Source organism: Lineus longissimus, chromosome 14 (genome assembly GCF_910592395.1).
Source record: "Lineus longissimus chromosome 14, tnLinLong1.2, whole genome shotgun sequence".
NCBI classification, from domain to species: domain Eukaryota; kingdom Metazoa; phylum Nemertea; class Pilidiophora; order Heteronemertea; family Lineidae; genus Lineus; species Lineus longissimus.
Window position 1 is genome coordinate 1692288 of NC_088321.1, and position 128449 is coordinate 1820736.

The 128449-nt window shown below is 41.5% G+C and overlaps 6 protein-coding genes and 1 long non-coding RNA gene across 12 annotated transcripts; 5 read left to right on the top strand and 2 right to left on the bottom strand.

Annotated features, from left to right (window-relative positions):
- Nucleotides 1-18048: 18048 nt before the first annotated feature.
- On the bottom strand, nucleotides 18049-29940 carry LOC135498765 (talin rod domain-containing protein 1-like). Of its 4 annotated transcripts, none has more exons than XM_064789178.1 (3): nucleotides 29763-29940; nucleotides 23569-24852; nucleotides 18049-22211 (listed from the first exon to the last, which is right to left on the bottom strand). In XM_064789178.1, the coding sequence occupies exons 2-3, from the start codon at nucleotides 24446-24448 to the stop codon at nucleotides 21991-21993; spliced, it is 1101 nt and encodes a 366-aa protein (XP_064645248.1). In that variant the 5' UTR covers nucleotides 24449-24852; nucleotides 29763-29940; the 3' UTR covers nucleotides 18049-21990. The 4 variants fall into 4 exon arrangements, with proteins under 4 accessions (XP_064645248.1, XP_064645249.1, XP_064645251.1 ...); XM_064789179.1 differs by lacking the exon at nucleotides 29763-29940 and adding an exon at nucleotides 29488-29596; XM_064789181.1 differs by lacking the exon at nucleotides 29763-29940 and adding an exon at nucleotides 28650-28723.
- Nucleotides 29941-31182: 1242 nt separating this feature from the next.
- LOC135499067 (GA-binding protein subunit beta-1-like) lies at nucleotides 31183-38986 on the top strand. Its single transcript, XM_064789706.1, has 10 exons — nucleotides 31183-31285; nucleotides 31859-31969; nucleotides 32258-32455; nucleotides 34038-34136; nucleotides 34662-34854; nucleotides 35190-35270; nucleotides 35842-35970; nucleotides 36526-36686; nucleotides 37346-37453; nucleotides 37944-38986. The coding sequence occupies exons 2-10, from the start codon at nucleotides 31862-31864 to the stop codon at nucleotides 38109-38111; spliced, it is 1245 nt and encodes a 414-aa protein (XP_064645776.1). The 5' UTR covers nucleotides 31183-31285; nucleotides 31859-31861; the 3' UTR covers nucleotides 38112-38986.
- Nucleotides 38987-39832: 846 nt separating this feature from the next.
- On the bottom strand, nucleotides 39833-83233 carry LOC135498810 (uncharacterized). Of its 2 annotated transcripts, none has more exons than XM_064789271.1 (19): nucleotides 83194-83233; nucleotides 81810-81874; nucleotides 81196-81309; nucleotides 80480-80589; nucleotides 79675-79978; nucleotides 79169-79456; nucleotides 78708-78898; nucleotides 76012-76128; nucleotides 74012-74260; nucleotides 52969-53139; nucleotides 51535-51714; nucleotides 49791-50215; nucleotides 48314-48489; nucleotides 47317-47496; nucleotides 45576-45749; nucleotides 44909-45075; nucleotides 43010-44650; nucleotides 42212-42321; nucleotides 39833-41738 (listed from the first exon to the last, which is right to left on the bottom strand). In XM_064789271.1, the coding sequence occupies exons 2-19, from the start codon at nucleotides 81823-81825 to the stop codon at nucleotides 41588-41590; spliced, it is 4764 nt and encodes a 1587-aa protein (XP_064645341.1). In that variant the 5' UTR covers nucleotides 81826-81874; nucleotides 83194-83233; the 3' UTR covers nucleotides 39833-41587. The 2 variants fall into 2 exon arrangements, with proteins under 2 accessions (XP_064645341.1, XP_064645340.1); XM_064789270.1 differs by having other exon boundaries at nucleotides 76012-76131.
- Nucleotides 54474-60085, top strand: LOC135499021 (E3 ubiquitin/ISG15 ligase TRIM25-like). The gene is made up of 2 exons (XM_064789639.1): nucleotides 54474-54633; nucleotides 56517-60085. Exon 2 carries the CDS (start codon nucleotides 56532-56534, stop codon nucleotides 58545-58547), a length of 2016 nt encoding a protein of 671 aa, XP_064645709.1. The 5' UTR covers nucleotides 54474-54633; nucleotides 56517-56531; the 3' UTR covers nucleotides 58548-60085.
- Nucleotides 70265-74018, top strand: LOC135498817 (uncharacterized). The gene is made up of 2 exons (XM_064789281.1): nucleotides 70265-70397; nucleotides 71188-74018. The coding sequence occupies exon 2, from the start codon at nucleotides 71208-71210 to the stop codon at nucleotides 72918-72920; it is 1713 nt and encodes a 570-aa protein (XP_064645351.1). The 5' UTR covers nucleotides 70265-70397; nucleotides 71188-71207; the 3' UTR covers nucleotides 72921-74018.
- Nucleotides 83234-83349: 116 nt separating the features above from the next.
- On the top strand, nucleotides 83350-103871 carry LOC135498815 (carnitine O-palmitoyltransferase 1, liver isoform-like). Of its 2 annotated transcripts, XM_064789278.1 has the most exons (16): nucleotides 83350-83554; nucleotides 87832-87986; nucleotides 90064-90186; nucleotides 90748-90959; nucleotides 91606-91691; nucleotides 92740-92844; nucleotides 93525-93711; nucleotides 94262-94391; nucleotides 95131-95270; nucleotides 95674-95873; nucleotides 98201-98266; nucleotides 100474-100627; nucleotides 100874-101106; nucleotides 101756-101912; nucleotides 102488-102604; nucleotides 103441-103871. In XM_064789278.1, the coding sequence occupies exons 1-16, from the start codon at nucleotides 83430-83432 to the stop codon at nucleotides 103663-103665; spliced, it is 2415 nt and encodes an 804-aa protein (XP_064645348.1). In that variant the 5' UTR covers nucleotides 83350-83429; the 3' UTR covers nucleotides 103666-103871. The 2 variants fall into 2 exon arrangements, with proteins under 2 accessions (XP_064645348.1, XP_064645349.1); XM_064789279.1 differs by lacking the exon at nucleotides 98201-98266 and having other exon boundaries at nucleotides 103441-103870.
- A 10183-nt stretch (nucleotides 103872-114054) lies between these two features.
- On the top strand, nucleotides 114055-120483 carry LOC135498870 (uncharacterized). Its single transcript, XR_010449163.1, has 4 exons — nucleotides 114055-114070; nucleotides 117015-117047; nucleotides 118952-119069; nucleotides 119380-120483. It is a non-coding gene; the product is annotated as an uncharacterized LOC135498870 (long non-coding RNA).
- The last annotated feature ends 7966 nt before the right edge of the window (nucleotides 120484-128449 follow it).

Consider the following 128449-nt stretch of genomic DNA (forward strand, 5'->3'; position numbering starts at 1 on the left):
AGGAGCAGAGTGAGAAGGAAGAGAGACGGGTGAAAAGTGTGGTGAGGAGTGTGGAAAAGGAAGGAGAGAGAAGCATGGTGAACAACGAGAAGGAGTCGATTGACGGGAAAGAAGAGAACGTAGCTGGCAGGTCTGAGGAGTTGGGAGTGTGTGTCGAAGATGGCGAGACGGAGAAGGGTGACGGGGAAGGAAATGGAGGCGCGGGAGAAACGAATGTCGTGAAACCGGGAGAATGGAAGAAAGTGGTGAAGAATAGGAGGAGAGGGGAAGAGTCGGTGTGGGATACGCCCACAGAAGTGCAAGATAGGTTGAGAACAGCAAAAGAAGTGTTAGAAGACAGTGACAATGAAGTAAGGGACTTATCGAGACCCCTAAGCATCGATTTAGATTCACCAACGAATGTGGAAAGAATTTTGAAGGGTTTTGCGGGTAGCAGGCCGACTACTCCCGACGGGGATGCAGAGCGGCGTGAGGGCACTGCCAAGAGGGGCAATGATAGGGTAGAAAAAAGCCCAGAAGACCGATCTGGTAAAGATCAAACTACACCGGTGGTCAAAAAGCCCAACTTGGGGGTGCCACCACGCCCGAGGCGTAGCCCGCCAGGGAGGGGTCGGAATGTGCCTGCAAAACCCTTCAAACATTAACTTAATGGATCCTCTCTTTATTTTCATCTGTATATTAATGGCGGTAACTGTGGTCTCAATGAATGTGAACGGGTTATATGAAAAAAGGACGAGTGTTTTAAATAAAATAGTAAGGTTAAAGTGTGATGTGGCATGTATACAGGAAGTGCATGTGGTGCCGGACAATTTGGGACCATGGATTAATCGGAACTACGGACTTCATTTCTATAGCAGTAGCCAGGCCCACGCAGGCGCGGCCATCATTACCAGAACTGCTGTAGAAAGGGAGTTTGTAGTTCCAGGGGGGTTAGAGGGGAGAATATGCCATGTGCGCCTGGGGTCCGGCACGCATGTTCTCTCTGTATACATGCCCACACAGAATCCAATTAAAAACCACGATAAAGCTATAATCTTCTGTCAAAAGCTAAAAGAGTATGTGAGGAAATTTAGGGGGGAACAGTGGATTTTAGGGGGGGACTTTAATTTTGCTTCGGGAAGGAACGATAGAGGGACGGGGACTTTGTTACCAGGGGACATCTTGTATAAAAAGCTTTGGCAGGAGATTATAGATTTATTAAATATTAAAGATGCATTTAGGGATTTAAATCCCACGGTAGATAGTTTCACTTTTTATAGAGGCCAAACTAGGTCCAGAATTGACCGTATTTATACGAATTTAAAGGTAGGTAAGGTAGATCATGTCCCACTGGTTTTTACAGACCATTACGGTGTGTTGGGTGCGGTAGAAAGTACAGGGAAGAAGAAAATGGGAAAGGGATTTTGGAAAATTAATAATAGCCTATTAGGGGAAGAGGGGACAGTAAGGGAGGTAACACAGTTTTGGAAGGGTTGGCAAAAAAGGAAGGGAAATTTTGGGTGTCCAATAGAGTGGTGGGAGAAGGGGAAACAAAAGTTACAGGGGATCTTCAAAAGGAATGGTAAGAGGGTGAACAGGGAGAGAGGGGAAGGTATTTTAGCTTTGGAGAGGGAGTTGGACTTTTTGGGGAAGGAGAGGGACAGAGGGGTGGACATTACAAGGCGGTGGGGGGAAGTAAGAGGGGAATTGAGCAAATTGGAAATGGCAGATTTGGAGGGGGCAAAAGTGAGGGCGGGGGCAAAATTCATAGAGGAGAGGGAAGCACCGACCACTGATTTTTTCAAGGTAGAAGTGAGGACAAAGACAGTTATTGAACAGTTAAAGGATGAAAATGGAAAGGTTTTAGAAGAACAAGATGAAATTTTAAAAGAGGTACAAAGGTTTTACGAGAATTTATATAGGAAAGGTGATACGGTAAAGGTGGCTAGGGACAGGTTCGCATCAAAAATCCATAAGAAACTAACTGGGGAACAACAAAATAAATTGGAGGGTTTGTTATCTACAGGGGAGGTTTTGAGGGAATTAAAAAATATGAAGGCGGGAAAATCACCGGGGATTGATGGGTTAGGAAAAGAGTTTTATTTGTATTACTGGGAGCTATTGGGGGACGATTTGGTAGAGACTATAAATAATGTATTTTTACGGGAAAAACTGGGGGGAACGATGAAAACGGCAGTGATATCTATTTTGTTCAAAAAAGGGGATCCGAGGGATATTAAAAATTATAGACCTGTAAGTTTGCTAACGGTAGATTATAAGATTATCACCAAAGTTTTAAAGTCGAGACTGTCGGGGGTCATGGGCGACCTAGTGCACCCTGATCAGGCATGCGGAGTCCCCAAAAGATCAATCAATGATCAACTGTTCAATATTCAAACCGTCATCGAACATGCGGCGGACTCCGGGGGTGCACTGGTGGCCGTTGACCTCCGAAAAGCCTTCGATTTAGTATCTCATGAATGGCTATTTCAATGTTTAGAGACCATGAGGTTTGGCCGAAATTTTATGAGATGGATGAGGGTGCTGTATGATGCGCCGGAGAGTAGGGTGCTGGTGAATGGATTCCTGTCAGGGACATTCAGGGTGGGCAGATCAGTTAGACAGGGCTGCAGTCTGTCCCCGCTGCTGTTTGTACTCTGCCAGGAGCCGCTCGCCTGCGCCGTGCGCTCCGACGAACGGGTGCGGGGCATTAAGCTGCCTAACGTAAAACAAGAGGTTAAAAACATTGCCTTTGCGGATGATGCCACGCACCCGATTGCAGCACCCTGTATACGAGCTCTATTCTCCATATACAATGATTTCGGCCGGGCCTCGGGGTCTGATATAAATATATCAAAGACAGAAATATTATTGTTAGGCGGTTTTTCGCACCAAAACATCCCTATAGAGTACAGGAAATATATAGTGAAAATTTCAAACATTTTGGGGATACCCTGGAACAAGGCAGGGCCTTGTGGGAAGACATATTGGAAGAAAATCATGGAAAAAGTGGGGAAAACAATAAAGTTATGGGAAAATAGACACCTGTCCTTTATAGGGAAAGTTTTGGTGATAAAAACCGTCCTCGTTTCTAAATTATGGTACGGAGCGAGAATTATGAAATTGCCAATGAAATATTGTACCGGGTTTGTGAAATTATTGTTTAAATTTTTATGGTCAAACAAAATGGAATTGATTAAAAGAAGCACTATGGTGCAGGCAATTGAAGATGGAGGGGTAGGGATGCCGCATGTAGCCAGTAAATGTCGGGCCCTGTTCATGGAAAGGTTAAAAAGACTCTACCACGTACAAGACGAGGGGGTCACACAGCCATGGATAGGGTACGGCATTTACAAAGCGGGCATAACACTGCGGCATCACTGCCCCGAAATTGCCAAAAATACTTATATGCACAGAGTTATTGGTAGACACGGTGTGTGGGAAGAGGTTTTATACCAGTGTAAAGCGGCAAAGTTGGGTATGGGTAGGTCACAATGGGTTAAAATCACAGCTGCTGCTTTATATGAGAAAATTATGAAAAATGGGGTTCAAATCCCACATACCGTGTGTACCAAAATGTATAATATCAACTGGAAAAAGATATGGAAAAACATATGGCACAACAAAATTTTATATAATAATGAGAAAGAACTATTTTATAAATTTGTACACAGAGCATTACCTGTAAAATCCTTGTTTAAATATTTGCCAAATATCCAGAAGAACTGTGCGAGGTGTAAAATGCAGACGGAATCCATGAAACATGCTTTTTATGATTGCGCTACGATACAGCCTGTTTTGAACTCGTTGTCAAATTTGTCAAGAATACAAGGATGGCCAGCGCCAACCTGGGAAAATATCACATGTCCGGTTTTTGCAAATAGCAAAGGGGTAGATAAATTAGTGGGGGTTTTGGGGATTTATATTCACACGATTTGGACAGGGAGAGCCAGTCTTTGGCAGGGGAAAAATCGAAATGAGCAAAACGAATTTGACAACAGAGTTCAAAACAGACTGTAAGGGGATTCCCCACAATGTGGGAATGGTATACGATTTTAAAAATTCACGTCGTTAGCGTATCGGCTTGCTAGCCTGTCGGGAACGTGCATGATTCGGACGCGGGAGGTCCCGGGTTCGAACCTGCCATATTCCACTGTTCAATTTCCTTCAAAAATATATTTTTTTCCCTCTTGTTTTCTTTTTCCTTCATTCTTTTTGCATTTTACATCTTGCATAGTTAGTTGTAAATATTGTAAATATATGTATATAGGGTATTAATTGAACGCACGCACAGAAATGTGAATTTTAAAACATAGTATAAAATTTTTTGGCGACTTAGATTAGCCCAGTTCCCAAGCAGGGGTCAGAATGAGACCAGATGGAAGGTCTCGACCCCTTGCACTGGGCGCACATATGTATATACTTGCCATTGAGCACTATAGGCACATTGTTTTAAACATGAGTTATGAATTATGTTATTAATTTATGTTTTAAACCTTTATGTTTTATGTTATTATGTTATTATTTTATGTTAGTATGCCTTCAATTTACACTGGCACGTTTTATCCACATTGATTTAATCAGATAATTAAATGTTCCGTTTCTATTGGTGCTACAACAAAAATAATAAAATGTTAAATATCAAAATGCAATAAGTGGTGCCAATAGTTTTGAATATTCCGTACACGTATATACTTGGTGCTCACATGTTAATTAATTCTTCCATTGGTGCTAAAACAAAAAAAGTAAACAGTTAAGATTATAAAGTGAAAATTAGTTTCAATGGACATTATTTGGAAGGCGTATATGTATGTATGTTTTGTAAATACTAAGTCTGGGTTCACAGAGAGCGTAAGGGGAGTACTGTGAGGACGGCAACGGGCCGTTTCGGTGCCGGGGTCGGCGACACAAAGTATGACGTCGGTCTGGGCATCGGGACGGTTCGGGGGCGGCTTCGCAGTAGTCCCCCAATTCCATATGGAGTACTGTGGGATCGACGGGGCCGTCGCGACGCCGAGTGCTGTCTCGCCAATAGGGCTTTCAGCACGGGCGTCGGGACGGCACCGGACGGGCTCACAGTAAAATAATGAAAAATTTTAAACAAATAGATACTTCTTTTGTAAAACCCCTGTATACAGTAATTGTAAATGAATAATTGTATATGCCCGTTTGGATACGTGAAATAAAAGATACCCACTGCGGGTTTATGCTGCAAAAAAAAAGATTCACTTTGGAGCTTGGTTCAGAAGTCCTGTTCCATCTTGGTTTCTCGGCCTATTGGCTAAGATTCTGTGTGGACATCATGGACTTGTCATCTCAGCTGCATTCTCGGCCTATTGGCTAAGATTCGGTTGGGATGGAATTCTTCCTGTGGCCCCAAGGTCTGTGGAAGCTGAATACATTTTATCATCAGCTGTTTCTGATGTTTCCGAAACGCCCTCTAGTATCAATCTAAATGTTTCTGAAACGCCCTCTAGTATCTATCTCTCAATCTAAAATATTTCTGAAACGCCACCAAAAAGGATAATTTTGGGGGGTTTTTGATGATTTTGATAGAATAAAGAAAAGTATACCTCGGCCTTCTCGGCTGTTAAACCGATCAACCTAATAGCGGGGCCACTTTGAGTTAATAACTTGGTCTTGTTTCTTTCCCGTGGTTTAAGTTATCATCGATTTTGTTTCTTTTTGCATCTTCATCATCTCAAAGATGATATATAATGAAAGTTTAGTCAATGGAAACGTCTCAAACTAGATCAATATAAGTTCTTATGCAGTCATTTTGATATAAGATATTGAGAGAAGAATGTCCTTGACTGAGGAGAAGGATGCTGCTTTTTCCTAGATGAACCCTCTCATCCCATTCGGCTCTGACCCTGGGAATATTTTATTTCTGCATTATGAAATGAATATACCTTATTTCTGTCAATATTTACCCCCTTCTTGGATATGCCAGTATGTCGCCTTAAGTATGCGACAGGGTAAATAAAGCTATATCAAAGCTTGTTTTTACTTCAACCCGGGGTCATCCAAAAAGGAATTCCGGGCGGCTTCATCAGAAACCAGAGGACAGCGCGGAGGTCCGCTTATGATATTCTAAATACTCTTCTTCTTCCCCGTGGTTTCTATTGCAGCCTCCTCATCTTCTTTTCTGCTCCTCTGTCAGCTCAAATACGTCATGATATCAAAAGTTGACAGGGGGAAATATCACCAAAAACACAGAAGATATGAATTCTTATGTTCTTTGATTAATTTATTTTCACATTCTCAATATCACATCCTATTGTCTTATCCACATAGAAGTCAATTACCGGAGAGATAACATTGGATTTTTTTTCATCCCAAATTGGCGACCGACGGAACCGGTGTAGAAGTAAAAAATGTCACTGAAATGAATTTCTCCAAAACTCAGCGTGGAGGCCCTCTTGTGATATTCTGAATACTCTTCTTCTTCCCCGTGGTTTCCAATGCAGCCTCTAAATCTTCTTTTCGGCTTCTCTGTCAGCTCGAATACGTCATGATATCAAAAATTGACAGAGGGAAATATCACCAAAAACACAGAAGATAATTCTCATGTTCCTTAATTAATTTATTTTCACATTCTCAATATCACATCATATTGTCTTATCCACATAGAACTCAATTACTGGAGAGATAACAATGGATTTTTTTTCATCCCAAATTGGCGACCGACGGAACCGGTGTAGAAGTAAAAAAATGATTCGATGATCAAATCAAAATCTATAGACATTTTGCTCTGAAGTGGGCGTCGCCCGAAATCACCTAAAAGTCAAAATGATCGGATCACTACCAAATTCGCTATGCGAGTATCTGATGTCAATACAAATGTACCCTGTAAGTTTCAGTCAAATACGAACACGACTTTTGGATCTAAGGCATCTCAAAAGTTTACTTGTAATTTTCCCTCTGCCAGCTGGAATATCCATAGTGGCTTCAGTGTCTTTCAGGGTCTTGTTTTGAAATCAGTCAAAATATCATGAGCGACTTGAAATTCTGAGCTGAAATTTGCAGGATATATTTGTGTTACGGTCAGGAAATCGTACACAAAGTTTTGTTGAGATTCAATCAATTTGAAATTACTTGTAATTTTCCCTCTGCCAGCTGGAATATCCACAGTGACTCTAGGGTCTTCAGGTTTGGAAATACATCAAAATATCATGAACGACTTGGGATTTTCAGCTGAAATTTGCAGGATATATTTGTGTTACTGTCAGAAAGTTGTAAACAAAATTGTGTTGAGATTCAATAAATTTGAAATTACTTGTAATTTTCCCTCTGCCAGCTGGAATATCCATAGTGGCTTCAGGGTCTCTTTTTTTAATATTTCAAAATATTATGAAAAACTTAAAATTCTGAGCTGAAATTCGCAGGATATATTTGTGTTACTGTCAGAAAGTTGTAAACAAAATTTTGTGGCGATCCGATGATTTTGAAATTTAGGTGATGATATTTGGGCGACGCCCCTTTTTTGTTTAAAACTGTCATAATTTGTTTTGTTCTAATAAAAAATTTCAAATTTTTATTCCAGATTCCAGCATGTTTGCACTTTCGACTTGTTGCCTAGGGGTGTGTCTTGCTGTCTCTCTGAAGTGAGGTTGTGACTTGGAATGTGGATCACTCTCTGTGTGATGGAAGCCTTGCCCATCAATTGAAGTTAAAACGAACATTCCTTCTTCATATACCTGGAGCACAGAAGCAAATGGAAGAAGAATGTCCTGGTTCTAAGGAGGAGTAAGCTGTGTCACTCAATACAGCATTTCTTGACGGACAGTATAGTAGAGACCACCACCTTAAAGACTTGTTTCTGAGACATCCTGTACTGATGATATGTCATTCTGGATTGAAACAGGATGCAAATTAAGTTACGGTACAGACTCTGGGCTATTTCGTCCCTGTCCGCAGGCGTGAGGTATTTTGGTGAGGAAGGTGCATTTGGTGTAGTTTTGCAAGTGCATAAATCTAACTTTTCGAGAGTGTCCCCCACGCTGAGAGACCGAAGGACAAGAGAAAAAGCCTGATGATATGGCAACTTTTATTGGGCAAGTATATAATATAAACTACAAAACTTAGAATTAGTGGCCGGTGTAGAAGTTTAAAATGTCCTAGGATAAAATGTCCGGGAACAAAGGATTCTTTTATACGCTTCAATCTCTGAGCTATTGACTGTCGGGGTCTCTATAGAACCATATTGCAGAATACAATAGGGCCGGACACTTTTTCCAGGGGGACACTTTTTACTTTTACACCGGTATGCAGAATCAGAAAAGGCTGACCGTAAATTGTTGCACGTGAAGATAGTGTAGTGTGTTAATCGGACATGTTGTGAGTGATCCGCACACTCATTGACCGAAGGACAAGAGACGAAGTTTATGATATGACAACATTTATTTGGCAAGTACATACATATGAATAATTCAAAACCTGGAATACAATAACACAACGTTGATACTGCTGACGCCGCTTCAGCCGCTTGAGCAAGCGTGTCAAGGGATCAGATGCTGGGTCAGTGCGCATGCGGGGCATGGGATGGAGGGTGGTGCACTGTGAGTGTCGATAAGGATGGGGGGGGGGCAAAGGCAAATGACAATAGCATAATAACAATTGAACAATGTACAAGTCGTAAGTAACCGTGACCGCTTTAAAGGTGGCAAGAACTGATTGCGGACCAAAACAATGACATATTCTGTTAACACCAACGGAGCATTCTCTTGTACTGTATTTTAGCCCAAAACCGCCCAATCAAAATGGTGCAGAGACTCGATTGACGTTTATTGTCTTCAAGAGGAAATTGATCTCAAAACTGATATGGGCCTATAGTATAAATAATATCCTACCTAAAATATAGGCCTTCTGTTAAATTAGGCCGGCCTCAAGAAAAAAAAAGAAAACCTACAACCAATTCCTCTTGAAAACAAATATGTCAATAAGGCTCATCCATGCATCATTTGAGTAAAACAATGTAGAAACACATTTTTGCTGTGATCAAGAAATAGCTCCATTGTTGTAATGTTGCACTTCTTGTGCTGTGAAATAGCTCAGATACGGTAAATGGATTGCCACATTGAAAACGGAACAAGAAATAGCAATATTCTGGATCAGCGAGTACATACATGGAAGTGTTATTGATTTCAGGAATAAGCACATATTTTGCAAGATTCACTTTTAACAAAGAGTAACAATGTTCGATGTTTAATTTTCAGGGTCGAAAACAGGTGAGTGTCAACCCATTCTGAGCCAACAGCATGAATTACAACAAGAAAAGGGTCAATTCCGTTGGGAACTGCTGTTCCCTGATCATGGCTCTTGACTACTGGCCTGGAATAGAAAGGGAAGGTTTAGATACCAAGAAACATTGAAATATACAATTTAAGAAATTGAAGTATTTGATCATTTTTCATGAAGTTTTTTTTAAATCTTCTGTTATAGCATATCAGTAATATGTCTATACACATGTTTATGTCTGTGACAGCCTCATTGGCACTAATAAGATGAATCAATTAAATTGAATTGTCAGGCAATGGTGGTAAACCTGCCTCGGGTTTGTCCCAATATCAGTCACATGATGACGGACCTAAAGCCTCATTTCATCAACTGTAGCCAGCTTATCGAATTTTATCTCATTTACCTCAATTATGTTCCACAAATCTGGCATCCTGAATATTTATCTCTCAGAAGTGGCCTCGGTCGCGTTGGCTCGATTCTTGGGACGGGACAGCGAAACCACACGAGATGGAGCAATCCACCTGAAAAAATAGGAGACAATTCGAATGCTGCTTCAGTGAACAATGGGCGATCTGTTCAGGAGACGTCTTTCAAATCGCCCATCGTTTCATAAACGAGTGCTGGACAGACAGTTCCAGCTACTCTTCGCAGATTTCCTTCTTCCAATGCATACATCGCGTTTTGTCTCGACCACACTTGCGTAGCTATTTACTTTAAGGTCACGTGCAGGTCTTATTGGTAATTGCTGGGGTGAAACTTGGTACTGCGGGACAGACTTACATGTCCACAAAACGCAATGTCACTGCTGGACTGATTTACAAGTCCACAAAGCGCAGAATCGGACATGGACATCATTACCCCAGCAAGAACCCAATGTAACCCCACAAATAGGGCCGTTTATAATGTTTAAGACATGTTTATACAATAACAATGCTGAAGCTATTGCCTGCAGTGACCTTGCTAATGATTTTTATGTGGGAGGGGCCAGGGACCGTGACTATTGATAAAGTCCTCACGATATAATATTCGTCAACAATGGGGCACAGACTTTCAGATATTTTCGTGACCGACCTATATTACCAGTACAGTCCAATATATATTTCTTTTTTTGACTGACCTCTATTACCAGTACAGTCCAATATATATTTCTTTTTTTGACTGACCTCTATTACCAGTACAGTCCAATATATATTTCTTTTTTTGACTGACCTCTATTACCAGTACAGTCCAATATATATTTCTTTTCTTGACTGACCTCTATTACCAGTACAGTCCAATATATATTTCTTTTTTTGACTGACCTATATTACCAGTACAGTCCAATATATATTTCATTTTTCGTGACTGACCTATATTACCAGTACAGTCCAAAGATACTATTTAGTCTGTATATTATTCTAGGGCTGGGGTTGGGGATGGGGAAACTCTCCAGTGACAAACTTTTTGATTGTCATTCTGGTAAAAAAAACACGTCCAAAGGGGAAATTTATTCTCATAACTTTTTACAATGCTCGGAAAAAACTATTAAAATGTACATGTGGCGAGTCGCCACATGTACCGACTATACCTGTGGATCTGAATATATATATCATCATTGAAATCCTCAGAGAAATTAAACCAAGACAAAAAAGGGTTCAATGCCCTTGGTTTCCATGTACCGCAAACGATGCTAACGATAGGATTTAGCTGACAGGATTTGGCCACATGAACCCCTCCTTGTCCAGAAGACGCGGGGGTCGTCAGATCAATTTGAAACCGCCATGGACATCACTTCTTCCCCCTCACAAGTCGGTCGCGATGACCTCCATGTGCAAACCATTTTGGCTGTGGATGCTCCTGGTAACCCATGTCGCCTAACCAGACATAGCGCGCTGCCTGACTAGAAGTTACCGCCTCTGAGACCCAGGGTTGAGACACTGGGGTCTGCCCCTAGCTGACAGGTGGCTGGAGATCCATATCATAGAGCATACCAACCGTACATAACCGGCTGGACTGGTACACCCTATCAGGCTCAGACTCCCCAACGGAGTCTATTGAGCGCAGCCGCAGCGCCAGTTAATATGGATGGATTTACGTCGTCAAATAACTGTCGACCTGATGAGCATTCGTTCACGGCACACAGAGTTTATCGGGGTTGGGGGCGAAGAGACAAGACCAGAAACTCCTATGGGGTCGCGGGCGCAATGCAACCCGAGGAACGAGATGCACCCAAAGTACAAACTCGAAAATAACTGGCTCATCCTTCGCCATAGGTGTCAAGTATGTACCACTTATACAGACAGGCGTCATTAACGTTGGGTAACACCTCACAAGGAGCAATACCAAGCATTTTCAAGACCTCATATTTAGCGAAAAGGTGTGACAATAATGATAATATATCAGATCCAATACCAGTCCCTTGACCAAACCCAACCATTTCTTGAAAGTTCAAGGGGACGACGGGGCTTCTGAAAGAAAAAAGAATTGGCCATGACAGCTACGGTAGATAGATCGAAGTGATAGATGGGCTAACTGTCTATCTGAAAAGGGCGGGTAGCGAAATTTTTTTCCTGAACCTTTGGGGCACTATAGTGTACATTTGTACAGGGACTTTCAGCCAATCAGATTTCGACAAATACATGACATCAGAAGTCTTAGAAACTTTAGAGCAGTTGGTAGAGCGCTCGTCACAAAAGGCAGAATACGATGTTCGATCCAAAGGTCGTGAGTTCGAATCCGGTTGTGGACAACATCTTTCTTTTTCTTTTTTACTCTTTATATTTTATTTTTATAACGCGTTTCTTTTCCCTTGTTATTTAGATTTTAGATATTTTAGTTATTTCTGCTGCCTGCAACATACCTACAGAAAGGACAATAACAATAGCCCATCTCCAAGATCCAAGGGATAGTCCTTCAGATATCATATTGAGCATGAATATACAATGAGACTTGTCTCATGTGAATGGTCTTCCTCCAGTAGGAATATGTTTCTCTGCAATGAGACTTGTCTTTCGATACTGCCTCGTGTGTATGGTCTTCCTCCAGTCCAGTATATTTTGATATGTATGCTTCAAATTTGATTAACAAGTACAAAACAATACAAGCTTACTTCTAAAGGCCGCTTTACACATGCAACTTTTTCCAATGAAACATGGAGAACCATTGAGAAACATGAAACATCGAGAAACCTTACCTTGGACGTTTACACAGTGAAACACTATGAAACAAAAGTCCACTCATATGCTTTTGACTTGTCACTTTTAGCCATTTTGGATATGGAGTAAAAATCACATGACTTTTTATCACAGTCTGATTGGCCACAGAGTTAAAATGAAATCGACACTTAGAAACTTGATGAAACCTGTCCAGAATTTATGAGCATGTTCGTAATTTGTTTCATGTTTCTCCTAGTTTCACAAGGTTTCAAGAAAGGGGTTTCATCGTGTTTCTTCATGTTTCTTGACCAGTTCACACATGCAACATGAAGAAACTTTTAGGTTTTAATTCATGGTTCAAATTACATAGCCTGTCAGTCAAGTTTCTCTTAGTTTCTATGTGTTTCTCCTAAAAAGTTGCATGTGTAAACCGGTGTAAAAGTAAAAAGTGTCCCCCCTAGAAAAAGTGTCCGGGCCTATTGTATTCTGACAGATTATGGCATATGGTTCTATAGAGGCAATGACCGTCAATAGCTCAGCGCATAATAGAATCCTTTGTTCTCGGACATTTTATCCTAGGACATTTTAAACTTCTACACCGGCCTTAAGTTTCATGATGACGCCCCGATGACGACACAGATTTATCGGATTCTGATTGGCTGAGAACCTGTGTACAAATGTACACTGTACTGCCCGAAAGGTTCAGGACAGTTAGATATTAAAATGGTAACAAAATGGGCGAAATTTATTTATCTTCGCACACCATCTTTATACTTGTATAGGAGCTATAGGTAAAACTCACTGGTGACGAGATTATTACTGCTCCCGAAAGAGATTTTAAGTAGCCTAAGTCTTTTGTTTGCTGCTGGTTTGCTGCGGCTTTCAGCAGCTTCCTACCGACAGAACAAGGATATCTTAGAGAGCCACCACGTGACCGCAGGGCCAATGCATTAGTGTCATTATTCACATTTATCATCTTCGTGACCACGCGAAAACATACTTAAAGCTGACATACATGCATAAAAACCCAAACGACAAAGATAGAAAACACAAACGCCCGACCACCAAAAGACAAACTGCACTTGAAACATGATAGACACCCAGCGACAGGTCTCACTTGACTGCACAAACACAAGTTCATTGACGAGACAGGTCACAGAGAAATAAAAAAATAAAAAAATATTCCTCGAGCGGGTTCGAACTCGGAACCCTCGCCACTTCATCCTTTCCGTCTTTTCTAATTTGGCCGTTAGGGTTTTTATGCATGCATGTCAGCTTTAAAGGGACAACCTGGGCGTGGGATTTCCCTGGCCAGGAGGATAATACCTCTGCTTGTCACCATGCGCCGCCACTTATCTCAAATGACGATTTTCGCCAGTGTGCGAGGCAGTTTTGGACATGACCTGTGAAATTCAGGCAGGCCTAATGTTACACCCAGATTTTGTGCACTGTTTATTGCAGTTCAATGATGTAGTTCAATTTTCCTGTTTGGACTGAGAAGTCACGGTTCTACTGGAAGCCATTTTTGTAGGAAAAACCACCATATCTCATGCCACAGTTGTCCATTTAATACCACTGAATACAAGAGGGGGTAGGCCTATCACTAAACCATGGTCATTTCATAACACAAGCCTGGGAACAACTGGCAGGGTTTATCAAAGCTGACGTCATTACCGGAATTCCGGGTGGGAATACCCCAAGTATTTACATCACAATGGCGGCAACTTTAGTTCTGAAGTAATCGATGAGCTAGAAGTTGCCACCCTGAATTCCGGTAATGACGTCATCTGGTCGGGCGGTGGAGATCATATTATAATTACCTCCCTCTAGCCTTTAGGATCTAGTGATCACCGAGACGATTGGTAATTTCTGCCATGTCTTCATGTAAATGTCTCTGAACTACTTCAATTGTATGCCTTATCTTTCTGATCCGGTCAAGGTCCTCATCATACATATCACATGTCACAGTATCAAGGGCTGATTGGTTCAGATATAGAATATGTTATGAGCACGTGACACATTGCGCCAAGCATGTGGCGTGTGACGTCATAAAACATGGCAGACATGACCGATCGTCTCATTTTCTTGCTGCCAGAACGATATAGTACCATAGATAGGGTATGGGCTACAGTGTCCTCCTTTCAAAGGTCAGCTGAGCCGCGTGTGGACTGAAATATTCAGAACAGCAGTGGCGGATTTAGGGGTCCCGCATGAGTCATCCCTCTTTGATATTTTAGGGCACCTCTCCTTAAAAACCCTCCCCCTTATTTTCAGGATTGCACCTTCGGCTCTATCATGAGTTTTCATTGGTGGGGCAGCGCCCCCCCCCCCTGCTTCTTTCCCAAATTTCTCGATCCGCCACTGCTGTAGAGATGAGACGTTTCAAAAGAATACATGTATGTGCGATCAAGGAAGTTTCGATAGAGAAAAATAACTCACCATGGTGGTGTTCACGTCGTATCTTGTGATAAACCGGTTGGGCAGCATTGGGTGTGCTAGACAGGACAACGTGTCTGGCGTCTGCAAGAAATGAAAATGAAAAGATAAGATAAGATTGTATATTGTATCAGACAATAGTCGCAACATTTGGGGAGAAAAAGTTGTGGAGAAATCAGGCTGAACTCACCAATGTTGCTTCGACTTGGCGTCGACACAACTGAACGCTTGTGTTCCCAAAACCGGTCTGTCATACCAGGAGCACAGCCAAATTCAACGGCCCGTATTGAGTAGGTTACGTCAGAGAGGTTACCAAACCACTCATCTATTCAAATTGTGATTTTCAATCAAATTCATTGACCCATACACGAAAATGCTCTCGATGTAAAGCTGATTGGTCAAATACTGAGGTCACGGTCGGATAAACAGGAGTCGGACAACAAGTGACGAAACTTGGCTTTTGTGGTATTTTTAAACGAGTCTACGTGACGTAACATGATTGTTGAAATTTATAGCCAGTAGTATTCACACATGACAAATTTTAAAAAATTCAAGTTCAAGTTTGCGCACCGAGCGATTGAAAGTGGTCCGTTTTCGCGTATGTTGGGTGCGCTCAGATGAATTGATAGCTTATGCTGCTCCGCCTGTCTGACTGAGAGTTATGGCTGGTCAAATCGTGTTTTTTTCCCACCACGATCAGCTAGCTGGCAGCCATCAGGCTATCTCAATGGCAGGTGTCTGTTCAGCGAATGAGTAATGCCGCGAACGAGACGGCGATTGCTCTGGTGACGTCATCGAGTGATGGCAGGTGGAAATGCCGATGGAACGCCTAATTGATTGAATCTCAACAAAATTTTGTTTACAACTTCCTGATAGTAATACAAATATATCCTACAAATTTCAACTAAGAACTTCAAGTGGTTCATAATGTTTTGAAGTATTCAAAAAAATGACCCTGAAGCCACTATGGATATTCCAGCTGGCAGAGGGAAAATTACAACTAATTTCAAATTGATTGAATCTCAACAAAAACAGTTTTACAACTTCCTGATAGTAACACAAATATATCCTGCAAATTTCAGCTCAGAATTTTAAGTTGTTCATAATATTTTGAAGTATTTGTAAAAAATGACCCTAGAGCCACTATGGATATTCCAGCTGGCAGAGGGAAAATTACAAGTAATTTCGAATTGATTGAATCTCAACAAAATTTTGTGTACAACTTCCTGACAGTAACACGAATATATCCTGCAAATTTCAGCTCAGAATTTCTAGTTGTTCATAATATTTTGAAGTATTTAAAAAAGACCCAGAAGCCAATATATGGATATTCCAGCTGGCAGAGGGAAAATTACAAGTGAACTTTTGAGATGCCATAAATTTAAAAGTTGTGTTCCTATTTGGCTGAAACTTACAGGGTACATTTGTCTAGACGTCAGATACTTGCATAGCAAATTTAGTAGTGATCCGATCATTTTGACTTTAAGGTGATACTAGTATTTGGGCGACGCCCCTTTTTTGTTAAAAATTGCCATAATTTTTGTTCTAATAAGGTACATTAATAAGCAGCCCAGGGCTTTTTTGCACTTTATCACCGACTTTCTCGGAATACCCGCAAATTTGCTTTGTGAATGCATATTAGTGTATCGTATGAGGAGGATCCGGGGAAAAAATTTGAATTCGATGATCAAAACAAAATCTATAGACATTTTTCTCTGAAGTGGGCGTCGCCCGAAATCACCTACAAAAAAAGTCAAAATGATCGGATCACTACCAAATTCGCTATGCGAGTATCTGATGTCAATACAAATGTACCCTGTAAGTTTCAGTCAAATACGAACACGACTTTTGGATCTAAGGCATCTCAAAAGTTTACTTGTAATTTTCCCTCTGCCAGCTGGAATATCCATAGTGGCTTCAGTGTCTTTCAGGGTCTTGTTTGGAAATCAGTCAAAATATCATGAACGACTTGAAATTCTGAGCTGAAATTTGCAGGATATATTTGTGTTACTGTCAGGAAGTTGTAAACAAAGTTTTGTTGAGATTCAATCAATTTGAAATTACTTGTAATTTTCCCTCTGCCAGCTGGAATATCCATAGTGACTCTAGGGTCTTCAGGTTTGGAAATACATCAAAATATCATGAACGACTTGGGATTTTCAGCTGAAATTTGCAGGATATATTTGTGTTACTGTCAGGAAGTTGTACACAAAATTTTGTTGAGATTCAATCAATTTGAAATTACTTGTAATTTTCCCTCTGCCAGCTGGAATATCCATAGTGGCTTCAGGGTCTTTTTTTAATATTTCAAAATATTATGAAAAACTTAAAATTCTGAGCTGAAATTTGCAGGATATATTTGTGTTACTGTCAGAAAGTTGTAAACAAAATGTTGTGGAGATTCAATCAATTTGAAATGTCTTGTAATTTTCCCTCTGCCAGCTGGAATATCCATAGTGGCTTCAGGGTCATTTGTTTAAATACTTCAAAATACTATGAACAACTTGTAATTCTGAGCTGAAATTTGCAGGATATATTCGTGTTACTGTCAGAAAGTTGTAAACAAAATTTGGGCGACGCCTCTTTTTTGTTTAAACCTGTCATAATTTGTTTTGTTCCAATGAAAAATTTCAAATTTTTCTTCCAGATCCTCAGAGGGTACAATAAGCATTCACAAACCAAATTTCAAATCATTCCGTAAAAAAGTGTGTTTGCACTTTCGACTTGTGAAATGGAAACGTCTTCAACAAGATCAATGAAAGTTCTTATGCACTCATTTAAAAAAAAAAATATGGAGCGAAGAATGTCCTGGTTCTAAGGAGAAGGATGCTGCTTCACTCAATACAGCACTTCTTGACAGACAGTACAGTAAAAACCACCAGTCCAGAATGTGTGGAATCGTTGCCTATCAATTGTACATTAAAAGTTCGTTCCTTTTTCATATCTTTGGAGCGCAGAAACAAATGGAGGAAGAATGTCCTGGTTCTTAAGGAGGGGGATGCTGCGTATGGTTCTGAAGGTGTCTCTATGGCGAGTCCTTGGCGTAGAACATTTTCCGAGACATCCTGTATACATCCTGCATGGCAGATTACAATACCAGTGCAAGAAAGATACGTGTTGACATTGTCTCCATGCTCCCTTCATTAACTGGGCCAAAATGACCCTTTTCTGAGACATCCTGTATACCACTCGGCAGATCACAGCAGCACTGGCAAAAGAAGGATTGGTTGTGACAAGTATTGTAAGGAAAACAAGGATATCTTTCGAAGTATTGTTTATTTTTCTACAAATGATTTTCTCACAAATGCTTCACAAGTGGCTACACAACACCACCTAGACTCACATTACAACACATATATAGTTACTAGCTCTGCCACCAGGGGGCATGACATGTCTTGAGCTGCCTTCTGGAAATGCCAAGTGAACTCTGTGAGAGACAAGACCACAATTGATGTTTTAAGCCTTTTAGCAGTTCAATTGACAATGTTTGACCGCGACGCATCAAGTACTGCGTGGGGTTGTGAATCTGAAATTTTGATATGATATTCCGGAGAGTCGGGCAAGTAAATGGTGAAAAGTAAACTGGTAGTTGGCCATGGATATTTTTTGATTATCGACAAATTAGACAGACATTGATATTTCCACTCTTTTCAGCCACCTGGCAGAAAAATCTCAAAACACGCCTCCTATTACCCAATTAGCAAAATTCGAAATTAATTTTTTCATCAAATAATTTCTTTATATCTGTAGACTTGCCACAGCAAATATTTTTTCAATACCTCTCCAAATATGTACTTGAGAGTAAAAAACATGCACTCGTCTAATTGATAGGCCTCGACCCTCCAACCTATGAATATTCATTAGTGGTCTTGGCCACAACACCACAAAACCGTTCCCTCGCCCCCTGGTGGCAAAACCAATAACTAGTCGGTATAAGACAACATGTACAACTTGAATAAATGCAATAATCTTTAAAACCAGGCGTGTATCATACTCATTGGTAACCATGGCAACAACACACTGGCACCATCTATGGATTAAAATCTAAACTAATTTGCAAAATCCAATGCTTCGGATTGAAAAGAAGCGAGAATTTCTTCACCTCTTGGATAACGAATCATAGCAACAATACTCTAATAACACGAGTAACTAATTTACATTCTGTAACCATGGTAACCAATTAACATGAAAACGCACCTGGTGGTCATAGACGGAAACACTCACACACTGGGACAAATATTCACTACAGATACAATGCACTAGACTGCATTACAAGCATTGCACCAACACGGCACTAAAAGGCTATAATTGTCTAGCTTGAACAATTCTGGGATACTGTAGTGTCATCGATCTAAGATCAGTTTTGAATATTCAACTCAGGCGCTAAAACAAACACATGGTCGTTTGATGCCATTCAATGTGTTCAACTTGGGTCTACGACACCAACTTGTCAAAGGTCATGAGTATAGGGGTACTCTGAGTATAGGGGTACTCTGAGTATAGGGGTACTCTGAGTATAGGGGTACTCTGAGTAGTAGTAGGCCAACACTCAACTTATCTCGAGTTGAACATGCAAATGATTATTTGATGCCATTCAACTTGTTCACTTCGAGGAGCCTCATAGCAAAGTGGTTAACACTGCTCGCTACCCCGCAATAGGGCCCGGGTTCGATCCCCGGAGAGAACTCAGGATTGTATTTCTGGATGAACCGGCGTGGCTTTCAAGGAAATAGAATTCCTGGCCCTTCACAACAAGTTTGAGGCTCTGAGTCGAGGAGCCTCATGGCCTAGTGGTTAACACTGCTGGCTACCACGCAATAGGGCCCAGGTTCGATCCCGGGGAGAACCCAGGATTGTATTTCTGGATGAACCGGCGTGGCTTTCAAGGAAATAACATTTCTGGCTCCTTACAATACGTACAACGTATGAAATACGTGAGGGTCTGTCGGATGAGACTGATAGCCGTGGTCCCTTGTACCTGAGTGTCTATGCCAGGGCAAGTAAAAGATCCCACATAGGTTGACAGTAGCCTATAGTGGACTCCATGCCTCCGGCAAAAATCCAATAGGGTTACGACGCGGGTAATGATATGACGATAATATGATGATGAAGAGAGGGCCTAACAGAGTGTCAGCAGTTGAGAAAAGTACCGCTCTCTACAAAGCACATGACCATACCCAACACACCAAACTTACACAATCTATTATTTAACAATTTAAATCTTAAAGCATTCCTGCCAATTATCATTCAATTTTATCATCTATATCTTTAACGCATTCATGCTAACTATCGACCAATTTTATCATTTAACCCACTCCAAAAACATCTCCAGATCCTTAAAGGGAGTATGCCGTTCGTAATTACTTGTGGTCCAGTTAAATAGAAATGCACTAATACACAATGCCGTAGTGGAGTTATTGTGCATTCAAATTTGTTGAAACTTGGTATTCATATTATTTGTATATCAGTCTACACAACGGCAATGTTGAAATTCATATTTTGTACGTATTCACGCAATTAGAAATGTTCAACTTCAATTACAACTTTCAAATTTTTAATGAACGGCGTAGGCCTTTTAGATTGCTGAACAGGCCATGTTACTGTGCACATCTAACCTTAGCGATCCTATTATAGCCATTTTAGCGTGACAATGCGCTATCATTCCCGAAATTTCATTAGAAATAATGTCATGACGACCTGTGGTGATATCATAAATCGATACTGGGAATTCTGACATGATACAGGTGGAAGATTTCACCAACCAAAAACATGGATGGATTGAGTAAAGATTTTTGGCAAAGTACAACAAGAAATGTAATCGACAACATCTAACCAGCAGTCTTCTTCATGGAAGTCATTTATGATACGCACGTCTAACAAACTTTTTCACACAATTTGAAACTACAGTGGAACCTCTCTATTAGGGACACCCTCGGGACAGACAAGTGCTGTCCTTAATAGAGAGGTGTCTTGATTACAGAAGTCAAATTGAATGGAAACAACCAATTTGAAACCAAAACTAGTGTCCTTAATAGAGAGGTGTCCTGATTAGAGAGGTCAAATTGAATTGACACATTCTATTTGGGACAAAATCTAGTGTCCTTAATAGAGAGGTTGTCCTTAATAGAGAGGTGTCCGCTAAGGGAGGTTCTTCTGTAATATCTCAGACAGGATGTCAACTTTCCATGGCAATAGAACTCCAAAAGAAATGCACATTGTGCATTGCTAAATCTTACCACTTAACTCGCTGGTCAAACTTTGACGACCCGGACAGATTACTTGGTAAGATATCCCATTATCATTATCACTGAAATACAGTAGAACCTCTCTATTAAGGACACCCATGGGACTGACAAGTGCTGTCCTTAATAGAGAGGTGTCCTGATTAGAGAGGTCAAATTGAATGGAAACAACCAATTTGGGACCAAAACTAGTGTCCTTAATAGAGAGGTTGTCCTTAATAGAGAGGTCTCCGCTAAGGGAGGTTCCACTGTACTGGGACTGCCTTGTGACATCAATGTAATCTTTTCATTCCCCGTACTGCTTTCAGTTCGGATGAGTAAAACCAAAATAGAACCATACCTTTAATACACACATTGGCAACCATAAGAGTCAGAGTACACCAGGTTACCATGGAAACACACAATTTCAGTTGCTACGGCAACCGTTTGCACCATTCGGATAAGTAATGTTGAGTAAGTATGTTTGTACATGATTGTAACAAGTGCAATGTGTCATGTTTGTTATCGCCATGGCAACAAGGATAAAAACAACCACTTTCCCATAGTTGTCATAGTTGCTATGGTAACGAAATTCTGTATAAGAATTGAACCAAAATAGCTTGCACATCTTTCTCAAAGATACAAAACAACAACAACAGTTGCCATGGCAATGAATTTCCCTCATGATCAATGTGGGTAATCAATAGGGTCGCCATGGAAACAAAAGCTACGGAGTTTCCATGGCAACTGTACCTAGTTCTAAAGCAATCAGTGCAGTTGTCATGGAAGCAGTAGCCGTTCCCATGGAAACAGTCATCAGATATTTCCGTGTTCTAAATGAAATGTCCACCAAGGAAGCACATCATCACAACAAGAACTCTTATGTCAATATTACAACATAATTCTGGATTCATATTCAAACAGGTCGTCATGGTAACTTTATGCAATAGCAACCGTTACCACGGTAACTAGAGTCAATGTTAAGACGACGTTTCCGAACTAGAGTCCTGTGTGTTGTTTAGTTTCAGTTCATCGAGTTGATGTTGCGTCAGAGTTTCTGCCAGGTTATTCGTCGACTTAGTCAACGACTCGAGACAGAGGTTCGCGCGCCCGCGGTGGCGAGGATTCTTGTTGTCATAGGCGAGGGACCGCACGGTCTTGCAGAGCTGAACACACGAAGAGACGATACTCATGCAGGCACCTGAAACAGAGATTGAAAAAAATGCAATGGCTCATTCATCAAACGATAACATTTTAACATCTGAATTATATCTGTGAAGCTGAAAACGTGCGGATATTTTTAAAACAGATAGAAGCATTTTATAGCAAACGTTACAGCAAGTTGTATATTCACTTGAAATATCATAGAGTTTAGACAATGGGTGATATGAATAAAGACTAGCAAATGCTTTTATCTAAAACTCCATGTACATTTACACTAGGCCTTTATGTACAAAATTGAAGTAAAAGCATTTGCTAGCCTTTATTCATATCACCCAATGTGACCTGCCATTGGTGTGCCATCAATGAGCTACACACCTGTTCGAGTTTTTACTCGCGTTAAGTCCGTTCGGCCACCATTTAAATGGCGGCTTTTTGACCAAAATGAACACACTTCTGTCAAGATTTTTGAACTTCACCACGTATTTACGTGTTCTCATGTGATATATAAGAGGGGCAGCGGTAGCGCAGTGGAAGAGAGTCGGCCTCATGATCAGGAGGTTGTGGGTTCGACTCCCAGCCGAGTCACTGCTTAGTTCCCCTACTGGTCGAGTTCAAGTGAGCGCCTTCTGGTTGCTCCTTGAAACCCCTGATTGATTTCTGTGGAGACCGGGGTAATAATATGATATCCCAAAGCGCTTTGAGCGAGAACTATAGTGTCACGGAATTGCGCTATATAAAAGACTCATTATTATATAAGAGTAAGGCTGATTTTGATGGTGACCTGGCATCAACCGGCAACCGGCAACCGCATGCGGCAGATCAGACACAAAACTACAAAAAAGGGGGCATGTAATCATGATAAATTGGCTCTAGTTTTTTGTGCCAGATTTTATTTACTCACAGAGGAAGGAGGAGACTTTAGGATTGACATTCACTGCTGTGAGTAAGGAGCCTAATGGCCTAGTGGTTTACACTGCTGGCCACCACGCAATAGGGCCCGGGTTCGATCCTGGAGAGAATCCAGGATCATATGTCTGGATGAACCGGCGTGGCTTTCAAGGAACTAAAATTCCTGGCTCTTCACAGTCCTTTGAATGAGACTCAAAACCAAAACCGAGGTTCCTTGTACCTGGTGTCTATGCCAGGGCAGGTTACAGACCCCACCAAGTGAGAAACATGAGTAGCTTGCGTGGACTCTATCTCTCTCGCCAAAGTCGGACCAGTAGGCCAATAAACCCAATTGGCGCCTAACCGTAGTGGCACGCAGGATACGCTCATCCCGCCTTGGAGGAGGATTACTCCTAGGAGAATGACCCCTCCAAGTGCAGAGCGAACGCTAAAGAAGAAGAACTGCCGTGAATCGGCGCAAGTCTCCACACATGACAATAACTTACCAAGAATAGAACTCTGTATCGCTTTAGCTCCTGGCGAGACCGCAGCCGGCTCTCCGACAAACTCGGGCTCCGTCGCAAAGTTGACCAGCGCCGACGTGGACGCGACCAAGGCATCGCCGAAACCGCAACAACGTCTGTGAGATAACTCCGACGACTTTTGCTTAAAGCTCCGAATACTCGTCAACAAACAACTGGCATTCGACGTCATACTTTTCACGCACAATTTAAACTGTTCCGAGTCCGCCGAATCCTGGCACATATCCGAACCCAACCGACAACATTCCGTCAACACCGATAAATTCCGGCCAATTTCCGAACAGATTGTCACTAAAACGTGCGGCGTGAGTTCCTCGACCGACGATTGCTTTAAGCGGGCGCAGGCCAGTTCGATGTCGGCGCTAGCGCGGCAGAGTTTATATTTGTCGATTATACCGTTTGTCGGCGGCTGGCAGTCCGGTTTACAAGTCGTAACGAGGTACGCCGCGTGGCTGCAGCATTCGATTAGCGACACAACCAAGTCCGTCATCGAACCCATGTGGTCTATGATATCAGTCCATTTTGCCGTGATGCTGTGTAACTGTGTACTGATGGCGCTTATCAAAACGGACAACTCTTTTGTTTTCGTTATCACGATATCGCGACATTGCGAGAACGAGTTATGGAATAAGGCCAGCGCGTCCGACGTCACCGGGCGCAAGTCTATTTTTAGTAAGAGTAGATCGGCCAGCGTTTGGAGGCGCAAGTGGCTCCAGTCGCACGTCGACGCGACGTCGCGGGCGTACGAAGCGACGGCAGGTGTTGCATGCTGGGATATTCCCGGCGAGGCGGCAGTGAACATTGGGCCGGTGGATTCCGTCGTGACGTCTTTATTGCACACCATAACAACGAAGGGCGAGTCCGGGAAAATGGCGAAAATAATCCAGTTTTGGCTATTACTGAAAATTGGCACAAATGTGTGATTTATTCCATCAGCGTCCTTTGTTTGGCAAACAATGTGACGAGTTTTAAAATCCTAGCCAACGTTCACTTTAGACGAATTTTAAAAAACTTGCAAATCAGGTTTTTATTCCACGAAGCGGATTTTTTCAGGCAATGTATTTGGCAAGTTGATCCCTGCGTTATAAATCCTCTTTAACGTTTTTGGCAGATCTGGGTTTTTTAAATCCTGAGTGTTTGGCAGGATGTGGCTTTTTATGGCAGAAATTTAAAATCCTAGGCAATGATATCGAGTGGCAGTCCATCTATTGTCCCTTACTAATGTGACGTCTGTTCCCGACACCAAAACTGGAAATATAAAATCAAAAACATGTAAATGAAGATGCTTACAAAACTAAGATTAAAACCTCTCTATTAAGAACACCTGGACTGACAACTGACAAACATCTTGACTGACAAATGATGTCCTTTAAAGAGAGGTGTCCTGATCAGAGAGGTCAAATTGAATGGAAACAATCAATTTGGGACCAAAACTAGTGTCCTTAATAGAGAGGTATCCCGATTAGCGAGGTCAAATTGAATGGAAACAATCAATTTGGGACCAAAACTCATGTCCTTAATAGAGAGGTATCCTGATTAGAGAGGTCAAATTGAATGGAAACAACCAATTTTGGACCAAAACTAGTGTCCTTAATAGAGAGGGTGTCCTTAATAGAGAGGTTGTCCGCTAAGGGAGTTTCCACTGTAACAGTTATAATAATGCGTCACCGATAAATCTTCCAGTTTTCCACAACAAGAGAATTGCATCATCTTATCCAGCCTAGGTGTCACCAAGGGAGTGTCTCCCTGTGTTTGCGGGAAACACCGTACATCCTCAATCAAACCCTCAATTAGTCAAACAGCACTTGGCATCGCCCAAACACAAAATGCCACCATGCAGGTGTCAGTTGTCAATGAAGGCTGGTGAAATGATTACAGTAGTACCCCACTAGTATCAGTGACACTGTTCGAACTGAAATAGATATCCTTTTTAGAGAGGCGTCCTGATTGCAGAGGGCAAATTGAATGAAAATAACGTTTTTCCATTTGAAGTGAAATTTCCACAGAACTGTCCATAAACAATGTTGACCACAACTTTGTAATCACAATACTAAATTTCCTGGTTGATTCGTGGAGCCAATTACAGAAATGGGGACAGGTTTGGGGTTTTCATTGATCTTGTTATCAATTTTGATAAATACAGTGGAACCTCCCTTAGCGGACACAAGGACAACCTCTCTATTAAGGACACCAGTTTTGGTCCCAAATTGGTTGTTTCGATTCGATTTGACCTCTCTAATCAGGACACCTCTCTATAAAGGACAGCACTAGTCGGTCCCAAGGGTGACCTTGATAGAGAGGTTCTACTGTACAGTGGAACATCCCTTAGCGGACACCAGGACAACCTCTCTATTAAGGACACCAGTTTTTGTCCTAAATTGGTTGTTTCGATTCGATTTGACCTCTCTAATCAGGACACCTCTCTATTGAGGACACAAGTTTTGGTCCCAAATTGGTTGTTTCGATTCGATTTGACCTCTCTAATCAGGACACCTCTCTATTAAGGACAGCGCTTGTCAGTCCCGAGGGTGTCCTTAATAGAGAGGTTCTACTGTAGCAAGAGAAAGGAATGGTAACACAATACTATCATAAAATCATTGTTTTTGAGACAAACATTTAGAACCTGGTCACTCTCTGGTTCTTAACCACCAGGCTAGGCTCCGAGGGTGAAGCTCCTATGTTTTGAAAATTCTATTTAAAATGATTCAAACTTAGGCCTAGCAAATTACACTTACACATAGACATACAGTTGAACCTCTCTATCAAGGTCACCCTCGGGACCGACTAGTGCTGTCCTTTATAGAGAGGTGTCCTGATTAGAGAGGTCAAATTGAATGGAAGCCACCACTTTGCGACCAAAACTAGTGTCCTTAATAGAGAGGTTGTCCTTAAAAGAGAGGTGTCCGCTAAGAGGGGTTCCACTGTAATCCTATAACAAAAACAGGTGGTTTACTCGACTTTGAAGTTTGGGTGTAACGTTTTATGATTCACTGAGCATAGTACTAATCGTCTGTTGACCTCATCGATTACAGTGGAACCTCCCTTAGTGGACACCTCTCTATTAAGGACAACCTCTCTATTAATGACAACCTCTCTATTAAGGACACTAGTTTTGGTTCTAAATTGGTTATAAGTTTCCATTCAATTTGACCTCTATAACAGGACACCTCTCTACTAAGGACAGCACTTGTCAGTCCCGGGGGTGTCCTTATTAGAGAGGTTCTACTGTAAAGTTACACACACCAGCCAATTGACGTTAAGTCAAAGTCACCTAGAGTTAATCTTACAGAGCTACCAGGAAGATACTCCGCCCTATTGTATACGAGATCAATGATTTGTCTGGGTACTCGAGCTACCCATTCTTCAATACAAGGGCAATGTGGTTAATTGTGCAAAACATGTCAATGTATGAAAAAATTGGTGTCGCTTCTTTTCTCCACGATATATGAATATAAACGTCAAAGAAAGAAGTTTATGTGTCCAGTTATATTTGAATAACATTAGACACGGATGTTTGAAACGTTTTCTGTCCAATTTTTAAATGTGATTTATAACAAACAGTCTAAAATACTTTTCAAAAGAAATTGTGAATTCTCCTCGGCAGATTAACCCGTTAACTGCACAAGATGCCATATGTGACCCGTTCCAGCAAAACCAGTCGCATGTCCCTCTGAGCTTGGCAGGTTGAGACGGACTGTTTCTTCATTTCACTATTGTCTGCCTTTTGTGAAGTCTGACAACATCAATTTCTTCTATTATCTCCAGGTGTCATCCTAGGCTCATCTTATTAGCGACATGCGACTGGTTTTGCTAGAACGGGTCACATATGACGTCCTGGCCTAAAGGCTGTGCATTGCGTAAGACGTTATATGGCGTCCTATGTTTGTGACTCACCTAAGCCCAGGCAACACTCAGAAACTCGATGGGGAAACCCCTTAGATCGTCTGCACAGTGTAGTTTAGTTTCAGAACACTATGGCCGCCACTGGCACCAGTTTCTGAGGCCAGTGATCAGAATATGAACCTGAGTACCCTTAGTAGTGGTGTAATCTAATTAATTACGCAAAATGACGTGGTTAACAAATAAAAAATTACGCGGTTAACAGGTTAAAGGGGAGACCGACGTAGTTTGCCCGAGTATGCCAAATGAATCCAACCAACCGTCCGAGAGCAGTCATGGAATGGGATCCAAGTGAGAATCGATAGAGGAAGATACACGATGGCATGGACTGAAGCTGTCGATCGTCATGCAAGGATCAGCGGTTAGATGGAATCCTGCAGTGGCTAGCGACCAACGGGTCACACTGATAACGTTAAATTACCCTCCCTCTTAACTCAAAGGCTGTGGAGGACACTGAAGGGCAATGCAAGGACCATCAGTTATGGAAACCTGCAGAGGCTAGAGACCAAGTGATCGCAAAGATGACACACAACCTCCCTTAGTGGAACCTCCCTTAACGGACACCTCTCTACAAAGGCCAACCTCTCTACTAAGGCCAACCTCTCTACTAAGGACAACCTCTCTATATGGGACAACCTCTCTATTAAGGACAACCTCTCTACTAAGGACAACCTCTCTTATCAGGACAACTTCTCTATTGAGGACACTAGTTCTGGTCCCGAGGTGGTGGTTTCCATTCGATTTGACCTCTCTAATCAGGACACCTCTCTATCAAGGACAGCACTTGTCAGTCCCGACGGTGTCCTTAATAGAGAGGTTTTACTGAACTGCAATGCAAGGACGATTGGTAAGATGGAGACAGCAGAGTCTAGCGACCAGCTGTGGCATCAGATGATCACACAGATGACAAACCATTTTGCAACGCCACGGAAAACAAGAAAGTACTATTGATCATCTAACCAACACTACAGAAATTGACCAGCATGACCAATATGTCCCATGCCTACGGGTCAATACAATCGTCTAACATCTTCAAGACCACTTGACATGTTAAACAAATAGGACAATGTATGACTGAGAGACACACACAAAATTCACTTGTGATCTTTTGTACCACGCCCAACTCGTTATCAAAAATCCTGTACCTGAAGGATCTAGCATTTCCACAATTACCATGAGTGATAAAACCGTCCCTAATTGCACTGCTGGCAGCGATAAATCATCCTTGACCTGGACAACTGAAACACAGTTTAAAATGTTACGTGAAACTACATGTATGTCCAAGATTGACCATTGTTTTATTACAAAAAGACGCAGACGTCTGCTCAGAAAAAGTGCTGGCTGGGATACGCTGTTTTTGGTGTAAAGACTATCATTCTCAATCTCACCCTCAAAAAGCAAATTTTGCAGAGACGGTCATTTCTTCAATCAACAAATGGTCAAATGGTGTACCACGTTATCCTTATGGGCCTTTTCGAAGAGGTTTATTTTGGCACTGATCAGTCATGCGTTTCAACTGGAACGAAGGGTCACAGTAGCTTACGACATTGTCCGAGTCGGCTTAGGCCTTCTCGCATGTTCTGAGTGTGCGCATTTGTTGTGTTCGAGTGCTCTCATTTGTCTTCCTCGAAAAGGTCCATCAGACATGCACTGCAGCGCCCAATCATTGATACCAACCCAATATCCAATTCAACAGAGATTACCCCAAGCGTTGCATTCGCATCAATGCCTAGGTGGCGAGTGTCGTGCATGATAAAAACTTGATCGGTAAAAACTATCAAAACGGTAGTTGGTAATGATGGCGTTTAGGCGACGGCGCTTTCTGATACTATAGTGATCTAGGCAATGAGATAAACTGATATATTCATTAACCAATTTGATTTCAATTTTGCAATCTTACCAGTGTAGGCCTAGCAATGCCCATTTCACCTCTTGATATTATAACTCTCGAGCAAGGGGCCTAGCTTAAGCCATCCAACCTACCATATGATATCCAAAAAAACCAAAAAAACATGCAAAACGGAAGGAATCCCAATTTTGAATTTAGGACGCTCTCTCTCAAAACTGTGCATCTTACTGACACACTATCCCATCAATGAAGTGAACGCCCAACTCTATCTGATAAATGGAGTATTGTGTATAAGAACTACACACAAAAGCCTATTGTGTACGTTTTCAATGAGAATTTACAATGTAGTGGATTTACATACGCACATGTACATTTTATACAGAATCCGAAAAACGAAAAGCCGGCTTACCGCGGTAATCTTTCGACGAAATCAATGAAATACGGGCACCGATTTTTACGTGACTCCTAGGACAGCGTCTGCAGAGTATGTTCATTGTTTTCTTTGGGTGTTTTCCAAAATGCCATGAATAGTTTATGAGTAGTTTGCACGGAAAAACAATACAAATAGGTGTGGTCGAAATAGAAGATGTACGCAGCGCGCATGCGCTGGCGACTTTGGCAAAATTTCACGCGAGAAGTCGCGAGATTTTGAACCATGTCACTACGAATTATTTTTGTTTGCTGACACTTCGTAATATAAATCCAAACTAAAGTTTTGCAACTCTGCCAAGCCGCTCATAATATGTCAAATTTGAGTTCACCAATCCCTATAGAAAATTATGAAATATATTTTTTGTGATCAAAACTACATGTGTTGGCATGATTTAATATTTTCTATTTATAGCGCGGACTAATTTTATATCTGCCAAAATGCGAGCACATGGATTTGCAAAATGTGATTTCATGACCGCGGTGAGTGCCCCTGTTACGCCGTTTGACCCCAGCCGTCGATTCGACCAAAAAAGTTGGCACCTGATAGCGGCTCTTCTATCAGTGGGGGTATGCCATGTTTCGACGGGCTTTTCTTTCAGAGGGAGGTGATATTGACTTATACAGGGTGTCTCAAGAACATTGAGTTACTGTATACCATATCATGATATATCTGGGCTTATATTAATATCTGGGGATGTTTGGCACTCGCTAAACACAAAAAGGGCGTACTTGGCCATGGAGGTATTAATAATACCTCCATGACTTGGCTAATTACTAATCCCATGGAGGTATTATTCTTGCTAATCCGAAGACTAACTTAAAAAGCCTTTATTACTTCGGGATTTTAGAAACTTAGTGGGAAGGGCACTGTGCATGTTGCTCGAGCGAAACCCGCTTTTAATACAAAATTCAAATTCAAATTCAAATTACATTTATTGAACCTTATAAAAATGCATCTATTTCGGTTGAAAATACAAGGATGCAAGCATGGTGAGATGGTTGCTCAGCCTAAGGCAGTTGTAGGCCCTGGTGTGCATGTCATCTATGATGATCTAGAGCACTGCAGTGAAATGTTAGGTCAGTCCAAGACCGACCTACCAATCTACTGGTCTTCGGTCCGTAACGTCGAAAATTACATACACCCGTTGAATTTCTCACATAGTCACTGGCAATAATAGGGAGTTTTCGCAAAGAAACGTAAACGCCTATCTCATTGTCAGACTCGACGGGATTTAAAATCCCGCGACAACGCAAAGAAGAGCGTCACATGACATACACGTGATCACATGAATATACATCCGGGACTTGCAAGCTGCAAATCGACGGCTGGTGCCAACTCAAAGCAATCCCAGAAAACGGGGCACTCACCGGTCCCATGGTCATGAAATCACATTTTGCACTGCTTCCGGAAAAACATCGAAACTTCCGGCGTCGGTAGCTTTCTGCTAACATTTTCGTGAAATAACCTCGTATTTCTTCCAAATTACTCTTTGAAACTCGGTAAACACATGATCTTATTGTTATTCCATATCAACAGTATATGTAAACATGGTCTTTATTTTAAAAGATGGCACGATTGATTCACAATCGTATCTTTTGTTGCCAAAAAATTGTCAAAAACATGAAAAAACAGTAACACTGAAAAACTCCTTGGAAAAACTCCATCATTCATCGTTCTTGAGACTTGACATTGACATTGTCTTTCGACAATAATAGGGGCCTACGTGTCACTTGCATTGTGTATGTATCAAACGACCTACACTAGACAGATGCAGGCCTTTTTCTGGTAGAGTCTGCGGTTTGCTCTGCGCACAGGTCAGGTAGGCCTTTTCAAAGAAAAAAAATCGAACGTTGCCTGTGAAAAACGATGAAAAGGGTTCTTTCAAAATGGCCGAAATTTATCGCAGGGTGTCTATAGCCGTTGGGCAATGAATCAGGACACCTCTCCTTTAAGGACAGCACTTCTTGTCAGTCACAAGGGTGTGCTTAATAATAGAGAGGTTCTGCTGCATGTAGTTTATGATAGGAATAAGACTTTAGCCAACACAATTCATCACCTCTGCTTTCTTTCAGGGAATGTCCCTGGTTGACCTTGGGAAGCGACTGCTACATGCTTCGCGTCTCGGTGATGTGGACGATGTACGAACCCTCATGGCTAATGGCGCACCTTTTACGACCGATTGGGTAAGAATATCAGATAATCGAGAAGTGGTCTGTAGTGTGGATAGATGGTTAGCAAAAATTACTTGAAAGCTAGTTTTCTAATTGAGTAATTAAGTAAAATTAAGTAAAAATTTTCAAATTTAGATCTAAATTTCATTTTAGTCTAATTGATTAGTTAATTAAGTTTTATTTGGTAAATTAAACTAATGAATCCAATTAATTAATTAATTACCGTCAATTTTCTCGCTTGGAAGATAATTAGTTAATTTTCCATCCATTTAATTACCAACACCTGTGTTAACTTTCCAGCTCGGTACATCACCGTTGCACTTTGCCTCGAACAACGGCCACCGAGGGACGGCCGAGGTTCTCCTACGGTCGGGAATAAGCCGCGACGCTAGGACCAAGGTTGATAGGACGCCGTTACACGTTGCCTCACAGGAGGGCAACCTGGATATTGTGGAGCTCCTGCTGGGGCATGGCGCTGATGTCGAAGCTAAGGACATGGTGAGTGAAAATCGGCAGACGTTTCATTTGCATAGTTCTCACACCGTTCATTAACCATTCAAAAGTTCATTCTGACTGCAACGGCTCCAGAAAAAAAGGCCCGATATTCCAGCATGGGAGATTTGAGTACCCACCATTTGCACTGGGGTTTCACGCCATTGTTTTTAAAAATGACGTTGGACAAACTCCTTACGATCTTTTGCAAGTAGTGTCATCACGACGCGTCGTGTTGGACACGCATTTAGCATTGTGGCTGCACAAAATCATCATTTTCTGGAGCGGTTGTGGTTGGAATGAACTTTTGAATGGTTTAAAATGCAGGGACATGCTGTACCGCTCAATTTGAGGTAGGTTTGATGAAAATCGAAAAGCAATTGTGAAAATGAGAGCGATTTTCAAGATATCTGAACCACACTATTAGGAGATAGGAGAGGGACAAACTTATCGAAGGGATAATTTGCCAGGAGCTTTATTATTATTATGTATCTTTATTCATGTAATAATCGATTACATTGTGGTGTGTGTATAACAAAAGAACAGAAGGTGATAAAAAGATTAACAAATACCGTACATACGTAACATAATTTGTATGTTTACAATATGCCTCAAAAAACCGGCGGAGGACGGCCGCAGAAATCAGAGCCATCCCCCAGTCACCATAAGATAGTGCTTATGAGATCTAGTGTGTGCACAGGAAGTCTAGAATGACATTTACCCTTGCTTTATCATCAGTGTCCATACTGTCCCTTGGTCCCAAGAAGTCCCTGATCGCTGCGGCTCTCCTTGAAATTTCATCTCGTGGTTTGACAGGCTCTGGTTTACCTCTAGCCACAAAATCCTACCTAGGAATGTTGTATGATTGTGCCATTAAACTGAGAGATTTGGAGACATCTGAGTTACTCCCGCCCTTAATCAATTTGTAAGATAATTTTACATACGTATTTCGCTGCGTATAAAACGCACCGGGGTATAAAGCGCACCCATTGAGTCCGTAGACAAAATCCAGACATAAGGCGCACCTACGTATAACACGCAGTACATTTTACATACTACTGAGATGCCCCCTGCCTATCTTTCCTTCGTAAAAGCCTCGCTTTGATGTTAAATCATGGCGGCACACGATCAGCTGATTTATCGATTTGGATTTATCTCGCATCTACGCTCTGAATATTGCCGCTAAGGACCCTCAAAAACATTTATAGAAGTAACTGAAATGATAATGAGGATACTAATGTGTATTGCGTACAGAACAGGCGAGTTAGCATCGGTGAACTATGCAAAGTGCATCGATATTCCCGATTTTTCTTTCGTGCAAAAATATAAAATGCGCCGACTTGGTTGCGAGCCAAAAAAGCCGTCAAAAGAAATGAGTTGATGGAAAAAATCTTGTGATCATTCGGTGGCTTCCTAGGGCTAGGCCATAGATAACACGCACCTTCGTATAACGCGCACCCCCCGATTTTAGGGCTTTCTTGGGTCAAAAAGCTGCGCCTTATACGCAGCAAAATACGGTAGATGTTTTCTGAGAGTGAAGCTCGCATTAGGAAATTAAGATGTGTTCAAGATGTGTTTAATCTTTCAGCTCAAAATGACGCCACTACACTGGGCGGTCGAACGAGGCCACACCGAGGTTGTACAAGCGTTGGTAAACAAAGGCGCTGACGTCAATTGTGAGGACAAGGTAACGACGTCAAATCTTTAGGCGGAGTTAAATCAGTGTACCGGTAGATTATTTTGAGAAAACAGTGAACCTCTCTTAGCGGACACCTCTCTATTAAGGACAACCTCTCTATCAAGGACAACCTCTCTATTAAGGACACCTCTCTATTAAGGACAACCTCTCTATTAAGGACAACCTCTCTATTAAGGACACTAGTTTTAGTCCCAAATTGGTTGTTTCCACTCAATTTGACCTCTCTAATCAGGACACCTCTCTTTTAAGGACAGCACTTGTCAGTCCCGGAGGTGTCCTTAATAGAGAGGTCCTACTGTAATTAGAAGTAAGGGTTCTCCACAATAAACCGCTCAGAAAGTACTAAGCGAGAACTTTCAATGCATTGTGAAGTGATTAATGTTGTTATTTTGAAAACACTTTATCGACGACAAAATTCATTATGTAAACTTTGTATATACATGCCCCCCCCTTGACGTCGGTGTTTTGCACATTTGGGAAGACTTCGTAAATTATTCTCTCGATCTTTTTCAGTTCGAGCGCACCGCCATCCACATAGCGGTAGCCAATGACAGGATAGACGTGATAACCTTGCTGCAGGCGGTGGCCAGCCACCAGGACCCAATCACACCGCTGACGATCGCGTCCCTGGAGGATCAGACGCAGGAGGTGACGACGGAGGTGCTCGAGACTCAGCCAATCATGGTCAGTGCGGAAAGCTTGTCAGGTGAGGATGTAACTCATGACAAGGAAATGAAATCTTTCATTACAAAACGAGGCACAGTGGACCTCTCTTAGCGGACACCTCAGTAATAAGGACATCCTCTCTATAAAGACACTGAGCGGCGTGGTCTAGTGGTTAAGGTCTTGGACTCATAATCCGAAGATCGCCCTATAAATGACAACTGCAAAAAAATATCAAAATGCTTCTTTGCGGCATAGTCCCTTTAACACTTGACACTACTTTGTAGTATAGCTCCTTTAACATTACCATTGTTGTATAGTCCCTTTAACGCTAGCTGTTGTCGGTACTGAATGTCGTATGATTCTGTCGCTTTACAGATGGGGACCAGAGCAGCACGTCCGTTTTAGCAACCTTAGCAGCACTAGCGGAGGCTACAGCCCCACTTAGCACATCCACAAGTAAGTAGAGCTATCCTGCTTAGCCAGGGGTTTGGCTAGCCTTTTGGTCTTGGAGGTGAGGTGGGGGGGGGGGGCAACTTGCCCTATTGGGGAAAAAAAACCTTTTGAAATTTTGCACCCAAAATCAGGAAATTCTTCTTCTTCTTCTTCTTCTTCAGCGTTCGCTCTGCACTTGGAGGGGTCATTCTCCTAGGAGTAATCCTCCTCCAAGGCGGGATGAGCGTATCCTGCGTGCCACTACGGTTAGGCGCCAATTGGGTTTATTGGCCTAGTGGGCCGACTTTGGCGAGAGAGATAGAGTCCACGCAAGCTACTCATGTTTCTCCCTTGGTGGGGTCTTTAACCTGCCCTGGCATAGACACCAGGTACAAGGAACCTCGGTTTTGAGTCTCATTCGAAGGACTGTGGGGGGGGGGGGCAACTTGCCCTATTGGGGAAAATAACCTCTTGAAATTTTGCACCCAAAATCAGGAAATGAGAATGTTCATTTTCACCGCCCGAGAAAATGTAAAATGTAGGTCGAAACGATAGTCGTCAAAATTCCTTTGTCAATTTCTGATTTCTGTTTCAGCCACGACGTCAGCCGATGCGCTACATTGGTTGGATTCCCAGGGCATCGCCACAATATCCATAGATGAGACGAGGATACAGAATGTGGTGTCGTCAGCTTTAGAGAGTGGCCAGCAGTTCACGCTGACAGGTACTGTAAACACGGAATAGTCGCGTCCATTTTCACGGTAGAATAAGCCCAAATTGAGGAAAGCAGGTTTCCTCCAAGCGATCTGGTTGCCTGGCTAATTCATTTATTGGAAGATACATGTAACAGATCAAAACCCGACTCATCATTTTCTGTGGCAGTATTACATATGGAGCAAAATACAACTACAGTAAAACCTCTCTATTAAGGACACCCTTGGGACTGACAATTTGAATGAAAACGACAGGTTTGGGACCGAAACCAGTGTCCTTATAAGAGAGGGTGTCCTTAATAGAGAGGTTGTCCTTAATAGAGAGGTTGTCCTTAATAGAGAGGTGTCCGCTATGAGAGGTTCCACTGTAATTAGTACGCCCATAATCATTATTGTAAACACCCAAAGTTTGCAAATAACTGCGATCTGTAAAAATAGAACTGCTACAATCTTTTCTGGTGACATTTAAAATGTTGGACTCAAGGACGAAAGTCAGGAAACATTACGATTGGTATCGAGGGCACGATAAAGTTGGGGTGCACAGTATCTCGTATCTTTCTTTGCAGAGGCTGGAAAACTCGCGCTGAACTTTGTGAAGAAGCAGTCCAACGAGGTGACAGAAGAGGTCATCATACAGGACACGGAGGTCGAACACCCCATGGAGACCGTCATCCAGGACAACGATGACGAGCAGCGCGTCATCGCCATAGTGACGGATCAGGACAAGGTCAGTCGATAAATCAATTAATCAATCAAATTTGTATACTGGGTTGACTGGTTCAAGCCTGCTGAAGAGCACTTGTATCACAGGACGTTCCAAAATTTGCAAATTTGAAAAAGGCTTTAGTTGACAATGCGACTGCCACTGATAAACAAAAGTGTGCTTTTGGCCAGAGTCCTCTATCAAAACTTGTGTACATTACATGTACATTGTTGTGCATACGTTTTGGTAAAAAAAGTACACCTTGGACCAATCAATCTGCACAAAATTTTATATATGTCAAGAAGAACCCTTTGCCAATAGCATAATAAAGTTTTTAAAAATTCCAATACCGATTGCCTGAGAAAAAAAGATTTCCGTACACCATATCCATCAAAAGGTCACTGGCGCATTGATATGGCCCTGTCAAAGTACAAGTTCTAAACTGACCAGTGAGACCACATTTTCTTAAATATATTATCAAAAAGCATATTTCTGTGATGGCCTGACTCTGTAGATTAAGAATCAACCACAGATTGAGAATTAATTCCACTTTGGTCCATCCCAGCCATGTATTTACCACAACTTGACATTTTGATAAGCTCTATGTGACTGTGCCACACTTCCGGTCGTGGATGAATACAGGTCTCTGCCCTTTTATCATTTTTGTTTTGTTTTCTTTCAAGGAGGGGAGCGGGGACCTCGTGGTCGCTATGACAGAGGAGAAGGAGGAGGAACCAGGCACCAAGAGACTCCGGATCGACGAGGGGGAAGATGGCGTCCAGTATATAGAGGTGAGTTGAGGTGTTTTGGGATGAGGTACAGTGGAACCTCCCTCAGCGGACACCTCTCTATTAAGGACAACCTCTCTATTAAGGACAACCTCTCTATTAAGGACAACCTCTCTATTAAGGACAACCTCTCTATTAAGGACAACCTCTCTATTAAGGACAACCTCTCTATTAAGGACAACCTCTCTATTAAGGACAACCTCTCTATTAAGGACAACCTCTCTATTAAAGACAACCTCTCTATTAAGGACACTAGTTTTGGTCCCAAATTGGTTGTTTCCATTGAATTTGACCTCTCTAATCAGGACACCTCTCTATAAAGGACAACCTCTCCATTAAGGACACTAGTTTTGCTGCCAAATTCGTTGTTCCCATTCAATTTGACCTCTCTAACCAGGACACCTCTCTATTAAGGACAGCACTTGTCAGTCCCATGGGTGTCCTTATTTTATTTATTTTTTCGAAGCATTTTAATCGATTTTCGTTTCTCCAGATTCACTCGAACTTCGACGCGATGGGCCCCGAGGAACTGAAGCGCCACCTTGAGGCCATACAGAAAGAGGCTAAGCAGTACAAACAGCAGTTGATACAGAAAGAACAGGAGGCCGAGGGCTACAAGAGGAAACTAACGGAGTTGTCGAAAAAGGACGATAGTTCGTGAGGTTGTGGGAGATTGAGATATCGGTTCTGGACGATTCGGGCCTCGTTTTGGGGCAGCGGCAAAATTTGCAGTACAGGTGTACATAGTCGGATTTAATAGTAATCTGAAAGTTGGTCTGTTGACCTTCGTAAGTCTCTGTGTTCAGGTTGATCAGGAGTGAAATTATTGGGGCTTATACCCATGTGTCTGACCCCCCCCCCACGGGTGAATCTGACCCTTGGATGGAGAGGAGGGAGGGGGTTAATTTGACCTTCTCCACTTCTGCATTAAAGGGAACTGGAACCGCCGAGCGATTTATTCCACTTTTCGACTTTCACCGCCCGAGAAAGTCAAACTTCCAACTTTCTATTCGAGTTCAGATTTGTAGCTCCGCCCCCAGTGCCCGAGCATGCGCAGTTCAATTTGTTATTATTGAGAATCATGTGAGAATCACGTGAGTCATGCGATCTTTCATTCATGAGTTTTCGTAGTAAATTCCATAGTAGTGACGTCACTGAATGATTGACAGCTAGGCGCCATGTTTCATTCATGCCTCGTTCTGATCACCCGATACGCGGGAAATGAAAACGAGGTCATACGAACTGGCTTGGCGGTATCAGTTCCCATTAAGCATGTGTCTGACTTAAATAAAACTCACAGCAAAAATAAGATGGGTAATCCCCCTTTCTATTCTATGAATAGATTCGTGGAAAACATCGAGAGTTTTTTCTTTTTTCTCGCAATTAAGACTTGATATGGTTTTTCGCTACAGTGACGATCTCGCGTGAAAGTGGTAAAAAAACCGTCATAATCTTAAAATTCTGTATGTCGGATTTGCACTGCCACTATTGATAAATTGTGTAAATAAACCTTTTGAAATAAAATATTTTGTGAATCAGAAATGTCAGTTAACTTATTCTTTCCCCTCTCCCAGTCCATTCTGAACCATCAGAGTTAATCGGTCCGTTACCACCCCTCTGAGGCTTGAGGGTCAAGATGATCCCAGCCTAGACTACCCGTCCATCAGAAAGGAAATTTCATTATGAAAGTCCCCAGGCCTGACAAAGACCTGTGAAAAAAAGATCAATAAGTGACATAGTGAGGTTGAGCAAATTTTGCATGTGTTACAGTATGCACGATTGTGACATTCCTTCTATCGAAGAACAGGAGGTGTCCTGCACTGCACACGAAAGTCATGGACGAGCCCTTTGTTCCGTTATCGTCACAACGGAGATATCCTGTGTCTCATTCATCATCATTCATCATCATTACTGGCGTCGTAACCCTATTGGATTTTTACCGGAGGTATGGAGTCCACTATAGGCTACTGTCCACCTATGTGGGATCTTTTACTTGTCCTGGCTTAGACACTCGGGTTCAAGGGACCACGGCTTTTAGTCTCATCCGACAGACCCTCGACTATTTCATACATTGTAGGTTTTGTGAAGAGCCAGGAATTGTAGTTCCTTGAAAGCCGGTTCATTCAGAAATACAATCCTGGGTTCTCCCCGGGATCGAACCCGGGCCCTATTGCGTGGTAGCCAGCAGTGTTAACCACTAGGCTATGGGGCTCCTATACAATCCTGGGTTCTCCCCGGGATCGAACCCGGGCCCTATTGCGTGGTAGCCAGCAGTGTTAACCACTAGGCTATGAGGCTCTCCCATGAATTTTTTTGACACTGATCCAAGTCACATGACCAAAATCGTCGGACAAAAACCAATGAAAAAGCAGTAGTCCACAATGAATGTTATTTTGATCATTATTTAACAATTACAAGTTTTAAGAAAAATGTTTACAAACAAGATTATCCCGGATTATGCCAAAATTACCACCGACACTGGTTTCTAAGATAAAACGGCCTTAATAGCAAGATTTTGTTTTATTTTGTGAAGGTGTAAAGAAGTTATTGGTAGGTGATAGTCACAGAATAGTCTCCACTCTTCTTCTCCAGCGTTCGCTCTACACTTGGAGGTGATTTTCTCCACGGAGTATTCTTCCTCCAAGGCGGGATGAGCGTGTTTACGTGCCACTACAGTTAGGCACCAATTGGGTGTATTAATAGCCGTGCGTGATCGTCCTTGACCAGAGGCAGGTTTGGCCAACGTCAAAGCTGAAATTCAGTTGGAATTTACGCAATTTTAGATTTTCAAATCTAATTACAATTTCAAATTTTTGATGACGGCGTAGCCCTTTAAGAGACGGGGACTTTTTTCTGAATAACTTGATATATAATTATGAACTAAATTAACATTTTACAATTTTTATACCAACACTAACATCGTCAATGAGACTGCTTTTGCTGTTTTGAACACATAACATTTTCATCATTTATAAAGAATATCGTACAGTCTTGCGCAAAAGGAAGTAGCCACCCCATAATTGGTCTTGGCGTCTTGACCAAAATTTTCGAAAACTTGAAAATATTCCCCAAGATTTGAATTTAAAAAGATGTTCAAAAACGCAGTTTATCGTGAGAGGTCTTCACCCCCCCTCCTCAGAAAAATCTATGAAACGACAAATTTATTTTTTTTCAATTTTCAGAACTTTTCTGAAATGACTGTGACTAATTCCTTCAGATCAACACTGTACAAAGCTATTGCTCATTCCACAAAGTTAAAGATTTCACAGCAAATCTGCAAACACTTCGATTATTTTACCGAGGAATTCACGCAACTTTTGCGAAATGAACAAATGCATATATATGCATCTTCGAAGATTTCCAAAATTATTCTTTGTCAATAATTAACTTGTTTTAACTTTGATTGATGAGTCAAATGCCAATTAAGTCCATCAAACTGACCTGTCATTCCCAAAAAATGTCCAAACAGTATTTCAAATAGATGTTGGACTATTTTCAGTCAAATGTCCCCAATTTTGAAGTATCCTAGCGATTTGAACACCCAGTGTACCTCTAAATGCATTTTCCTTTGTAAAATTCAACTCCCAAGAGGTATTTTTTCATTAACAGTAGTCAAAAAAACTCTAAAAGTGTCCTCATTGGAAGGTCTTATTAAATAAGAATCATAGAGGATATTCTTATTGAATGTGAGCAATCCAGGTTCATAAATACAGTGGAACCTCCCTTAACGGACACCTCTCTATTAAGGACACCTCTCTATTAAGGACAACCTCTCTTTTAAGGACACCTCTCTATTAAGGACAACCTCTCTATTAAGGACAACCTCTCTATTAAGGACACTAGTTTTGGTCCCAAATTGGTAGTCTCCTTTCAATTTGACCTCTCTAATCAGGACACCTTTCTATTAAGGACAGCACTTGTCAGTGCCGAGGGTGTCCTTAATAGAGAGGTTCTACTGCATTACAACACTTTTCCTCCCCTTGCTTAGAAAATTTTTATACTATTTACACAAATGCGTCTCAAATAACCTTTTTTTAAATCATCCTAATTGGTTGTAAAACTTCAACATTTACTAATCTCTATTGCCATGGCTATATGACATCAGACAAACAATTATGGTCGCTATGACAACACTATCTAATAATAGTCCCTTCGGTACCCTCCTCCGCCACTATTTCGGTTTCCACGGTTACGGTACTGGTCCTGCCTGTAGTGATCTCTATCACGGTCTCTATCGCCATGGCGATTGTCCCTGTGGTGACGGTCGCGGTTGCCGTGACGATCATCTCTGAAAACACACCAAAATATATTGGAATATTTTTCTGATGCTTTTTAAAGCGCCATACAGTACGAATTCTCCTTTTACAACAGCATTGGGTGGCAAATTGACATACAGTGGAACCTCCCTTAGCGGACACCTCACTATTTAGGACACCCACTCTATTAAGGACAACCTCTCTATTAAGGACACTAGTTTTGGTCCCAAAGTGGTTGTTTCCATTCAATTTGACCTCTCTAATCAGGACACCTCTATATTAAGGACAACCCTCGTCGGTCCCGAGGGTGTCCTTAATAGAGAGGTTCTACTGTACCAGTTAGAGGCCACAACAATATCCATGTTTGAAATCGATGTTGACACACCACATTCAGTTTTAGAACCAAAAAAGTTGGGATGTTGACTCGGAGAGGTGGAAGATAATCCGAGAGGTAGAAGATACTCGGAGAGGTGGCTCCCACTTCCACACAAAACAACAAATTTACCTGTGGCGATCGTCCCTGCGATCGTGGTAGCGATCACCTTGGCGATAGTCCTGCGACCTGTAGTCTCGGTTGCCATGGCGATCATAATCTCTTTGGCGGTAGTCATCTCGCTGAAATATGCAGAAATGTCTGTGATATCTGGCGGTGTCTGAGTTAAGGTTGGGACTACAGCCTGCTACCTATGTTGAACAAAGTTGCAGATTGCTAACATTATCAAAATTTCTCTTCGGTTTTGATTGAAGCTACCCAATATGAATCTATTCAAAACCTCATAGCCTGGTGGTTAACACTGTTGGCTACCACACAGTGGGGCCTGGGTACAGACTTAGGGAGAACCCAGGATTGTATTTCTGGATGAACCGGCGTGGCTTTCAAGGAACTAAAATTCCTGGCTCTTCACAACAAGTTTGAGGCTCTGAGTCGAGGCGTCTCATTGCCAAGGTGTTAATACTGCTGGCTACCACGCAATAGGGCCTGGGTTCGATCCCAGGGAGAACCCAGGATTGTATTTCAGGATGAACCGGCTTGGCTTTCAAGGAACGAAAATTCCCGGCTCTTCACAACACGTCATGACGTACAATGTATGAAATACTCGAGGGTCTGTCGGATGAGACTGAAAGCCGTGGTCCCTTGTACCTGAGTGTCTTAGCCAGGACAAGTAAAAGATCCCACATAGGTGGACAGTAGCCTATAGTGGACTCCATGGCAAAGTTTTGAATTTTTTTCAAATCTTTGCCAAAATTAACAAAGTTAAGAGGAGCGATAATTCTGGCCCTCAATACAGTGATGAGCACTCACCCCATATCTGTCTCCCCGATTGTCGTAATCTCGCGACCGCTGTTCATCCCGCCTGCGGTCGTACGACCTATCATCGGATGAACGGCTCTCGGACCGCTCCCTCCGCTCACCACCAGACGAACTCTCGCCTCGCGACCTCTCTCGATCATCCTTCCAGTAATCGGAACTTTTTTCGGAATTTTCGCGTTTTGTCTCGTTCGTTGCTGCGCCAACAGGGGGCGGGACAAATTTTGCGGCCTCCGAGTCACCTCGTCCACCATAAGACATTTCTGCGTCCGATTTCTCACTTTTTGTCACCTCGACCTCAGTGTCTTCAGGCTTTGCACGACCTTGACCTTGACCAAGTGACCTTGGATCAATCTGACCTTGACCTTCAGGTTTACAGTCCGCCCCAGGGCGCTCGACACCTTCCTCAGGACCATCACCTTTCCCTCCGACACTTTGACCAACAGTTCTATCCGAGTCCAGAGATGGTGTCCCGGGCTTCTCAGCCTTAGATTCCGGCTTGGCGTGACTTTGCGAATCCACCTCTGATTTTGTTCTGTACTCTTCCCGACCCTGCGAAGCATCATTTTTTTCTTCCTTCTTTATTTCGCTCTCTTCTGCTTTCACTTCGGTACCCTCTTCATCCTTAGCTTCTTCTTCTTCTTCTTCTTCTTCTTCAACTTCATCTTTGACGTCTGCTTCCATTCCTTCCTCATTTGTCTCAGCAACTCTTTCTCTTTCTTCAATTTCTTCACGTCCCTCTCCTTTCTTTCCGACTGTCTCTTCAACCTTTTGAACCTCAATGTCCATGACATTTGTTTTTTCATCTGCTCTTTCATCAGCATCATCAGCCCTGATATCCTGACCCAGTGAGATAGTTTTGTTCTCATCCTTAGCAATAGGAATCTCTTCCTTAGCAACATGGGTTTCTGCCTTGGCAACATGAGTCTCAACCTTAGCAACAGGAGTCTCTTCCTTGGCAACACACACTTCTTCCTCAGCAACATGAGTATCTTTCTTAGCAACTGGAATTTCCTCCTTGGTAACAGGAATTTCTTCCTTAATATCAGTAATTTCTTTCTCAACTTCAGTGCTATCAGCCTTAGCAACAGAATCATTTTCCTCAGCAACAGAACTCTCTGGCTCGGCAACAAGGCTATCTTCCATTATAACAGGACTTTCATTCTTGGTGATAGTCATAGAAATGTCTTCCTTAGCAACCAAACCGTCATCCTCGGTAACCATGCTATCTTCCTCGGCAACCATGCTATCTTCCTCGGCAACCATGCTATCTTCCTCGGCAACCATGCTATCTTCCTCGACAACCATACCGTCTTCCTCGACAACCATACCGTCTTCCTCTACAACCACACTGTCTTCCTCGGGAACCAGGCTATCTTCCTCGGCAACCAGACTATCTCCCTCAGCAACCAGACTACCGACAACAGGAATCAATTCCTCCTCGTCAATAATCGGACTATCCTTCCGCTCAACGATCTCGGAGGTATCCTCCTCCTCCATTCCAGGACTCTCCTCCCGCGAGCTACCAGCAACCGGACTCTCGGTTTCCATGGCAACAGGGCTTGTGGTTTCCATGACAACGGTGTTGTCATCTATCTTAAGTTTCTTGGTCTGTGTGAGTTGATCCTCTTCATCCTGTACGGACGGAAAATGAAAATTATTAAAGTTTTGCTGCCATGAAATTGCTAAGTCTCCCATTCTCATACTGAAGAGGTAACACAGATTCGTTAATAAGTTGTCTTTGTAAAAAACACTTCGTCAAATAATAACAGGTCATAACGTCAGCAGTGCTACTTTAGCAATTGAAATGATAAGAGTCGAACCCACAACCTACTGATTAAGACCCTGGGGCTCTAATTACTACACCACCGATCTCCCTGTTCAAAAACTCACCTCTTCAACATCAGAAGTCCCCAGGAAGACAGACCGTTTACTCGGAGCCTTCTTCTCCTTGAACTTCACGGCCGACCACTTCTGCGATCCTTTCAGCGCGGCTGGGATGTCCTCGTCCTCGCGCGTCGGTAGCCATTTTTGTTTCATCGGGTCGGCTGGAACCTCATCTAGGAAATCATAAAATAGCAATACAGTGGAACCTCCCTTAGCGGACACCTCTCTATTAAGGACAACCTCTCTATTAAGGACAACCTCTCTATTAAGGACAACCTCTCTATTAAGGACAACCTCTCTATTAAGGACAACCTCTCTATTAAGGACAACCTCTCTATTAAGGACACTAGTTTTGGTCCCAAATTGGTAAGTTTCCTTTCAATTTGATCTCTCTAATCAGGACACCTCTCTATTAAGGACAGCACTTGTCAGTCCCGAGGGTGTCCTTAATAGAGAGGTTCTACTGTATGTGATGAAAATGAACAAAATGAACACAACATTGCGTGTCATCGTTTCCATGGAAACTCCAACAAGGCAGTATCCAACATTAAAGAAAAACCGTCTCCTTTCTCAGGACAGGCCAACTCGACAAGTTGGAGTGCCTGCCCGATTCTCATCAAGCTGGGGAACGATTCACCAGGGTGACTTTGCCAACAACAGTGGTTCCACTTACAGTTATTCTCTGCTTCTTTCTTGGCCGCGATATTCTGCTGGAGTGTCGCGTACGCCGCTGTCACGACTTCATCCAAAACTGCGGCCGCTGTGGTCTCAGCCGGGAAAATATCGTCAATCACACCGTGGAGGATCTTACGAACCATGCGCTGTGGTGAATCAGCGATTGATTTGCCTGAAATATAATACAGAGTTTTTTAAACAAACGATCATTTAACTCTTACATTCTGTTTTTTTTACTTCAGAATGCTTCAATATTTTCTATTGAAAGTGTGGTTTCCCGATGCACAGGTGCTGTTTCAGTTTCTGCGTACTTCATTTTCGATGATTTTTGCAAATGCGCTGCGAACGCGAATTTAGCGTGCAAACACCTCAACTGAAAGGCATCAATCATCGACAGTAAACATAATATCTTGTCTACTGCCAATTGAAAAGTAGTAGGCTACATGGATGAGTCGTATTTGTAACCAAGCAGCCATTCCCTGCCTTTCACCATATGAATGGGAACACCCACACTAGAATCCCTGCCTTTCACCATATGAATGGGAACACCCACACTAGAATCCCTGCCTTTAACCATATGAATGGGAACACCCACACTAGAATCCCTGCCTTTAACCATATGAATGGGAACACCCACACTAGAATCCCTGCCTTTAACCATATGAATGGGAACACCCACACTAGAATATCTGCCTTTCACCATATGAATGGGAACACCCACACTAGAATCCCTGCCTTTAACCATATGAATGGGAACACCCACACTAGAATCCCTGCCTTTAACCATATGAATGGGAACACCCACACTAGAATCCCTGCCTTTCACCATATGAATGGGAACACCCACACTAGAATCCCTGCCTTTAACCATATGAATGGGAACACCCACACTAGAATATCTGCCTCTAACCATATGAATGGGAACACCCACACTAGAATATCTGCCTCTAACCATATGAATGGGAACACCCCCACTAGAATCCCTGCCTTTAACCACACTCTAGGGAACACTGGGACACCAACACTCTAGGGAACTGTCACACTAGAATCCCTGCATTTAACCACACTCTAGGGAACACTGGGACACCATCACTCAAGGGAAGAGTCACACTAGAATCACTGCCTTTAACCACACTCTAGGGAACACTGGGACACCAACACTCTAGGGAAGAGTCACACTAGAAACCCTGCCTTTAACCACACTCTAGGAACACTGCGACACCAATACTCTAGGGAAGAGTCACACTAGAATCACTGCATCTAACCACACTCTAGGGAACACTGGGACACCAACACTCTAGGGAAGAGTCACACTAGAATCCCTGCCTTTAACCACACTCTAGGGAACACTGGGACACCAACACTCTACGGAACAGTCACACTATAATCCCTGCCTTTAACCACACGAACAGGGAACACTGGGACACCAACACTCTAGGGAAGAGTCACACTAGAATCCCTGCCTTGAACCACACTCTAGGGAACAACAGGACACCAACACTCTAGGGAACAGTCACACTAGAATCATCCCTTTAACCACACTCTAGGGAACACTGGGACACCAACACTCTAGGGAACTGTCACACTAGAATCACTGCCCTTAACCACACTCTAGGGAACACTGGGACACCAACACTCTAGGGAACTGTCACACTAGAATCACTGCCCTTAACCACACTCTAGGGAACACAGGGACACCAACACTCTAGGGAAGAGTCACACTAGAATCCGTTGCCTACCTCGGTCAGATGGCTTCCGTTTGACCAATCCCAGAGCATCAAACAGCGTGGCTGGCCGTGGCTGCTCCTCGGATATTGAACTATCCACGCTGCTTGGATTCGACTCCTCGTCGAAAATAAATTTTGGCGTCTGCTTGTTCTTGTATGACGTCTGCTTGTTGCAAAACACAAGATGATTGGCTGAAATTTCCAGAGGAAGGATGTGATTGGTTTAGATGTACAGACAATGACTGTGATTGGTTAAGAATTAACTGAGGTGTCTGCTTTTTCTGTTATGATGACTGCTTGTCTCAAAACACAAGATGATTGGCTGAAATTTCGAGAGGAAGCATGTGATTGGTTTAGATGTACAGACAATGACTGTGATTGGTTAAGAATTAACTGAAGCGTCTGCTTCTGTTATGATGACTGCTTGTTGTAAAACACAAGATGATTGGCTGAAATATCCTCCTTAACAATTTTTAATAATATCAAGTTAGTCTCATGATTATGCCATGCAAAAAGACAGTATTTAGCCAAGAGGCCAATGTTTGGCCAGAAGGTGATGAACTCACAGGAAAGAGAGCCCTAATAGCATTCCGCGACGTTACTATTTATAGCTCACAAGGTCATTTGAATAAGATATTGATGACGTTTTAGTCACGTGACAGTCGGACATCGACACTTATTTCTACGCATTTGAGCTTATTTCAAAGTCAATTATCTTTGACCCTGCGTTGTTTTTAGCATGAATGATACCATAGAGTCAAAGAGAGAAATATTCAGAACAATTATGTAGTATTTCCAACACTCGGACATGTGCCAGATTGAATCTAACTGCCCTAGTTAGAAAGCCTGAATCCATTACGAAACCGCATGTTTGTCCGACATTGCCTGTAATTCAGCGATGGGGAAATAGAGGGCAGCAGCTGCAGTGACGTCATCTTTGCGGAATGTTATTAAGGAAAATAGCGTGTGTCTGATATGATGTGATTGAGCGGGCCGATTTTTAACCTACCGATGGTATTTCCGAACTGACTGGAGTAGCCACACACGCAGTACATGCGACCTTTCATCCTCTGTTCCAGTGTGACCTCGCGATTCGAGAAATCTGCGTGGAAGTTCATCATGTGAGATGAATAGGCGTTGCTGCAGTTTGTCGCATAGCGGCAGAGAGTGCACTGAACATATTTCCTGAAAAATAGTTTGTTCTGAAATCTGACAGGCACAGGTCTTTCAATTGTGCAGGGTTTTTACATCATATTTCCTAAAAAAAATAGTTTGTTCTGAAATCTGATAGGCACTGGTCTTTCAATTGTGCAGGGTTTTTACATCATATTTCCTGAAAAAATAGTTTGTTCTGAAATCTGACAGGCACTGGTCTTTCAATTGTGCACGATGAAAGAGGGTGCCTCATGTCCATAAATCAGCAAAAATATATGGAAAAATATTTTTTATTTTTATATTTCAGGGATAACTGACCTCCTGAAGTATTTTCTGCAACTCAAAATGCTTGATTAAAATTTTACTGGAAATTATTTCAAAGCAAATTAAACATTCAGAAAGTACCCATCAAGGCCTTTCCAATGAATGGTCGAGTTAAAAGGTTCACGAATGGTACCATTAGAAAGTACTAATCGAGGCCTTTCCAATGAATGGTTATGTTGATAGGTTTACAAATGGTACCATCAGAAAGTACCCACCAAGTTGATAGGTTTACAAATGGTACCATCAGAAAGTACCCACCTAGTTGATAGGTTTGCAAATGGTACCATTAGAAAGCACCCACCGAGACTCTTCCAATGAATGGTCATGTCAATAGGTTCTCAAGTGGTACCATTAGATAGTACTCAACAGGGACCTTTCCAACGAATGATCAGGTCAACAGGTTTACAAATGGTACCATCAGAAAGTACCTACAGGGACCTTTCAATTTCAAAAAAATGCATACGTCGATACATTTTCAAATTGATGGTACCATTAGAAAGCATTCAACAGGACCTTTCCAATGAATGGTCATGTCAACAGCTTTACAAATGGTACCATCAGAAAGTACCCACTGAGACCTTTCCAATAAATGGTCATGTCAACAGGTTTACAAATGGTACCATCAGAAAGTACCACTGAGACCTTTCCAATGAATGGTCATGTCAACAGGTTTACAAATGGTACCATCAGAAAGTACCCACTGAGACGTTTCCAATGAATGATCATGTCAACAGGTTTACAAATGGTACCATCAGAAAGTACCACTGAGACCTTTCCAATGAATGGTCATGTCAACAGGTTTACAAATGGTACCATCAGAAAGTACCCACTGAGACGTTTCCAATGAATGATCATGTCAACAGGTTTACAAATGGTACCATCAGAAAGTACCCACTGAGACCTTTCCAATGAATGGTCATGTCAGTATTTTCGGACAATTAACAACTTTTTGACGATTTCACTTTTTAAAAAATAAATCTGAGATCTTCTTTTCTCATGTCACTTACTTATAATGGTCCGAAGTACTCATTTCCTGCTTACATTCGACACACGTCAGATCCCTCAAATTCTGATTATAATGAAGATTCTTATATTCCTGTATCTGAATACTCGACTGAACATTCAGCGACTTGATCTTCGAGCTGCCATCTTTGACCTTAATCATGACCTGTTCGGTCGTGCTTTTTCCCGACGTGTTCAACAGCGCCTTCTGGTGGGCGACATGGTCTTTAATCTTATGATTCTTTAGCTCCGCCCGGTTGAAGAAGACGAGTTTGCAGGCGGTGCAACGTTTTGACGTTCCTTTGACTTGGTGCTTTTGTAAATGCTGGTAGAAGTTTTGGGTCAGGCCCCAGCCGTTGACTTTAGAGACTGTGATCTTGAAGACCCGGAGGCAATAAAAACAGAGGACAAATGCAGAGGCGCTGTGAAGCTGAAAGAGAGATTTTATTGAACTGAAATATGGGGATATTGAAAGCAGGGCCAAGGAGCCTCATAGCCTGGTGGTTTACACTGCTGGCCACCACGCAATAGGGCCCGGGTTCGATCCCGGGGAGAACCCAGGATCGTATGTCTGGATCAACCGGCGTGGCTTTCAAGGAACTAAAATTCCTGGCTCTTCACAGTCCTTTGAATGAGATGTTAAACCAAGGTTCCTTGTACCTGGTGTCTATGCCAGGGCAAGCTAAGACCCCACCAAGTGAGAAACATGAGTAGCTTGCGTGGACTCTTATCTCTCTCGCCAAAGTCGGACCAGTAGGCCAATAAACCCAATTGGCGCCTAACCGTAGTGGCACGCAGGATACGCTCATCCCGCCTTGGAGGAGGATTACTCCTAGGAGAATGACCCCTCCAAGTGCAGAGCAAACGCTGAAGAAGAAGAAGAAGAAGAAGAAGAAAGCAGGGTAGAAGTGTGCATCTTCCCCTAGTAGAGTTTGGAGACTGTGATCTTGAGGACAAATGCAGAGGCATTGAACTGAACTGAGACATGGCTGGTAGAGGGTTTGTGGGCAGAGGGGTTTCGTGGGCAGAAGGGTTGCAGGCAGTGTGGTTTATTCTAATAAGGGGCTAGGTCACTGTGCTAATGTAGCGATGGCATCATTCCTACTAGCCAAGGCTAGAGGGAAATTCCCTTTTGCTCAGTCGGTAGCGTGATGGCCTTATAAGCGAGAGGTCCCGGGTTCAATCCCCGGTTGGACCTTGATGTTTTTCCTCTGTTACACTAACAAATTGTACTTGCCCTTTAAGAGTTTGACATTAGCGTGGCTATCACTTTCTGAAGTGCATCATTATACACGGATGACCTCAAGCGGTACAGGGTGCACCAAAATGGAATCTCCTTGGCTGTCTGGCCGATCGTCATATGGGTCATCACCTCGACAAAGTGTACTGTACCTTTAAGAGTTTATAACTGCAGATTCACGTACCTTTTTGAAGTGATCAATGACGTCATTATACACGGATGACCTCAAGCGGTACAGGGTGCACCAAAATGAATCTCCTTGGCTGTGTGGCCGACCGTCATATGGGTCATCACTTCGACAAAGTGTACTGTACCTTTAAGAGTTTATAACTGCAGATTCACGTACCTTTTTGAAGTGATCAATGACGTCATTATACACGGATGACCTCAAGCGGTACAGGGTGCACCAAAATGGAATCTCCTTGGCTGTCTGGCCGATCGTCATATGGGTCATCACCTCGACAAAGTGTACTGTACCTTTAAGAGTTTATAACTGCAGATTCACGTACCTTTTTGAAGTGATCAATGACGTCATTATACACGGATGATCGGAAGTTGCACAGTGTACATAAGTATGGCATCTCGCAGGCCGTGTGACTGATCCTCATATGTGAGGCAAGACTCTGATGGCTCTGGTGGTCTTTCTCGCAGATTCGGCAGACGAGGACATTGGAACTGCTACGGTGAACCTGAAACGAGGTTGAAAGTGTCAGGCATTTCAATGACAGTAGAACCTCTCTTTTGAGGACACCCTCGGGACTGACAAGCGCTGTCCTTGATGGAGAGGTGTCCCGATTAGAGAGGTCAAATTGATGGAAACAACCAATACCATTTGAGTACAGCATTTTGGTTATAAAGTTGACTGAATTTTAGGGTTATAGCATTCCGCGAAGATGCCGTCACTGCAGCTGCTGCCCTCTATTTCCCCATCGCTGAATTACAGGCAATGTCGGACAAACATGCGGTTTCGTAATGGATTCAGGCTTTCTAACTAGGGCAGTTTGATTCAATCTGGCACATGTCCGAGTGTTGGAAATACTACATAATTGTTCTGAATATTTCTCTCTCCGACTCTATGGTATCATTCATGCTAAAAACAATGCAGGGTCAAAGATAATTGACTTTGAAATAAGCTCAAATGCGTAGAAATAAGTGTCGATGTCCGACTGTCACATGACTAAAACGTCATCAATATCTTATTCAAATGACCTTGTGAGCTATAAATAGTAACTTCGCGGGATGCTATTGAAGAGTGTACATGCCACATGGAAATTGGTTGACATCTGTTCAACAGTTAAGGAGTTATAGGACTTCAACGGATTTTCAAGATGGCGGCCTGGCGGCCATATTTGAAGTCCGAGCGAGACAAATTTTTTGGGTAGAATAGAGAGTCCCTAGATATATATCCTCACAAGTTTAGAACCTTCTAGCTCAAATAGAAACGAAACGTGCCACCTGTCGGTGATTTAGTTAACCTTGACCTCTGTGACCTTGAAAAGTAGGTCAAATTAAAAACCCGGGTGATACGTCATTTAATCTTATTAGATACACCAACCATAAAAATCTCGTCACTCTACGTACAACCATTAGCTTCAAAAAGGCAAAAAAACAATTTCCAAGATGGCCGCCTGGAGGCCAGAAAGTAGGTCATATCGCGAAAAATAAAAATAGCTCTGGGCATATTGCCCAAAGCTACCATCACACCAAGTTTTAGCCATCTAGCCCTAGCGGTGAGGAAACGTGTTCCACTAACGGACGACGACAACGATGGACACCACTGTATTGTCGGAGCTCCCCAGAGGTGAGCTAAAAAGAAGGGAAAAAAAGCGAATTGTCAGTGATGACTCTTTTAAAGGGGGCGGCCATTTTTAAGGTGGGGTGGAAATCTGAGCCCTGGGAGTAAGGGGACGGGGCGCTCCTTCACTGAAATGACGTCGACGTACCTTCTCAATATGGCACTGCATCTCGAAGGGCGTATCAAAATTGCGGAAGCAGTGTTTACATTGCGTCAGGTCGCTGAGGTCGAGGTTCTGTTGTTTTTCACTGTCGATGTGACCTTGCATGTGTAGCATTAGTTTCACGTTGTTGTAAAGCATCTTGTGACAAAACCAGCACTGAAACGAAATAAAAATAATAATAATAATATAATAATAATACGAGTCTTATATAGCGCAGTATCCAACCATTAACTGACCGCTCAAAGCGCTTGATAGGCCTCTTTAAAAAGCAAATGTTTAAGTTGTCCCTTGAAAGATAACAGAGAGCTGCAGTTCCTAACAGTTGAAGGAAGTTTGTTCCACAGCTGAGGGGCTCCAATTGAAAATGCTCTACCACCGACTGACATGACATTGGCCTTTGGGATAGACAGAAGAACGGCCGATGAAGAGCGCCGAGTTCGAGAAACGGTATGAACGGTGAGAAGTTCTGAAAGGTATTGGGGAGCAAGTTGGTGAAGACACTTGTAAGTAAGAAGGAGAACCTTGTACTTGATGCGCTGATAACAACCATTCATATCATCTGTTTAATGTACTGTAACCCAGGAAAGTTTGGCGGCAGGTTTTTTTGGCGGATTTGTCAATTTTCAGTCGAAACAGTATGATTTGCGCATTTTAAATTTGCGGACTGTGGCCGACCGCAAATCCCGCAAAATCAACATGCATTCGGCAAAAATATAGCCAAGACTACGGAACGAAGGAAAGAAAGTGCAGCGTCAATCTAAACTTTCCTACCCTGTCAAACGATGCCCTGTCTGATTGGCTCCCGACCGCATTCTCATTGCCGATCGGCGCAGTGTAGGTAAACACTGTCTGTATATGTGTGTACATTTTAGTATTTATACAGTTTATTTTTGCGGATGAGTGCGTCATAGCAAGATCAGATTATATTTGCGGGCAGGTGCATCATACACTAATTTGTTGTTGTTGAAGCTCTAATTTGGTTACTGGATAAATTGCTGGATTAATTGGATCACTATTAAGTGTGTCACACAACATAAGCAAACTAACTAATTTTCTGCTAATGCATAGTGACCGTACTCCTATCTGCCAGCTAAAAATTTGCCTCAAACCACCTCTGTTCAATACAAATATCCAGAAAGTCCTACTTTCCTTCCAATTCATAAAAAAACTAAAATAGCAGTAAAAGTAGGCGAAATAGCTAGTAGGCGAATTGACAAGTAGGCGAAATGGCTAGTAGGCGAAATGGGTAATAGGCGAAATGGCTAGTAGGCGAAATGGGTAATAGGCGAAATGGCTAGTAGGCGAAATGGTTATAGGCAAAATGGTTATAGGCGAAATGGCTGTAGGCGAAATGGCTGTAGGCGAAATGATTGTAGGCGAAATAGCGATACACCAGTTCCTCCAACCAACACCAGATGTCAGCACTGCTACATTTCCCAGAAACAGATTCCTAAAATCAATTCTTATCTTGATCAGGAAGTGCGGCCTAACATAGCCACTAAAACAATATGAGAACCAAGCCACGGCTGAACAATCAACGAGAGGCGAATTTCTACTGGTTCTAACGTTATATAGGAAAAGTTGGGGACCCAAAGTGAGATATACTGTCTAAAATCCTTAGTCAAGAGCCAATCATCATCAGAGAGAGCTGTGAGTATGAAAACAACAGTAGGCTTGTGCATAACTTCTGATCAAATACTCCTCTTCGAAATTTCTGTCCCTGATATGACGATGGTTCAGTTTTGAGAAATTTGAGAAGTCTCACGCGTAACGGATCTGACCTCATTTTAGTTACTTTTGGTCATGTTTCATACAAACATTAAAATATAACAAAGGAGTGTATATGTAGCTGACATAACTCTATTGATTCAAGAAGACCTTGTCTTGGAGAAGCTTCTGCAAAAGACCACTTGCAGTTATCTCTTATACTTTTTTTCTGGGGGTCTGAAGAGGGGGTGTTGGGGGGTGAAACACCGCCAGTGAAGGTGTTAAACAAGTCTGGTTGACCTTTTACTGTGGGATGGCTTGAAAATAAGGCGTGTGTATGATTTGAATTGATTTTCGTTATGGCGAACTACTTTTTGGGCGTTAGCCATTGTTCACGCACGTAAAATTCAATTTAGGGGAGCTGTCGCGCTTGAGAGTGATCGATCATGTCTCCCTTCAAGAACTGGTTTCTTGCTATAAGCTCAGCATCAGGTACCCAGAAACCTCAGCCTTTTGACCTTTTATAATTGGGAGTCTCAAGGTGACATCTACAGAAGTGTCAGTAAACTGGTGCTCCAGACATAATGGCCTTTCGATGTGTCCAAAGTCAATGCATATACTGATAAAGGCCAACATGTGGCCTATATTGCTGCTTTTGTTCATCTAATATTTGCTTGAGAGCAATACCACTTGACATCCTGATCCAAATTGTTCAGGCACCCACTGTCAAAATCAAAAAACAACAGCGAATATTTCTTCACGTTGGTCTGTTGGAGAAGAGGTAAATAGATTTTTGTCAGGTGGAAGATTGTGTTTTTTTACTGTTCATTTTTAGCTCACCTCTTAGCAGAGGTGAGCTTATCCCATACCGTGGCGTCCGTCGTCCGTCGTCATCGTCGTCGTCCGTTAGCAGGGCACGTTTCATAACTGTTAGAGCTATTGAGTTGAAACTTGGTACACATGTACCCTTATGTAATGGCACCTTAGAGACCAAGTTTCGGTCCAATTTGTTTCATGGTTTGGCCACCAGGGGGCCAAACGTTAAAAGTGAAAATATGCAATATCTCCCTTAATAGTAGTCGGGAAATTTTGAAAAAAAAATATGGTAGGTACTTAGCAAAGGTGCATCATATATCCTCCGGGTTTTTGATTTGACCTCCTTTTCAAGGTCACAGAGGTCAAAGTTTGCTGATTCACTGAACAGTAGCATGTTTCCTATCTATCTTAGCTAGAAGGTTTTAAACCAGTGTGGACATGTATCTGGGGATTCTCTATTCCACCCCTAAGATTTCGGACGTTCAGACATCAAATATGGCCGCCAGGCAGCCATCTTGAAAAATAAACACAGTACTATTACTCCGAAACTAATGATCGGATTGCAACCAAATTTGATCTGGATGTATATCTATGTACTCTCTACTAAATCCTTGATTCTTTATCAAATGTGATAGCCAATATGGGTGCCAGGCGGGCATCTTGAAAAATTCTTAGTTTGGCCACCCGGGGGCCAAATTTAATGTCCAAAGTTAAAATGTTTGATTGCTCGTTTAATAGTGGTCTGATTTTCATAACATTTTTATGGTAGGTACTCCTAGCAAGGATACATTTCATAAATGTGGGTTTTTGATTTGACCTACTTCTCAAGGTCACAGAGGTCAAAGTTTTCCTATGGCACCGCCATTTTACAATGACGGTACGTTAGAGGTGAGCACAATGGCCATGGCCATTTCATTCACTATTCCTAACACAGAGGAAACTCTTAGGAAAGACAATGATCCCCTATCAAATACTGTGCATGTTCTTTGATTTCTGTTCTTTAATTTCAGGTTTGAAAACGCAGGATGATGGCGTCGAACACAACAAAAGTCATCAACGTTTGCCCAGTGTGCCTGGATTCCAAACCACTAAAGATAGTTGGCCGATGCAAGCACTGTTTTTGTACTGAATGCATCTTGATCACTCTTGGAAGCCATGAAGGTGACGAGTTTCCCTGCCCGACGTGTAAGGTGGAGTGCCCTCGCCCATGGGACGGTGTCAACGGCATGGTCGATTTCACCGGGTCGGCTGTGGACATAGCAGACGTTTGGCCCACGCTCATCCAGGAGAGGAAGAGAGGTTTAGGAAAGGTCGAAGATATGGGTATTGGCGTGCCAGTTGAAAGGGCAGTGATTGGCAAGGGAAAGGAGGTGCGTGAACAAGATGACACTTCGCTGGATGTCAAGTGTAAGATCTGTCATCACAAGAAGAAGGATGTTCAGGCTGTCAATCTGTGTGTCAGATGTGGCAATCTGAATATTTGTCAGGATTGCACAGAAGTTCACGGAAGGAACAAGGCAACACGAGATCATATTTTGATCAATTTAAGGCCTGGTGGAACCAGGTGCGAACGTCACGACTCCCTGTTGAATAGTTATTGCAACGAATGTGCGATAGCTGTGTGCATGGTGTGTGTCAATCTAGAGCACGGAGACCACACAATCGAAAACCTAGAGGACGCTGCAGAAAAAAAAGGAAATGCATTGAAGGTCATATTAGAGGAAAAGCAGGTGAAAATGAATGCGGTTACAGACCTGAAGTACAAGCTGATGGCAATTCAAGAGATAGCCTCCAAGAGAGACAAGCAGGATACATTGGTCAAGGAAATAGAGGACCATGCCGAAGTGTGTATCAGCCAGATCGTAAAGTGGAAAGAAGACTTGAAAACACAAGTGAAAACAGTCTACAAGACAAATAGAGAAATTCCAGTCACTTTGGAAAAGGTGTCCAAAACGATTGGAAAGCTTCAGGTGCCATTACAAAGAGCAAGTACACTTCTGTCCACAAACGAATGTCACCAGGGACACATAGACAAGCTGGCTGCACAGCAGAAGGAACTAGAAGCTCTTTCAGATGCGGGGGATGACATAGATGGCCTGTTACGACAGAATCGACCCCATCAACTACATCTTTATAACTGCAGTTTCGTTCCGGAGCAAGTGACCTCATGTTTGGGGAAGGTAGTAAGTTCTGAAGTCAACTTCCTATATCCAAAAGAACACGATCCGACAGAAATCTTCAAATATATCTATGAAGATAGTTCCAACAACACATTCATTCCATTTGTAGCTAATCTCGGCCAGAAGTTCGCAGTTACCAAACCAACGAGAGGAGAGCCAGCAGTAGCCATCGACATATTTGAATTCCCGGGCACCCTAAAACACACCTTCAAGGATCACGTCCCCCCGCTGTATGACATGTCGTCCACTCCCGATGGTAAACTTGCTGTACTTTCCAACGGTACAGGAGGCACTGGATGCAGCGTCAAACTGTTTGATCCAGACGCTGGTTACATCAGCTCCACCCGTGACATCGACATAACAGAACCACTTTCCCTTGGTGTGACCCTACAACACCAGTACGTCATCCTTGGAGGGAACGAAGAGGGGCAGAAAATCCTTACTGTGGTTGATAAGGATGGAAATTTGAAATTGAAACACGTAATTAAGGGAGTCAAACGACCCAGGAGGGTAACATGCGGTGGAAGTATCATACATGTCGTAGGAGACAGCAGAGCATCTTTTGAGATAACAGGTGGGGAAATACATCAAATAACACACGCTGGTGATCGCATGATGCGCTGTTACATAGATTGCTCAGCAACAATATGGGATGATGTTTTTCTGATTTACAGCCATGGGAATGACCTGATGTTGAATATATGGAAAGTGGACAAACTTGTTTATGATCCGTTTTGGGGTGTCAGGCTTTGCACGGGCGAGACAGAAGCTGACAAGGAAGCAAGGATCTCTGTGAGGGATGGCCACATTGTTGTGTCGCATGGTCAAACAGTTCGAGTGTATGCATTCAAATATAAGTAGAACAACACTAAGGCCACATTTTTTTATTTGTTGGATTACGAATCCGCCGGGGGTCATTTTCCTGAAAGTGGAAAAAAATAAAAGTCCCGACGACCGTTTTTGACAGACTTTTTTTGCTCCCCGACCATAAAATAAAGAGAAATGAACAAATATTATTGCCGACGACCAATTTCAACCAATTTTTTATTTTTTGGGTTCACCTTGCATGATCTGAGACTAAAATGGATAAAAAAATAAGGGTGTTTTAATCCTTATTTCCCCCATCCCACATAGATTTTGAGTCTGATGGAATGTGGTTTTTTTCTCCTGCTCCATATAAGTTTTGAGATTGAAGAACATTTTTTTTAAATTTCTGGCCCACCCACATTGGTTTTGGATCTGAAATATCGTAATCCAACTTATTAAAAAAGTGTGGCCTAAGTCTTTAGATGGACTCAAAGTGACGCTCTTCGGTTTTAAGGAAATAATGATATTTAGATAACACTGTCAGCAAACAATTTTTTTGACATGCCATCAAAGAATTTATATTAGAATTGGTGAACTATGCATACATATGTGTTCCAGAATTCTGAAGTTGGATACTCAAATTGGTTTGTACATAACTGCATACATTCATTTGAATGGGTCCCTACGTCAGTGGGCCTACAATTACGAATTTCCAACTTTTATTCTAAAAATTCTAGATTTATAGGCGAAATGAAAATTGACATTATGTTATATGCATGTGATTACCACCTCGCGCGGGAAATTGTAATTAATTGGGATATAGAGACTCAAAACATGCATTACATTTACAAATAGGACTCAACTGACTGACATCTCAGCCATAATATGGGACGGTGTCTTTCTGACTTATGTTTATAATGATAGCCTTTGGCTTGAGAAGTGGGTAATGGATGATTTGAGGAATCCCCAGTGGTCTAGAAAAGCATATGCGCTCCTTCGTAAGGAAGTGACAAAGGAGAAAGATGCACGAGTTTCGGCGAGAGATGGGCATGTGATAGTGACCCATGGACAAGCAGTCAGGGTCTTTCTGGCCGACTTCTTCTTCTCCAATACTGACACTGATTGATTCATAGCATTCCGCGAAGATGACGTCACTGCAGCTGCTGCCCTCTATTTCCCCATCGCTGAATTACAGGCAATGTCGGACAAACATGCGGTTTCGTAATGGATTCAGGCTTTCTAACTAGGGCAGTTAGATTCAATCTGGCACATGTCCGAGTGTTGGAAATACTTCATAATTGTTCTGAATATTTCTCTCTCTGACTCTATGGTATCATTCATGCTAAAAACAATGCAGGGTCAAAGATAATTGACTTTGAAATAAGCTCAAATGCGTAGAAATAAGTGTCGATGTCCGACTGTCACGTGACTAAAACGTCATCAATATCTTATGCAAATGACCTTGTGAGCTATAAATAGTAACGTCGCAGAATGCTATTGTTCTGCCTATACATGTACATGTACATGCACATTGTTTTAAATGTACTGCTGAATTTAACTGTATTCAAAACGAGTAAAATCATGATAGCAGATTCTTCACTCATTATACCTACCCTGGTTAATATCAGCCTCTCACCCTTGATTTCCCCATGTTTACGATGGATTTTTGTTCAGTTTTGCATTCTTTGCATAGGCCTATCACTCTTTTATCCCAAACTGTCATCATCTAGGCTGTATCATTTTCATTTTTGCCTTTAATTTCCTGGGTCCTACTCCACGAAAAAACCTGATCACACAGCCAATTTCCATATACAGTAGAACCTCTCTATTAAGGACACCCTTGGGACTGACATATGCTGTTCTTATTACGGAGGTGTCCTGATTACAGAGGTCAATTTGAATGAAAATGCCAAGTTTGGGACCAAAACTAGTGTCCTTATTAGAGAGGGTGTCCTTAGTAGAGAGGTGTCCGCTAAGAGAGGTTCCACTGTATACACTACAGAGACGTTGTGCATGAAACCACCAAATATCACTTTGTCCCAGCGAGAAATATTTTCGTCAAAGACGTAAAATGCAACGAGACAACCGTTTTTCAATTGAATCTTTGAAACAAAAAAGGCACGAAAAGTCCAGTAGTTTCCTGGATGAGCGATTTCCGCACAGTCATATTGCAGTGGCGGCCAATCCACACAGTGACAGTAGGACCGCCTCACCACACTACCATCACTGCACGGAGTATGAGTATATCATTGTTTTTAATGCGACATCCTGTGTCCTTCACCCCAACATCCTGACATGACCAACCACGCCTCTCAATTACATGAAAGCAATATAAAAATACTCCAACGTGTCAATAGGGGTCTATCCGAAGGCCTCTCAATTACATGATTCCTACACCGTATAACAGTGAAGGCCGTACAGGATGTCCCCAAATTAGGTCTTCTTTTTTTTCTTTTTTTTTTTTTTTTGTAATATGACCCCCTGAAGCGTTTTTTGACCCCTAACATAACCAAATCTCATCCAAATGGCCTAATTTTATAGCTTTACTCTAAAATTATGATTTTTCAGGTGTATGTGGTTATATCAGTCACTAACTTTGATTTATGACGTCACTGTTCAGGCAAATTGGCGCGATGAAATGTCCCCAAATTAAGCTAAAAAGCAAAAAAAACATGTCCCCAAAATAGGCTAAAAAAATACAGGGTGTAGAGGTCTCCACGTAATTGAAAGGCCTGACAACGGTTTTCAAGATTCTCCACCTGCCAATATTTCAAACCCCGGATGAAAGCCATACCCTTCAGGCGGATTTAAGCGCCCAATCAGAGTGCAGTATCGTTATCCAAGCACGTCTTTTCATTGGTTGATATCCAGACTGCCAACAGATCTGCATTGAGTTCAAACTGGGATTGGCGATAGCCGTTTTACCAACGATGCTTCACAGTGTCAAGGGCATGGTTGATTTCAGTTGGGAGGACATAGCACTCAGCTGAGCGAGTCAAATAACTGTTCGAGCGTCTGTCTGTCCGTCTGCCATTCCGTCCATGTTGGCAGGGACACATTTTGTAACCACTATTTGACTGAAACTCGTTGTGATGATACCTTAGGGCATTTTGCCTGAGACATGTTTTTTGTTTTCTAGTTTGGGCCTAGTCTAGCTGTAATTTCTACCAAAGAGATTACAAAGTAGACAGAATAGCTAGAAAAGGGCGTCGCCTCGCCAGGGTGGGGTCTGATTGAGAGTGATCTACATCATAGTACGCAATCGCTCATACACAGATCCTTATAACATGAGTCAATGCTCACCCTAACCCTTACCCCAACCATCCCAGGAGGTGGGACGGCTGGGGGATCAGTACATTATATCCACCGTGCGCAAGTTTAGTCAAGTGTACAGATTGATTATACATGCGCCCTCTATATAATAAGAGATGTATTTGGAACAAATATGGCCTGAATCTGATTTTCTCGTCATGACCAACTTCGGGCAGGTGTCCATGACAACCAAACACAAACACTTAGTCCAGTTCATCCAGCCAACACCAGATGTCACTACTGCTCTTCATTTCCAAGAAACAGATTCCAGGAATCCATATTCACAAATCACTGAACCAGGAAGTGTGTTTACCAGTAACCGTCTTTACAAATAATTTTGATGAAAACGACCAAAAACCTAAGTTAAAAAATCTGTTTCAAAGAGACAAAGGAACAAAGATCTTTAGACTTGCTCGTACAAAAGGGAGGAATGCTCAGAGAGAAGGGTAGGTGATAAAGCTTGGAACCAGTGAAACCTTGAAACCAGTGATAAACCTTGGAATCAGTCCTAAAAATGCATAAAAACATGAAACAAGAGGCCCAAGGGCCTGGCGCTCAGCTGGATGACCTAATAACATAGGACTGAGGGTATAAAGTAGTAAATATCGGCTTTATACTACTGTTTGAAGGTCAAGAGAACACGTTATACCACTAAAATTTCCAATGCAGAGCTGGCAGGTGGATGAAATATGATTGAACTAATCAGCCATGGTATGTAAATATTACAGGAGGCAACGGAAGATATCCCTAGTTCAGCATGTTGTATCAGTAGCTTTACAGAAAAAAAGTGTCAGAGAGGATGAGACTTCTCCATGGACAACTGTGGTATGTCCAGGCTGGGTTGTACAGCACAAGGATACAAAATGCTGTCTGTAATTGAGAGGTATCATGATTTAACAGAGGTCAAAATAAATAGAAATTACCAGTTTGGGACTAGCACCACTTTCTTTTTTTTTTTAATAAGGTAGAGATTACAGGAGTCAACAAAATTAATTTTATTGAGAGAAATTGACCTGTCCTGCAGGTGATTGGAATTTACAATACAAAGGGTCGTTTTTCATGATGTGCTCTACTGCGTATTCCTAGTCATAGTGAGTCGATCTGGAACCAATCTATCCTTGGCGCAGACAGGTTCAAATTGGCTATATCTTGAATAGATCGAATTGCGATGAAAATCTAATGCAATAAAGGAGCAATATCGAAGAGACAAATTAATCAAACCAATTGTCCACAGACTCGGACCCTGAAATGGCATGATGTATGCGTGCATATAAAAGTATATCAATTGGTCCCATAGAGATGATGAGGCAATGTCAATATGCCTTGTTCCTTAGTCAGCAATATGCCCCTTTTTATACGGAGAAGAAGGAGAACCCAGATAGGCCTTCACATGTCGGCTTCCAAATGGCTCGAACCAACTATCACTACTAGAACTTTAAAATGCGTGCTCCTCCAAGTCCTACATGAAGCAATGTCTCAGCCAAAAAGGCAAAGTTAGCAGCTCCTTGGTAAGGCCATGTCAGGTTCCGCGCGCCTCTTCAGATACATCAAGTATTGAAAGCTGTGGTGAGCTGAGCACATAAAAGACTATGGTCACCTTAATTTGAAAATCCCTTCATAATCAAGGGCTACCTCGGACTAAAACAGCACAATAGACCACCAATTTGATCCAGCTCCTAACTACGGGAAAACCCAAGTCCAGCAACCAAAAGTACCAAAAATACATTTTTGTTTACATTTGAACTGCACACGCGTTTTTTTACAATTTCATTTCCCGCGAAATCTCGAAAATCAGGTGACCTGCAATCGTGGATTGAAAATAACATTAACCTCGGTTCAGAAGGTCAGCGGGTATACCAGCTGTTCCAATCATCCCCCTACAGCCAGCCGTTCAAAAGGTAATGTTATTTATGGCAAGCCAAAGCGGAATTTATTCAAGACTTTAGAATTACCATTCAAGAAGTTAAATATAAGTTCAAGAAGGAAATATATGTTCAAGACTAAAATATGTTCAACCTTGAATCAAATGTTTTCAACCTTGAATAAAATATGTTCAACCTTGAATAAAATATGTTCAACCTTGAATAAAATATGTCCAACCTTGAACAAAATATATTCAACCTTGAACGAAATATATTCAAGACTCACGTGACCATATTCAAGACGCACGTGACCACAAAATTGATGACGTAGTTGCTCATGTTTTGATGCTTTACGGACTTTCCCGAACCCGCGTCCAGACTTTCCCGAACCCATGGTACTTGTGTTGCGTTTCGGAGCTCGAATTGTTCGCACGAAGGTTTTGACACATGGTTGTACACGTACCTAGCCGCCTACACCTGACATGTACTGTAATCCTACACATCATGACATGGATGCCGAGTGAATGTCAGAGTCGATACATGTTTCACAGACATATCAGGCAAATTATAGGTTCAAAATGCGCAATGCCTCTCACCTTTCATACCACTGTATCGGATTCTCGTTGTCTTTTGACATGTTTGAGTGTTAAGGCTATACAGGCAATCAATCACGTCGTGAAACAGAACGCATCAGAAGTACCACAGATTCTACGCTCTACGTCATCAATTTTGTGGTCACGTGCGTCTTGAATATGGTCACGTGAGTCTTGAATATGGTCACGTGAGTCTTGAATATATTTTGTTCAAGGTTGAATATATTTTGTTCAAGGTTGGACATATTTTATTCAAGGTTGAACATATTTTGTTCAAGGTTGAACATATTTTATTTAAGGTTGAAAACATTTGATTCAAGGTTGAACATATTTTAGTCTTGAACATATATTTCCTTCTTGAACTTATATTTAACTTCTTGAATGGTTATTCTAAAGTCTTGAATATATTCCGCTTTGGCTTGCCATAGTTATTCACCCCACATGGAGTGCAAGTAATTGATTAAGCCCCCGCATAATTTAACAGCAATCGCTTGGCTTCTGTGAGTGGTAAGGAGAATTGACAGTTTTTTTATGGGAGTAACATTATTGTGTTGCTTAAAACGTCTACTTTTTACTCATGTAAGAATCGTAGTACTAATAGTAACTTCAACTTATTTTCCAGTTATGATAACACAACACGCATCTTCATGATCATGATCTTTCTCAAACTAACTGAATGACCTAATCGCCTTGGACGCACAACCTAACCACATATCAATCCGCCCCGACGATCGACACATCCATTCGATTCGATAACCCTCGATAAAGTTTATGATAACACAACACGCATCTTCATGATCATGATCTTTCTCAAACTAACTGAATGACCTAATCGCCTTGGACGCACAACCTAACCACATATCAATCCGCCCCGACGACCGACACATCCATTCGATTCGATAACCCTCGATAAAGTTTGATAAATAAACTAGAACTGAGATTTCACAGGAGCACCTGTGAATTCATGACTCCAGGGTTGTTTTGATGGCGATATTGTAAGAGTTGGTCTTGAGTATGGGGACGTGAAGGTCCGTGTGAGGCACCTGGGCTGGGGAGAGAAGACTAGTTGAACGATGTGATCATGGAGGTATAAATAATTATTTATACCTCCATGATGGGATCTGACACGGACACTACTATTGATCTCATTATATGAATACCATTTAATTACAAAAGCGTGAAAACAGATCATATCATATTCCTTGGCATAAATTAAAATAGGAGTGCGGGAACAAGGTTTTTTAGCAGGAGAAAAGCGAGAACATTTTGCGCCGTCGTATTCCGATTTGGCTGGTTAGTGGTGAAATCTGCTTTTAATTTTGCAAATTAACATATTCGTTTTCTAGTTCTAACGTTGTCTGTAAAGACGCTGGCAAGAGACATTGCCAGGAAAACGTGACGTCATTTTGGCCATTCTTCTTACCGCACGCCCTCTCTCTCCGTAAAAGTTCCTGACATGGTGTGAAGTGGGAGGGCGCACAATGGGAACCACACTGCCGCGATGTTAATAGTTTCTATTTATAGAATTCAGCGGCAGAGATTTTAGGCACGGAAAAAGTGGATTAACTCGGCTAATCTCAATGGATTTTACCCAGGAATGTTTTCAAGGCGAGAGAAACATCTGATTTAAGTACTGCGCTTATTAGATTTCATGTTCAGGCCGAAGATTGGCCTAAAACGTGGACGAAAAGAGTGCATTATCGAGTGTTGGAGAGGTCACGTGATTGGATGAGAAACCTGAACAAAGTTTTCGTGCTTTTAGCTGTCAACATCAATGGCTATAATATACTCCTGCAGAATAGGAGAACTAATAGAACTAATTTCCGAAGTTTCCAATAGTTTGAACACAAATCAGAACATCACCCATCAGCTGGACTCAGATCTGCATAAATTACGATAAATAATGAGGTCGTCGCTTCAATTTCGCAAAGAAAGTTGACTCCATTCGAAGGTTGTTTTGACCAAATTCTGTTGAACTCATCGTTATGAGGGCATTTGAACACATTCTCGTTGATCTTTTCTATAAACGTGTGAAGTTTCGTACCAAAATACGTTTCCGTAAAGGCTTAAAAAAGAAAATTCGTCACTTACAAAATCATCGCTCCGGTAGAAATAAAAATGTCACCGCCATTTTTTTGACGATAGTACTCCAGGTAACCTCGGCGGGAAATTTAAAGCGGGGTCATCCGGGGTCAAACAACAGTTTTGCTCACTACCGCCAACTGGTGATATAAATCGACACTAATCTATTTTATATCAAAACTTCTGTATCATGAAGACCTTTTCAACTTTATTTTAAGCTTTTATCTGCTGGAATAGAGCGTCAAAAAATTGTTTTTTCATTTACGCATTTTGCCCCCTGGGGAGCTGAATTTGAGTCGAATCGCCCAAATTTTTTTCCGTAAGCAACATTTTCTGCGGTGTTTATAAGCAAGACTAGATTTGAAGTGCCTCGGTTGTATGATTACAAAATGCCCAACTTTGTCTACAGATGGCATGATGGAAGGATGGCAGGATGGGTGGAAGGACGGACACCAATCGAATAGCTATTTGACTAGCTCCGCTGACTTTGTCAGCTGAGCTAATAATGCCATTTGAACCTAAGGTGGTTACGAATCAATATTTGGAGCTTATTTTTACATGATCAGATCGGAATTTGACGGTAGTTTAGAAATCAGTCGCATATCCGATTCAATAATCTATATTTTAGAACAACCCAGTCATACCTCGCCTTCCGTGTACATTACTGATCTCCCAAATATGGGCATGCACGTCACGACACGCCCACCACACACCCATAATATGGACCAATCAGCGCTCCGCTTACTACGCCACCACACGGGGCCTATTTGAACTACGGAGCGGTGTGATCATACAGGGTGATACAGAGAAGATTGACTACATCATGCAGTACCAGCTGGATATTTTGAACATAAATGAGCGCTAATACTGAACGTGGACACTCCCAGGGCAGGGGGGGGGGGCACTATCAGTTACATGTATAGATCATCCTTGTACCTCGAGTTTTTGATACATCCTCTTTGTTAAAATCGAATTGAGGCAACGTAATTGGGACCACAACTAGTGTCCCTAATAAAGAGGCTGTCCTTAATAGAGAGGTGTCTGCTAAGGGAAGTTCCACTCTAAATGATTTCTCATGAAATTAACGATTTTTTATTGTGGCGGCCTCTATGTGGCTCTGTTTTAGCGGGTCTGCCTGACGCATTGAAAACAGTCGAGGATGACATTGAATATAAAGTTTTTGAACCAACCATGTCCTTATTTCAGGTTCAAACAACTGAACAAAGTTCATATCCACCATGCGCAAGTTTAGTCAAGTGTACAGATTGATTATACACGCGCCCTCTATATAATAAGAGATGTATTTGGAACTAATATAGCCTGAATCTGATTTTCTCGTCATGACCAACTTTGGGCAGGTACCATGACAACCAAACACAAACACTTAGTCTAGTTCATCCAGCCAACACCAGATGTCACTACTGCTCTTCATTTCCAAGAAACAGATTCCAGGAATCCATATCCACAAATCACTGACTCAGGAAGTGTGTTTACCAGTTATCGTTTTTACAAATAATTTTGATGAAAACGACCAAAAACCTAAGTTAAAAAATCTGTTTCAAAGAGACAAAGGAACAAAGATCTTTAGACTTGCTCGTACAAAAGGGAGGAATGCTCAGAGAGAAGGGTAGGTGATAAAGCTTGGAACCAGTGAAACCTTGAAACCAGTGATAAACCTTGGAATCAGTCCTAAAAATGCATAAAAACATGAAATAATGCCATTTGAACCTAAGGTTGTTACGAATCAATATTTGGAGCTTATTTTTACATGATCAGATCGGAATTTGACGGTAGTTTAGAAATCACTCGCATATCCGATTCAATAATCTATATTTTAGAACAACCCAGTCATACCTCGCCTTCAGTGTACATTACTGATCTCCCAAATATGGGCATTCACGTCACGACACGCCCACCACACACCCATAATATGGACCAATCAGCGCTCCGCTTACTACGCCACCACACGGGGCCTATTTGAACTACGGAGCGGTGTGATCATACAGGGTGATACAGAGAAGATTGACTACATCATGCAGTACCGGCTGGAGATTTTGAACATAAATGAGCGCTAATACTGAACGTGGACACTCCCAGGGCGGGGGGAGGGGGGGGCACTATCAGTTACATGTATAGATCATCCTTGTACCTCGAGTTTTTGATACTTCCTCTTTGTTAAAATCGAATTGAGGCAACGTAATTGGGACCAAAACTAGTGTCTCTAATAAAGAGGCTGTCCTTAATAGAGAGGTGTCCGCTAAGGGAAGTTCCACTGTGAATGATTTCTCATGAAATTAACGATTTTTTATTGTGGCGGCCTCTATGTGGCTCAGTTTTAGCGGGTCTGCCTGACGTGTTAAAAATAGTCGAGGATGACATTGAATATAAAGTTTTTGAACCAACCATGTCCTTATTTCAGGTTCAAACAACTGAACAAAGTTCATATCCACCATGCGCAAGTTTAGTCAAGTGTACAGATTGATTATACACGCGCCCTCTATATAATAAGAGATGTATTTGGAACTAATATAGCCTGAATCTGATTTTCTCGTCATGACCAACTTCGGGCAGGTACCATGACAACCAAACACAAACACTTAGTCTAGTTCATCCAGCCAACACCAGATGTCACTACTGCTCTTCATTTCCAAGAAACAGATTCCAGGAATCCATATCCACAAATCACTGAATCAGGAAGTGTGTTTAACAGTTACCGTCTTTACAAATAATTTTGATGAAAACGACCAAAAACCTAAGTTAAAAAATCTGTTTCAAAGAGACAAAGGAACAAAGATCTTTAGACTTGCTCGTACAAAAGGGAGGAATACTCAGAGAGAAGGGTAGGTGATAAAGCTTGGAACCAGTGAAACCTTGAAACCAGTGATAAACCTTGGAATCAGTCCTAAAAATTCATAAAAACATGAAATAATGCCATTTGAACCTAAGGTGGTTACGAATCAATATTTGGAGCTTATTTTTACATGATCAGATCGGAATTTGACGGTAGTTTAGAAATCACTCGCATATCCGATTCAATAATCTATATTTTAGAACAACCCAGTCATACCTCGCCTTCCGTGTACATTACTGATCTCCCAAATATAGGCATGCACGTCACGACACGCCCACCACACACCCATAATATGGACCAATCAGCGCTCCGCTTACTACGCCACCACACGGGGCCTATTTGAACTACGGAGCGGTGTGATCATACAGGGTGATACAGAGAAGATTGACTACATCATGCAGTACCGGCTGGAGATTTTGAACATAAATGAGCGCTAATACTGAACGTGGACACTCCCAGGGCGGGGGGAGGGGGGGGGGCACTATCAGTTACATGTATAGATCATCCTTGTACCTCGAGTTTTTGATACTTCCTCTTTGTTAAAATCGAATTGAGGCAACGTAATTGGGACCAAAACTAGTGTCTCTAATAAAGAGGCTGTCCTTAATAGAGAGGTGTCCGCTAAGGGAAGTTCCACTGTGAATGATTTCTCATGAAATTAACGATTTTTTATTGTGGCGGCCTCTATGTGGCTCAGTTTTAGCGGGTCTGCCTGACGTGTTAAAAATAGTCGAGGATGACATTGAATATAAAGTTTTTGAACCAACCATGTCCTTATTTCAGGTTCAAACAACTGAACAAAGTTCATATCCACCATGCGCAAGTTTAGTCAAGTGTACAGATTGATTATACACGCACCCTCTATATAATAAGAGATGTATTTGGAACTAATATAGCCTGAATCTGATTTTCTCGTCATGACCAACTTCGGGCAGGTACCATGACAACCAAACACAAACACTTAGTCTAGTTCATCCAGCCAACACCAGATGTCACTACTGCTCTTCATTTCCAAGAAACAGATTCCAGGAATCCATATCCACAAATCACTGACTCAGGAAGTGTGTTTACCAGTTATCGTTTTTACAAATAATTTTGATGAAAACGACCAAAAACCTGAGTTAAAAAATCTGTTTCAAAGAGACAAAGGAACAAAGATCTTTAGACTTGCTCGTACAAAAGGGAGGAATGCTCAGAGAGAAGGGTAGGTGATAAAGCTTGGAACCAGTGAAACCTTGAAACCAGTGATAAACCTTGGAATCAGTCCTAAAAATGCATAAAAACATGAAATAATGCCATTTGAACCTAAGGTGGTTACGAATCAATATTTGGAGCTTATTTTTACATGATCAGATCGGAATTTGACGGTAGTTTAGAAATCACTCGCATATCCGATTCAATAATCTATATTTTAGAACAACCCAGTCATACCTCGCCTTCCGTGTACATTACTGATCTCCCAAATATAGGCATGCACGTCACGACACGCCCACCACACACCCATAATATGGACCAATCAGCGCTCCGCTTACTACGCCACCACACGGGGCCTATTTGAACTACGGAGCGGTGTGATCATACAGGGTGATACAGAGAAGATTGACTACATCATGCAGTACCAACTCGAGATTTTGAACATAAATGAGCGCTAATACTGAACGTGGACACTCCCAGGGCGGGGGGGGGGGGGCACTATCAGTTACATGTATAGATCATCCTTGTACCTCGAGTTTTTGATACTTCCTCTTTGTTAAAATCGAATTGAGGCAACGTATTTGGGACCACAACTAGTGTCCCTAATAGAGAGGCTGTCCTTAATAGAGAGGTGTCCGCGAAGAGAAGTTCCACTGTGAATGATTTCTCATGAAATTAACGATTTTTTATTGTGGCGGCCTCTGTGTGGCTGTGTTTTAGCGGGTCTGCCTGAGGCATTGAAAACAGTCGAGGACGACATTGAATATAAAGTTTTTGAACCCACCATGTCCTTATTTCAGGTTCAAACAACTGAACAAAGATGGCGTCGCCTGCTGGAAGTTCCGCCGACAAGGGAAAGGAGGTGCGTGAACAAGATGACACTTCGCTGGATGTCAGGTGTAAGATCTGTCATCACAAGAAGAAGGATGTTCAGGCTGTCAATCTGTGTGTAAGATGTGGCAATCTGAATATTTGTCAGGATTGCACAGAAGTTCACGGAAGGAACAAGGCAACACGAGATCATATTTTGGTCAATTTAAGGCCTGGTGAAACCATGTGCAAACGTCACGACTCCCTGTTGAATAGTTATTGCAACGAATGTGCGATAGCTGTGTGCATGGTGTGTGTCAATCTAGAGCACGGAGACCACACAATCGAAAACCTAGAGGACACTGTAGAAAAGAAAAGAAATGCATTGAAGGTCATATTAGAGGAAAAGCAGGCGAAAATGAATGCGGTTACAGACCTGAAGTACAAGCTGATGGCAATTCAAGAGATAGCCTCCAAGAGAGACAAGCAGGATACATTGGTCAAGGAAATAGAGGACCATGCCGAAGTGTGTATCAGCCAGATCGTAAAGTGGAAAGAAGACTTGAAAACACAAGTGAAAACATTCTACAAGACAAATAGAGAAATTCCAGTCACTTTGGAAAAGGTGTCCAAAACGATTGGAAAGCTTCAGGTGCCATTACAAAGAGCAAGTACACTTCTGTCCACAAACGAATGTCACCAGGGACAAATAGACAAGCTGGCTGCACAGCAGAAGGAACTAGAAGCTCTTTCAGATGCGGGGGATGACATAGATGGCCTGTTACGACAGAATCGACCCCATGAACTACCCCTTTATAACTGCAGTTTCGTTCCGGAGCAAGTGACCTCATGTTTGGGAAAGGTAGTAAGTTCTGAAGTCAACTTCCTAGATACAGAAAAACAAGATCAGACAGAAATCTTCAAATATATCTATGAAGATAGTTCCAACAACACATTCATTCCATGTGTAGCTAATCTCGGCCAGAAGTTCGCAGTTACCAAACCAACGAGAGGAGAGCCAGCAGTAGCCATCGACATATTTGAATTCCCGGGCACCCTAAAACGCACCTTCAAGGATCACGTCCCTCCGCTGTATGACATGTCGTCCACTCCCGATGGTAAACTTGCTGTACTTTCCAACGGTACAGGAGGCACTGGATGCAGCGTCAAACTGTTTGATCCAGACGCTGGTTACATCAGCTCCACTCGTGATATCGACATAACAGAACCACTTTCCCTTGGTGTGACCCTACAACACCAGTACGTCATCCTTGAAGGGAACGAAGAGGGACAGAAAATCCTTACTGTGGTTGATAAGGATGGAAATTTGAAATTGAAACATGAAATTGAGGGAGTCAAACGACCCAGGAGGGTATCATGCGGTGGAAGTATCATATATGTCGTAGGAGACAGCATAGCATATTTTGAGATAACAGGTGGGGAAATACATCAAATAACACAGGCTGGTAATCTCCCTGAGCACCATTACATAGATATCTCAGCAACAATATGGGATGATGTTTTTCTGATTTACAGACTTGGGAATGTCCTAAAATTGGCTAAATGGAAAGTGGACAAACATGTTAATGAGTTGTTTAGGGGTGCCTGGCTTTGCACGCACAAGACAGAAGCTGACAAGGAAGCAAGGATCTCTGTGAGGGATGGCCACATTGTTTGGTCGCATGGTCAAACAGTTCAAGTGTTTGCATTCAAATATGAGTAGAACAACACTAAGGCCACATTTTTTTATTTGTTGGATTACGAATCCGCCTGGGGTCATTTTCCGGAAAGTGGAAAAACATAAAAGTCCCGACGACCGTTTTTGACAGACTTTTGAGAAATGAACAAATATTATTCCCGACGACCAATTTCAACCAATTTTTATTTTTTGGGTTCACCTTGTATGATCTGAGACTAAAATGGATAAAAAATAAGGGTGTTTTAATCTTATTTCCCCCATCCCACATAGATTTTGAGTCTGATGGAATGTGTTTTTTTTCTCCTGCTCCATATAAGTTTTAAGATTGAAGAAATTTTTTTTTCAATTTCTGGCCCACCCACATTGGTTTTGGATCTGAAATATCGTAATCCAACTGATTAAAAAAGTGTGGCCTAAGTCTTTAGACGGACTCAAAGTGACGCTCTTCGGTTTTAAGGAAATAATGATATTTAGATAACACTGGAACCAACCAATTTTTTTGACATGCCATCAAAGAATTTATATTAGAATTGGTGAACTATACGTACAAATGTGTTCCAGAATTCTGAAGTTGGATACTCAAATTGGTTTGTACTTTACTGCATACATTCATTTGAATGGGTCCCTAAGTCAGTGGGCCTACAATTACGAATTTCCAACTTTTATTCTAAAAATTCTAGATTTATAGGCGAAATGATAATTGACATTATGTTATATGCATGTGATTACCACCTCGCGCGGGAAATTGTAATTAAGAAGCGGGAAAAAAACGGGATAACAGTTAAAAAACAAAAAAATGATGATGATGATGATGATGATGAACTGTAGATTGAGTGTAAATGCACTATGCGTCAACGGAGCCTCATTTTGAATTCAGCGGTTTGAGTTCGGCAACCATAACCGCTTGGGTTGGTGCAAAATGTGGAAGCAGTCAAAAAAGTATTTAAAACCACATCATTATGATCCAAAATGTTGGCCAAAACTTCGCCTCCACCTCGGTTCGAGTCTACATTTTAGCTCCACCCTCGCGATTCTTGTGAGACAACCAATACCGTCAGTTTCGGTATCAATTCCTCAAGCAAAGGGCATAGGCCTATAAATAGAAGCGTACTCACTTTGAATCTGAACTCGCCCTTATCTTCAGAGTACGCGGGATCGCCCTCACGCTTCCCATAATAGTATTCATCTAACGGCACCCAGCTTCCCGGCTTCAGAATATTATGGCGGACTTCGGGCAATGAAGTCGTCTGGCCTTGAGGCAGGCGAACACCCAGACCGTGTGTACCTGAGATTGGCTTCGTCCTCGATGACGGGCCGGGTCTCGGCGCGAGTTTTGGCGCCGGTGCCGCGACTGTGTCAGTGGTCTGTAAGAAGCAAGTAGAAGTGGTCAACACCAGAATTTGGCCAAGACCGAGCTTTTAGTGCTGATTTTGAAAGAAATGTACATACAGTAGAACCTCCCTTAGCAGACACCTCTCTATTAAGGACACCCTCTCTATTAGGGACACCCTCTCTATTAGGGACACCCTCTCTATTAGGGACACCCTCTCTATTAAGGACAACCTCTCTATCAAGGACAACCTCTCTATTGAGGACACTATCTTCGGTCCCAAATTGGGTGTTTCCATTCAATTTGACCTCTCTAATCAGGACACCTCTGTAATAAGGACAGTACTTGTCAGTCCCGTGGGTGTCCTTAGCAGAGAGGTTCTGCTGTATTTGACAATAATAATGAACAATGTATACATTCTTAAATTGTAAACATTCTTAAAAAGAAGTACGCTGTTCGTAATTACGGGCAGTCCAGGAAAATACAAATTCGGTTATTCACTATGCGTAGCACAGTTACGCATACTAATTTGCATAAATAGCGATGCTGAAATTTATATCTTATACGTACTTTAATTATAATCAGGAAATGTTCAAATTTGATTACAAATTTCAAATTTCTCACGAATGGCATAGGCCTTTAACATCTACTCTATTTATCCGAGGGTAACGGTGGATTGATCTTGTGAGAACCACCACTAAAAGTTTTAAAGCTTTTGGCAAAAACGACTGTGCGATCAAAGACATAAGTTCAGGCCTCAAATTTCCCCACGGCACAAGTGGCAAATGCCGCCCGAATGCTGTAGAGACAAAGAAAGTTTTTTTTTAATGACCCTCCCGAGTAATACACTTTAAAAGGCCATAATATGACTGCAAACGACTTTAAATTGTATCACTGTGGAGATTCATCTATCCAGGTAGATTGATAATTGGACAGTTTATAACCTGATAACTCTGGATAATATTGACTTACATTTCATAAGCTTTCCGGCTCAGCCGAGTCCTTGGTCACATGATCACTGGTGACGTCATCGGGCGTAGTGATCGGCGGGGATCCCGAATTCGACTGTGCCCCCCTCCTGACTCTGGTCCTCAAGATGTTGCCCGCCGATCACTGCGCCCGATGAGTCCGAAAGCTTATGAAATTTAAGTCAATATTATCCAGAGTTATCAGATTATAAACTGGCCAACTATGACTTCAGATTGAATGAATGATATTGAACTCCAGATTATCAAAACCTTGAAAGAAATGGAATTTTAAAAACAATTTAGTGTTAATTTTGAAAAATGCCGCAGAGAGCCTCATCTCTCCACAGCAATTTTCAAAGAGAAGGTTTTTTGCGAATTTTGAGTTCTGAAGTAACTTTTTGTAGTCAGGAACTCTCGTATTTCTTCAACATGGTTTTCATTAAAGGGTGACTATAGGCAGGAGGAGAGGGGCTAATTTGGCCATCTTCAAGTGACTAATATACACAGTAAGGGCACTGGGTCATGTCAGATTCAGCACTAAATATATCCCTTGTACAAGCGTGAATCATTCGACCTACTGTGAGATGTGAGAGACCCCTATTGGCGACTTTGTGTAACTTTATCTTGCCTGCCTAGCTGTTGCCTATATTCTCCCTTTAAGAAAGGATGCAACAAAGGGTCCTCCTGTTGGTGTTGAGAGTAAAACCTCACACCGCCATCTTCTGTTGAGAGTCATTTGTGCGCAGAGAAATATTGTTATAAGTTATGCTTGGCATTTTGTAAACAACGCTATCCATTTATAGGTGGCGCTACTTACCGCTTGCTGCTGGACCGACTGTTGCTGGAGGATGATTTGAGCAGACGGTATCTGTATCTGCTGATTGCCGATCTTTAGGATTTGGTAGCCAGCAAATTGCTGCGCGGCAGGTTGCGACTGCTAGAAATTAAAATGGTGAGATCAGCAACGTGGAAATTGTAAGGCTTGCCCTGGCTGAGCCTAAGCTATTTTGAGCGATAGTCTGCATACTGCTTGCTGCAAGACCCGTTGCGACTGCTAGAAATTAAAATGGTGAGATCAGCAACGTTGAAATTGTAAGGCTTGCCCTGGCTGAGCCTAAGCTATTTTGAGCGATAGTCTGCATACTGCTTGCTGCGAGATGCGTTGCAACTGCTAGAAATTAAAATGGTGAGATCAGCAACGAGGAAATTGTAAGGCTTGCCCTGGCTGAGCCTAAGCTATTTTGAGCGATAGTCTGCATACTGCTTGCTGCGAGACGCGTTGCGACTGCTAGAAATTAAAATGGTGAGATCAGCAACGTGGAAATTGTTAGACCTGCCCTGGCCGATTCTTAATGACCTCCAGGGGTAACCAGGAGATCGCCAAGTTCCACTCTTTTGATTGAAAGCCAGCTGCAGTGAGGTACTTTTGATGTACTGTGATATCGGATCAGGCCTTTCAATTACGTGGAGACCTCTACACCCTGTATTTTTTAGCCTATTTTGGGGGACATGTTTTTTTGCTTTTTAGCTTAATTTGGGGACATTTCATCGCGCCAATTTGCCTGAACAGCGACGTCATAAATCAAAGTTAGTGACTGATATCACCACATACACCTGAAAAATCATAATTTTAGGGTAAAAACTATAAAATTAGGCCATTTGGATGAGATTTGGTTATGTTAGGGGTCAAAAAATGCTTCAGGGGGTCATATTATTTAAAAAAAACCAAAACAAAACAAAAAAAACCCCAAAAAAACAACCTAATTTGGGGACATCCTGTACGGCCTACAGTGCCTGAACAGCGACGTCATAAATCAAAGTTAGTGACTGATATCACCACATACACCTGAAAAATCATAATTTTAGGGTAAAACTATAAAATTAGGTGTAGGAATCATGTAATTGAGAGGCCTGCGGACAGACCCCTATTGACACGTTGGAGTATTTTTTGTATTGCTTTCCAAGCTGCTGCATACAGAGTCCCTTTAATCTTGAGTTAGATTTGATGCTGTGTTTGATATTAAAAATAATAAAAAAATGTATTAAAGGGCATAAGAAAAAACTTTTGTCGGTTTTTTGTACAAAAATTGCTTCCAGCAGGACCATGACGACAGGATGAATGACGACTCATTTAACTGCAATAAACAATATGCACTAGATAGAACAGGGTCCGATTGTTAGAAAGCATGTTAGCTCATAACATCATGCTGTCATGTTGTGACATGTGCATTGATGTACATGAAACAACATGTCAACACGATGTTACACGTGCATTGATGTACATGAAACAACATGTCAACATGATGTTACACGTGCATTGATGTACATGAAACAACATGTCAACATGATGTTACACGTGCATTGATGTACATGAAACAACATGTCAACATGATGTTACATGTGCATTGATGTACATGAAACAACATGTCAACATGATGTTACATGTGCATTGATGTACATGAAACAACATGTCAACATGATGTTATATGTGCATTGATGTACATGAAACAACATGTCAACATGATGTTACATGTGCATTGATGTACATGAAACAACATGTCAACATGATGTTACATGTGCATTGATGTACATGAAACAACATGTCAACATGATGTTACACGTGCATTGATGTACATGAAACAACATGTCAACATGATGTTACACGTGCATTGATGTACATGAAACAACATGTCAACATGATGTTACACGTGCATTGATGTACATGAAACAACATGTCAACATGATGTTACACGTGCATTGATGTACATGAAACAACATGTCAACATGATGTTACACGTGCATTGATGTACATGAAACAACATGTCAACATGATGTTACACGTGCATTGATGTACATGAAACAACATGTCAACATGATGTTACACGTGCATTGATGTACATGAAACAACATGTCAACACGATGTTATGAGCTAACATGCTTTCTAACAACCGGGCCCAGGGGTGTGTAATTAGCCCCGTTTGAAATTCGCAAGCAATCCCCAACACTGCCGTCCAACACCGGTGAATATCATTATCAGAGAACGGCATCTACAACAATGACAATAACAATAACAATAGTTTATTTCTCGCATATAACCTGACATGAGGCCATTGTGAGGCTGACAAAAGAGATACACAATCAGATGGCATTAAGCGGGTTGCATTTACAATACAAATACAGTTAATATGATTAAGTAATTGGGTTAAGGTGATTACGAGCACCGACTACAAGACAATAGTTCTGCAGAACCATTGTCCTGCAATCGATGCTCGTGATCACCTCAAACTCACAGCGATGAGTCCACAAAAACGTGCTAAATTTGGCAATTTGGTTTACTTTTAACTGAGAAGATCTGTGTAATACTACCAGTGGTGGCGCATGGTGTCAGGTTTGGACACTATCATCCTGACCAGGTCAATCCCACCCCGAGTTGTCCCCTTAGAAAAAATTTATGTAAAGTGTCATTGATCACTGTGATAATTCTCAAGAAATTTGAGTTTTATTAAAACCTACCACTTTCGTCGGTGCCAACTGCACGCCAGATGACATCGTCAATGGCGTCGTCGCTATGACAAGCTTCTGCCCGGCTGCTGTTGTCATCACGTTCTGTTTCTGAAGGTTCGTAGCGCTGGCAACAGGGGGCGCTGGCCCTGCCTTCGAAGGCGTCTCGCCGATAATGATGACGTCTGAATCGTCCGATGGAACTGAAAACAATCAAAGGAATGAACGAAATTTTCATTTTTGTACCGCAAAAAATTGTCGAAATCGAAACCTCTGCTAAGGAGTGTTTTGTGAGGCTGCCACCTCCCTGGCAGAGGTAGAAAATGGTTCCACGACTTTTACCTTACAACAACAACAACAACAACAACAACAACAACAACAACAACAACAACAACAACAACAACAACAACAGCAACAACACAAACGAGGGAAGCGTCTGTGTTTGATTTCGAGTCTCATCAAAATAGACTCACCTGCTGCTCTCGGCTGTGCACCATTCGCCACTGCTGCCACCTGTTGTTGACTCGTGATAGTAAAATACTTCATCCCGTGCGACACGGGCACCATTTGCGACACCTCCTTTCCCGCTAGCAGCGCGTCCTGCTTCATTCGACTAATCTGGAATGAGACCTTATCGAATTCCGTCTGCATTTTGCGTTGGTGTTCGACCTGGCTTGCAGACAGCTCCTCGTCATGACACTCCATGAGTAACTCGATGTCTGGGATGGCCGACGATGGCGTCTTCCCGCGTCTCCCGCGAACTGGAATGGAAAAATCAACAAATATATCATTTTCCTCGAGACGTTTGCGCCCTCCGCGCGACATCCCGTACTGCCACATGGGGTGACTTTGAACACCCTCTAGAAAAAACGTTTTTAAAAAAAGGAAGAGGGCGCTCCAAGTCGACCCTTGCTGCGGATGGTGTGCACAGAAATCAAAGGGTCAGTCGTGCACCGCTACATTGATTACCGGTACTAACCTGCTCCACGCGACGTCGCCGTCGGCATTGGCACCTGAACACGTGGTGGCGCCGGAACCATCGAGACAGGTGTGCGCCTCAACCCGCCTGTGGGCGGCGCCGGTTTTGGCGCAATAGGTTGCGACAGCATACTCTTAAACTGCTTGGTTCCTGTGCCACTCGTGATGGGTTTAATGGTGAGTTTCGGTAACGGTGGGTTTTTGATAGTCGACTTGATGACCTGGACGTCATCATCACTGTCACTGTCACTGATAACATACTTTCGCTCGGACACTCGACTTCCTGTTGATGACCGTGTTTGACGCTGAAACAGGCAAGAAGATGATGCAGCTTCGGTAACTCTTCAACTGCCACCGTCGCCAAATTACGACGAGCACCTATGTGTGTTATTCACCATTGAGTTTCATTGAAAAGATCGTCTGCTACACAGTTTTCCCACCTACTGATAGATGGCGTGCAGGTGATCATTTCGATGGCGGTTTCGAGGAATCGAACTCTTCCCTGTTTCAAGCTAGGCTTTTAAAAAAAGGTTATCGGAAAATTTTAAACTTGAAAAAACAAATTCTGCAGTTAAAGGGTTAACCCATTCGTAACCGTAGGGTGTTTTTTTGCGTTTTTTTGCGAAATGACATTATTCGCAAAATCCATGAAAAATAAAACAGCCGCTTTTGATCATGCTGCATAGTTATGCACTATACCTCATTATGAAATGGGGCAGCTGTAAAACAAGAAACACAGAAACGAAACCGAAATGAAATGAAACACAATCTCTCTTAATGTAGACGTAGTTGCAGTATGAACTCACTTTTGGGAGAGATTCGTCCACTGTTACTACCTTCTTCGGTTTCCCGGCCTTTGTCTTGCCCCGGGTTTCAAACCAATCGTTGTCTACTGCTATGGAGGAGACCGGTAGCTCTGGAATAGAGAGGTCAGCGAGGTCAAGGACATCGTCAGCAATGCAAGGGTATGATTGGAACAAACCGCAAAATGTTCACAGCTTTTTATTTCAGAAAAAAATACAAAAGTATTAAATGTTCATGATTCATTTTGGCGGATTACAGAATGAGTTCTGGCGTTTCTTAGATTGGCGAAATTGAGTTGCGATAGTTTTACGTTAAAGGTCGAAATCACATCTGAATTCAAGGTCAAGGCCACACAAAATACAAAGTCAAGGTCAAACAGAGGTCAAAGTACACAAGTCAAGTGGTTGTTAAGATTAAAGTAAAAAAAACCACAAAAGCATAATGCAAGGTAAAAGCCGTCTTTAAATGGAGTAATGCCAATCTTTTTACATAATAACAATACATATTATCATTTTGTTTATATTGTTTTTGGGTAGACTCCCTAGGCAGCCCATTGCGTCATCCTAATTTGGTCTCGTTAGGGTGAGGAACGAGGCCGGTCCACTGCCTCCAGAGTGTATTTTGGGTGGAGCCTGAGACTTTGTCAGAACACAAGACATGCTGACAAAGTCGACAAACAAGCAAGAAACCGACACAATCGATGAATTTGAGGATTTACCTCCATGGGGATCCCAGTCCATTGACGACCTACTCCGACGATGGCGATCACGTGACTTAGGTGGCGTCACATTAGTTTTTGTTGTTGTTGTTGTTGGCGGTACAGGCGCTGGTGCTGCGGACAGAATGGAGAAGAGGGTAAGGATGCTTCTCGGGGAGGTTAGGGTCAGGGTTGGGGTTTGCGTAAGGGGTAGGGGTAGGTTCGGAATTAAGAACAAATATGACTGTGTAGGAATACCAGTCGTCCGTGTCGAAAATATTTAAGAGACAGCCGTAAAAATAGCAAAGGTATTTAGAAAACCTTAAAAACGGACACAACTTCGTAAAAACTTGCTCAAATAGACTTCTTGATTGGTTTTCTATCAAATTCCATGCAACGTGTTACTTCTAAAATTCCTAAACTGGCAATTTCACCCTGGAGAATCGACTCCCCACCTTGCTGAGAATCGGACAGGCATTCCAACTTGCCGAGTTAGCCTGTCCTGGGAACGTAGATAGGCCTATAGTATTTGTATGTCTGTCAACAAAACGTGTGAATGTTAATTTATATGAGGTACCTGAAATTGGAAATTTACAAATTCAATTACAAATTTAGGCCTTCAACCATGTACTTACCCTTACCAGTATCCATGGTAACAAGAGAACTGGAACTTTAAATTTCTAAGATTCACATATCAAGTCTGAAAAGAAAAGGAAATTCCCAATGATAGAGGAACCTCTCTTAGCGGACGACTCTCTATAAAGGACAACCTCTCTATTAAAGACACTACCGTTGATCCAAAATTGGCTGTTTCCATTTAATCTGACCTCTCTAATCAGGACACCTCTCTAATTAGGACACCTCTCTATTAAGGACGGCACTTGTCAGTCTCGAGGGTGTCCTTTATAGAGAGGTTCTACCATACAGAGGAACCTCTCTTAGCGGACACCTCTGTTCAGGACAACCTCTCTATAAAGGACAACCTCTCTATTAAGGACAACCTCTCTATTAAGGACAATTACCTCTCTATTAAGGACAACCTCTCTATTAAGGACAACCTCTCTATTAAAGACACTACTGTTGGTCCAAAATTGGCTGTTTCCATTTAATTTGACCTCTCTAATCAGGACACCTCTCTAATCAGGACACCTCTCTATTAAGGACGGCACTTGTCAGTACCGAGGGTGTCCTTTATAGAGAGGTTCTACTATACAGAGGAACCTCTCTTAGCGGACACCTCCGTTCAGGACAACCTCTCTTCTATGGACAGTGATTCACAAATCAGTCATTTCTGACCTCTGTAAGTGTAATCAGGCCAGGATAGCATTTTTATCAAATTGACAGTCATGACTGTCCCAAGGCCATGACAAATTATGGCACCAAATTATGTCGCCAAATTAGGTTGAATAAAAAAAGAAGAGTTTATCAAAAGAGGTCTAGGCAATGCATTGATTAAATCATGGAACTTGGAAGGCATGTGTATGTGAAATGAAAAACAGGTCTGCTTTCAATCATCACCTCATCATCAACCTGAGATAAAGCTACATAAGTTACCCTATTCCCACCTGAAAAAAATGGAAACTAATATATAAATATGTGGCCCCCAATAACGCATCTGAGTAGGGGTCCGTCCACTCGTTGTCTGACTCGACTCATTTGACTTGTTTGCCCAGCCTTTTGTCCACATTTCAATCAAGCAACAAAAACCATTAAAATTTCACCAAAAATACATCCTGATGGCCTCCTTAAATGCTGAAATGCTCCAAATACCTTTTCAAAGGCACTATATCACCAAAAAAGAGCAGAAAAGACAAAAACAAAACATTTGGAAAAGGAAATTATATTTCAAAATGGCCGCCGACACCTCTAAGGTCGACTTCGAATCGCAAACTGTGCAAAATATTGACATGCTATTCGGAAAAAAATGTGTTTATCAGATGGACGATGTTCTAAAGGCACAGTATACAAAGTTTCAAAATCAGAACTTACGTAATTACGGAGAAAACAGCAATTACTTACCTTGCTTCAAGTAGAAATTCACGTAATAAATTTGGTCACGTGACCAAACTGAAACCCAGATACGAAACTACCGCTGCCACGACATTTAGTGGCTTTTGTTCGAAACTGCGGCTGCAAGAAAATTACCTGCTAACTCTGTAAGAAGATGTACACAAATGAAAAAAATGGAATCACGCATTGAAAGCTGTTGAATTTTATCAAATTTTCTTCGATTTTGATCGTTGATCGCTTGCACGATGGCTGAGGCAAGAAGTGCAGTACTCGAGCCACGGGTTGAGTACATTGAAGAAGGAAGGGAGCCAGGGAAAGACTTTGTGAGGGCCCTCACAAAAAGTGTTCGGAGACGATTTTTCAGGACTCGGTGAGAACTCTCGAAACATTTCGACTGTGTGTACTGTGTACGTGTATGCTGACAGCCTGTCTGTACAGTCACAGTGTGTAATACACTCCCAATAAAATATTGAGGATGGGATTGTCTTGAGGGATAGATGACAAAAAGACTACTAGGCACAACTGCAATGAAAATTCCTTTGTTCTACCAACACTCGCAATAGACCGTATCCGTATGCGAAAAAAAAAAATTCTGCCATCTTTTCACAGGCAGCATAAGTTTACCATGACATAAAAACTCAAAAGTCATGTTTTAAATCAAAACATCACCAATACCATTCAAAATATCATGAACATGGAAAGGCATGGACAACTTGAAATAAACTGCTTGAATAAGCTTGTATAGGCCTAGGCCTATTTTCTACTTTAATGCCATGGTACAGGTAAACAAACGTTGCCTGTGAAAAGGATCATTTCAAAATGGCCGAAATTTATTTTCACAGGGTGTCTATATACCTTACTCATCAGACACGGACTGGAACAAACTCAAGTCAAACCGTCCATCCGTGACTGTTTAACGGTCCAATCCTTCAAGGCTAGCCTGCAGAAAGCTAGCTACTGGAGTGCACTGCAGTGAAGGCAGGCCATTGTGCATTACTGCATTTCTATTTTCCTGGATCATCAGTATACAAACAGCATACCCCCTTTCAACAGGGTCATGCTAATTCCCGACCTACCCCGACATTTCCCGACTTGCGGAAAATGCTGCCAAAATATAGTGTATTAATCATCAGAATATTTATATTTGTACTGTTTACATACATATACAGCACGTCTGTTAATTTCAGGACTTTTGAACGATGCTTAGTTGAGCAAATCAACTCCAATGATTAATTTATGCTGGGTTCAGACAAGGCCGTATGCATGTACAGTTTACAAGAAGCGACAACCACAACTAACCAAGATTACCGACCTGCAGAAAAATTGCGGTCGGTTGGGTAGATGTAACTTGCTTTGCTCAACTTAGCATCGTTCAAAAGTCTTGAAATTAACAGACGTGCTGTATATGTATGCAGCATTTTCCGCAAGTCGGGAAAAGTCGGGGTAGGTCGGGAATTAGCATGACCCCTCACACATGTGCTCTCCCTCTCAGTCTGGCTTCTTACAGTTTGGCTTCAGGCCAAGCCCAAAGTGTTAATAGTTTATTTCCTGTGTCTGTCATATGATGTACTTGTTGACCTTAAATGATTATGAAGACTACATACATAACGTAATTAGGTCGTTAGTCAATTAACTAATCAAATATATATGCATGTGGTACTGTCCTTTGGGAGATACCAGTTGACTAAATTCCAATCTGGTTACAAGATAGGTCATGTGAGGGCTCAAGTGTCCCACTTGAAGCGTTCCACTTGAAGCATCCCACTTGAAGCGTCCCACTTCAGGCGTCCCATTTCAAGTGTGGACTTTGAGCTTGAAGTAGCATTCTGTTCTGAAACACCTTGATTTTTAACGAATCGCCGTGGACAGGGCCTAGTCCTTGTTTTGAATTCAGCAGTTGTTGCTAGGCAACTAAAACCACTTTGGTTACGGGAGCAGGAGTTAGGGGTCCATTTGGTAGCCTTCTGGTTACACAAGTACCCAGATGCATGGGGGGGGGGTAGGCTATCTGGACGAGGATTAATTTCTTGTGCAACATTTAAAGTTTCTTTGACTGTCAGCAAATACAATCGAACCTCTTCATTGATGACACCCTATGGGACTGCAGGTGTTGTCCCTAATAGAGAGGTGTCCTGATTAGAAAGGTCAAGAGAGCACTCGCATCAGACTTTTTTAAAGCAGAGTTACATCTCTAATTATGTCATTGGAGCAAAGCCACAAAATCCATGTACAGTAGAACCTCTCTATTAAGGACACCCTCGGGACTGACAAGTGCTGTCCTTAATAGATAGGTGTCCTGATTAGAGAGGTCAAATTGAAAGGAAACAGCCAATTTGAGACCAAAACTATTGTCCTTAACCGAGAGGTTGTCCTTAATAATAGAGAGGTGTCCGCTTAGCGAGAATCCACTGTACATGTATAAAATGTTATCTGACCGAACTTGGTCCCAGCTGATACCATTGCTGTGGTCTCCCTTTAAGAATTCATACAACATTCAAACTTGTTCTAGCATTCATTCAACGCTAGGCTACAATGATATCATGTAGTTGTTAGCATACAGTTTAGAGTAAAAAACTACCGTATATAAGTTTATTGCCATTATTTCGTGTATGTAGGTTTTTTCTTATTCATACCTTGACATTCTTTTCATGGTTTTGGCAAATTTTCAACTCGTTAAAATTCTAATCATGTTTGGTTTTGATAATACCATGTAAGTATCTGGCTGGTCCCCAACATGCAACCAGCTGGGCCTGTTTGTAAATAGTAGGCCAATGTATCTGATACTAGGCCTACATATGTAGTACCTCTGTTCTGTATTAAGGACACCCTCTCCATTTTAGACACCACATTTACAATAGAACCTCTCTATTATTAAGGACACCCTTGGGACTGACAAGTGCCGTCCTTAATAGAGAGGTGTCCTGATTAGAGAGGTCAAATTGAATGGAAAGAACCAATTTGGGAACAAAGCTAGTGTCCTTAATAGAGAGGTGTCCTGATTAGAGAGGTCAAATTGAATGGAAAGATCCAATTTGGGAACAAAGCTAGTGTCCATAATAGAGAGGATGTCCTTAATAGAGAGGTTGTCCTTAATAGAGAGGTTGTGCTTAATAGAGAGGGTGTCCTTAATAGAGAGGTGTCCGCTAAGGGAGGTTCTACTGTATTATGAAATCAAAACAAAGGGTGGACTGGAACTTGACGTCTTGACCACTGGAGACCTGATGTCGCCAACCCAATATTCTCTTGGTCTGTTTCCGGAATTTGCCCCGTTATTTTTAACATTTGGCCCAGTAACCTCGGTGTCTCAGATGATTTATAGCAGCCAAAATACAAAGTACAGACAGTAATCATCGAGATAAGGTCCCGGTGTTTTGGGCGTACCTACGAGTCTATAGTTAGTGAGCTTGCAGTTAGGTGGCGCTTGACTTTACTAGAGATTGCACTTCAGGAGTTAGAGCTCCCTCCCTTTAGAAAATTACTTCGGGGAGGGGGGGGGGGGAGTACACACATGGCGTTGCAATATCGAGCAGCCTTTCATTACCCAAGCCGTATTTGTTGGTGGCCAGTGTAGCGAATAAAGTTGTTCGCTGAATTAGACAGAACGAAAAGTTTGAGGTATTAAAACTGATATCAATTCGTGATTATTGATTATTGATTAAAACAGCTTAGCGTCACACTTGGGTGATTTCTATGAAACTGTTCATGAATGATAATTCAGGTTGAGACCCACTTTTGGCTACGTGGCCTTAACCCTTTAGATCCTGAAGCATTTTCATGTGTTTCCCAGATTTTACCTGAAGCATTTTAGCACCAGTGGGATCAGTGGCAGAGTGGTTGGAGTGCCGGGCCTATAACCAGGAGGTTGTAGATTCGATATTCGGACGGATCAACACTGTTTCATATTTGTGTCCTTGGGCAAGGCTCTTAACCCTACTTGCTTCTCTCCACCCAGGAGCAAACGGGTACCAGGCTTGCCTGGGAAGTTAAATAGTGATAGACAAGCATCCTATCCAGGGGAAGTAATCCTCTTAAAGGGAACTGGAACCGCCAAGCGATTTATTCAACTTTTCAACTTTCACCGCCCGAGAAAGTCAAACTTCCAACTTCCTATTCGAGTTCAGATTTGTAGCTCCGCCCCCAGTGCCCGAGCATGCGCAGTTCAATTTGTTATTATTGAGAATCATGTGAGAATCACGTGAGTCATGCGATCTTTCATTCATGAGTTTTCGTAGTAAATTCCATAGTAGTGACGTCACTCAATGATTGACAGCTAGGCGCCATGTTTCATTCATGCCTCGTTCTGATCACCCGATATGTGGGAAATGAAAACGAGGTCATACGAACTGGCTTGGCGGTTTCAGTTCCCTTTAATCGCTTAATGCTTTGGAATCCGGGATAAATTCTGGCTGGATGAGCTGTTCATGGTTTGGATTATACACATTTCCAGAAATGGGGCGCTGAGTGTCCGAAATAGTGATGTCATAAGGGGAAACTAGGCCTTATGGTGGAGGGACAAAGGAGATAGTCATGGTTGACCAACACACTTGGATGCCTTTAATGACGGACAAGGGGGAAAAAGTTAGTTCCAATGCAAGCCACCGATTTCGGGAAGCATGACTTTCGGCTGAATTTCGTTTTCTCTTCCAGTAATCTCATCAGAAATGGCATGTGGCCGACCTCCATATGGAATCTCGGACTGACCGTCGGGCTCCTGTCTCTCTGTCTGATCGGCGATTGGTCATTCGTCCAACCAATCAACAGACTGCTATGGGCGCTAGCTGATTTCCTACACATACATCCCGGTAAGTGATATACAGTAGAACCTCTCTATTAAGGACACGCTTCGGACTGACAAGTGCTGTCCTTAATGGAGAGGTGTCCTGATTAGAGAGGTCAAATTAAATGGAAACAACTAGTTTGGGTCCAAAACTACAGTAGTCAGTAGTGCCCTTGATAGAGAGGTTGTCCTTAATAGAGAGGTTGTCCTTAATAGAGAGGTTGTCCTTAATAGAGAGGTTGTCCTTGATAGAGAGGTTGTCCTTAATAGAGAGGTTGTCCTTGATAGAGAGGTTGTCCTTGATAGAGAGGTTGTCCTTAAAAGAGAGGTTGTCCTTAATAGGGAGGTTGTCCTTAATAGGGAGGTTGTCCTTAATAGGGAGGTTGTCCTTAATAGGGAGGTCTCTGCTAAGGGAGGTTCCACTGAAGATGGCGCAAGTAATCTCGCTGTGTTCATTAGTCAAAAGTGTTAACCCTACGCTGTGAAAATTTTCTCAATTTTTGGGAAGTGATCAAAAAAAGTTTTAAGAACGATATAATCAGAAATCCATAGCGACAGTTTTGTAAATCCGACAAATCGTCATGCATTGGGCAATTTTCGATCATGTCACCTCAGGCCTTGAATTCAAAAATTATTGCGGCACCCATTTTAGAACCATTTTGGCCTTGGGTCGTGGAAAATTGGAAAGAATGAGAGGACACGGAGGTCATTTGGGGGACACCAACTGCCATGGCACCTGTCGCACTGGTTAAAATCAAGCCCTGTCGTAAGCAGATTTTTTGAATGTGGTGCATTGCCACCATATGTGACCTGCTCCAGCAAATTAGGGATTAAATCCCGAGGAAGAAGACCCAAAATGACCCCAAAAGATAAAGATGAAATAGAACCAGTCACATTTCACAATAGACAAACAATACTGAAATTGACACAAAGTTGGTGTCAGCCTGTCAACTTCGATGCGACTTGCTCCGTATTTTGCTGGAGCGGGTCACATATTGGACAACGAACATGTCGCCGACGATGGCAAAACGATGGTGCTGCATTTTAGTGCAACATCTGTTGAACTGACATGATGTCGTGGTTTTTGGCTGATGTTCTGGCCCCTGCTTGTCAGGTATCACAGGCAAAAGTGCCCACGGGTGGGTCTATGACGCCGATTGATCATCTATGTTCCATCCATGGCCCATCCATGGCTTGATGATGGAGAATCCTAATGATAGATCTATGGATGGAACCCATGGTCTGAAGATGGTTAAAAGGTGTTTTTTCCAGTAATTATTATTATTATTATTAAAAGCATTTTTATAGCGCTTAACGTTGTTAAAACTTCTAAGCGCTTTACAATTTATAATAAAACAATAAAACATTAATACATGATAGAATAAAAGTCATTACTAAAGAAAACGTGCAAGTGGGATTTAAAAAAAAAAAAGGATTCAAAAGAATTTCTTAAAAATATGAGTTAATCATCCATGTTCCATCCATGGCCCGTCCATGGATAGATGATGGAGAATCCCCATCATAGGTCTACGGATGGAACCCAAGGTCTGAAGATGGTTAAAAGGTGTTTTTTCGTGTAATGACGTCACCAACATCCAGATGACGTCAACCAGTACCGAATCACCTTTAAGTTGACGTCACCACGCTTTACTGATGTCATTGTTGCCTGGACGTCAATGAGAGTTTAATGACGTCACGTTGACTTCTAAAATGACATCTTCTGTATGTCCTCGATACCAACCAAGACCTAACGACTTCACTGATGTTGCCGATCGCTTGCTTCTTAGTGAAAAATGTCATCTTTCTAAAAAAAAAATTTCTTTAATTCTAAAAAAATACGTTTTTCAACAAATTCTGCATCTTATTTTACAACACAGAAATCTTTCTTGCAAAATTTCATCTTTCCAAAGAAGAACAATTTCGCAAAAAAAATTCTGAAATTTTGCATGAAAATTCTGAAATTTTGCGAGAGAATTCTGAAATTTTGCGAGAGAATTCTGAAATTTTGCAAAAAAATTCTGAAATTTTGCAAGAGAATTCTGAAATTTTGCGAGAAAATTCTGAAATTATGTTCTTCAACAGATTTTGCGTATCATTTTCAGGGATCCCGTTTGGTATACGAATCATCCTAGTTACGTTCTCAATGGGGTTCCTGTTCTTCTTGGTGCTACTCCACGTTCGGCGGTATACACTCAGGGTACTTCTGTCGTATAGAGGATGGATGTGTAAGTATCAACCTGGCTGGTTCATAGGTGGGGCTTCTGTTCTTGGTGATACTTCTATCATAAGTGGTTAAGAATGAAGCGCGATGCAAACCAGCAATTTTTGTTGCAGCAACCTGTGATTATAATCGCTTGTATGCGACAAGAATATCTTTCCTCTGCGGGTGAAACTGATAATCGCAAGGTTTGATCGCAGTGCAGTGATCACAGATTCTGTATTGCGATGACCGAAAACAAGCAAAAATTTGTCGCTTCCAATTACGGGTCTGCCTACCCTTACACATTTTGGCGAAATTTTACGCATTGTCGGACCTGTCGACTAAGTTGTATGGACCATTTTACATTTTAACTCGAAGAAAATAGTTTAAAAATCACGCTAAAGTCATCAGAAACCCAGGAATTATACTTTTTGCTGCCAATTTACACGGTTTTACACATTGCTTGACCTTAGGCTCGGCAGGTCAGCAATTGTGATCTCAGGTCGCGGGGATTTGTATCACTCGTGTGTGCGGCCCTCCTAGTGCAGAGCGAACAATGGACAATTTCAAGTTTTTATTTCTTCAGATGAAAGACCTCATTCTCAGTCATGGAGAACCGTGTTCTGGGCGGTCGTCGTCATGTTGTGGCGAGGATACAGTCCAATCACGTACAGCTACCAGCAAAGTTTACCCAGGATGCCTGTGCCGCCGTTAAAGGCGTCCTTAGCGAGATTCTTGGGCAGCATTGAGCCTCTTTATGACGAGGAGAAGTTCAAGGAGTTGAAATCTCAGGCCGAGGTAAGGAATACTGAATTTATACCTTTTGTAACTTTGTATCTTCTTGTGATTCTGAATAAAATTTCATTAAACTAAACTAATACTGGATCCAGGGATGTTGAACTTCGGACGTAGGCAGATTTCAGACTTTTCCTCTTACTGAATGCAAAATGCGATTTGTGGAATTGAAAGATCTTGGTGTCAACTTTCTGTGGATCTTAAAATTTTCAAAATCGAACCAAAAATAAACATTTTAGAGGCATTTTAGTGCAAGCGAGCGAGTGTTGGGCAAAGGACACGATTTTTACAAGAAATAATTTTTTGCCTTTTAACTCCATGGCATGCCCTGGGGCCGAAACTTGCTTTTACGACAGATGGAAAATATTATTCAATGCCGCGTGTTAAAAAAAGTGAATTCTGTCCGACACTTGTATTTTACATTTCAGTGACTGAATGTAAGAAAAAGTTTGACTGAAATATTTGAAAATTGAGTCTTAAAAAGCTACTGTGGAGCAGCAGACATCAATATTTTTACTTGCTTGAGCCAGCCTTAATTTGATAGCCGGAATGAATTAACGCTTTACCTTTGGATGACCTTTTTATTGACACGCCCTGTATAATAAGCAAAAAAATGGAAATTATGTATCTCTTATTATATTGTTTTCAGGATTTTGAAAAAACTTTAGGTCCGAAACTACAGAAGATTTTGCAGCTGAAATCGTGGTGGGCACAAAACTATGTCACAGATTGGTGGTAAGTGTGGCATAGTGTTCCGTCATAGAATCTATGACGGAGGTCATAGAATCTATGACGGAAGATAATCTCCTGATGGTGACGCGAATATATCCTGCAAATTGTAGCCCAAATCCCAAGTCGTCCGTGATATTCTGAAGTATTTCCAAAAAAGGCCCGAAGCCACTCTGGATATTCCACCAGCTGGCAGAGGGAAAATTACAAATAATTTCAAATTGATTGAATCTCAACAAAATTTTGTTTACAACTTCCTGACAGTAACACAAATATGTCCTGCAAATTTCAGCTCAAAATCCCAAGTCGTTCATGATATTTTGATGCATTTCCAAACCTGAAGACCCTAGCGTCACTATGGATATTCCAGCTGGCAGAGGGAAAATTACAAGTAATTTCAAATTGATTGAATCTCAACAAAAATTTTTGTACATCTTCCTGACAGTAACACAAATATGTCCTGCAAATTTCAGCTCAGAATTTTAAGTTGGTCATAAGATTTTGAAGTATTTAAAAAATGACCCTGAAGCCACTGTGGATATTCCAGCTGGCAGAGGGAAAATTACAAGAAATTTCAAATTAATTGAATCTCAACCAAATTTTGTTTACAACTTCCTGACAGTAACACAAATATATATCCTGCAAATTTCAGCTCAGAATTTCGAGTCATTCATGATTTTTGACTGATTTCCAAACAAGACCCTGAAAGACACTGAAGCCACTATGGATATTCCAGCTGGCAGAGGGAAAATTACAAGTAAACTTTTGAGATGCAAAAAATCTAAAAGTTGTTTTCCTATTTGACTGAAACTTACAGGATACATTTGTATTCACATCAGATACTCACATAGCAAATTTGGTAGTGATCCGATCATTTTGAAATTTAGGTGATACCAGTATATATACCCTTTTTTGTTTAAAATTGCTATAATTTTTTTCTAATGAAAAATTTAAAATTTTTCTTCCAGATCCTCATAAGGTACATTAATTAGCGTTCCAAATCAAATTTCAAATCATTCTGAGAAGAAAGTAATTCAAATTTTTGACTTTTCAGGGAAAAATATGTTTACCTTATGGGAAGAAGCCCAATAGCCATTAACAGTAACTACTATGCACTTGACCAGAGTTATTGGACCCCCACGAAGAGACAAGTTTCCAGGTAAGTATGTCACTTACTATCTGGAGGGGGGGGGCAGATACCTGTTGTATATTGTGAGGTTGATAGACACCTCCCTATTAAGGACAACCTCTCTATTAAGGACAACCTCTCTATTAAGGACAACCTCTCTATTAAGGACAACCTCTCTATTAAGGACAACCTCTCTATTAAGGACAACCTCTCTATTAAGGACAACCTCTCTATTAAGGACAACCTCTCTATTAAGGACAACCTCTCTATTAAGGACAACCTCTCTATTAAGGACAACCTCTCTATTAAGGACAACCTCACTATTAAGGACAACCTCTCTATTAAGGACAACCTCTCTATTAAGGACAACCTCTCTATTAAGGACAACCTCGCTATTAAGGACAACCTCACTATTAAGGACAACCTCGCTATTAAGGACAACCTCTCTATTAAGGACAACCTCGCTATTAAGGACAACCTCTCTATTAAGGACAACCTCGCTATCAAGGACACTAGTTTTGGTCCCAAATTGGTTGTTTCCATTCAATTTGACCTCTCTAATCAGGACACCTCTCTATTGAGGACAGCACTTGTCAGTCCCGAGGGTGTCCTTAATAGAGAGGTTCAACTGTACGTGTCAGTCCCATGGGTGTCCTTAATAGAGAGGTTTCATTGATTATGGTTCATCGTCCTCATCTGTCCTATTGCAGGGCCGCTGTCGTCGTCTACCAATTCGTGCGATTCAAGCGATTGCTCGATCGCGAAGAGGTTCCCCCGCTGCTGATTCGTAACACGATTCCTCTCTGTATGAACCAATACGAACGCGCCTTCTCGACGACGCGAATACCTGGCGAGGATATCGATGAACTCGTCCATTATGATTCCGCCGTTTCTAAGGTGCGTTTTTTCGGTAACAGGTGGCGCCACTGTGTGAGAGATGAATTTTTCGATTTAAAAAAAAAAAAGTTGAACTTTTCGAAACCTAGCGATGTGACCATTCGTTGGAAAGTTCCTGATGCGATCTTTCTAATGGTACCATTGAAATGGTTAATGCTATTTGCGTGAACTCTGAAAATACCAAAAATACCTACAGAACTTTTTGGGAATTTTAAAAAGAAATTGAATATTTTCTAAATGTATTGAGATGACCATTCATTGGAAAGCTCTCAATGAGCACTTTCTGATGGTACCATCTGTAAACCTATTGACATGACCATTCATTGGAAAGCTCTCAATGAGCACTTTCTGATGGTACCATCTGTAAACCTATTGACATGACCATTCATTAGAAAGCTCTTGATAAGCACGTTCTAATGCTACCACTTATAAACATTATTTTCCACAAAAAAAAAATTTGAGAATTTTATATGAAAATTTGTGAACATCAAAACTGCAAAGACTATTTTTTAACACCCTGTATTTGTATTTTCTTGTGTTTCATTTCTAGCATATCATAGTAAAAGCTAAAGGCCTGTTGTATAAATTAGACATGTTTGATTCACTGGGGGCGCCACTGGCAGTGCAGCATCTCGAACACCAGCTACAGTGGATATTAGACGACGCCACCAAACAATACGGTAAGCGCAATAAAAAATATTGGGGGGGTAATTGATCCCCCTGAAGCCATTCCTGCACCTGAAAATGCTCAGTTCTGTTCCTAAATGCCATAAATAGCATTCCGCGAAGATGACGTCACTGCAGCTGCTGCCCTCTATTTCCCCATCGCTGAATTACAGGCAATGTCGGACAAACATGCGGTTTCGTAATGGATTCAGGCTTTCTAACTAGGGCAGTTAGATTCAATCTGGCACATGTCCGAGTGTTGGAAATACTACATAATTGTTCTGAATATTTCTCTCTCTGACTCTATGGTATCATTCATGCTAAAAACAACACAGGGTCAAAGATAATTGACTTTGAAATAAGCTCAACTGCGTCGAAATAAGTGTCGATGTCCGACTGTCACGTGACTAAAACGTCATCAATATCTTATGCAAATGACCTTGTGAGCTATAAATAGTAACGTCGCGGAATGCTATTAATGCCTGAAGCACCCAAATGTGTCATTTTCATGGAGAGACAGAGAACCAGAGACAAACTTCAAATTTTGCCACTGAAATTTCGACAAACTTCGATGACTTTCCACAACAAAATGTCTCCAAATTAGGGTTGATAGTGAAAAAATATATCCCCAAAATAGGTTGAAAAATTACGAGGTGTGAGGGGGTCCATGTTTTTGAAAGGCCTGATACCGCATGAAAAGGGTGTCTTATTTTCTTCTGGGCACAACTGTATGTATTTGTCTCTCTCTTCCAGATGAGGTAGGAGAAATTGACAAAGCCGTCAGTGCGTTGACGGGCCTAAACCGAACAGAATGGCACCGTATACGAAAGAAGCACTTTAGGTCTGGAATCAATAAGGAATCAATAGATGTAATCGAAAAGGCCATAATGTTTGTGAGTATTAATAAGTCATCGCAATTTTCACGAACCGCATGAAATTTAAAAATTTAATTGTCCCGGTTTTAAAGACAGTACAACCTTAGCGGACACCTCTGTATTAAGGACAACCTCTCTATCAAGGACGCTAGTTTTGGTCCCAAATTGGTTGTCTCCATTCAATTTGACCTCTCTAATGAGGACACCTCTCTATTAAGGACACTAGTTTTGGTCCCAGATTGGTTGTTTCCATTCGATGTGACCTCACTAATCAGGACACCTCTCTATTAAGGACAGCACTTGTCAGTCACGAGGGTGTCCTAAATAGAGAGGTTCTACTGTAATTACTAAAACACAGAAATAGAACAACAGAATTGTAATTTCGTTGGAAAAATAACCGTGTTTATGTCATTTTTTCCAGGTCATCCTGGACGATATTTCCATTGATGGCATGAGTAACCGTGGGAAGTACCTCCTCCATGGCGATGGTACCACATTCTGGTTCGATAAGTCGCTTAATCTATGTTTCTTCACGGACGGCCGCCTCGGAATGAACGTCGAGCACGCGTGGGGTGACGCACCAGTCATGGCCCACATATCAGAATATGTCATGACTAACGAGTAAGGTTTTTAGCTCACCTCTTAGCAGAGGTGAGCTTATCCCATACCGTGGCGTCCGTCGTCCGTCGTCGTCGTCGTCGTCGTCGTCGTCGTCGTCGTCGTCGTCGTCGTCGTCGTCGTCGTCGTCGTCGTCGTCGTCGTCGTCGTCGTCGTCCGTCGTCCGTTAGCAGGGCACGTTTCGTAACTGTTAGAGCTATTGAGTTGAAACTTGGTACACATGTACCCTTATGTAATGACACCTTGGAGACCAAGTTTCGGTCCGATTCGTTCCATGGTTTGGCCACCAGGGGGCCAAACGTTAAAAGTGAAAATATGCAATATCTCCCTTAATAGTAGTCGGGAAATTTTGAAAAAAATATGGTAGGTACTTCTAGCAAAGGTGCATCATATATCCTCCGGGTTTTTGATTTGACCTCCTTTTCAAGGTCACAGAGGTCAAAGGGTGTAAATTGGGCGTTAGGATGTAACGATGGCACGTTTCTAAACTGCAATGACTATTGATACCAAATTTGGTACACATTTACCCCTTAGTCAGGTGATCTCAGGGACCAAAGTTTGGTCCAATATGATTCACCACTTGACCACCAGGGGGCAAAATCCAAAAACCTTAAAAATGTGATTATTCCTTAACTTCTTGCCCGATTGCCACCAATTTGATATCATGGGTACATCTAACCACCATACAGTATATGTCACACAGGTTTTTAATTTGACCTTCTTGTCAAGGTCACAGAGGTCAAATGGCATAAATTCGCCGTCAGGCCGTAACTATGGCACGTTTCTTAACTGCAATGACTATTGATCACAAATTAAGTACACATGGACCCCTTGGTCAGGTGATCTCAGGTACCGAAGTTTGGTCCGATCTGATTTGCCGTTTGGCCTCCAGGGAGGGGGCCAAATCCTAAATTCTTCAAAATGCCATTATTCCTAGTAATGACTTGCCCGATTGGCACCAATTTTATATCATAGGTACATCTAATTCTAACAACCATTCAATGTGTCACCCGGGTCTTCTTTGATTTGACCTACTTTTCAAGGTCACAGAGGTCGAATGTACTGTAAATTGGCCATTTTGGGGAAATTGTAATTGCTTGGACCTACATCAAACCTAACACTACATGACACAATACCATGCTCTTTATCCATCTTTCCTCCACATGAGGTGAGCACAATGGCCCTGGCCATTTCATTTCAGAAATGTCGTTTTTTCCCGTCCCAAAAAGGGTCTAATTTGACAGCAGGAATGAAAAGATCTGTGTGTCGGCTCTATTTAAAACTTAGAATTCTTGAAATTGGGCTAAAATGACAATTTTGTGAATTTTCTGATTTTTGGAGAATTTCCATGTTCCCCCCTCAAAAAGGAAATCGGGCATGAATTTTCTGATTTTTCAGTGAATTTTCTGATTTTTCGGAAATTCTCTTTTTTTCCCCTTCCTAAAAGGGCCTAGCAAGAATGGAAAGAGTCGGCTCTACTTAGAATTTTTGAAATCAGGCCAATGATAACCTTTTTTTTATTTTCTGATATTTATATCAAAAAGGGCCTAGGCTCTTCTTAAAACATCGAAATTTTGAAATCGGGAAAAAAAATCATTTTTTAAAAATTTGCTGATTTTTGGAGAATTTCCATGTTTCCCTCTCAAAAAGGGCCTAGGCTCTAGTCAAAACTTTGAATTTTGAAATCGGGCAAAAATAACAATTTTTGTGAATTTTCTGATTTTTGGAGAATTTCCATGTTCCCCTTCCTGAAGTTGTTCAACAATGTAAGGGCAGACAGAGTCGTTAAAGGGTAACTCGTGTCAAATTTCATCATATAATGTTTTAGCTGTTTTTGACAAATGACTACGTCACTTTCTCATAAATCGGTAAGGTTTTCGAATCGAAATGCATATTTTCTAGAAATTTATGGTTTAATCCCGCCCGGACGGCTCGCTTCGATGCCGTTTTCGTTGATGACGTTACAACATGAACATTTTCGCGGTCGCGGTGGTTTACATTCAGCGATTTTATAATAAATCTAATCAAAAATGGAAAATTTGAGCTTTACATTTGTGATCAACAATTAAAAACGGACGTATTTCCGCAAAGTTGTAAATCACATCATAGTATCACTTTACGTTTTAACGTGAAAATTATAATGGGTTTAACTGAAAAAGATAACGTCCTTAAAAGGACACTTAACATAATCGTTAGGGATAACGTGACTTTTGTGCTTTTGAACAACCGGCCAGGTTGTTGTGGAGGCGAGCACAATGGCCCGGGCCATTTCATTAAAAACCACGCCTTCTGTTGTTTAATAGTCGCTTGTCTCCCTTGTGTTATTACAGGATAGAACAGTACGACGAATTTTATACGAAAGATGGATTTGTTTGTCCTATACGTAACAAAGAGGAGTAGGTCATAGGTGTTGTCGATTTCGTTTTGTCGAGACCAAGGGTATTTTGTGCGGAAAAAAAAAGAAGATCTATACCTCTTGAATCCCAGAACTTGAATATCCCGGGAGCCCAGGGTGGTCACGTGGTTGCGAAATTGGGTTTCACGATGTATCGCGCCCGCATACAACTGCTAAAGTCCGGTACCGAGGCGCCATCTACCCAGGCATGCTCTAACTGACCCAACTCTACATCAAACACGCTAAAACAAGCAATAAGCTAGCGTCCTAGCTCAAGGGAATAAAAATATCACTGAGACTGACTTGTCGGTCGCTGGGAAAAAACGTTATTTCAAAATGACGGACTGGTCGGTCACCGGGATTCAAGAGGTTAAAGATAAAATTGACTTGATGAGAAAAATAAGAGTACTAGTGGACTATTGGGGTATGTTTCCAGGAAATGAATCCTCGTCTGAATGGAGTTTAGACAATAATCTTGAGTATTACGCCGCTACGATTATGTCGGCCAAATTCCAACTGATACACACTACCCTTGGTCGTTAGCGGTTCAATGTTTACTCGGTGCTGGTAGTCTTCAATAGGGGGCACTTCCTAACAGTGAGAGGAAAAAGAGAGCTGAAAGGAAATAACAGAATACTGTCAACCCGGAAATTGTTGCAACCCTTTATTTTCGGTTTTTCTGAAATTTGCGATTTTTGCGTGATTTTGATTTAGCATTTTTACAACCACGTTGCAGTTCTTCAATTAGTTTTTATTTTTCTGGAGATTTCTTTTCGCGATTATCTGTAAACTCGAAATTAAAAGGCACGCAAATATTTCCGGGTGAAAAGTAGTTTGAATAGACGGTTTCACATGGTATGAGGGATGTCCTCCCCAAAAAATGTCAGGCTTGATATTAACTACGCCGATCGGGGAAAATCACAAAAAAATTTGGGAATTTTTTCACGGTGTTGGTTTGGAAATTTATAGACTGCGCTGTTGGACACATTTTGATAATCTGTTAATGCAATAATTTAGCGCCCTTTAATTTTTATTCAAAATTTTCGGAAATGTTGTAAAAAAACCCAAAATTTCATTATTTTTGATTTGGTGTAGTAACCTACAAATTTTATTATTTCCCATGGTTTTTGAAAAAAAATTTTTTTTCGCTATTTTTACTTTTGCGAATTTAGGCTATTTTCGCGAATCTGCAAAATAAAATACGGCCTCAAATATTTGCATTTTACAGTTAACAGTTACATTTATGCCATATTATTATTATCAATTCAATTTGATTTCGTCTCTGAATGTGATTTTAATTTTAACCGATATCTGTTAAAATTGAAATCGTCTAATTTTATTCTTTTCTTTTATGCTCTTTAATACCAATGCACTGAGTAATGAACACTTTGCTTCTCACGTCATTTAAAAATTTGAAATTGACACAGAGTTGCCGCTTTATTCTAGATATTGTAACTGTATTTATTGAGATTGTTGTATACTTTTTGCACCTAATTAACATATCATTCACATAGCACTTTATGTATCAAAAATTGGTTAAGCTCAAAATCTCCTCTCCTCAAAATCACCCCTCCTTCAAATGCGCTAAGGGATCAGTAGTTTGATCATAATACTACAGGTGGCGACACTTTTGAATATTGACTGTAAACGTGACCCGCCATAGCAAAATGAGTCGCATGTCGCTCCGAGCTTGACAGGTTGAGACGGACTGGTTGTTCATTTCACTATTGTCTGCCTTTTGTGAATTATGAGCACATCAATTTCTTCCATTATCTCCAGGTGTCATTTAGGCTCATCTTCTGTGCGACAGGCGACTGGTTTTGCTGTGACGGCAAAATGAGTCGCATGTCGCTCCGAGCTTGACAGGTTGAGACAGACTGGTTGTTCATTTCACTGTTGTCTGCCTTTTGTGATATCTGAGTGTATCATTTTCTTCCATTATGTCCTGGTGTCATTTTAGGCTCATCGTCTGTGCGACATGCGACCGATTTTACCCTGGTGGGTCACAAATAATGAACTTATAGACGATCTCCCTAAATAGATGAACCTTCATGAGAACTTTTGGTTTTCTTGTGACTACCAAACGTGATAAGCTGGGTACAAGATTTCTTATGGTGTTGGGGTGAAAGCTAAAGGTGTAAGAGCCGTAGTCACATGACACCAGGCTCTTCCAAGAGTTGCCCTCACTCCTTGGGTTCTCCACTCCAGAGTCATCGAAGAAATTCGCTATACCTCAGAAGGCTACGCCATTCCGGAACGAACGCAACGTGTCCACATGATGAGGCAGCCTTTGCGACTATTATGGGATATCAACGAGGAATTGGGGACGAAGATTACACAGGCAGTGGAACACAACAGAGTGGTAGGTAGTCTTTATCGTATCTCGGGACTGACAAGTGCTGTCCTTAATAGAGAGGTGTCCTGATTAGAGAGGTAAAAAATTGAATGGAAACAACCAATTTGAGACCTAAGCTAGTGTCCTTAATAGAGAGGTGTCCGCTAAGAGAGGTTCTAATGTATTTATATTGGAACAAATTTTTCTTTTTTAAAGAAGAAGATATTTTATAAAATATTAGATATTTATAATTTCTTATCTCTCTTCTTTCAGAATAATGATGACCTTGACCTCTGTGTTCGCGACCACAGCTCCTATGGCAAAGGTTTGATGAAGAAGCTGAAGGTTAGCCCCGACGCCTACATCCAGTTAGCGTTGCAGCTAGCCTACTATCGCGACGCGGGTAAATTAACGCTTGTTTACGAGTCCTCCATGACCAGGCTGTACCTCCATGGCCGCACAGAGACAGTGCGATCTCTGACAAAGGAGTCGTACGCGTTTGTGAAGTAAGTATTGGATTTCCAAAGTGGGTATTGCCAAAGATTTCATTTCTAAAGTAGGGATTGCCAAGTACTTCCGTTAGTATTTGTATTTGTGTTTGAATTTGATCTTGTTTTACAAGTCCTCCATTTTCGAATTCCAGATCTCAAGCATATTTCCATGTGTCACATGTGTATTTCAATGTGTTACTTGTGTATTTCATTGTATTGCACATGTATTTTCATGTGTCACATATGTATTTCCAGGTTTTACTTGTGTATTTCCATGTGTTAGATGTGTATTTCCAAGTGTTTTGAGCTCTCAGTGACAGCTCCACTCTCCCTGATGTTATCAAACAGTCCTAAGAAAAGCACGTGATATGTTAATATGTAACATGTGTATTTCAATAATGTGTTACACATGTATTTCAATGTGCTACATGTGTATTTCCATGTGTTACCTGTGTATTTCCATGTGGTACATGTGTATTTCCATGTGTTAAATGTGTATTTCAATGTGCTACATGTGTATTTCCATGTGTTAAATGTGTATTTCCATGTGTTACCTGTGTATTTCCATGTGTTACCTGTGTATTTCCATGTGTTACACGTGTATTTCCATGTGTTACTTGTGTATTTCCATGTGTTAAATGTGTATTTCCATGTGTATTTCCAGAGCTTTCAGTGACAGCTCCACACCCCCTGATGTGGTCAAAGCCCTCCTCAGAAAAGCATGTGATGTACACCAGGGATTATACAGAGACGCGATGAATGGCAAGGGTCTCGATCGACACATGTTTGCCTTATATGTCGCTTGCAAGGGTTCAGGAAATGTACGTAGCTCTGTCATCTCCCCCCTCCCCACAGCAATAATAACTAACCAAGATTTGCACCATTAGAAAGTGCTCGCTGAGCGCTTTCAAATGAATGGTCATGTTGGTAGGTTTGAAAATGGTACCATGAGAAGTGCTAGTTGAGGGTATTGCAATGAATGGTCATGTTGATAGGATTACTAATGGTACCATCAGAAATTGCTCAGCGAGAGCTTTCCAATGAATAATCAAGTTGGGAGATTTACTAATGGTACCATTAGAAAATGCTCGTCAAAAGCTTTCCAAAGAATGGTCATGTCAGTTGGTAATAAAACTAATGGTACCATTAGAAATGGCTCATCGAGAGTTTTCCAATGAATCTGTAATGTGAGGAGGTTAACAAATGGTACCATTAGAAAATACTCATTGGGAACTTTCCAATGAATGGTCATGTCAATAGGATTCCTCATAGTACCACGAGAAAGAGCTCATCATCGCTTTCTAATAAGTGGTCATCTCAATACACTGTCGGTTTACAAATGGAATGTTTGTTTTTTTCATGCGTCATAAAACCTCATTTATAACCTCGTTTCCAGGAGAGTGAATTCTTGCATAATGCGATGACGATTCCTTGGACGCTATCGACCAGTCAACAGCCGCAGCAACAGATAGCGGGAACGCCAGACTGTAACTTGCCACTCTACGCCAACAAGGTGAGTCATTCGGTTTTTTGCCCGTTCAAAAATCAAATTCCACGACGAGAGCCCACGTGAACATCCGTCTGGATCCGCCTGCGATGACATCATCGGCGCCAAAAACTATTTCTTTTCACCCTGGAATTTTTTTCTTCCAAAAAGATTATTCAAACATTAAAATCAGCTAAAAACTTTCTTTGTCTTTACACGTATTGAAATGCATGATTATTTTGAGGAGAACTATTTTGACCAAATCACTCTGCCACTTGTGTGACCTTGTTTCAATCACCATGTAGTGGTGAGGCAGTTGAATTTTCAATATGGCTACCTTGAATGGGCCTACTTGGTCCCCAAATCTTGTCCTCAAAGGCCCACGTCACTTGTAATAGGCATACATTAAAGAGTCGCACCAAACCGGCTTAAAAGGGGCGACATAGTACAGTGGAACCTCCCTTAGCGGACACCTCTCTATTAAGGACACTAGCTTCGATCCAAAACTGGTACTTTCCATTCAATTCAACCTCTCTTATCAGGACACCTCTGTATTAAGGACACTAGTTTCGGTCCCAAATTGGTACTTTCCATTCAATTCAACCTCTCTTATCAGGACACCTCTCTATTAAGGACACTAGTTTCAGTCCCAAATTGGTACTTTCCATTCAATTCAACCTCTCTAATCAGGACACCTCTCTATTAAGGACACTAGTTATGGTCCAAAATTGGTACTTCCCATTCAATTCGACCTCTCTTATCAGGACACCTCTCTGATAAGGACAGCGTTTGTCATATATAAGGGTGTCCGTAATAGAGAGGTCCTACTGTATGTAGTTTCAGTGTATGCTCTCTCCTTTCAGGTCTGCCCTGGCGGTGGATTCGGCCCCGTCTCCGATGATGGCTACGGGGTCTCCTACATGATCCCCGGCGACAAGAAAGTCTTCTTCCACGTCTCGTCCAAGAAAAAAGCGCCGCAGACCGACTCAAAGCGCTTTATGGATTTACTGTTTGAAGCGCTTGACGATATGAGGAAATTATTCGCAGGACCGCCCGTCGAAGAAAACGGCCATGTTGGTAAATCTTAAAGGCGGTATCAATGGATATTACAACTACAAATTACGAATTACGAATTACAATCTCATCTCAGATCATTTCATGTATGGATTAGAAGTTCCAAATACAAATACAGTAGAACCTCTCTATTAAGGACACCCTCGTGACTGACAAGTGCTGTCCTTATTAGAGAGGTGTCCTGATTAGAGAGGTCAAATTGAATGGTAACAACCACATTGGGACCAAAATAGTGTCCTTAATAGAGAGGTTATCCTTAATAGAGAGGTTGTCTGTAATAGAGAGGTTGTCCTTAATAGAGAGGTTGTCCTCAATAGAGAGGTTGTCCTTAATAGAGAGGTTGTCCTTAATAGAGAGGTTGTCCTTAATAGAGAGGTGACTGCTAAGAGAGGTTCAATTGTATTGTGCCCCAAGATGATGAAAAATATTTCTTATAGCTGTGATTTCAAAAATTTCTGCGAATTTTTTTAAACCTACCTCAGATGAATCCTGACATCCTCTCCAACCGTTTTAGTCCATTCCAAAATTCATTCCAACCGCGACCACTTCAGAAAGAGACCTGAGGTTACAGCATAAGAAATTTTTCTACACAACATTGTACAGTGGAACCTCTGTTAGCGGACACCTCTCTATTAAGGACAACCTCTCTATTAAGGACACTAGTTTTGGTCCCAAATTGGTTGTTTCCATTCAATTTGACCTCTCTAATAAGGACACCTCTCTATTAAGGACACTAGTTTTGGTCCCAAAGTGGTCGTTTCCATTTAATTTGACCTCTCTAACCAGGACACCTCTCTTTTAAGGACAGCACTTGTCAGTCCCGAGGGTGTCTTTGATAGAGAGGTTCTACTGCATGTCTACTGTAAAGGACCGCATATCTGTACAGCAGACTTCTTCGAACACCTCTATAAGAAGGACACCCTGTCTATTGAAGACACTGATGTTAATCCCAAATTGCTCTCTTTCATTTAATATGACCTCTCTAGTCAGGACACCTCTCTATAAAGGACAGCAATTCTCAGTCCCAAGGGTGTCCCTAATTGAGTGATTCTATACTACAGTGGAACCTCCCTTAGTGGACACCTCTATATTGAGGACAGCCTCTCTATTAAGGACACTACTTTTGGTCCCAATTAGTTGTTTCTATCTAATTTGACCTCTCTAATCAGGACACATCTCTATTAAGGACAGCAATTCTCAGTCCCAAGGGTGTCCCTAATTAAGTGATTCTACACTATTTGCATTTTGCATGCGGAACATACCTTCCAGAAGTCTTTATCTTCTGGAGCGGTCTTTGACAGAGTGAAGTTTTGAATGAATTGAAACAAAGGGACATAGCATAAAAATAAAATGAAAATCAAAGTTGATTGCAAAAATGAGAGAATTTGACAAATTTCTCATCATCTTGGAGCCAACTTTTAAGTCTTTGTAATGTAATTATTTCTTGATTTTATCTCTACCTCTGTTCGGAAAGGTTTTCTCCTGAGAAAGCTTTCCTTAATCTTTCAGCTGAATTCCTTTTGGAAATGATCTCTTTCCAATAAGTGTTCAATAGCATTCCGCGAAGATGACGTCACTGCAGCTGCTGCCCTCTATTTCCCCATCGCTGAATTACAGGCAATGTCGGACAAACATGCGGTTTCGTAATGGATTCAGGCTTTCTAACTAGGGCAGTTAAATTCAATCTGGCACATGTCCGAGTGTTGGAAATACTACATAATTGTTCTGAATATTTCTCTCTCTGACTCTATGGTATCATTCATGCTAAAAACAATGCAGGGTCAAAGATAATTGACTTTGAAATAAGCTCAAATGCGTAGAAATAAGTGTCGATGTCCGACTGTCACGTGACTAAAACGTCATCAGTATCTTATGCAAATGACCTTGTGAGCTATAAATAGTAACGTCGCGGAATGCTATTTCATTCATTACACAGGTCACTGTACGACATGTTGCAATACATTTACTGTGGTTGCCATGGAAACAATCATGGTTGCCGTGGAAACACTTAATCATGGTTACCATGGAAGCAATGAGAAGGCTTTATCATTGGTTGCCATGGCTACTATGCATAATATGCATATTTTTTATTTATTCTCATGTACAGAGTGTGTCATAATAATCTACCTGCCCCCTTGCAGTTTAAAAGGCTCTTCCTATGGAACCATGGATGGTGAATTTTTGAACTTTGCTCTTAAAGGCCTACTCGATTTGATCAATAATTCTGCCGCATGTATTGTGTACTATGTGTATAGGTTATTTAACCCTTAACACCTAGCCTACCAATCCTTAGTAATCTCCTCGGGATTAAAACAATATATGGTGGATTAATCTCTTTCCATGGCCACTGTATTGGAATTCAAAACAACTTTGCGTGGATTGCCAATGTTATTTTCTTGGGACACTGCATAAGTTTCAATGCAAAATATATCGTAGTTTTTGAACGAGACGCAAAACCAAACAGTTGTCGAGATCGTCAGAAAGATGCAAATTGTGTCAAAATATTGAAATCGCCAACGTTGGAATGGTCCATTATCGTACATAAGGGGGGGCAGGTACACCACAAGTGCAATTATTTTGTGCATGTTTTGATATTTTAACGTTTTCTTTCGATTGCATATTTTGAGCTGAAGAAGCTGTAGTCGGTTTAGTATGGATGTACTCTCTTGTTCAGAAATAAAAGTCCCACTTTTTCTCAAAAGACATTTCATGGCATTTTGGTGGATCTTTAGAAGGTGCACTTTTTTGATTGCCGTCAACCTTCAGAGGGGCCAAGGAATTCATCCATTTGAGATGCCACCATCGGTCCTTATAAAATCTAGCCGTGGATTTTTTAGGCTTCTAAAAAGCTATTTTTCATATCTTTAAGTAATGCCTCCAACAGCCAGTGTAATACAGGTAACCCAAGGTGTCTTTCAGTCCAACGAGCATAAAACAGAAAAAATTAACTTTTGAAAAAATAGGTTGAATTTTCTTTTGAACAAGAGTAGTCTTGGTGAAATGATGAACAATTTAGAGCAGAGTCTATTTGAAGGAATCCACTATATGCCGTATCTTCAAGAGTTCTGTGTTGCACACAGGCAATGATTTTACGGCGATCGTAAGTCTTATGCAACCTAGATTTAACATTGGGGACCAGGTTTGGTCTATGTCAAAAGATCGCAAGACTGTTGAAAAAATGTCTTTTGATTTAAATTATGTGTTTGACTCCCGATATCTTTGGTGGAGGGGGATTTTTTGAGAAAAACGCCGAAAATAGTTTGTTGGGTATAAATTGTTGGGTTTGGTAAAATCATTGTTGGGTAAGTCAGCCTGTTGTGTGCTGTAAATTGTTTTGATGCCCCTGCTTGACTGACTTTGCGCTGTAAATAAATGTTTTTAGGATGTAAATGAATGAAGATGATTGATAAATGTTGAAAATGTTGAACTCTTTGAAGTTGAATTTAGGAAATGAAGTGTGCGTTCTTGAAGATTTTACTGTTAACATTTTAATGGATTTTGATGGATTTCGTTTTATGAGTGAATATTCTATTCTGACATATCTTTAGGCTGCTGAGAAAATGGCACCCTGCAAGTGCCGTTTTCCAGCTTGCCGAGAATCTGACGGACGCATCCAACACTTCTCAGGCCCAGGTGTCCTGACTCATAGTCACACATAACTCCTGGATTCCAAGAAACATGTGTGTTGGGGCGTTCCCGGGTTTGGCCAGCTCGGTAAGTTGGGTGGCCTACCTGAGTAAGCACGATTCGCAGCAAGTTGGGAAACGGATCTCCAGGAGGGGGAATGGCATTTTATGACATTGGCATTTTATGGCATTGGCATTTTATGACATTGGCATTTAGTGACATTGGCATTTTATGGCATTGGCATTTAGTGACATAGGTATTTGTGACATTTAGTGACATTGGCATTTAGTGGCATTGGCATTTGGTGACATTGGCATTTTATGGCATTGGCATTTGGTGACATTGGCATTTTATGGCATTGGCATTTGGTGACATTGGCATTTTATGGCATTGGCATTTGGTGACATTGGCATTTTATGGCATTGGCATTTTATGACATTGGCATTTTATGACATTGGCATTTTATGACATTGGCATTTAGTGACATAGGCATTTTATGACATTGGCATTTTATGACATTGGCATTTTATGACATTGGCATTTAGTGACATTGGCATTTTATGGCATTGGCATTTGGTGACATTGGTATTTGTGACATTGGCATTGGCATCATGGCATTGTTGTTATGCCTACTTTCGCCCTCTTGGATAGACAAGTCAAAAAGTAGATCATATTCAAATAGATTTGAAAACTTTCTGATGACGTAAAAAGGTTGACAGCTTATACCAGTTTTCACTGTAAATCCATACTACCTCTCGAGTGAAGTTGGAATTTTCACCTTTTTCAAATCAAATCACGTGTGAATTATGAACACGTTGTTTTCAAAGTCATGCAATTGCATTCAAACGTCAATAATCGCGGGTGAAGCTTGGATCAAGAAACAAACAGGGATAACCTTGCTTGTGGGTTTATTCCAACGAACATCCGTTATTTGCTAACTTGGTGTTATTGTGATGACTCAGCGTTTTTAGCTCACCTCTTAGCAGAGGTGAGCTTATCCCATACCGTGGCGTCCGTCGTCCGTCGTCGTCGTCGTCGTCGTCGTCGTCGTCGTCGTCGTCGTCGTCGTCGTCGTCGTCCGTTGTCCGTTAGCAGGGCACGTTTCGTAACTGTTAGAGCTATTGAGTTGAAACTTGGTACACATGTACCCTTATGTAATGACACCTTGGAGACTAAGTTTCGGTCCGATTCGTTTCATGGTTTGGCCACCAGGGGGACAAACGTTAAAAGTGAAAATATGCAATATCTCCCTTAATAGTAGTCGGGAAATTTTGAAAAAAATATGGTAGGTACTTCTAGCAAAGGTGCATCATATATCCTCCGGGTTTTTGATTTGACCTCCTTTTCAAGGTCACAGAGGTCAAATGGTGTAAATTGGCCGTTAGGATGTAACGATGGCACGTTTCTAAACTGCAATGACTATTGATACCAAATTTGGTACACATTTACCCCTTAGTCAGGTGATCTCAGGGACCGAAGTTTGGTCCAATATGATTCACCACTTGACCACCAGGGGGCAAAATCCAAAAACCTTAAAAATGCGATTATTCCTTAACTTCTTGCCCAATTGCCACCAATTTGATATCATGGGTAGATCTAACCACCATACAGTATATGTCACACAGGTTTTTAATTTGACCTTCTTGTCAAGGTCACACAGGTCAAATGGCGTAAATTCGCCGTCAGGCCGTAACTATGGCACGTTTCTTAACTGCAATGACTATTGATCACAAATTAAGTACACATGTACCCCTTGGTCAGGTGATCGCAGGTACCGAAGTTTGGTGCGATCTGATTTGCCGTTTGGCCTCCAGGGAGGGGGCCAAATCCTAAATTCTTCAAAATGCCATTATTTCTAGTAATGACTTGCCCGATTGGCACCAATTTTATATCATAGGTACATCTAGTTCTAACAACCATTCAATGTGTCACCCGGGTCTTCTTTGATTTGACCTACTTTTCAAGGTCACATAGGTCGAATGTACTGTAAATTGGCCATTTTGGGGAAATTGTAATTGCTTGGACCTACATCAAACCTAACACTACATGACACAATACCATGCTCTTTATCCATCTTTCCTCCACATGAGGTGAGCACAATGGCCCTGGCCATTTCATTTAAAATACATGTAAAAAATATGGGTGGTTTTTTCTTATCTAATGCAATTAAACGATACAATGTCGTTTCATTTTCAAGTTACCTTTGGTAACCGTGGTTGTTGCCGTGAGCAGTTGTTGCCGTGGCAACTATTCCTGGTTGCTAAGGTACCTGTTCTTTGTTACTATGGTTACTGTTCTTCCAAATGTTTTTCCTGTGATTTTGTTGCACTCTCCTCTTCGCAAGATTTGAATAAAATGAAAAAAAATACTATTTGTTGTAAAATTCTGTTCTTAGATTTATTTATTCCCAGTGGGCCATGGGCAGAATCCAAAATAAGTTAAGTGATTGAATTTCTGACAATTTTGGCGGCAGAATAAAAATGCTCTTGTTGAGATAAATAAGGTGTAAGATAAAGTCATCCAAAGTTGCCAATAGGGGTCACTCCCATCTCTCAGTAGGTCAAAACTAATCACGCTTGTACGAGAGATATATTTAGTGCTGAATCAAAATGACCTTGTGCCCTTACTGTGCATATAAGTCACCAAAAGATGGCCAATTTACCCCCTGCTCCTGCCTATAGTCCCCCTTCAAGAGGTAATCCTCCATGTCAATAACAACATCACAGCAATCAGGCTTGAAAAGGCCTACATTGGGGATGAGGTCGGTGATGTCAGCGAGAAGAGGATCAGATAAAAGGCTTTGCCGGTCGTTTCTGAAGCCCACTTGAACACTGCCCTAGCAGCAGACGACTATTGACGAGCCTTATGTCAGACGAAATGTTAGCAGACGACATGCAAAGTTTTACCATGAGCCGATCAATTGACACAAATTTGTGGAATGGCCCAATCTGCTTTTCCAGCACCCCCCCCCCCCCCTCTTATTGATTCTCCAATTGTGTTGTTGCTAACAGCTGCTAATTTCGTATTGCACATACTCCCATCCCCCAGCCGGTAAATGATTCTCTGAGCATTTTGTTCGCCAGCTCTTCCTGGTCGTTTCCATCTCAGCCAGCTGGTTATCAATTCGCAGGCTCTCGCGCCTCTACCAGCTGGTTATCGATTCTAGCCTCCGTCAGCTGGTTATAAGTTTCCAGTCGGGAGTTAGTCGTCCCGGCCTTCTTGCGAATCACTGCTGCGACGAACTCATCTCTTGTAAATCAGGATCTCTTGACGTATTGAGGTCCGTGTTCCTCGTTTTTGACGTCTGAATCGCCGGCGACTTTCCTCAGGTGTCTTCCAATTGAAACAACAACCCTGCGATCTTCGGCACCTCCCGTTTCTTTCCTTTGTGGCAAAGTTTGTTCGCTGTGGCCAAGTTTTGAGGGTTCATGGTGATAGGCGGGGTAGGGGCGGGGCCGGGGGACGGGGATCATTAGGAACCGATCACAGTACATGACCGTTCGGAACCGTTTGGATCTGGACAGACAAGATATGTCTCTCATGTTGTTGTCCTACGAAAGTTATGTCGTCTGTCCTTTACCTGGTTGTGACAAGTTTTTCATTGAGCTGGATTTGAACTTTCCCACCCTGAACTATAAAAGGCCTATGGAAGCCTGGGAAAGTGACATCACAGGAAGTGAGGTGTCAGGCCTGAACCCTTCGCGCGTGACCCTTTCTCCATTGGCGCTCAGGCCGTCAACATGTTTACATTTCTCAATTTCTAAAATAACGATATCGGAACAAGTCTGCATTAGAAGGGATGAATAGTTTTGGTGAGTGTTTAGTTTTTATCTTTATTTCAACTCTTTATCAGACTCCGCAACCTCGTGTAGAGCCCTTTTTGTATCGGTTACCTGTACCGCGCAGGCCTACGAAAAGGGTTTTGGGTAGGCCAAACTTCGTCAGAACCAGCGACATAAAAAATGAATGTGAAAGTGCATCCTATATATGATAGTCTGAAATCTTGCGAAAACCCCTTCAGCCCAGTGACTTTGATTCTTTGAACCATTTCCGGGACACATGTTCGGCTGTAGGCCTATTTTGGTTCCGAGTGTCTCTTGTAGCTCGAGATTAGTGTTGGGCAACCTCGTTGATCTCAATAAGTCCTGGCACATTATTTGAAAATTTCCTTTTGTCGCCGGTGTAACAGTTACAAATGCCCCCCTGGAAAAAGTGTCCGGCCCTATTGTATTCTGCAATATGGTTCTATAGAGACCCTGACCGTCAATAGCTCAGAGATTGAAGCGCATAATAGAATCCTTTGTTTCCCGGGCATTCTATCCTAGGACATTTTAGGAACGAGTTTACAATCCCCGATCACACCCCAAAAAAAGGTCATCGGTTGACTAACGAAGCACCACTGTTCAATGGATTTATAGTTGAATGCGATCAAACTACGTCATTTCCGATCGGGGTTTGTAAATTTTAACCACTTCTACACCGGTACCACCTAGGATCGGCAAAACAAATGACCTTTACAATAGGTTTTTATGGTCATTGACGTCAGACAATGCCTCTCGAGCGCCTATCTGGCTAGGGGCCTTTGCACAAGAGTTAGTTTTGATTGAGCTGCATTTATCTTCATTAAAACACAAATGTGCGTTTTCATGAAGAAAGTTATATAAGGAGTTTTTAGAGGATGATTTCATCTCTGAGGCAGACCGGTGTAAAAGAAATGCAAGTCCTCCGGAATCTAAGTCCGGTCCTTTTCTTCAAGTGGATAGAGTCGCCGAGTTCCTTTGTTGACGATTATGTAGCTAACCCTAACCAAACCATTAACCACATTCGTTGACATTACACAGCTATTGTATCGGGTCCTGCATTCCTAGGACGTCCATTCCTTTTACACCGGTCTCCAAACCATCAAGATTATCAGTAATGTTGGTTTGACTCTGCCAGCTGGTTATTTACCACAACAATCAACATAACCCACAAGCTCGCACCCAGGTGGAAAGTGAATGGAATAGAACACTGGTTAGTATGATAGAATTATGCCATCGGCCTGTAAACGAGATCCATTGTTGATGTGGCCTCGCGAACAGGTCATGAGGGCCATTAGTCCATAACAAGTGATGTACATTTCATTTAGCTTCCACCTGGGGGCGAGCTTGTGAGTAATAATATTGATTCATGTATTCTGGTGATATGTTGGTTTGACTCTGCCAGCTGGTTATGTGGCGCATCTATAACGCTTCTGAATCTGACTCCAGTTATTTGACGCTATACCAGCTGGTTATATGCTAAAGTTGGTTAGACTCGACCAGTTCTGTTAGTTTGACTCTGCTGGTTATCTACTACCCTTACTCTGCTTCCAACAGTGCCACTGGTTGTCGAGCTCCAGTCATTTTGACTCGACCAGTGGGTTACATGCTAAAGTTGGTTTGAATCAGTTGTGTTGGTTTGAATATGCCAGCTGGTTATCTACCATACTTACTTCCAAGTTTTTCATAATATTTTGAAGTATTTAAAAAATGACCCTGAAAGCCACTATGGATATTCCAGCTGGCAGAGGGAAAATTACAAGTAATTTCAAATTGATTGAATCTCAACAAAATTTTGTGTACGACTTCCTGACAGTAACACAAATATATCCTGCAAATTTCAGCTCAAAATCCCAAGTTGTTCATGATATTTTGATGTATTTCAAAACCTGAAGACCCTAGAGTCACTATGGATATTCCAGCTGGCAGAGGGAAAATTACAAGCAACTTCAAATTGATTGAATCTCAACAAAATTTTGTGTACGACTTCCTGACAGTAACACAAATATATCCTGCAAATTTCAGCTCAAAATTCCAAGTCGTTTATGATATTTTGATGTATTTCCAAACCTGAAGACCCTAGAGTCACTCTGGATATTCCAGCTGGCAGAGGGAAAATTACAAGTAATTTCAAATTGATTGAATCTCAACAAAATTTTGTGTACGACTTCCTGACAGTAACACAAATACATCCTACAAACTTCAGCTGAAAATCCCAAGTCGTTCATGTTCGCGGCATTTCTCATTCGCTGAACAGACACCTGCCATTGATAAAGCCTGATGGCTGCTAGCTGGCTGATCGTGGTTGGAAAAAAACACGATTTGACCAGCCATAACTCTCAGCTGGACAGGCGGAGCAGCATAAGCTATCAATTCATCTGAGCGCACCCAACGTACGCGAAAACGGACCATTTTCAATCGCTCGGTGCGCAAACTTGAACTTGAATTTAAAAAAAATTGTCATGTGTGAATACTACTGGCTATAAATTTCAACAATCATGTTACGTCACGTAGACTCGTTTAAAAATATCACAAAAGCCAAGTTTCGTCACTTGTTGTCCGACTACTGTTTATCCGACCGTGACCTCAGTATTTGACCAATCAGCTTTACATCGAGAGCATTTTCGTGTATGGGTCAATGAATTTGATTGAAAATCACAATTTGAATAGATGAGTGGTTTGGTAAGCTCTCTGACGTAACGTACTCAATACGGGCCGTTGAATTTGGCTGTGCTCCCAGTATGACAGACCGGTTTTGGGAACACAAGCGTTCAGTGGTGTCGACGCCAAGTCGAAGCAACATTGGTGAGTTCAGCCTGATTTCTCCACAACTTTTTCTCCCCAAATGTTGCGACTATTGTCTGATACAATGTACAATCTTATCTTATCTTTTCATTTTCATTTCTTGCAGACGCCAGACACGTTGTCCTGTCTAGCACACCCATTGCTGCCCAACCGGTTTATAACAAGATACTGCGTGAACACCACCATGGTGAGTTATTTTTCTCTATCGAAACTTCCTTGATCGCACATACATGTATTCTTTTGAAACGTCTCATCTCTACAGCAGTGGCGGATCGAGAAATTTGGGAAAGAAGCAGGGGGGGGGCGCTGCCCCACCAATGAGAACTCATGATAGAGCCGAAGGTGCAATCCTGAAAATGAGGGGGAGGGTTCTTGAGGAGAGGTGCCATAAAATATCAAAGAGGGTTGACTCATGCGGGACCCCTAAATCCGCCACTGCTGTTCTGAATATTTCAGTCCACACGCGGCTCAGCTGACCTTTGAAAGGAGGACACTGTTAGCCCATACCCTATCTATGGTACTATATCGTTCTGGCAGCAAGAAAATGAGACGATCGGTCATGTCTGCCATGTTTTATGACGTCACACGCCACGTGCTTGGCGCAATGTGTCACGTGCTCATGACACATTCTATCTCTGAACCAATCAACCCTTGATACTGTGACATGTGATATGTATGATGAGGACCTTGACCGGATCAGAATGATAAGGCATACAATCGAAGTAGTTCAGAGACATTAACATGAAGACATGGCAGAAATTACCAATCGTCTCGGTGATCACGAGATCCTAAAGGCTGGAGGGAGGTAATTATAATAATGATCTCCACCGCCCGACCCGATGACGTCATTACCGGAATTCCGGGTGGCGACTTCTAGCTCATCGATTACTTCAGAACTGAAGTTGCCGCCATTGTGAGGTAAAAACTTGGGGTATTTCCCACCCGGAATTCCGGTAATGACGTCATCGGGTCGGGCGGTGGAGATCATATTATAATTACCTCCCTCTAGCTTTTAGGATTTAGTGATCACCAATCGTCTCATTTCACCTCTGTGCTGCCAACTGTGCGACGATCGAGGATCAATCGGAGATCAGCATCCCAGAGCTTTGATAAACACTGCCAGTTGTTCCCAGGCTTGTGTTATGAAATGACCATGGTTTAGTGATAGGCCTACCCCCTCTTGTATTCAGTGGTATTTTAAAAACCACCATATCGCCACAGTTGTCCATTTAAAAATGGACAACTGTCTTCCAGTAGAACCGTGACTTCTCAGTCCAAACAGGAAAATTGAAATACATCATTGAACTGCAATAAACAGTGCACAAAAACTGGGTGTAACCGCAGGCCTGCCTGAATTTCACAGGTCATGTCCAAAATTTTCCTCGCACACTGGCGAAAATCGTTATTTGAGATAAGTGGCGGCGCATGGTGACAAGCAGAGGTATTATCCTCCTGGCCAGGGAAATCCCACGCCCAGGTTGTCCATTTAAAGCGAACTGGAACCGCCGAGCGATTTATTCAACTTTTCGACTTTCACCGCCCGAGAAAGTCGAGTTCAGATTTGTAGCTCCGCCCCCAGTGCCCGAGCATGCGCAGTTCAATTTGTTATTATTGAGAATCATGTGAGAATCACGTGAGTCGTGCGATCTTTCATTCATGAATTTTCGTAGTAAATTCCATAGTAGTGACGTCACTGAATGATTGACAGCTAGGCGCCATGTTTCATTCATGCCTCGCTCTGATCACCCGATACGCGGGGAATGAAAACGAGGTCATACGAACTGGCTTGGCGGTTCCAGTTCGCTTTAAAGCTGACATGCATGCATAAAAACCCTAACGGCCAAATTAGAAACGACGGAAAGGATGAAGTGGCGAGGGTTCCGAGTTCGAACCCGCTCGAGGAATATTTTTTCTTTTTTTCTTTCTCTGTGACCTGTCTCGTCAATGAACTTGTGTTTGTGCAGTCAAGTGAGACCTGTCGCTGGGTGTCTATCATGTTTCAAGTGCAGTTTGTCTTTTGGTGGTCGGGCGTTTGTGTTTTCTATCTTTGTCGTTTGGGTTTTTATGCATGCATGTCAGCTTTAAGTATGTTTTCGAGTGGTCACGAAGATGATAAATGTGTAATGACACCAATGCATTGGCCCTGCGGTCACGTGGTGGCTATCCTTGTTCTGTCGGTAGGAAGCTGCTGAAAGCCGCAGCAAACCAGCAGCAAACAAAATACTTAGGCTACTTAAAATATCTTTCGGGAGCAGTAATAATCTCGTCACCATTGAGTTTTACCTGTAGCTCCTGTACAAGTATAAAGATGGTGTGCGAAGATAAATTTCGGCCATTTTGTTACCATTTTAATATCTAACTGTATGCGCCTGCTAAATCGCCCGCCGCGAATTTTGTTCCTGAACCTTTCGGGCAGTACATTTACATGTACATTTGTACACAGGTTCTCAGCCAATCAGAATCCGATAAATCTGTGTCGTCATCGGGGCGTCATCATGCAACTTAGAAGTAAGCTTGTATTGTTTTGTGCTTGTTAATCAAATTTGAAGCATACAGTATCAAAATATAGTGGAGGAAGACCATACACATGAGGCAGTATCGAAAGACAAGTCTCATTGCAGAGAAACATATTCCTACTGGAGGAAGACCATTCACATGAGACAAGTCTCATTGTATATTCATGCCCAATATGATATCTGAAGGACTATCCCTTGGATCTTGGAGATGGGCTATTGTTATTGTCCTTTCTATAGGTATGTTGCAGGCAGCAGAAATAACTAAAATATCAAAAATCTAAATAACAAGGGAAAAGAAACACGTTATAAAAATGAAATATAAAGAGTAAAAAAGAAAAAGAAAAATGTTGTCCACAACCGGATTCGAACTCACGACCTTTGGATCGAACATCGTATTCTGCCTTTTATGACGAGCGCTCTACCAACTGCTCTTCTGACGTCATGTATTTGTCGAAATCTGATTGGCTGAAAGTCCCTGTACAAATGTACACTATAGTTCCCGAAAGGTTCAGGAAAAAAAAATTCGCTACCCGCCCTTTTCAGATAGACAGTTAGCCCATCTATCACTTCGCTCTATCAACCGTAGCTGTCATGGCCAATTCTTTTTTCTTTCAGAAGCCCCGACGTCCTTTGAACTTTCAAGAAATGGTTGGGTTTGGTCAAGGGACTGGTATTGGATCTGATATATTATCATTGTTGTCACACCTTTTCGCTAAATATGAGGTCTTGAAAATGCTTGGTATTGCTCCTTGTGAGGTGTTCCCCAACGTTAATGACGCCTGTCTGTATAAGTGGTACATACTTGACACCTATGGCGAAGGATGAGCCAGTTATTTTCGAGTTTGTACTTTGGGTGCATCTCGTTCCTCGGGTTGCATTGCGCCCGCGACCCCATAGGAGTTTCTGGTCTTGTCTCTTCGCCCCCAACCCCGATAAACTCTGTGTGCCGTGAACGAATGCTCATCAGGTCGACAGTTATTTGACGACGTAAATCCATCCATATTAACTGGCGCTGCGGCTGCGCTCAATAGACTCCGTTGGGGAGTCTGAGCCTGATAGGGTGTACCAGTCCAGCCGGTTATGTACGGTTGGTACGCTCTATGATATGGATCTCCATCCACCTGTCAGCTAGGGGCAGACCCCAGTGTCTCAACCCTGGGTCTCAGAGGCGGTAACTTCTAGTCAGGCAGCGCGCTATGTCTGGTTAGGCGACATGGGTTACCAGGAGCATCCACAGCCAAAATGGTTTGCACATGGAGGTCATCGCGACCGACTTGTGAGGGGGAAGAAGTGATGTCCATGGCGGTTTCAAATTGATCTGACGACCCCCGCGTCTTCTGGACAAGGAGGGGTTCATGTGGCCAAATCCTGTCAGCTAAATCCTATCGTTAGCATCGTTCGCGGTACATGGAAACCAAGGGCATGGAACCCTTTTTTGTCTTGGTTTAATTTCTCTGAGGATTTCAATGATGATATATATATTTAGATCCACAGGTATAGTCGGTACATGTGGCGACTCGCCACATGAACATTTTAAAAGTTTTTTTCGAGCATTGTTAAAAGTTATGAGAATAAATTTCTTCTTTGGACGTGTGTTTTTTTACCAGAATGACAATCAAAAAGTTTGTCATTGGAGAATTTCCCCATCCCCCACCCCAGCCCTAGAATAATATACAGACTAAATAGTATCTTTGGACTGTACTGGTAATATAGGTCAGTCACGAAAAATAAAATATATATTGGACTGTACTGGTAATAGAGGTCAGTCACGAAGAATAGAATATGTATTGGACTGTACTGGTAATATAGGTCAGTCACGAAGAATAGAATATATATTGGACTGTACTGGTAATAGAGGTCAGTCACGTAAAAATGAGATATATATTGGACTGTACTGGTAATATAGGTCAGTCACGAAGAATAGAATGATATTGGACTGTACTGGTAATAGAGGTCAGTCAAAAAAAAGAAATATATATTGGACTGTACTGGTAATATAGGTCAGTCAAGAAAAAATATCTGAAAGTCTGTGCCCCATTGTTGACGAATATAATATCGTGAGGACTTTATCAATAGTCACGGTCCCTGGCCCCTCCCACATAAAAATCATTAGCAAGGTCACTGCAGGCAATAGCTTCAGCATTGTTATTGTATAAACATGTCTTAAACATTATAAACGGCCCTATTTGTGGGGTTACATTGGGTTCTTGCTGGGGTAATGATGTCCATGTCCGATTCTGCGCTTTGTGGACTTGTAAATCAGTCCAGCAGTGACATTGCGTTTTGTGGACATGTAAGTCTGTCCCGCAGTACCAAGTTACACCCCAGCAATTACCAATAAGACCTGCACGTGACCTTAAAGTAAATAGCTACGCAAGTGTGGTCGAGACAAAACGCGATGTATGCATTGGAAGAAGGAAATCTGCGAAGAGTAGCTGGAACTGTCTGTCCAGCTCTCGTTTATGAAACAATGGGCGATTTGAAAGACGTCTCCTGAACAGATCGCCCATTGTTCAATGAAGCAGCATTCGAATTGTCTCCAATTTTTTCAGGTGGATTGCTCCATCTCGTGTGGTTTCGCTGTCCCGTCCCAAGAATCGAGCCAACGCGACCGAGGCCACTTCTGAGAGATAAATATTCAGGATGCCAGATTTGTGGAACACAATTGAGGTAAATGAGATAAAACTCTATAAGCTGGCTACAGTTGATGAAATGAGGCTTTAGGTCCGTCATCATGTGACTGATATTGGGACAAACCCGAGGCAGGTTTACCACCATTGCCTCACAAATCAATTTAATTGACTCATCTTATTAGTGCCAATGAGGCTGTCACAGACATAAACATGTGTAAAGACATATTACTGATATGCTATAACAGAAGATTTTTAAAAAACTTCATGAAAAATGATAAAATACTTCAATTTCTTAAATTGTATATTTCAATGTTTCTTGGTATCTAAACCTTCCCTTTCTATTCCAGGCCAGTAGTCAAGAGCCATGATCAGGGAACAGCAGTTCCCAACGGAATTGACCCTTTTCTTGTTGTAATTCATGCTGTTGGCTCAGAATGGGTTGACACTCACCTGTTTTCGACCCTGAAAATTAAACATCGAACATTGTTATTCTTTGTTAAAAATGAACCTTGCAAAATATGTGCTTATTCCTGAAATCAATAGCACTTCATGTATGTACTCGCTGTTCCAGAATATTGCTATTTCTTGTTCCGTTTTCAATGTGGCAATCCATTTACCGTATCGGAGCTATTTCACAGCACAAGAAGTGCAACATTACAACAATGGAGCTATTTTTTGATCACAGCAAAAATGTGTTTCTACATTGTTTTACTCAAATGATGCATGGATGAGCCTTATTGACATATTTGTTTTCAAGAGGAATTGGTTGTAGGTTTTCTTTCTTTTTTCTTAAGGCAGGCCTAATTTAACGGAAGGCCTATATTTTAGGTAGGATATTATTTATTCTATAGGCCCATATCAGTTTTGAGATCAATTTCCTCTTGAAGACAATAAACGTCAATCGAGTCTCTGCACCATTTTGATTGGGCGGTTTTGGGCTAAAATACAGTACAAGAGAATGCTCCGTTGGTGTTAACAGAATATGTCATTGTTTTGGTCAGCAATCAGTTCTTGCCACCTTGAAAGCGGTCACGGTTACTTACGACTTGTACATTGTTCAATTGTTATTATGCTATTGTCATTTGCCTTCCCCCCCGCGCGCCCCAACCTTATCGACACTCACAGTGCACCACCCTCCATCCCATGCCCCACATGCGCACTGACCCAACATCTGATCCCTTGACACCCATGACCCGCATGCGCACTGACCCAACATCTGATCCCTTGACACGCTTGCTCAAGCGCCTCAAGCAGTATCAACGTTGTGTTATTGTATTCCAAGGTTTGCATTATTCATATGTATGTACTTGCCAAATAAATGTTGTCATATCATAACCTTCGTCTCTTGTCCTTCGGTCAATAAGTGTGCGGATCACTCCCAACAAGTTCGATTAACACACTACACTATCTTCACGTGCAACAATTTACGGTCAGCCTTTTCTGATTCCGCATACCGGTGTAAAAGTAAAAAGTGTCCCCCTGGAAAAAGTGTCCGGCCCTATTGTATTCTGCAATATGGTTCTATAGAGACCCTGACAGTCAATAGCTCAGAGATTGAAGCGTATAAAAGAATCCTTTGTTCCCGGACATTTTATCCTAGGACATTTTAAACTTCTACACCGGCCACTAATTCTAAGTTTTGTAGTTTATATTATATACTTGCCCAATAAAAGTTGCCATATCATCAGGCTTTTTCTCTTGTCCTTCGGTCTCTCAGCGTGGGGGACACTCTCGAAAAGTTAGATTTATGCACTTACCAAACGACACCAAATGCACCTTCCTCACCAAAATACCTCACGCCTGCGGACAGGGACAAAATAGCCCAGAGTCTGTACCGTAACTTAATTTGCATCCTGTTTCAATCCAGAATGACATATCATCAGTACAGGATGTCTCAGAAACGAGTCTTTAAGGCGGTGGTCTCTACTATACTGTCCGTCAAGAAATGCTGTATTGAGTGACACAGCTTCCTCCTCCTTAGAACCAGGACATTCTTCCTCCATTTACTTCTGTGCTCCAGGTATATGAAGAAGGAACGTTCTTTTAAACTTCAATTGATGGGCAAGGCTTCCATCACACAGAGAGTGATCCACATTCCAAGTCACAACCTCACATCAGAGAGACAGCAACAAGTCGAAAGTGCAAACACACTTTTTTACGGAATGATTTGAAATTTGATTTGTGAATGCTTATTGTACCCTATGAGGATCTGGAAGAAAAATTTGAAATTTTTCATTAGAACAAAACAAATTATGACAGTTTTGAACAAAAAAGGGGCGTCGCTCAAATATCATCACCTAAATTTCAAAATCATCGGATCGCCACAAAATTTTGTTTACAACTTTCTGACAGTAACACAAATATATCCTGCAAATTTCAGCTCAGAATTGTAAGTTTTTCATAATATTTTGAAATATCAAAAAAAGACCCTGAAGCCACTATGGATATTCCAGCTGGCAGAGGGAAAATTAAAAGTAATTTCAAATTGATTGAATCTCAACCAAATTTTGTGTACAACTTCCTCACAGTAACACGAATATATCCTGCAAATTTCAGCTCAGAATTACAAGTTGTTCATAATATTTTGAAATATTTAAAAAAAATGACCCTGAAGCCACTATGGATATTCCAGCTGGAAGAGGGAAAATTACAAGTGTAATTTCAAATTGATTGAATCTCAACAAAATTTTGTGTACAACTTCCTCACAGTAACATTAATACACCCTGCAAATTTCAGCTGAAAATCCTGAGTCGTTCATGATATTTTGATGTACATGTATTTCAAAACCTGAAGACCCTATAGTCACTATGGATATTCCAGCTGGCAGAGGGAAAAGTACAAGTACTTTCAAATTGATTGAATCTCAACAAAAATTTTGTGTACAACTTTCTGACAGTAACACAAATATATCCTGCAAATTTCAGCTCAGAATTTTAAGTTTTTCATAATATTTTGAAATATTTAAAAAAAAGACCCTGAAGCCACTATGGCTATTCCAGCTGGCAGAGGGAAAATTACAAGTAATTTCAAATTGATTGAATCTCAACAAAATTTTGTGTACAACTTCCTGACAGTAACACAAATATATCCTGCAAATTTCAGCTCAGAATTACAAGTTGTTCATAATATTTTGAAGTATTTAAAAAAATGACCCTGAAGCCACTATGGATATTCCAGCTGGCAGAGGGAAAATTACAAGTAATTTCAAATTGATTGAATCTCAACAAAATTTTGTGTACGATTTCCTGACAGTAACATATATATATCCTGCAAATTTCAGCTGAAAATCCCGAATCGTTCATGATATTTTCATGTATTTCAAAACCTGAAGACCCTAAAGTCACTATGGATATTCCAGCTGGCAGAGGGAACAGTACAAGTAATTTCAAATTGATTGAATCTCAACAAAATTTTGTTTACAACTTCCTGACAGTAACACGAATATATCCTGCAAATTTCAGCTCAGAATTTCAAGTCATTCAGGGTATTTTGACTGATTTCCAAACAAGACCCTGAAAGACACTGTAGCCACTATGGATATTCCAGCTGGCAGAGGGAAAATTGCAAGTAAACTTTTGTGATGCCATAAATCTAAAAGTTGTGTTCCTATCTGATTGAAAATTACAGGATACATTTGTCTTGACGTCAGATACACGCATAGCAAATTTCGTAGTGATCCGATCATTTTGACTTTAGGGGTGATTTCGGGCGACGGTACACTAATATGCATTCACAAACCAAATCTGAGGGCATTCCGAGAAAGTCGGCAATAAAAGGTATCACCTTAAAGTCAAAATGATCGGATCACTACCAAATTTGCTATGCAAGTATCTGACGTCTAGACAAATGTATCCTGTAATTTTCAGCCAAATAGGAACACAACTTTAAGACTTATGGCATCTCAAAAGTTCACTTGTAATTTTCCCTCTGCCAGCTGGAATATCCATAGTGGCTTCAGGGTCATTTTTTAAATACTTCAAAATCTTATGAACAACTTGAAATTCTGAGCTGAAATTTGCAAGATATATTTGTGTTACTGTCAGGAAGTTGTACACAAAATTTTGTTGAGATTCAATCAATTTGAATTTACTTGTAATTTTCCCTCTGCCAGCTGGAATATCCACAGTGGCTTCAGGGTCATTTTTTAAAAATACTTCAAAATATTATGAACAACTTAAAAATTCTGAGCTGAAATTTGCGGTACACTGATATGCTTTCACAAACCAAATTTGAGGGCATTCAAAGAAAATCGGCGATAATTTTGCAAAAAAGCCCTGGGCTATATATATATATATAGTTCAGCTATCCAAAAAGCGCAAAAACACTTTTTCTCCGAACAATTTGAAATTTGGTTTGTGAATGGCTTATTAATGTACCTAATGAGGATCTGGAGAAAAAAATTGAAATTTTTCATTAGAACAAAAATTATTGCAATTTTAAACAAAAAAGGGGCGTCGCCCAAATACTAGTATCACCTCAAAATGATCGGATCACTACCAAATTCGCTATGTGAGTATCTGACGTCAATACAAATGTATCCTGTAAGTTTCAGTCAAATAGGGACACAACTTTTAGATTTTTTGCATCTCAAAAGTTTACTTGTTATTTTCCCTCTGCCAGCTGGAATACCCATAGTCATCGTCTTCTTTGGAAATCAGTCAAAATATCATGAATGACTCAAAATTCTGAGCTGAAATTTGCACAATATATTTGTGTTAGTGTCAGGAAGTTGTACACAAAATTTTGTTGAGATTCAATCAATTTGAAATTTCTTGTAATTTTCCCTCTGCCAGCTGGAATATCCATAGTGTCTTAAGGGTCTTCAGGTTTGGAAATACATCAAAATATCATGAACGACTTGGGATTTTCAGCTGAAGTTTGTAGGATATATTTGTGTTACTGTCAGGAAGTCGTACACAAAACTTTGTTGAGATTCAATCAATTTGAAATTACTTGTAATTTTCCCTCTGCCAGCTGGAATATCCAGAGTGGCGCTAGGGTCTTCAGGTTTGGAAATACATCAAAATATCATAAACGACTTGGAATTTTGAGCTGAAATTTGCAGGATATATTTGTGTTACTGTCAGGAAGTCGTACACAAAACTTTGTTGAGATTCAATCAATTTGAAATTACTTGTAATTTTCCCTCTGCCAGCTGGAATATCCAGAGTGACGCTAGGGTCTTCAGGTTTGGAAATACATCAAAATATCATAAACGACTTGGAATTTTGAGCTGAAATTTGCAGGATATATTTGTGTTACTGTCAGGAAGTCGTACACAAAATCTTGTTGAGATTCAATCAATTTGAAGTTGCTTGTAATTTTCCCTCTGCCAGCTGGAATATCCATAGTGGCTTCTGGGTCTTCAGGTTTGGAAATACATCAAAATATCATGAACGACTAGGGATTTTGAGCTGAAATTTGCAGGATAAATTTGTTTTACTGTCAGGAAGTTGTACACAAAATGTTGTTGAGATTCAATCAATTTGAAATTACTTGTAATTTTCCCTCTGCCAGCTGGAATATCCCAGAGTGACGCTAGGGTCTTCAGGTTTGGAAATACATCAAAATATCATAAACGACTTGGAATTTTGAGCTGAAATTTGCAGGATAAATTTGTGTTACTGTCAGAAATTTGTACACAAAATTTTGTTGAGATTCAATCAATTTAAAATGTACTTGTTATTTTCCGTCTGCCAGCTGGTTATATGTTCTAGTTATTTTGACTCTATCAGTTGTGTGGTACAGTCTTCCTTTTACTATCCTACAAGACTGTACATGTAGACAGCTGTAAACCATCTACATGTATATGCTACTGGATGGTTCTGCAAAGGCCCAAAGCACAGTTCATGCCAGAAGAAGGAAAAGAAGAAATCCCAGTCACGTGGTGGCCATGCCACATCCCAGGATGTCTCCATCATTTTTTTGGCAATTCTTACAGTTGTCTTTGTCAAGTAAAATCAGTTTGGTAATGCCACAGTTTATTTAGTCATCTTCTCATGTCCTTTTTGATTCTATCTTTACAGACGATACCTTGGTGGTCGTCGATGTGTGCGCAAATGGCTCGCTCGTCTGCTTGTGCCGAGAGAGAACCCTCGCTTGAAGGTGCCAATACGCAACCCAGCGATGGCGTTCCTAGATGATGACTCGTTCGTGACAACAGGCTGAAATCAGTTCTGGAGATTGAGTGCAATTATACCTTCATGGTGAGTAAACTGTTGACTTTAGTCAAGAGAAAGTCGACGAATACTGACCATAGCTTTTCCTAAACGAACCTAAACTTCATCAACACATGTAATTCCTTCAGTTATGCTCTTACAGAAGAAAAATCAGAGTCTGTCCCTGCAGTAACCGTTATCCAATGACTTCCATCCTGAACCTCATAGTCTTAAACATGTACTCCCTTTAGACGTATAGCCGAGGTATACATTTTTAAAATCTTGATGTCCGAGACATTGATACAATGTTGGTACATACAGGGTGTGTCATATGAATCTGATGGGTAAGATTTTGTCTGATTGTCTTGGTCCAGAGAATCACTACAATCTTTTCTCTCTCACTTTCTCAAAGGGCAATGATGTTGTATTTTCCAGGTGGCATTGTCAGGAACTGAGGCGAAAGCTCGACAGAGGAGGGAGAGGAGGACGCCCGCCCGAAAGACCCAGAAGCCGTGCACCAGTCAGAGTTTAAAGTTTGTCATCACAATCGTCTGGGGATCGCCTATCAATATCAGTGTGCATCATAGTCCGAACAATATTAGAAGTGGCTTTGACTGCCTTCCCCTACCATCGTATCATTCGAAGCCTAACATCTAAAAGTCTATCTATCAAAATCCAAAAGGCGTCTGTTGCCTTCCCCACGGCGAACATTGTCAAAAAGTGATGCACTTTGATGTTTATGGGCGGTCCCTTTGTTTAAGTTACGCTTGTCCAAATTATGCTTAATCGAATTGTTTGGCAAAAAACTGACAAAGTTATTTATCGTCAAAATGAAATATAAGAAAAAAGATTAGAATTGCATAAATGAGGTTTGTGAGTAAAATGCTAAATTCTTTGGCTGAGACTTTCGAGTCAAAATGCGGGGAATTCACGATTCCAGCAAACTTTCCGGGCTTCTGCAAGTGAGTTTTTCTGGTCAAAATGACCATGGTGCTGCTTTAAACTGTTTTGATTGTGAGGTCATGAAAAAAAACATTGAAAAAAGAGGCCACGACGGGATTCGAACCCTTCACCTCTCGATCATGGGTCCAACGCTGTTACCACTGAACCACCAAACTACCCGCTGATAAGGGCCGGCAAAAAGCGAGTCACTGAAAAGTTGACCTTCAGACACTTCATTGAAGTGATTCTTTTGAATAGGCCTAGACCGGTTACGTAGGTCCACCTTGTTCGAAGCTGTAATTCAAATTCTTGCTATAACCAGCATTGAATGACCAATGTGGATACTCAAATAATATGTTTGGTTGGTGTCTGAATAAAAGGAAGTTATATGCCTAAAGGCCGATACATAACTTCTCATTAAAATGAAAGAAGCAGCCGTAGGCATGGTGATTTCAAAACGCATTATATTCCCCATTCACCCTTTTGTCGGCAGTTTTTCAAAATACTGTTGTCTTCATATAGACTTTATCTTGATACCTGATGCAGCTGTGAATATTCAACCCCCCCCCCCCCCCTTGGAAGATTAGCCTTAACCTTCAGACAATGGCCAAGGTCTCTAATATCATACGGGGTTCATTCTCAGGACTATTCTACATGGGGTCTTAGATCCCTGTCACACCAAAAGTCTCACCGAATTCTTCTTTTGGAGGTACGATCTCCTTTGCGTTTTGAAATCACCCGGTGTGCAAGGGATAGTAGTCCTAGGGCTGATAGTCCGTGTAACAATAGCCCGCATTGCTAAATGTTTTGGTTAGGGTTAGCGGTACAATAGATCATGCTGCTTAATTGGTCAAATACAATGCTACCGGACTATGACTCCAGGGGGACTATATCCGCTGTCACACCGGCATGTGTTTTATTGACTCGCCTGGCTTTAGGCTACATGATAATGGGGCCATATCAAATACCTTGAGACAAGAAGGCTGTCAGTTGATGTATAAATTATACTCTACGAAATTGTTTCTTTGGGGATAAGGAAGATTTAATTTGGTGAACTTGTAAATTTTAGTGAGCATTGCGCTTTTCGTTCCAAAGTCATTAGCTCACATCAGTCAGACTTGGCGCTTACTACAGACTATCAATATTGTTTTTTATCAATTTATATCACAAATCCTGAAAACCCTGAAATGTATATACTCTTGAAGAAACAGTTTCATTGATATCTCAACATGTAGTTTCGAAAATAAAATAATAAGAGTGTAAGAAATATTATAAACACTCCTTTATAAGACCATATGTTGAAAACTTTGTGTCGCTGTAATTCAGTAAATTCTGAGCGGTTTTGGTAAAACAAGAGCTATCCTTGACTTAGCAGGCGTCCGTGAACTCCAAAGAGTGCATTGCGCAACCTGCTTCCAATATACTGGACTTTCTGTCCACTGGTTGACTTTGAAAACACGCATGGTCTTATAGAGGCGATTTTACAGTATTTCCCCCATCGTGCTGTAAAGAATATTGAATCAGAACATGGAAAGTTTAATGGAAAGCTTGAATCAATTAAACGAATGTTTAAAATTACGCCTTTACTTGGTTTGTTGTGCTTTGATTCGATTTGATTAATTGGAACCTGGAGGTTCCAGAGGCCATCTCTTCTGGCACAGGAGCTAGAAATGGCCGGTGAGTTGTCCCTTACAAAATCATCAGCTGAGAATTATCTTTTTGTGTTTACATGTATCTGCATTTTTGTGAACAAATTTATTTTTCTATTTCAAGAGCTTTATTGAGCACAAACTATCATTATAGGCTTACAAAACACACTCGTGGTGCTCCGTGCTCAAAATGAAATCTTTATCTTGAGTTTTGAATTAGAATTTCAGCGTCATTTATTCTAAACTTACTAATTAAAGTGCGGATACAAATATTTAAATCTCAGCTGCTGATTATCCCCGAGCCAATAGAGAGGTTAAGAAAACTTGAGAGGATATAAGAGATAAGTCACGCTGATGCAAACACAATGATTTTCTCGCAAACTATATTATTTTCTTTAAAAAAAATGATAAAAATGACTTTTACGTGACGATCTCATATCCCCTCAATCATTGTTCCACGCCAACATTAACCAAAACGATATTTTGCATTGAACTGACCAACAGCGCCACACATCAGACCGATATTCTTTTTGGAAGCTTTGCAACCCTTCGCGGTAAAAGCTCCAAAAAAGAATATTGTACGATTGCTGTGTGGGTCCGTATTCGTTGATGTTGGTGTTAGTGGAATGGTGTCTTAACCTCTCTATAGTGCCTGTCCTTGAGTCGC

Bases quoted from the DNA above. Each gene is read 5' to 3' on its own strand.
- LOC135498765 (XM_064789178.1), bottom strand. From the start codon at position 24,448: ATGGTGTGCAATAAAGACGTCACGACGGAATCCACCGGCCCAATGTTC. The intron at 22,212-23,568 runs GTAAGTTATTGT...TCTCTGTTTCAG, and splicing joins GATACAGAGTTCTATTCTTG to GTGCCTGCATGAGTATCGTC.
- LOC135499067 (XM_064789706.1), top strand. From the start codon at position 31,862: ATGTCCCTGGTTGACCTTGGGAAGCGACTGCTACATGCTTCGCGTCTC. The intron at 34,137-34,661 runs GTAACGACGTCA...GATCTTTTTCAG, and splicing joins ACGTCAATTGTGAGGACAAG to TTCGAGCGCACCGCCATCCA. The intron at 34,855-35,189 runs GTGAGGATGTAA...GTCGCTTTACAG, and splicing joins CAGTGCGGAAAGCTTGTCAG to ATGGGGACCAGAGCAGCACG.
- LOC135499021 (XM_064789639.1), top strand. From the start codon at position 56,532: ATGATGGCGTCGAACACAACAAAAGTCATCAACGTTTGCCCAGTGTGC.
- LOC135498817 (XM_064789281.1), top strand. From the start codon at position 71,208: ATGGCGTCGCCTGCTGGAAGTTCCGCCGACAAGGGAAAGGAGGTGCGT.
- LOC135498810 (XM_064789270.1), bottom strand. The intron at 51,715-52,968 runs GTACGTCGACGT...ACCTCGTTTCAG, and splicing joins TGCAGTGCCATATTGAGAAG to GTTCACCGTAGCAGTTCCAA. The intron at 45,076-45,575 runs GTAAGTGGAACC...ATGATTTCCTAG, and splicing joins GAAAGAAGCAGAGAATAACT to ATGAGGTTCCAGCCGACCCG.
- LOC135498815 (XM_064789278.1), top strand. From the start codon at position 83,430: ATGGCTGAGGCAAGAAGTGCAGTACTCGAGCCACGGGTTGAGTACATT. The intron at 95,874-98,200 runs GTAAGGTTTTTA...GTGTTATTACAG, and splicing joins GAATATGTCATGACTAACGA to GATAGAACAGTACGACGAAT. The intron at 98,267-100,473 runs GTAGGTCATAGG...TCTCCACTCCAG, and splicing joins CCTATACGTAACAAAGAGGA to AGTCATCGAAGAAATTCGCT.